General features: G+C 48.7%; 5 protein-coding genes and 4 non-coding genes across 11 annotated transcripts; 7 read left to right on the forward strand and 2 right to left on the reverse strand.

Moving 5' to 3' along the window:
- Nucleotides 1–7,213: 7,213 nt before the first annotated feature.
- LOC144945316 (lysophospholipase D GDPD1-like) lies at nt 7,214–36,510 on the forward strand. The gene is made up of 10 exons (XM_078873745.1): nt 7,214–7,399; nt 22,508–22,550; nt 27,787–27,922; nt 29,057–29,102; nt 30,091–30,212; nt 30,543–30,632; nt 32,220–32,353; nt 34,498–34,563; nt 35,285–35,336; nt 35,976–36,510. The coding sequence occupies exons 1-10, from the start codon at nt 7,255–7,257 to the stop codon at nt 36,105–36,107; spliced, it is 966 nt and encodes a 321-aa protein (XP_078729871.1). The 5' UTR covers nt 7,214–7,254; the 3' UTR covers nt 36,108–36,510.
- A 4,769-nt stretch (nt 36,511–41,279) lies between these two features.
- LYRM9 (LYR motif containing 9) lies at nt 41,280–44,692 on the reverse strand. Its single transcript, XM_078873940.1, has 3 exons — nt 44,387–44,692; nt 42,891–42,983; nt 41,280–41,981 (listed from the first exon to the last, which is right to left on the reverse strand). The coding sequence occupies exons 1-3, from the start codon at nt 44,513–44,515 to the stop codon at nt 41,961–41,963; spliced, it is 243 nt and encodes an 80-aa protein (XP_078730066.1). The 5' UTR covers nt 44,516–44,692; the 3' UTR covers nt 41,280–41,960.
- Nucleotides 44,693–48,615: 3,923 nt separating this feature from the next.
- On the forward strand, nt 48,616–67,679 carry TSR1 (TSR1 ribosome maturation factor). Its single transcript, XM_078873746.1, has 16 exons — nt 48,616–48,743; nt 50,799–50,902; nt 52,125–52,359; nt 54,084–54,218; nt 54,783–55,068; nt 55,560–55,716; nt 56,385–56,520; nt 57,760–57,935; nt 58,904–59,139; nt 60,270–60,429; nt 60,926–61,036; nt 61,282–61,414; nt 62,794–62,910; nt 63,621–63,761; nt 64,013–64,087; nt 65,039–67,679. Exons 1-16 carry the CDS (start codon nt 48,638–48,640, stop codon nt 65,233–65,235), a joined length of 2,505 nt encoding a protein of 834 aa, XP_078729872.1. The 5' UTR covers nt 48,616–48,637; the 3' UTR covers nt 65,236–67,679.
- Nucleotides 51,781–51,850, forward strand: LOC144945492 (small nucleolar RNA R38). The gene has a single exon (XR_013639681.1). It is a non-coding gene; the product is annotated as a small nucleolar RNA R38 (small nucleolar RNA).
- LOC144945491 (small nucleolar RNA R38) lies at nt 56,085–56,154 on the forward strand. Its single transcript, XR_013639680.1, has one exon. It is a non-coding gene; the product is annotated as a small nucleolar RNA R38 (small nucleolar RNA).
- LOC144945494 (small nucleolar RNA SNORD121A) lies at nt 59,749–59,828 on the forward strand. Its single transcript, XR_013639683.1, has one exon. It is a non-coding gene; the product is annotated as a small nucleolar RNA SNORD121A (small nucleolar RNA).
- Nucleotides 62,103–62,176, forward strand: LOC144945493 (small nucleolar RNA R38). The gene has a single exon (XR_013639682.1). It is a non-coding gene; the product is annotated as a small nucleolar RNA R38 (small nucleolar RNA).
- Nucleotides 67,680–71,842: 4,163 nt separating the features above from the next.
- LOC144945320 (E3 ubiquitin-protein ligase DTX1-like) lies at nt 71,843–102,357 on the forward strand. Of its 3 annotated transcripts, none has more exons than XM_078873750.1 (10): nt 71,843–72,164; nt 73,243–73,362; nt 89,582–90,437; nt 92,161–92,222; nt 93,499–93,639; nt 94,330–94,394; nt 95,895–96,053; nt 96,566–96,727; nt 97,297–97,386; nt 97,783–102,357. In XM_078873750.1, exons 1-10 carry the CDS (start codon nt 72,002–72,004, stop codon nt 98,005–98,007), a joined length of 2,043 nt encoding a protein of 680 aa, XP_078729876.1. In that variant the 5' UTR covers nt 71,843–72,001; the 3' UTR covers nt 98,008–102,357. The 3 variants fall into 3 exon arrangements, with proteins under 3 accessions (XP_078729876.1, XP_078729878.1, XP_078729877.1); XM_078873752.1 differs by having other exon boundaries at nt 93,559–93,639; XM_078873751.1 differs by having other exon boundaries at nt 73,246–73,362.
- A 2,628-nt stretch (nt 102,358–104,985) lies between these two features.
- Nucleotides 104,986–116,310, reverse strand: SERPINF1 (serpin family F member 1). Its single transcript, XM_078873941.1, has 8 exons — nt 116,240–116,310; nt 113,787–113,867; nt 112,033–112,342; nt 110,249–110,413; nt 109,474–109,677; nt 107,939–108,096; nt 107,177–107,387; nt 104,986–105,945 (listed from the first exon to the last, which is right to left on the reverse strand). Exons 2-8 carry the CDS (start codon nt 113,859–113,861, stop codon nt 105,650–105,652), a joined length of 1,419 nt encoding a protein of 472 aa, XP_078730067.1. The 5' UTR covers nt 113,862–113,867; nt 116,240–116,310; the 3' UTR covers nt 104,986–105,649.
- Nucleotides 116,311–133,432: the final 17,122 nt, after the last annotated feature.

Below are 133,432 nucleotides of genomic sequence, written 5' to 3' on the forward strand. Positions count from 1 at the left end.
GGTAGGATGGGCATGGTTTACTTTTATTTTATTTGTATCCGTTTGGGTGATTTGTTTACCTTTCTTATACTTCACTTTAAGCTTTCGTGACTGCAGGAATTAATATTCTTTGGGTCTTTCGGTAAAGCCACGAAGATAGAAAAAAAAATATATATATACCGTATATTTTTCCTGCCTCAGCAGCTCTCCACGCTATATTTTTTCACCTGATGACGATTACTTGTTGCGATCGAAACGTCGTGATATTTTCTATTATTTTTCTATCTACGTGGCTTTACCGAAAGACCCAAAGAATATACTTTCTTATACTGTTTACTACTGTCGTGTTTTTTGCATTGTTTGTTGTTGTAACGTTACTGGACATCCGTGATAAAAAAGAGCTTTACAGCTCATCGCATTCCACCAGTACAGACGCTCTGATGATGAGGCACTGGCTATATCCGAGATGCACGGCCGGGTTTTCACGCTGGCCGAGCAGCGCGCCTTTCATCACGCTTCGGGGATCCGTTTTACCAATGGGGCACTTCGTGCAGTGCAGGCATTCATTCATCCCCGTGCAGTGCATTGCATTCATTCATCCCACATTTCATACGCCCCGCCGACTCGACTCGCAAAGCATTGTGGGGTGGTGCGTGTGTGTGTGACGTGCACATGAGCCACCGCCTCCTCCGCTGACTTTTAGATTTGTATTATTCGCACAAAAGAGACAAGTGAAAGACAAGAAGTGCAAATAATAAAACCCAAGGTAAGGTTGGAAACCCAAGAGGGCTCAGATGAAAACCACACCCAAGCAAAAAATAATAATTCGGTAAAGTCACGTAGGTATAAAGTTAAATGAATCACGACGTTTCGGGCGCAACACAAGCTTCCATAATCTACGTGACTTTACCGAAAGAACTAAAAAGTATGGATTCCTGCAGTCACGAAAGCTTAAAATCAAGATAAAAAAGAACAATGCACATACAAAACAGATTGTTCATTAAATTAAACAGGTATACTAATTACAATGAAACATGTTAAACTCAGTGTTAAAAAAAAATGTGGTGTGCGCACGTGTACTTATGTGTGTGTGAGTGACTAACTCCGGTTTGACAGCAGAGGTCTCACTCCGAAACAGTCGGGTAGCATATTTCATCGGCTGCGTAACGCTGTGTGAAAGTTACCTGATCTGTCGCGTCGCACGAAGCTACGGGTCTTCTCGGCCACAGTCATGCCCTCCCTTCTCCATGCTTGTGAAACGTGGACCCTTCTAATGAAACATCTGCGCAGGTTAGAACCATTCAGGCTGGCGTGCCTACGATCCATCCTGGGTTTAACCAGCAGGCTGGATTGTGTGAGGAGCTCACAAATCGTTGAAAGATCTGGACACATTCCCATCAGTGAGCTCCTCCGGCAGGCATGGCTGCGTTGGTTGGGTCACGTAGCCCGCATGCCCACGACATGGGCTGGAGAAGAATTGTACTGGTGTGAGAGGATATGGAGATGAGTGGACTTGCCAAAGACTGGTACCAGCGGTGTCAAGATTGGCCTCTCTGGAGGAGGCTCGTAAAGGACGCTAACTGGGCAGTTGGAGGCAGTCGGAGGGCAAAGGAGCGACGCTCCCAACAACGAGTGGAGCGCCGGGTGGATAAAATCCAGCAAGTTGGCACAGTCGGGGGTACAGCTGGGTGCATCCACCAGTCATCTCAGTCAGCGAACCCATGGCACCACCTGGGTCTGTCCCGTGACTTCCTGTCAGCCAGTCTTCGACACTTCACGTGGCCTCAAAGTGCACCTGGCACCTCGCTCAAGAAGGGCTCACAAGTGATGTCATCACATCTACCCCTCTATTTAACGAACGAAACAGGAGGATTTCTCCATAAATCTGGCTGTCGGCTGATGAAGCTAGTTGTAATTACTGGCGAAACGTCGTACTCAGATTGTAAATGTTGTGGCTTTGCTCTCCAACACACCGGTGTGCTGTACTAGTGACGATTTGGCACGTTCTGTTGACGTGACAAACCTTACTAATTGGCTGTGTCGGGTGTGGCGGGTTTTACGACACATTTATATATTTACGCAATACAACCCCCCAAAAAAACCTGTATTATGGATGATATTGGTCGCGAAAGCCACTACGTGTTAAACTGAACTTCAATTTAGTTTTGAGTGCGTTTGAAACTGGAAGGCCATAAAACTGAAAAAACTCCAACTCTAAAAAAAAACACATTTAGTGACTTAAAGAAAACCCAATTCCCTACAGAAGGAGTGCGCAAACCGTGAACCTCCCCCTGTTGACTTAAAAAAAATGTAAGCGTTTCGTCAAATGCAGTATAAGTGCACTACAAGGGCAGTAAAAAGATGCATTCACACAAATGCTGCCGCACGTCAACCTGGCCACGGGTTTATTTTTCAGGGTTATCCCCTCCGATCTGCGGATGGTTTCCCCGCCCCACCTCGGAACTTTACTTTCCTCCCACGTGACCAACCCCCCCCCCCCATACTCTACCCCCCCCCCCCACAAAAAAAGCCTGTATTGTGGATGATATTGGTCGCGAAAGCCTACGTGTTACACGTTTTACAATCGGCCGAACGTCCCGTGGTTGTAAATAGGTAAAAGGTGCGGCCATGATGTTGCTGTGCGAAAGAAGTTGAACATTCGGGTACATACAGGAATCCCTCTACTTACGAACGAATTAGGTTCCAGAGGTACTGTTCGTAAGTCGATTTGTTCGTAAGTCCAACTTTACTCCCGTCGATTCCAAACGTGTTGTACGGCATCTACACTAACCACGGGGAATGGTTTTAAAAGTTGTATAATCTCAAGTAGATGTAGATGCCACTGGTTCTTCACGTTTTGTAGATGTAGATGCCACTGGTTCTTCACGTTCTGTAGATGTAGATGCTACCACTGCCATCTATTGCACGGCGGTTGAACTTACGACTCTCGGTACGAACAGGCAACTGGACGTGTCTCTGACAATTCGTAAGTCGGATGTTCGTAAGTAGAGGAGTCCCTGTATTGTCAAGGTACTTAATTGCAGTCTTGTAAATACAGCACGCAACTCCTACAACGATTGCACAGAGCACAGATGAAGCACACGCGCGCGGTGATAGTAAGTTTAATTTTCATCACGGTTTGCTGAGCGCAGGCCCAAAACACCAAGCGAACAGCAACAAACATCACGAATGAAGGTGTGGAGCAGTGAATAGCGAATGTGTCTTTTGTTTTAAATTGAGACCTTTTCGAGCCAAGGGCATGTGTGACACCTGCAGCCACTCGATACCGCTCTACATTCACCGCATAACACATGCAGGGCCCTCCAATTGTCACCCTTATGCTGGATGAAGGCCTCCAAGTACGGCCGCCGCGCGAGTTGTGAGCGACTATCGAAGCCACTGGCCGTTCAGTGAGCGTCAGCGGACGGCCTTTGGGGGGCCAGAGGGCGTGGGAGCAGGGTACAGGAACGACAATGGACGTGGTAATGCAACGCGGACGCCGTAATATCCCCGCCGTTTAACCGCAGTGCTGTCACACACACGCGCACGTACGTACACACGATCAAATTAATCTGGTTAATTATCGAAGAGAGATCGCTTGGAGAAGTGAAGAGTCGTCACACAGACCGACAGCTGTCAGAGCTTTCGTCAGCTCATGCACGTTTATATTTTTTTGGGGGGAAAGTACGCGTGATGGTGGTGATAATTATGATTATGCCATCAATCACACGCTCACGTCACATCAAAAGCGCACCGGCTCAAAGGGTTCAGTTCTAAAACGGAGCGAGGGACAGACACCCAGAGTTGACTCACATAAAATTCACGGGAATTGCTGTTGACAAAGAATAAATATGATTCATATCCCGTGCGCCTATAAATAAAATTGCATCATATTTTGCCTAACTACTCGGCTTATGTCACGCTTATAATTCTCGTCGATGGTGTCACCTTGAGATCAGTCATTGGCATCTCTCGAATGGAATTGAAGTATTTCAAAATAAGCTGCGTGTCGCTCCCCCATTGCGCTCCATACCGGCCACCTGAGTTCGATTCCCGATCCACGACTGCCATATCAGTGGTTAGTGATATCTGAACCCCCTGATGGATACCCCCCCACCCACCCCCGCAACTGCCCTTCGACAACCCCACACTGACAAAGAGCGGTGAAGTATGGTCAAACAACCCTTCCGCTCCCCCCAAAACCACCACACCCGACGTGACGTGTGGACATGCAGGGAGAGTTGCATGCAGCGGTGAGTGACGAAGCGCTGTAAATAATTATGATAAAGGCCTCGTGTCCCAGCCCAAACGGATATCGTCACCCAGGGAGGTTATTTTAGAGCAGTCCCACGCCCCCCCCCTGCTCCCCTCTCTTTCTCTCTCAATGGAATGTTTTTGTTAAGTGAAAATAAAAATAATGTATATTCTTGGTTCTTTCGGTAAAGTCGTTTTTATGATTGTGGTTTTTTTGCTTTTATTATTTTTTACATTACATTTGATAATTTAACATTTGATATTTTTTTTTCTATCTACGTGACTTTACCGAAAGAACCAAGAATAAAAATGATGAACAAGGACTAACAAAAAAAATAACAACAAAAAACGACGACGTTTCGATCACAACACAAGCGATCGCCCTCCTTCCTCCTGATGACGATCGCTTGTGTTGCGATCGAAACGTCGCAGTTTTTTATTATTATTTTCTTTGAACCCATCTACGTGACTTTACCGAAAGACCCAGACAATATGAATTCCTGCAGTCACGAAAGCTTTAAGTCAAGATGTAAGGACTCACTACAACAACAAAATCACGCGTTACGCATTGGATTCCGTCTCGATCTCAGCCAAACATGCGCTTGTCCCCGGCAACAAGCGTCGGCGTTCAGACATCACTCGCGAATTTAATTAACTTGTAGATTTGAAGCTTTCGTAACTGCAAGGATTCATACTCTTAGTTCTTTCGGTAAAGTCACGTAGGTAAAAAATGAAATAAAAATCAATACATTTATTATTTTATTTTTATTAATTTTTATTTCATTTTTTACCTACGTGACTTTACCGAAAGAACCAAGAGTATGAATTTAAATAACATCGCGTCGACGATTGCTATCGCAGCTCGCGACGTTCATCACGGTCGAGGTTACACGTGAGGTTCGGGCGTGAAGACGCCAAGGGGTGGTGACGGAGCCATCTCCGAGCGCTGCGAACGCGACACAAAAGGACGTCGACCAGAGGGAGACGGAGCGATGCGTGGCTGTCGGTGGAACCCACCCCCGTGGATTCGTGGCATCGCGTGGTCGCGAGGGAGACGGGTGCCGCGTGTGTGTGTGGTGTGTGTGTGGTGTGTGTGGTGTGGTGTGTGTGTGGTGTGTGGTGTGCCGTGTGTGTGTGTGTGGTGTGCCGTGTGTGTGTGGTGTGTGTGTGTGCCGTGTGTGTGTGGTGTGTGTGTGTGTGTGGTGTGCCGTGTGTGTGGTGTGTGCCGTGTGTGTGTGTGTGGTGTGTGTGTGTGGTGTGCCGTATGTGTGTGTGTGGTGTGCCGTGTGTGTGTGTGGTGTGCCGTGTGTGTGGTGTGTGTGTGTGTGATGTGTGGTGTGCCGTGTGTGTGTAGTGTGCCGTGTGTGTGGTGTGTGTGTGTGCCGTGTGTGTGTTGTGGTGTGTGTGTGTGCCGTGTGTGTGTGTGTGGTGTGTGTGTGGTGTGCCGTGGGTGTGTGGTGTGGTGTGCCGTGTGTGTGTGGTGTGTGTGTGGTGTGTGTGTGGTGTGTGTGTGGTGTGTGTGTGTGGTGTGCCGTGTGTGTGTGTGGTGTGTGGTGTGTGTGTGGTGTGTGTGTGGTGTGTGTGATGTGTGTGTGTGGTGTGTGGTGTGCCGTGTGTGTGTGTGTATGGTGTGTGTGTGTGCCGTGTGTGTGTGTGGTGTGCCGTGTGTGTGTGGTGTGTGTGTGGTGTGTGATGTGTGGTGTGCCGTGTGTGTGTGTGTGTGGTGTGCCGTGTGTGTGTGTGGTGTGCCGTGTGTATGGTGTGTGTGTGTGGTGTGTGTGGTGTGTGTGTGGTGTGTGCCGTGTGTGTGTGGTGTGTGTGTGGTGTGTGTGTGGTGTGTGTGATGTGTGTGTGTGGTGTGTGGTGTGCCGTGTGTGTGTGGTGTGTGTGTGTGCCGTGTGTGTGTGTGGTGTGCCGTGTGTGTGTGTGGTGTGTGTGTGTGCCGTGTGTGTGTGTGGTGTGCCGTGTGTGTGGTGTGTGTGTGTGGTGTGTGTGTGGTGTGTGTGGTGTGTGTGTGTGGTGTGTGTGGTGTGTGTGTGTGGTGTGTGTGTGTGGTGTGTGTGCGGTGTGTGTGTGTGGTGTGTGTGGTGTGTGTGTGTGGTGTGTGTGTGGTGTGTGTGTGGTGTGGGTGTGTGTGGTGTGTGTGGTGTGTGTGTGTGGTGTGTGTGTGGTGTGTGTGTGTGTGGTGTGTGTGTGTGGTGTGGGTGTGTGTGGTGTGTGTGTGGTGTGTGGTGTGTGTGTGTGTGGTGTGTGTGTGTGTGTGGTGTGTGTGGTGTGTGTGTGTGTGTGGTGTGTGTGGTGTGTGTGTGGTGTGTGTGTGTGGTGTGGGTGTGTGTGGTGTGTGTGTGTGTGTGGTGTGCCGTGTGTGTGTGGTGCACTTCTCGCGCGTCGCACGCAGGCAAATCGTGCGAATCGGAGGTGGGGGTGGTTAGGACAACAAACTAAACTCAACAAAACACACAACAGTCCCAAAGAAACGCGTTTTCAATCTGGAACGACGGCGGCTTGAGCACGCTTTCATCCAGCAGCGGATCGATCGTGACTTGTGATAACGAATGATGATTCAACGTCAGTCATTCGAGTTTTGAAAACCACCCTATTGGTGATATCAATCACGCACTTCGCCCCCTCCCTCCTCTAGCCCTCCACGCCCCCGCAGAGGTATGTGAGTGAAACACCACCCACCTCCCACAGGTGTATGTGTGTGCGCGTGTGTGTGCGTGTATATATAAACACGAGCTTACCCGCGTAGCCGTACACACACACACTGCTGTACCGCACAAGTACTGTGAGCGACCACAGAACAAACACACACGCACACACGCACGCGCGCACACACTTAAAACGCACAACCAGGAACGCGTACCTGTCACACGTCAAGGCACGGCGCTCCTCGATCTCAAGGAGCGCGCCACGTTCGTCTCGGGCTGAAGGGTACACGGTCGAGCAGACGAGAAACCCGGCGAGCGAGCAGGCAGGCAGGCAGGTTGACGGTGCAGTTTGCGGGAGAGGGGAGACGGCATGTGTCTGCTACTGCTGCTGTACGTGGCCGTGCCGCTGCTGGTGGTCTACGCGCTCGCTTCGATCTTCCTCCTCAAGAACCCTGCCGTGCTGCACAGGAAGAAGAAGCTGCATTTCCCCTGCAGACACATCTCCCACCGTGGCGGTGAGCAAGCAGCCAGGGCAACCCGGCCACATGCGTACACCTGTACACCTTGAACACCTGAGTAGCTTTCGATTTAACGCTTTCGTGACTGCAGGGATTCATCTTCTTGGTTCTTTCGGTAAAGTGACGTAGAAGGGAAATAATAAAAATAAAACATAATAAAATACAATTCTCACGACGTTTCGGCCACAACGCAATCAGCCGTCCTCAGGTGAAGAACAGGTCTGTCGGAAAGACAGCGTCTGAATGAATGATTGAGACGCTTCATTCAGACGCTGTCTTTCCGACAGACCTGTTCTTCACCTGAGGACGGCTGCTTGCGTTGTGGCCGAAACGTCGTGAGAATTATTGTATTATGTTTTATTTTATTTATTTTATTATTTCCCTTCTACGTGACTTTACCGAAAGAACCAAGAAGATGACCTGAGTAGCTCTGCACCTATGCACACGAGTACGCAAACACATACCTCTGCGCATGAACACCTGGGTAGCTCTACACCTGCACAACGCACACCTATGCACATGGACACCCGAGTAAACGCTACGCCTGTGCATCTGAGCACGTGGACACCTGCCGGAAATGAACACTTGCAAAAACGTGAACACTTGCGTAATCTCAACGCGTGTGCACCTGAGCACCTGGGCAGGTGGCCACCACCTGTAAGTACACACACGCGTGTACACATCAACACCGGCGCGTCTGAACACTCCACACATGACGGTCGAGTGAAATCGATCTCAAGATAGGCAGCACGGTTGAGACAGCACAGTAACGAACTGGGCAGTACGAACTTGGCAGTAGAGATAGGACCGCGCAAACGACACAGCACAGACAGCACAAACTCGGCAGTGCGTGTCAGGCACACAGTACAGATGAGACGCAGTGCAGATCAGACAAACTAGGAAGTACACGAGACTCACAGTCCAAACGAGACACTACAAACTGAGCCGTACATACGAGACTGGAAGTATAAACGAGACGCACGATACAGCACATACGAGGCAGTACACATCGGACAGAGCAAACGATGCCGACAGTCCAGACGGGACAGGCTGAAGAGCGAGTTTATATTACATAAAGCATCGATTATTCTAAACGACAGTAACCCAGATTCGCGAACCGTGGGGAGTATCGAACAGAAACCATCTCAAGCCTCCCGTCAACCACGTGACTCGTTCTCAGCGCCGCCGCTGTGAAAACAGACGCCGCTCCGCGACGCAGCAGCGCCGAGGCTCTGATGCAGCCACCATCCACCTCATCCTCCCCATCCACCACATCCTCCCCACCCACCCCATCCTCTCCATCCTCCCCATCCACCCCATCCACCACATCCTCCCCACCCACCCCATCCTCTCCATCCTCCCCATCCACCACATCCTCCCATCCTCCCCATTCACCCCACCCACCCCATCCTCTCCATCCTCCCCATCCTCCCCATCCACCTCATCCACCCCATCCACCCCATCCTCCCATCCACCACATCCTCCCATCCTCCCCATTCACCCCACACACCCCATCCTCTCCATCCTCCCCATCCTCCCCATCCACCCCATCCACCCCATCCACCTCATCCTCCCATCATCCCATCCACCCCATCCACCCATCCTCCCATCCTCCTCATCCTCCTCATCCACCTCATCCTCCCCATCCACCCCATCTTCCCCATCCACCTCATCCTCCCATCCTGCCCCGTTATTTCTCAGCTCTCTCGCTCTCTTTCCAGCTCCCCCTCTCTTTCTTCGTACGCGCGTGTCCCCCCCCCCCCCCCCCGTTGTGACTCGTTACCAACCTCCTCGTGGCGGCGTTGATCCGCGGGCAATAAGTCGGGCTGCTATAGTAAGTTTGACAGCGAGACTTCCTGAGCGACATTGACCGAATCTCGACCGCAGACCGCAACCGCGATCCCATCCATGCCCGCGTGGATGGCAGAGCAAAAAGTGTTTTTTTTCTGTGCCTAGTCCGGGTTCGAGTGGGGTGGGGGGTGTGTGTGTACGTCACACGCACGCGTGCGGTAGGTAACGACGGTCAACGCGAATGGCAAACACATCAAACATATGAAACATATCGGCAACGACAAAAAGCTAAACATACAAAAAAGTATGCGGGATCACGCTCGGCTTCCGTGCAGCCGAGCGGGGAGCGTTGGCGCGGCGGGGTCAACCCCCCCCCCATCCGCCCCCCCCCCCCCCCCCGAGTTCAACATCCAGCGGTGGAGAAAGTGATGTCCGACACGGGTCCTGGGGGTCAACGAGAGTTGTCCGACCCGTACACTTCACCGCCCCGGTCAGCGTTGGGCTGGCGACGGGCAGAGAGAATTTCACTCGTTCAAGGTGCCGGACTTGAGCGGTTTTTGGAGGTCACCGTACGACCGATTGGGCCGCGGCTCCGCGACTCCTGGGGGGGCCGTCCATAAATGACGTCACGCACCTAGGGGTTGGGGGGGGGGTCAGACATTTGTGACGATGTGTGACGAGGAGGAGGGGGGGTTTGAGAAATGTGACGTCACATCAAAATGCGCAACTTTAAATAAATATAGACAACACGTTCTACTTAATTAAATAGAAGTTGTAATAAATGTTTTCTCCTACAACATCAGAGTGCAGCGCCACATTAAATACGCACTACAATGACAATAGTTTAAAGCGATTTGAAGCATGTTTTTTGGGGGGGGGGGGGGGCAGAGCTTTGTGACATCATATTTGAGGGGGGGGGGGGAGTCAAAAATCGTCCAAAATCGCGTAACGTCTCGATATAAAGCTTTCGTAACTGCAGGGATTCATCTTCTCGGTTCTTTCGGTAAAGTCACGTAGAAGGGAAGTAATAAAATACTACAAAATAAAACATAATAAAATAATTCTCACGACGCTTCGGCCACAACGCAAGCAGCCGTCCTCAGGTGAGCAGCCGTCCTCAGGTGAGGACGGCTGCTTGCGTTGTGGCCGAAACGTCGTGAGAATTATTTTAGCAAGTTTTATTTTTATTATTTGATTACTTCCCTTCTGCGTGACTTTACCGGAAGAACCAAGAAGAAGAAGATCCCGTAACGTCATTTATGGACGGCCCCTGTTGGGAAATCGGTGGGGGACACCCAACAGGCTCATCGCAGGCTCAACCCCGCGTTGAGCTGCCGAGATGGGACAGGTCAGGCCGCATTCCGGGTGACTGGGTCCGTCGTGGGGAATGCTTTTGTTATCCGAATAAGGTCGCTTTAAGTGACGACACCCTTGTACATTTCAACACGCAGTAGGCTTTCGCGACCAAATGTTATCCATGATACAGGGTTTTTTTTGTTTTGGAGTTCCCGTTGAACAATAACAGGGAATGCTCTTTTAGTGCACACAATCGACAGTAGGTACACGAACAAACGGGCATGCATAATGCGCATGCATAACGTACGCTGATTATTCTATTATTTAATTTAATTTATTATTTTATCTTTAGACGTGACTTAACCGAAAGAAACAAATAATAATTCCTGCAGTCACGAAAGTTCTAAAATTAAGATTGATTACCATATAAATAGTCGAACCGGCAATGGATACCCACAGCCGTTTAAATGCGTAATCATTAATCCCCTCCCCAACTTCGCGCAAGATCAGCAAAACAAGTGACGTCACTCTTCTATTTAAGTAACGAAACAGGAGGATTTCTCCACATACTCTGGCGGTCGCCTGATGAAGCTGGTTGTAATTACCGACGAATCGTCGTACTCGGATTGTAAATGTTGTGGCTTGGCTCTCCAACACACCGGTTAGTGCTGTACTAGTGACGAATTGGCACGTTCTTATTCTTAGGTTTTTTCGGTAAAGTCACGTAGGTAAAAAATAAAAATTAATAAAAGTAAAATAAAATAAAAATCACGACGTTTCGGAGGCAACACAAGCTTCCATCTTCAGGTGGAACCGTCACAGCCACGACAGCTGTATCAAGTAAATGAGAGATTACAAGAGCTACCACTCCGTATATACAGTATAATGGTTGAAGATGGGAAGGGCCAAGTACGGCACACTTTTATTAATATGGTAAGGTGAGGACTAAGAATAGACTGCATAACAAAAGGCTGAGCCTTTGTTATGGAGAGGTACTGTTTGTGACTACGCCTAGCCTACTAATCTAGAATTAATTAGCACGTTCTGTTTACGTGGCAAACCTTACTAATTGGCTGTGTCGGGTGGTGGCGGGTTTAACGACACATCGATATATCTAAGCGATCTAACACAACAACAACAACGTAGTTATTATGGACCCTTGTCATGGGCAACACGGCCATTGGAGCTAGAGATATTGCTTTCAAACGTTGCGACCCCACACGCTTTGCCAACAGTTGGCACGTTCACGTGGCCTCGCCCTCCGGGCGTGCACCTAGCCTGGCACGGTCGCCGCGGTGACGTCACCGCCACTTGGTGAAGAACAGAGGCTGTTGGGGTGCTGTAGTTAGTAGTCGCTGGATTGTTGTTGTGTGTGTGTGGAGGATTTATATCGTAACTTAGCAAATGCCCCCGAGTGAGTTGACCGCACGAAGTGTGGATTCATCTTCTTGGTTTTTTCGGTAAAGTCGTCACGTAGAAGGGAAGTAATACAATAATAAAAATAAAACATAATAAAATAATTCTCACGACGTTTCGGCCACAACGCAAGCAGCCGTCCTCAGGTGAAGAAACAGGTCTGTCGAGAAGACAGCGTCTGACAGACCTGTTTCTTCACCCGAGGACGGCTGCTTGCGTTGTGGCCGAAACGTCGTGATAATTATTTTATAATGTTTTATTTTTATTATTTTATTACTTCTCTTCTACGTGACTTTACCGAAAGAACCAAGAAGATGAATCCCTGCAGTCACGAAAGCTTTAAATCGAAGTGTGGGTTGTTCATGTTAATTATTACATGCCCTGGCAATGAGGGCAGGGGTTGTTACCGCTGTGTGGACTTCTCAGCCACGGTTTAAAAGCCAACTCCTGTAACTTTAACTCGTCCGTTAGTGATTAAATTGCCAGGGTGATCGGGTTTTAGTGCCATGTGAATTCGACTATCTAAGTTCGACTCCCGGCCGTGGAGAACGTGAATGCGGGCAGAGTGATATTTGAACCGGTGATGCATGGAGCCTTCACCACCAGCCTGCGCTGGCCAGCGTGGTGAAGTATGGTTAAACATCTTCTTGGTTCTTTCGGTAAAGTCACGTAGAAGGGAAGGCTGCTTGCGTTGTAGCCGAAACGTCGTGAGAATTATTTTATGTTTTATTTTAATTATTGTATTACTTCCCTTCTACGTGACTTTACCGAAAGAACCAAGAAGATGAATCCCTGCAGTCACGAAAGCTTTAAATCGAAATATGGTTAAACAATCAGCGCGAGGGTTGACAGCGGTGGATTGACAAAGACTACATTAAGATTATTATTACGAATATTACGTTCATGAATAGGGCGCTGATGGCATGACGGCGATTATACAATCGGATCATTTTGCGCGGGAACCGACTCAAATGTGGCAGTGGTTATGTAATGGATGTCAGTGGTGCTGATCATGGAACAACAGCACTTGCCCCAACAGGTTGCTAATGTTTCGATTTAAAGCTTTCGTGACTGCAGGGATTCATCTTCTTGGTTATTTCGGTAAAGTCACGTAGAAGGGAAATAATAAAATAAGAATATATAATTTTATTAGGTTTAATTTTTTTTATTTTATTATTTCCCTTCTACGTGACTTTACCGAAAGAACCAAGAAGAGGTTGCTAATGCTATACGCGGATGAGAGGGAGATCTTCGTATTTGGTAATGATCGTAGAGTGAGTTGTTTATGGATTGATAATGGTGACGGTGGTGGTAGTAATGTTGTAATGGAGGTGGTGGTTTCATGGTGGCGTTGATGAGACGATGTGGTTTTATAATTACTGGTGATTGTTTGGCGATAGTGGTGGTTATGTACTGGAGGTGATGGTCAGACTCAGAATATCTATTTATACTGGAGGAATCCGATAAGCTATAAAGCTCTTTTTCACAAACGTCCAGTAGGGGGGGGGGGTCAGAAAGTTACAACAACAAACACGATAAGAGTGGTTGTATCGGTTATCAGAGTACATACTGTAATCAACAACACACACAACCTTGCACCGAGTGTCCAATAGCGCTCAGCCTAAGCATTTTGCAAAACCACCAGTTCCTGAAGAACTGAATTGTTGCCATCTTGCCTTCAGTCACCATCAATGCACTGAGCAAAATGTGAACCTACGAAAGTTTAAATAATGCATCACACGGAGAGCTTTTGTAATAAGCAGTGCACATTGTTGTGTATTGTTGGAACTATTTGGTTTTACCGGTCTGCAATAATATTTTTGTACAGTGTATATTACTTTTTTGCTCCTCGTTTACAGGTTAAATTATTGTAATCGTGGTGCTGCTGTTGCTGAATATGGAAAAGTGTGACGCTTACAACGGTGGGCTTTAGATTATTTGGCTGCTATAAATTTCCACATGATGAGCCACTTCATTGAGATATCATTTGTGGCCAGGTCGCTTTTTAAACAGAAGCTAATAGCTCTGTGGGCTTTACCCGATAAAAAAAACACATTCTTCCTGCGGAGGGAGCTGGTAGGAACGTTGGGTTGCTCGGTCAATGGCCTGCAGGGTCAACGGCGGCGTGGTGTATTCCGCAAATATGGCCGACTGTGAGGGCGGGCACAAGCCGGCGTGAGTAGGTTAAACGTTGAGTTTTATAAGCGCACCACGGGGTGACCAGCCCCTCCCCACCCAGCCCCACCCCTCCCACCCCCCACCCAGCCCCACCCTCCCTCCCCACCCAGCCCCTCTCCACCCAGCCCCACCCTCCCCACCCAGCCCCTCCCCACCCTCCCCTCCCCACGCAGCCCCTCCCACCCCACCCAGCCCCTCCTTGCACGACGGACAGACGGACACAATAATCCCCTGTGGGCTGGTGTAACCAGAAGGTTCCTACCACTAAAAACAGTTTAGTTTTAATAGTATTTTTGTGATTGTCTTACCTGTCCTATACTTTGCACTCCTATCGTTTTTTTTCAATAACCTGATTCTGAGGTGACAGCAAAAAGTGATGAATGCTTTGTGGTGACGCTGCTGCGACTGTTACTCGTGACTGTATCGATGTTAGGTAACATGGGTCTGGGATTGTGACCGCCCTTAAATTCCACACAGGTTTAACGAGTTGGTAGTGACTCATTCCTCCTCCACGTGGCGACGTCTCCACGATCTCTTAAGTTCAAAACCTCAGTGCTGCTTAGCTACTGCCCGCGGCATCTGTTACTCAAGGACCCAGGAACACTGGGAGGCAAAACGGGCTGCAAATGTTGGTGCTGCACGCCTTTGCTGGGACAATTTCACATCTCCTCCCCCTTAACTTGTATTTAAGTGCTTGCATCTTGGAATCCCTGCCTCACTTGATGCAGCAAATCTGGCTGTGACGGTCCCACCTGATGACGGAGACTTGTGTTGCCTCCGAAACGTCGTGATTTTATTATTTTATTTTTATATTTTATTAATTTTATTTTCATTTTTTACCTACGTGACTTTACCGAAATAACTAAGAGTATGAATCCTTGCAGTCAGGAAAGCTTCAAACCTAGAATTCACATCACACACACACGTATTGTCCCCTCGTTGTGAAGTATTATGGGAAACAATATATACTGTATGTACAAATATTTCAATCGACCCAGATTCAACGTTTTAAAAGAACAACAACAAACGTCACGCTTTAATCTTGATTTGAAGCTTTCGTGACTGCAGGAATCCATACTCTTTGGTTCTTTCGGTAAAGTCACGTAGGTAGAAAAAAAAATAAAAAAAATTATATATCACGACGTTTCGATCACAACACAAGCGGTCGTCCTCAGGCGGAAAAAAATATCCAGCAGTGGAACTGCTGAACCAGCGAGAGAGCTGTCACAACAAGAGGTTATTTATGTGGCGAAGGGCAAGCAGGCGGGGTCTGAGCTGGAAAGGAATTCCATCCCCGGACGCAAGCACGTCAGTTGTGTTAATAAGGGAGATTAGGGAGAGAGAGATTAGCGTGAAATTAATGTAACTGCTGCCGCAGACACAACTTAGTTTGTAGACACCCAGGGTATTGCATGTCAGGATTGACATCCTTTACAGATGGGATCAAATCACGGATGTTGTGTACTGTATTGAATCGGACCTGGATCTTGTGTTTGTTTAAGAGTTTGGAAATATTTTTGGTAATACCTGCTATGAATGGCAAGGTGACGGTTTTAATTGGGTCCTCAGATGGTTGTCTCCCCATGGTTGGAGCTACAGCTTTGCGGATTGTGCGGTCTGAGTATCCATTCATCTTGAGGGCTTGGTGTACGTGCTCCAGTTCACTGGCAAGGTGGCGCTTGTCGGAGATGCAACGGGCCCTATGGTGTAGCGTTTTGATGAGGGAGTTCTTCTGGGCCGGATGGTGGTGGGAGTCAGGCTTTAGATAGGAATCCGTGTGGGTGGCTTTCCTGTAGACGGAATGTCCCAACGAGCCATCAGGCTTGCCATCATTTTCCACTTCCATGGTGCATTTTATGGATGGGTGTATGGAATTGATGTGGTTGGAAAACTGGTTCAGTGCTGGCTGGCCATGTGGCCAGATGACGAAAGTGTCATCTACGTTTCTCTTCCACAGGCAAGGACGTAGGGTGGATTTCAGGATGGCATCTGTTTCAAATTTCTCCATGAAAACATTCGCTACCACTGGTGATAAGGGAGAACCCATAGGGGTACCTTCATTTTGTTTGTAGAATGTACAATTCCAGATTAAGTAAGTGTTGGTAAGGCAGTGCCTCACCAAAGTTGGTACATCAGGATTCAGTCCCTGTTGGACCAAGTCTTCAATGATTGCTATGGTGTCAGATATAGGTACCTTGGTGAACAGAAAGCATACATCGAAGCTGACAAGCAAATCATCTGGAGACAGTGAAATGTCTTTGATTAGAGAAACCAAGTGAGCTGAATTAAGTACTGTTGAAGTTGTCTTGCCCATGAATGGAAGCAGGGTCTCAGACAGAAATCGGGCCAGTTTTTAGGTAGGTAAGTTGATGATAGAAACGATAAAACGGAGTGGTGTACCTTCTTTATGAATTTTTGGAAGACCATAAAATCTGAGTGGTCTCGCAGCCGAAGGTTTTAGAAAGAACTGCTTGGTCGGTTCGATTATAGAAGTCGAATTAGTGATGATATTATTGATTTTTGTAGCCAGGAGATTGGTAGGATCTTTGTTGATTTTAGTATGACTGCCATCATTAAGAAGGTCATGGATTTTGTTGTTGTATGTGGTTTTATCCATGATGACCATGGCATTGCCCTTGTCGGCTGAAAGGATGACAATGTCATCCCTCTTTTTCAATTGAACGAGTTCAGAGCGCTCGTCCCTGCTGATGTTACTAATGGGTTTCTTAGCGTTTTTGAGGATGGCGGCGATTTCAGATCTTGGCACGTCTGCTTGGATGTGACCTAAACCTTTGAAGGCCACGTCAACCTGGGCAAGGATATCATCCACTGGGATGTGACCTAAACCTTTGAGGGCTACGTCAACCTGGGCAAGGATATCATCCACTGGGATGTGACCTAAACCTTTGAAGGCCACGTCACCCTGGGCAAGGATATCATCCACTGGGATGTGACCTAAACCTTTGAAGGCTACGTCAACCTGGGCAAGGATATCATCCACTGGGATGTGACCTAAACCTTTGAGGGCTACGTCAACCTGGGCAATGATATCATCCACTGGGATGTGACCTAAACCTTTGAAGGCCACGTCAACCTGGGCAATGATATCATCCACTGGGATGTGACCTAATCTTTGAAGGCCACGTCAACCTGGGCAATGATATCATCCACTGGGATGTGACCTAAACCTTTGAGGGCTACGTCAACCTGGGCAATGATATCATCCACTGGGATGTGACCTAAACCTTTGAGGGCTACGTCAACCTGGGCAATAATATCATCCACTGGGATGTGACCTAAACCTTTGAGGGCTACGTCAACCTGGGCAAGGATATCATCCACTGGGATGTGTTTGGGGGGTAACTGCAAAGTTCAGCCCTCGAGCTAGGACCGATTTTAGGCTATCGGAAACTGGGCTGTTACTCTGATTGATGACAATCTTGTTAGCATCTAACTTTTTAATGCGTGGATCTGGCTTATTTTTTGACAGGATGTTGAATTTAGCAATCAGGTTAACTTTACAGTTGGTTGACATTGTCGCGGCAGAAGAAACAGTCATGTTATCTACAAGGTCCCAATCAGATGTGGACATTTTTTCTGTTAAAGCTGAGTGTGATTGTAAAAGACGTTTAGTCCTCGACCTTTTGGCTTTTTCCAAAAGCAAATTGAGCGGCAGCATTTATTTCAGCCAAGCAAACTCTTGGCCTGTTTAGACCTTCCGAGTCTTAAGGTTTGTCAGTGCTCATGCATCTAGACAGCCAGCGGCATTCGTTTAGCAAGCCTGACTGCGCTGATGAGACACAGAAGATGGAAACTCGATCTAGAGTCTGCTTCTTTACATCTCATATTGCTTGGTTGATATTGGTCGGGCAAGTCAATAAGATGTTGGCTTCAATTGCGTTACTTTCTTTTTAATGTAGAGACACGGTACAAATTTAGTTTGCCGGCTTAAGCTTTTAGACGTTGGATCTGTTTTAATTATTTCATATATACTGTACTGGCAAGGAAGGTACACAGTATACAATTCGGGTGGAGCGATGGTGCAGCAGTTAGCGCATGGCGCAATAAACTAAAAACGAAACTATTTTATTTAACCAGGTAAAGCCCACTGAGATACTTTTTGGTTATAAGTGCCTTTGGTCACAAATGACATCTCAACGAATTGACTTATCACGTGGACATTTTTAACAGCCAAATAGTCTAAACGCATGTTTTTGTAAATGTGGAGGGAAAAACCAGAGGACTTGGAAAAAAACCCCCACGGGACCACGGTGAAGGAGAGATAGACATTTAAACTCCAAATATACAACAGGAGTCAGGGTCGAGATCGAACCCACGACCTCCTTCATACCAGGCGAGGAAAATAACATCTCGCCACCATGGCAGCCCAATGAACCCGTTCGACCCAAATCTGATATCCCGCTCACGTACAACATTAGTGGCGAGTGATATCAGAGACCTGTCAAGCTCGAGTCTTGATGAGATCGGGCGCATCCCAATACGGTTTAATCATAGGATGGTAAACATTGCCTGCTACACTAGAGCAGGGAGAAAGAGAGAGAGAGAGCTCAGCCTAGATTGAGATGCGTAGTTGTAATTGCGGTCATTATCGCTATGAGCTCTCGAGCGTAATTGAAAACAAAATTTGCACTCACTTATTTAACCGACGCAGGTGTCTCAACCACGGCAATAACCGCACAGCGGATATTTAAATTTAATTGGGTTTAAATGTCAGCGGTACGCATCACGTGTACGTCCGTGTGTGTGTGTGTGCGCGCGCGCGGCTGTCGAGGTGCACCTAGCCTGGCACAAGCGCCGTTGTGACGTCACTGCCACGTTGTGGCGAACGGCGGTTGTTGTTGTTGTTGTTGATTGGCCGTCAAATCCAACGTGCTGGCATACGCAGGAGCACGACCACGACGAGACTGCGCACAGAAGTGGTACCCGATTTATTACAAGCACGGAAGAAATGACGGGCTGAGAAATTCCTCGACTGAAAACCACCGGCTTCTGAATGCGTAAGTCGAGCGCTCGAACTAACTACAGCCTCTCGTCAATCCACTGCCGGCTACAGGCCTCTCCATCCCGTGTGGATCGTGTGGGTTGTTTGCGGTGCCCGGATTAAGCTTAGTGCGGGGCCTGTGGCATATGTTATAAAGGGGCCCTAAATTAAAAAAAAACACGTAAATATTCAAACACTAATTTATCTACTTGCACAGTAAAGTAATTCCATTTTTTTATTTGCTATACAGTCAGATAATACGACAAATCGCTCACCTTAAACACCCAGTCGTTCATAAAAAAAAAGTTGAAGGCAGTATAGTACTATAGTAATAGAGCAAGTGCAGAGTCATTGAACCGGAATTGATAGCTTGAAAGCATTTAGCGCGGGGCCCTTGAAAGTGCGGGGCCCGTAGCTACTACACATGTAGCTACTACACATGTAGCTACTACACGTGTAGCTACTACACGTGTAGCTACTACACGTGTAGCTACTACACGTGTAGCTGCTACACGTGTAGCTGCTACACGTGTAGCTGCTACACGTGTAGCTACTACACGTGTAGCTACTACACGTGTAGCTACTACACGTGTAGCTAGTACATATGCGGATACTTTTGCTACTAGGATAATCTGCCACTGCGTTTGGCCATACTTCACCACGCATTGTACGGGATTGGCGAAGTTGGAGCGGCTCAAGGAACTCGATTCAGAGGTCACCTCTCCCACCGACGTTAGCCGTGGCCTGGAATCGAACCGAGGATCAGCGGGTTCAAAGTGCACGATTGCGCGGCGACCCAGAACGCGATGGAGTGCCTGGCTCGAGATCTTGTTTATTGTTTATCATTCATGGGGAACTGTCGTGTCGTCGTTAGCGGGCGACGCTACGCTACGAAACCCAGCGACCCGAGTTCAATTCCCAGCTTACGACCAACACCAGTGATGGAATATCTGAAACCAGTCCTGCCCACTCCCACCTCACCCCTTAGGTCGACTCAGCCACAAATCAGTACCTGGTACGATGTGTAAAAACCATTGCAACGAGGGAAACAAACCGAGTGTGTGTGCCGTGCCGGCCTTCATTAGGTGATTTGGTGGAGGCTAAACGGGGAATCTTTGTAATGTGCGCGAATTATGTTCATCGAGGCGTTTACGCGTGAACCGCGCCAAACTTTCGCCCATCGCGATCATCACCACACGGGTTGCTCACAACTTAAATTAGCAAAGCTAATGACGCTGGCAAGCGAGACGCATTCGCACGACGTGTCTGTGTACGGTTTAAATTCTCGCACACGGAAATGCCGGTAGCACGTGCGTGTGTGTGCGTGTGTGTGCACATGTGTCTGTGTGTGTCTGAGTGGGGAGCGGTGGTGTAGCGGTTAGCGCGCTGCACTACGAACCCGGCGACCCGGGTTCGATTCCCGCTCTACGGCCAACAACGGTGACGAACATCTGAATCGGGTCCTGGGCTCAGCCTCAAATGAGTACCTGGTGCGGTGTGTAAAACATCGCCACTCGGGAGACAAAGGCGTCCGGGCGTGGTGCTGGCCACCCACCCCTTCGTGTGCCACGCCGGCCTTCATAGGTGCTCGCTAACAGCACTTGGCCCAACAGCCTGTTAAGGCTATACGGGGGGATCTTTGTCTTTGTATGTGTCTGAGTCAGTCAAATTGGCACAGCAAAGGGCACAACTGTTGCATCAGTCGGTCATCTCAGTCGGTCATCTCAGTCAGTCATCTCAGTCGGTCATCTCAGTCGGTCAACCCATGGAACCACCTGGGCCTGTCCCATGACCTCCTGTCAGCAGCGAGCCTTCGACACTTCACGTGGCCTAAAAGTGCACCTAGCCTGGCACAGGCGCCGTGGTGATGTCACCGCCACTTAGTGGTGGTGGCTGCTGTTGTTGCATACGTGTTTGGTTTCAATATAGGGTGCTAGCTAACAGCACTTGCCCCAACAATTTGTTAAGTCAAGACGGGGGATCTTTATATTTTGGTTGGTTTTGGTTGAGCCATGTCTGTTTGTTGTAGTACAGAGTTAGCCTGATAACTTTAATCTACGTTGTCTTATGCTTGTTATTGTTTCACTTGCATCCAACTGGGATCTTTGCACACAGCGTTGACATGCGGTGTTTTTTCTTGGATTTTTCTGTTGCGTGTAGTCACTTTAAGATGTTTCTTGTTCATTTTTTGTTTGTTGCGGTTGCACCCGAGTCAAGAGCCGCATGGCTCACAGGGTTATCTAACCTATAAAAGGTAAAATTTGCGAATATGTGTGTCTGTTCAAAATGTTTAGCGTACTTCCCGACATGCAACAAACTTTACATTTGCCATGTGGGTACTTTCCAGACTGTACACCATGCAAAAATTATAAAAATAGACTTTTGTATATTTTTTTGGGGGGGGGAGGATCAATAATGCATATATTTTGCACGGCAAGTGAGCTGTGACGTCACATCTGTCATGTGACCCGCGCGTGGGGAAGCGTCACGCAGTGTGCCTGCTCATGTCACGCATCGCTCCCCCCCCCCGCAACCCTCCGCTTAGCCCGTGTATTAATCCAAGACAAGAATCCAAGTCCCGGGCGAAGCCGGGTAGTAAAACTAGTACCTAATACATGAAACTGAAACTGGTTACTTCAGTACTGCAAGTGTCTTCCGTGTGAAGCTACCCAACATTTGCGGAAGGGTCAAGCAAGACACGTGGCAAGCCAACAGGCAGCCCTGCCCGCAGTCCGTCATCGCTGATTGCTCTTTGCATAAAACACTCAAGAGATTAAATCAACAACAGCGGCTTTGAAAGGGAACACACATAACACTGGTCAACACAAAAAAAAGTTTTTTTATGGCATGAACTTTTGCAGCTGTTTTAGACTAATTTCAGGATGCTGATTCCAAATCTGATCTCAGATTTGCTCTATCACATCTCATTTTATGCTATCGGCATACCCCATTTTCAGTGATTTTACCCGAAATTAACTCTGTCACTTATGATTGCAAGTTGTTGCGAGTCAGTGACTGCTTTAGTGTTAAAATATGGTGCTGTATTTTTAGGATAGTGTGTTTATAATATAATTTTATGTAGATATCCACATTTATTTAATATTTTTCTTCTGCAGTTTTTATTGAAAATGCAATATTTGATATCTCAAAAACCTGATGTGATAGACAAAAAACTGATGCCAGATTTGGAATCAGCACCCCAAAATTACCTTATGAACCGTTGGAATACCTCGTGCCAGAAAAAGTGTGTTGACCAGTGTATAATAATCGGCGTCGTTTCGGGAGATGAAGGAACACGCAATACTCGCTCAACTGACCCCTGACCACCTCGGCAGACACTGTGCGTTGTGTGTGTGTATATCTATCTCTGTCACAATCGTGCAATACTGATCTCATCTGTGTGTGCGTGTGTGCGTTTGCAGGCGCCGGAGAGAAAACCGAGAACACAATCGAGGCCTATGAGAAGTGAGTTACAATCGGGGTGGGAGCGCTGCGCTCAATTTTAAATCCTTTATATTAAGTTCACTTGCGCGCTTGCTTGCTTACGACCGTGCAAATCTTTCGGTCGTTTTTTAACCCACTTCCCGTGATCCAATCGAGCTGACATTTTCCACACAGACTCGTTGTGTGTGACAATTAATGTTCGTGAAAATTTTTTTTCAAAATTTTACACTTTTTAGGACAAAAATATTATATTTAATTACCAATTGCTTAATGGTGCCATGCAATCATCTGACCCATAGGTGGCAGCCATCTAAAGCCAGATGACGAGAGGACTCTAGCCGCCACGCATATAAAGGATTTATAGTGAAAAACTTTGTTTTTACGGGTTATACTTGTTACCAACTTGACTCACAATTGTAGCGAGGCTCCATCTGCGTTACCCGCAACGGCGGTGTGGGCGGGGCGATTCACACCGCATCACGTGACGACCTACTTGAGTGACGTCACAGGGATGACAATGACGACGACGATGACGATGCTGTTGTGGCAAAGTCAGCGGTAGGGCACGAGGCACAACGGGGTCGTGATTCAGCGACATTATGGACACGGTTGTGCACATGACTCGGACAGTCGGACGGGCTTCATGAAATGACTGCCCTGTACTTTATATGGGATGTGGATTGATGCCGCAGGAGTTCGTGGGGCTGCGTAATGAACTCGGCAAAATCGAAGTTCGATTCCCAGCCACGGCTCACATCAGTGGCGAGTGATATCTGAACTGCGAGGTGTTGACCTCCCCCCGCTCTGCTCTACTTCGCCATGCGTCGGTCAGCATGGTGAAGTATGACCAAATAACCTAGACGACGTGGGGACGGCCTTCATCCAGCGGTGGATTGGCAAAGGCGCTGTCATTTGTGACTATTATTATTAGCACACGTTACACATTACAACAAATATATATGAAATGTTCGTGCTGTTCTATATTTGAACATCACGGAAACTCAAATCCGTCAAAGACGAATTTAATTCCTGACATTTCCAGACCCAGCTTTTAGGACGGAGTTGGCATCAAAAGACAACTTCATTCTTATTTCTGCATGCCCTGGAGTTCTGTTTGAGGATGTTTGCGCGTGCAAATAAAAACGTTGTGAAGTGCAGACCGCGACGTGGTTACCGTGCCCCGTTTGGGGAGTACTCGCGCCTTTCTGTATTCGTAACACGTTTAGCATTTCGCAACAGCGGAACCGCGTTATCTTCTTCATCTTGACTTGAGCAACACACACATCGTTCTATTTATTTTTATTACATACAATTAACAATATAATGACGAAACGTAACATCGTCAATTTTATCATCATCATTAATCATCCACACACACGTTGCATCATACTACAATAACAAACTCAACACATTCGTCAATAACACTGTTGCCTTAAAGGAAACGCATACGGTATATAACAGGCGACGGTTCAACCAATGGCCTTCGAGAGCACCCTTTGCGCGTTTTCGGGAAATGGAATGTACGTTCACTACGAAGAGTGACCACATCCCTAAACTTTGCCACTTACACATTTTTCCTTTGAGGTCAACAGAGTTGCTATTTGGCGAACGTGTTCTGTTCTTGTTGCTAATTGCTGATTGTGCACCATCACTGCTATCGCAGCAGCAACATCATCGCCAACTGTCATTGTAAGATCACCATCGGCGTCATCATTCGATGCACCGACATCAGCACCACCATCATCATCAACGTCTCATATTCTTAGGTTTTTTCGGTAAAGTCACGTAGGTAAAAAATTAAAATTAAAATTAATAAAAGTAAAATACAAAATAAAATAAAAATCACGACGTTTCAGAGGCAACACAAGCTTCCGTCTTCAGGTGGAACCGTCACAGCACGATAGCTGTATCAAGTGATTTTACCTAAAAAAAACCTAAGAATGTGAATCCTTGCAGTCACGAAAGCTTCACATCTAGAATCATCAACGTCATCGTTTGCTGGGCACAATTCAGCCACCATCAGCTCGCACCGTGCACTCTGTGGATGCGCCGAGCAGCGTGCGGTGAGCGAGGTGTCAGCCCGGGGTGTGCAGTGTGTACATTGCGTATCTTCGCTGTCAACACGATGTCACTCACTTGCGTACGCTCACTAATCTACCGTGCTACTCTTTCTGTCTCTCACTATAAATCCAAGCTCCGCACATCTTCCGATATCGCTTGCCGCGGTAGCGAGATGTTAACTACCTCGCCTGGTATGCAGGGGGTCGTGGGTTCTATCCTGACCCTGACGCCTGCTGTATGTTTGTAGTTTGCGTGTTCTCCCCGTGTTCGCGTGGACTTTTCTCCGTGTGCTCCGGTTTTTCCCTCCACGTTCAGAAACATGCGTTTAAAGCAGGGGCGGGGAACCTGTCTTCTGCCAAGGGCCATTTGTATATGCATAACATCATTCGCGGGCCATACACAATTATCAACTTAAAAATTAGCCCGTTGTTATATTTGGTCAAACATTTAATTAACTCACCCCCAATGTGATGGCTGGAACTGCTTCTCTTTGGCGAGGCGTGTGATGTTAGCTGCTATTGATGATGTTGCTACTCGCAACTGCTTTTCCAGGTTTGCTCCTAAATTTATTGAAATTCGAGTCCCGCCTGCGGTTGCCTTGGCAGGGCCAGACTAATTGATTTCGCGGGCCGTACGGTGCCTAAAGATGCTGCAAATTCCGTACGGTGCCTAAACATGCTCAACATACATACAAACGAACTTTTTTTGCACCGTACGTAGCCAACTGTGCTAATCGGAGGCGTGAAGGCAGTACGACCTCGGCGCTATTATTAATGATTTCATTACGATGCTTGTTTTTTTTGCCCGGGAAAGCGTCACTGAGTCCCATGCCTCTTCTTCAGGAGAGTCCTGCCAACGTTTCACAGCGAGTGATAATTTGCCATGTTTCTGTATTATACATTCAGATTGAGTAAATGTGTCCTGGTTAAAGATTTTCAACATTTATCACCGTGACGCCGGCGCAGAATGGTCAAACCCTTGGGAACGCTGTCACGGGATTTCGAACGTCCACTGGGGATGCAGACTCCCGTCAGTGTCTTTTTTTTACGAAAAAAATATACCCGCGGTATTAACCAGGGCGGCCGTTGGACTCGAACCGTGAATCTCTGCAAACCGGGCAGCCAAGGCGTCGTCGCCGCCCCACCGCGTCATGTTTACGACCCGCTCAGGGGGTGTGTGTGCTGTGTGTATACATTACAGCTCTCTCTCTCTCTCCACGTGATTCATTTTAGTCATTACCCGAAACTACCACTGTGTGGTTTGTCGATCATGTGATGGGCAGTTGAACAATAACAACAACAGCAACAACAACGTAGTGTGTGTGCGTACGTCCGTGTCGAGGTTGGCGAGTGAGCGAGTCAGACGCGGCTTCCAGGGGTCACCGGGTGAACGTGTTGCCCAGTGAACGTGCGAAACGGGCCGACAGCGAATGATCGAAAACGTGCGGTGATTGTTGGTTACTCTGTGTGCCCCCACGGTTTGCGACGCGGGCTCACATCACGAGACCCACGTAGGCGTGCATCGAGGCCTATCGGCTCACATGGGACACCCATCGGCTGAGCGTCGTTGCTATATGAGCTGAGCGCAGTCACTCTGTGGGCTATTCGTGAGCGCGCATCGGTGTAGCAGGAGATAGCTGCGTCTGCCATGGGATGTTCTCATGAGGTTAGGTACGAGGCCATTGTTTGCGGAGGTAAAAAGTGAAGCCGGGATGTTCTTCCGCTCGTGAAGGGCATCGTTGGTGTTGTCCCAGGTTCCTCTGCACTGTGACTCGGCTTTTGATGAGGATGGCGCGCTTTGAGGACCTGCGCTCGATCCCACCGTGCGTGGATTTCGGGTCTCTGGCGTTAACCGTATCGTCTGCGACGGACGCGGGGTTGGAAATGACAACTGTTTTCTACTCCCTACCTCAAATCACCAGTGACGAATGGAGCGTGGAGCGTTGTCCCTGCCTGCGAGGTCCATTGCGGCTCAGAGGGCAAATTCCACATCGCAGGAGATGAGCCGAACACTGCTGAGCAAGCTGGCCTCGAATCTTTTGAGTTGTATCCGCCCGGGATTAAACCGCGTCCTCAAGCTTAGCGAGGCGATGGCCTCAGCCCGGTCAATAATGATGAATGCACGCACGCACACACACACACAAAAACTACCCATCACGCTGAGTTTGGTTTTCACTTTGCCATCATCAGCAGCCATGCTCTATCAACTGCATCGATTCAAGCAAGGCCGACCATGCCGACGAGCCACTGAGTGTCCAAAAACCGCTCCAGAGGTTGCTTGTGTAGTGTTGTAAAGGACGGACTTCTAAACTTATTTATGGCACACACTGTTTATTATCTTAATACGCAGTCCCTATCACACAAAGGGGGATATGGTCCCCTCACCCGTTACCCTGAGGAGGTACAGCTCCAGACCTTGTACAGCTCTCTAATCTCCCTGCTATCCCAGCGTCCTCTGGCTGGACCTAGGGGATCTCTCCCCGACCACTGGTTACACTGAGCCCTAGCCCTGATAAGGGCTGGAGGGCTTGGTCCAGGGTCCTAGATGTCTTCGGCCGACTTGGGTCTTTGTGTAGCAGAACTGGCCAAGAACTCTCAGCGCTCTGGCTTTTATACCTGTTCGTGGCCGGGTTGTCCAATCCCCGGCCACCTTGTGGGACCCTCCGATTGGTCCTTCCCAATCTGGCGTTTGGATCCTACCTCACCCCATTTGACCCTGAACGTTTGATTGAGCGGGAAAACCTTGTTAACGATCCACTCTCTCACAGCTTGCGAACAGCGAGTAGTTATCACCACTACACTTGTACTGAATCAATGCTGCTCAAATGATGCCCTCCCAGAAGGCCGTATGGCTAACGGAATGTGTCAAAAATACACTTTGATGTTTATTTTGTTTGTTATCGGGAGGGACGGGTACATGAAGAAGGCGCCCACTGTCTGCTCGTTTATTTTGTCACAGTTAGGACGGTAAAAGCGATGACACGACAAGAGCTGCCCTTGAAGGTCCCACCAACTGTGTCGCAAGTCAGACGGTGGTGGCGGCGGCGGTGATAATGATGGTGATGATTGTCACACCATAAGAGCTGTCCTCGTATTGTGACGGTCGGGTGGGTGGGGAATGAGCGTCCGGCCACGCCACAGCCTGCGGGGTCTGACAGAAGGAAGGAAGCGACGTGTGGCGATGTCTTCTGTGTCAGCGCGAGGCAGGCCGGTACGCACATGCTCGAGCTCGACGTCCAAATCACCAAGGACGGAGTGATCGTGGTGGCGCACGATGACGACCTCCGGCGGTCCACGGGCAGATCGCAGCGCATCCGTGATCTCAACTTCGATGTAAGGTCAAGGGTCATTTGTGGGGGGGGGGGGCAAAGGGAGGGAGGGGGGAAGGGGGAACAGTGGGGTGACACGAAGTCGTGTGCATTCATGCAGTTTGTTCTCTTCTTGGTTCTTTCGGTAAAGTCACGTAGAAGGGAAATAATAAAATAAAAACAATTTAACGTTGTCTTTCCGATAGACCTGTTCTTCACCTGAGGACGGCTGCTTGCGTTGTGGCCGAAACGTCGTGAGAATAATTTAATTATGTTTTATTTTTATTTTATTATTTCCCTTCTACGTGACTTTACCGAAAGAACCAAGAAGATGAATCCCTGCAGTCACGAAACCTTTGAATCGAAATCAGTTTGTTCTCCTCTAACGCGGTAGTCGCGTTCCTGAAGAACACCGCGTTATGGGACATTTGCGTGACAATAAATAATATTCTAACATAGGGTAAAGCACAGTCCGCGATATCACGTGAGATGCGTACGCAGGCTGAACGAAGACTGAGGCGTGTGGGTAGTATCTAGAAGCATCCAGCAGCATCCCACTGCCTTGTGCGATGCTACGCCGAGGCAGCCTACGACCGCTTATTCCGAGTCGCGCGACGTAGCGCTGTTCTCTCAGTCGCGTTATATCAAATTCGCATCCGCGTTATAACAAAAATGTGTTTCCTAATGCATTCATCGCGTTATATCCAATTCGCGCTATGAAAACCACACGCGTTGTAGGCGAACGGACTGTGTCACACAAGTGCAGCCCTTTTTGTCAATCCACCGCTGGATGAGGGCCTCACCCACGCTGCGCGGTTGTTTAACCGCGTATTTCTTCACCAAGCTGATCGGTGAAGACGGCGGGGCACCGATTTGGGAGTACCAGCTGTGCCGCGCACAGCAGTGGCCCGATAGCAGAGGCCTAAAGTAGCTGACGCACGGTGGGCACTCATCGAAGCACTAACCAGGCCCAAAACCTGCTTAGCTGTCCAGATGTGATGAGATTTGGCGAATTGCGACCGATCTGGCCGTTAACATATTCATGTTATAGGCACAAGTTGTTTGTAAGAGCAAAGTATTTCATGACCCACTGTGCGATGTGCCGTGTATGTTACGTGTATCGTAAAACACAAGTCTGCGTCTCTTTTTTTTCTTTCAGGAGCTGCCCATATACAAGGACAAACTCGAAATCACATTTGACCAAGGTGGACTGCGTTTAATTACTGCACAAACATTATTATCATTTGTCCTGCTGGGTCTCAACGCAATGGATTAACAATACATTTAAAGTGATTTCCTGCTTAAACGAGCATTGATGCCGTGTTCATCGCCCGTTTACAACCCTGAGCCACGTTCCTATGGCAGGGGCGAGTCTATCCCATAGGACAAACCACTGTTGGCTTGCCCGCAAAGTAGTACTAGTTTTTATCGGCCTCAGAGGGATGATGGGCTGCGTCATCCACCTTATAGAGTGTGAATTTCTCAATCTTCCGATTGCTCGCTGCTCGCTGGAGCACTGAGCCACCTGGCTGGATAAATACTCCCACGCGTAACGCCTCCTATATTTAAGCTCATACCGAAATATGAATTTTTCAGCATGCCACGGACACTTGGGCTGTCTTTCAAAATACTTTTACCCAACCCACGACCTCCTGTATAGCAAGCGATGTAGTCAACATCTCGCCACCGTGGCGCCCGCTGGAGTAGACAAGTAAACGCTCAAGTAAAGTGCACTTGTTAGAACTCGAATCGAGATAAAGATGATCTTCGTGGCCAAGTCGTTGGTGCCACCGAACCTCGCCTTTACCACGTGCCACATGCCGCCGTGGCTGCCCTGTTATAGCCACGTGACCTCCGAGATCGGCCCTAACAGTGTCCCACCGATTGTTCTTTGGTCTTCCCCCCACCTCACACACACACTCTGGTGAATTGCAAAACCAGTAACAGGATGAATAAAAATGAAACATTCAACGTATCGGGTTGCTTGCATAGTTCAGTATCAGGAGAGTCACAGACGGAATCTGTGTATAGACTGGAGGAATCCGATAAGCTATGAAGCTCTTTTTCACATATATCCAGTAGTTTTTGCGGTTCTTCACAGATGTCCAAATTAATTAACCGCGGACTGACGATGTTCAGGGCTCGAGTGCCGGTTCGGTTTGGTCACGTGTCTCTCTCCGGCGTCTCCCGCAGGCCACTACAACAAGGCATCCAAGGACCGTAGAATCCCAACGCTGCGCGAGGTTTTTGAGAAGTTCTCCGATCTGGCCATCAACGTTGAGATCAAGGAGGACAACGATGAGATCATCAACAAGGTGCCGCCCCTCTCTGGATACGCACAGAACACTCAGGTGTCACCCACATCAGCTGACCGGACACTAACCCTACCCATAACTCTAACCACAGTAAACAACCAGACACTAGCTCTACCCATAACTCTAACCATAGTAAACAACCAGACACTAGCCCTATCCATAATACTAACTACACTCGATAACCAGACGCTAGCCCTACGCCTAATATTAACAACAGCGGCAGTCACCGGGGGAGGGGGGGGAGGTCAGAATTACGTGCCCACAACGGACCTCGTGCGTGGGGCCCCTCTGCGCCACTGAGGGCTTCGATGTCCGTGCTCCGGGCTGCAGGTGGCCGAGTTGGTGGAGGAGTTCGGGCGGGAGGACCGCACGGTGTGGGCGAGCGCCATCTGGGAGGTGATGCTCAAGTGCCGGGTCGCGGTGAGTTCTCGTCGGTGTCCCCGCTCCGTGCGTTCGTGCGGTGGGGGGCCGGGGGCGGTCTTCTCTCGCTGCCGCTGTGGTCGCTGCTCCTGTGAACTTCACGCGCTGATCCCTACCACCCGTGTTGAGGAATCCGATTCACTACGAAGCTCTCTTTTTTTCCCCCCACAGATGGTCAGTAGGCCTACCAGACTTGTCTCGTTGTCCCAGCCATCATCCCACTGCGTTCGACCACGACCGCCGTGCAGGACTAAACGCTTCTCTTTCTGCTTTTTCCCCTCTCGCACACCGCTCGACTTTCAGATTCCCTTTCCGTCTTCTCTTCTCTTCTGCCCGAGTTGTTTAGAACAACAACATTCGGCTCAATTCCAAGGGGCGCGTTAATTTGATCTGTTACAGCTTCGCTCGGGGGGAGAGATGTGGCAGTGGCAGAGGCGAGCAGCTCGCCGTGACAAAGGTTTCAAAGTTCAAATCGTAGTTGGGGATTGACTCAGCCCATCATCCCACCGGGGTTGATAAAATCAGTACCACTTCATGGGGAAGTCAACAGTAGTTGCCCTACGTATAAAAACTAAGTTAAACTATTTTTATTTTACCAGGTAAGGCCCACTGAGCTATACAGCTGTTTTTTCGAAAGCGACCTGGCCACAAATGATAGCTCAACGAAGTGCCTCATCATGTGGAAATTTAGAGCAGCAAAATTATCTAAACGCGTGATGTGGATTCTAAATGTGGAGGAAAAATCGGAAGGACCCCGAGAAAAATCCAGGCGACCACAGGGAGAACACGCAAACTCAAAATTTACAGCGGACGTCAGGGTCGAGATCAAACCCACAATCTCCAGACTTGCCACCCGCCACGGGCGAGCGAAAGTTCCACCACTGCCTCGGGGCTGTAATCAGGCGATGAGCACTGCCTCAATGGCCATTTAAGCGTGAGATCACTTTTGGTTCGTACGCTTTCAATAGTGCTGCTTGTTTTGCTGGCCGCTCGTCGCTTTGAGCCTGTGGTCCTGTGAGTGCTTTCCGCCCGTGCGCTTTCCGTTGAAAGCATCGACTTCGCAGGAGGAAAGCCAATGGATGGGGCAGCTTCCTGACAAAAAAATAAAAAATATATGTATTTGGTATGGATCAGATATGCTAATGTACCTGCCCTTTTGTTTTTGTTTACGTATCCAAGGTGTGAATTTATTTAGATAAATTTGACCAATAGAGGGCTCTACGGTGATCTGTCTTCGTGTGTGTGACTGTGCGTGTGTCTGTGCGTGCCTGTGCGTGTGTCTGTGTATGGGTAGCGGTAGTGTAGCGGTTAAGGTGCTGCGCTATGAACCCGGCGACCCGAGTTCGATTCCCGTTCACAGCCAAAATCACTGACGATTATCTGAACCGGTCTTTGGCCTCCCCACGGTCGACTCAGCCTCAAATGAGTACCTGGTGTGGTGTGTAAGCATCAGCACTGGGGAGCCAAAAGCGGCTGGGCGCCTTTTGTCCTTTCAGCCTTCATAGGTGCCTGCGAACAGCACTTGCCCCAACAGTCTGTGAAGGCTACATGGTGGATCTTTGTCTCTGTGTGTGTGTGACATAACAGAACCCTCGGATGCCCACCATGTTCAGCATGGGTCGCATCTACTGCCTGCTGCTGCTCTTCTACACGGGGCTGCTGCCCTTCACGCCCTTGCCCGAGTCGCTCTTTGAGATGATCATGCCCTCCATATGCTACAGGTGACGACCGCGCGGTAGCAGCTTGGCTTCGCCTGGGAAGCACAGCAAGACCATCATCGGTCTATAATAGAGAGGGGTTTTTGTTGTTGTTTTGGCTTAGTTCGCGTAAGGTTTGCCACGTAAAACTGACACAGTCATAATAGAGGGTTTTTTAAAAATCCTTTATATTAAGTTCGCTTGCTTGCTTAGGACCGTGCAAATCTTTCGGTCGTTTTTTATCCCACTTCCCGTGATCCAACCGAGCTGACATTTTCCACACAGACTCGTTGTGCGTGACAATTAATGTTCGTGAAACATTTTTTCCAAAATTTTACACTTTTTAGGACAAAAATATTATATTTAATTACCAATTGCTTAATGGTGCAATGCAATCATCTGACCCATAGGTGGCAGCCATCTCAAGCCAGAGGACGAGAGGACTCTAGCCGCCACGCATATAAAGGATTTATAGTGAAAAACTTTGTTTTTACGGGTTATACTTATTGTTCGGTTAGATCGCGTAAATATATAAATGTGTCGTTAACCCCGCCACCACCCGACACAGCCAATTAGTTTGGTTTGTAACGCAAACAGAACATGGGAATTCGTTACTAGTACAGCACATCGGTGTGATGGAGAGCAACTCCACAACATTTTCAATCTGAGTACTTGGAATCGGATGTGTCAGATGGTGGCGGGTTTAACGACACATTTATATTTACGCGACCTAACCCCCCAAAAAAACCCTATATTATGGATGATATTGGTCGCGAAAGCCACTGCGTGTTAAACTGACAAAGCCAGCCTCAACCAGTATATACACAAATACTGTTTCTTGGAATTTCTCTCACTTGATACAGCTATCGTGCTGTGACGGTCCCACCTGAAGACGGAAGCTTGTGTTGCCTCCGAAACGTCGTGATTTTTATTTTTTATTTATTTTATTTTTATTTTACTTTTAATAATTTTCATTTTTTACCTACGTAACTTTACCGAAAAAACCTAAGAATATGAATCCTTGCAGTCACGAAAGCTTCAAATCTAGAACCAGTTAGTAAGGTTTGTCACGTAAAACACAACGTGCCGATTAGTGAATCAGTTCAGCACACCGGCGTGGTGGAGCGTAAACCCACAAAGTGCACGATCCGAGTGCTACGTGCCCGCGTGCACAACAACATCGTTGCTATTGTGCACAAAAAAACCTATATTATGGATGATATTGGTCGCGAAAGCCACTGCGTGTTAAACTGAGCGTATTGTGCACACAACGCGATGCTGCCACGGTTGGTGTCATGCTGTGCGCAAGCTCGGCTTTCAGTCCAAAGCGTGGCCCCTTCGATGGCATCTTCCTTTGGCGGGCGCGAGGAGGTGACCCAACGTTGCCGGGCCCAACGTTCCACTTTGACAGGGAAAGGGCTGAGAAGTGCTAGTCATTTACTTTCTTCGTCGGTTGCGCGCGGGGGACGAGGCGGTGAAATCTGCGGCAGTGAGGAATGTGGACCGTCCGGGTTTCACGCGTGAAGAACCGGCTACGCGTTTGTCAAAGCTGTTCGGTTCGCCGCTGTGCACGGGCCCACGAATCGTGAGTGACTGGCGTGCGAGCTGCACCCTGCCCACTCCGCCCCCTCCTTGGGCATTGGCACTGAGCAGTGAGGCCAGCGTACGGGCAGGGGAGCAGTGGCGGGGGGGGGATTCAGGTTTTTCAGCAAACGTGGCAGATCGCCTGATGAAGCTGATTGTTGTAATCACCAGATGAAATGTGGTGGCCTGCACCTAGCCTGGCATAAGCGCCGTGGTGACGTCGCCACCGCCAAGTGGTGAACGGCGGTTGTGGTTGTTGTGGTTGATGTTATTGTGTTGTTGTGACCTGCGGTGCTGGTGGTGGTGGTTGAGATGAAACGGTCAGTCTGTTAGAACCATTCCTCAACATGGGTGGCAGAATCAATGAGTCACAGGTTGATTCCGCCGCCCATGTTGGTAGTAGCGTTAGGAGAGTGATGAGGAGGCAACGAACCGTCAGCGAGCGAGCGAGGGGTCTCAAGTGAATTAGCGCTGGATCAAAGATCAATATGGCTGCTCTGCGTTGAATTACATCAGTGTATATATTCACCAAGCCGCCAAATTTGAATATTCCGCTCACCGAGCCTCCGTGTTGTGTCTGACAGGACCTACATTCCCGAGAAAGGCGATGGCATGCTCAGGTACAGGTGGCTCGTGGGGATCCTGGACAGGTAAGCCTCCCATCTCACCTGTCACCCTGGCCGAATCGACGCAGGGGTTTTAGGGGTTGCATCCCAGGTGCTTCGGATGTTGAAGGGCTTCCCTCCCATAACATTCAAAGTCCTGTTTTACGTATCTAAATCAACTCAGGCCTCCCGTAAACCACGTGACTTCTATGTGGCCACCCCCACTCTGATTTCCTTCCCTTTCCCACGCCCCCTGTGAAAACAGACGCCACTGCATGCAGCTCACCCCTGCTCGCTCCTTCTTGCCTTCCTTCTCTCTCCATCTATTCCCTTTCCCCTCGTCGTCACCCTCTCATCCCTGACATCTCGGCATGGTCGTTCCTTTTCTACTTCCTTGCCTTCCTGCCCGGCGCTACCTATCTCTTGCTTCTCCTCGTATTGAGACGTGTGCCCTCTAAAAGTGATACGGTGAATAGGGATGGGGTATATGGGGAGAGAGATTTGTGGGTACGGGAATTATGGGGGTAGCTAGGGATGGAGGGATGGGCCAGGGAGAAGAGGTGGCTCTTGAGGGAAGAGCAGAAACTCGACAGGGGCGGTGCTTTAAATGCCACCGTGCTATTGACGAATGTGTTGAGTTTTTTGTTTGTTATGAAATAGCAATAGCGTGTTTGGCATTGGGCCTGTGTCGCACTCTTCACTGCAGCACAGACGGCGCCGTACAGACGAGGCAGGTGACGCTGAGGTTTTTTTGTGTTTGTTTTAGACTCACCATGAACAAGGCCCTCTTCAAGCACCTGACCGACCGTGGAATTCAGGTGAGCAATGGCGCCTACAATGTACATATTTACCCCACATTGCAGAGTTCACAGTGTGTAAGCCTTCGACCCAACACGTGTTTGACAAAGGGGAACCAAAACATACTTACGGTTTTGTTTTGCCCCATGATCGGCAGTCAAACCTGGCCCATGAGCAGTAGAGTCACGCCTGCCCCCACGATCTCGGTAGAGTTAAACCTACAGCGCCTTCAGGAGCCCCTGAGTGGCCGTGGATGGATCCCAACTAAGGGAAGCGAATGCTGAATGCCACGAGTGTTGCAAGTGATCTCACAAGTTTGTCTTTCGATTCAAAGCTTTCGTGACTGCAGGGATGTGTTGCAATCGAAACGTCGTGATAATTTTATTGCTTTATTTTTATTTTTTCCCTTCTACGTGACTTTACCGAAAGAACCAAGAATACGTTTCTCTTTGTTGCTGCCTGATTTGTATACAATGTCTGCCCCAGCAGTGGTGTATGTCTTTATAGTGCTGAGTGGACAGAGGCAGGGGGGTTTAAGACACTTGACTGCTTTCAACTGCCACGCTGCGTGATAACCGTCACCTCTCGGCGGCGTGATATTTCGATCGTCATTGATGTCTTCGGCTCCCGCTCCGGTGCGTGCGTCTCTTCGCTCCTAGGTCTGCCTGTTTGTACTCAACAACGACCGCGACTACAGGCGTGCATTTGAGCTGGGAGCTACCGGCGTGATGACCGATTACCCGCACAAGCTGGCCGCCTTCCTGCAGAGTACCACGCAAAACGCCCAGTAGAGACGGTGGCGGTGACGGCGAGGACGATGACCGCGACGATCATATGCACGGGGCGTCATTTCTCACCGAGTATTTTCTGTGTCGCTGGTAGACCGAAGTAAGTGGTATGTGGCTAGCAGTAGTAGCGCAATAGTGGCGCAGTACCACAGTGGGGGATTTACTCGGTGTGGTGTGTCGGGTCGGTGATCCAGACAGACCAGGGTGAAATTAAGCCATGATCGTAAGACATCGTTCCACAAATCCTCCGCAATTCTGCGCATCTCCTTGCGTAAATGAGCGTTGGGACGGCACACGTTTGCAGCATTGGTCCACCCTTACTCAGCCACCGGTTTGGATCTTCCACATTCTTGTGATTGCTTTAAGGACGAACTAGCCTCAGCCATAGGAATGTGGAATTTCCACCACCGGGTCACTCCTGCGGTCTTTTATATGCGGAGACGCCAAAACAACGGAGTGTTTTAATTATAGTATTTATGTTCGTATGTGTAGAACCACAGAGCGTTTAATGCATTTTGTACAAAAACTAATCATACTGTAATAGGCAATGACTCAAAAAGTAAAACAATTACATCTACTACAAAGATGACACCATATCAACAACACAATGTGTGATTGTATTGTGCGTTACAATGTGAAATTAGTGTGGGTGGGCGTACAATGTGCTGGGGCCTTCATCTACCAGTGAACGTGTTCATCGCTCAACTTGTTGTTGTTGTTAATTCCCTCCCATCGTCTTATAGTTGTGATAACCGGTTTGAATCACATCAATCTATTGAGCGAGCAAACTAAACTTTCAGTGGTACTCTGGTCGTTTCTGGCTGCTTGGCATTTTTGGAGCGTTGGGGCATGAGCTCAGCAACTGTGATTTGATTTTTTTTTTATTCCAAAGCAAATGTATTAACGTAGAGTTAGCTTGATCCATGCTGTGAAATGTTTAAAAGGAAAAAAAAGGAACGTCTTTATATTTAATTTCGGATTATTATTTTTTTCATATGAGAAACGTTTCTGAAGTAAACCTTCATAAAGTAATGGGTTGCCAGCTTTAATGTTACTGCATTCGTTCGTTTCTCAGTCCGCTTGTCCTGGTGAGGGTCGCGGCGGCAGCGTGTTGAGTAGTGGCGGTCCACACCTCCCTTGCCCTGGCGACAGACACCAGCACTACTACACTACACTATACACTACTATACACTATACACTACTATACACTACACTATACACTACTATACACTATACACTACAGCAGCGTGTTGAGTCGTGGCGGTCCACGCCTCCCTTGCCCTGGCGACAGACTCCAGCACTACTACACTACACTATACACTACTATACACTACTATACACTATTATACACTATACACTACTATACACTACACTATACACTACTATACACTATACACTACACTACCATACACTACACTACTATACACTAGTATACACTACTATACACTACACTACTATACACTACTATAGACAGACTCCAACTCTTCCTGGAGAACCCCCAGGCGTTCCCAGGCCAGCTGCACGGCAAAGTCCTGCCAGCATGTCCAAGGCCGGCCCCTTGGGGGGGTCTTCGCCCAGTTTCTGTACAAAAATTCAGAATAACTTATCAGGAACGTTAAACTGGAGTACATCTTACGTTGTTGACCCAAAACAATGAGACACAAACAACAAATTGAACAACGCATTTATGACGTACACCAAAACTCTTGCCCATCGCCGAGGGTTACGTTCTTGAAAATGGCTGCAATCGGCAACCCAAACATTGCAACACCATGTGAGACTAGGCTCTAAGAAAAGCTGTCTCGGGTGTGGACCAATCAATTTTAAGGACAGTGCATACATTATCAGAGTTGTGTTTTTTGTTTGCATTCTGCCCGCAGGTATTGTGGTCAATGCAAACATGACTCCTTGTAAAAAAAAGGCGTCAGTTTTGTTGCCAGATAAAAGGGTAAAAAAACAATTATCATTTTTCTTAGTGTAATATATGATATGAAAAATGTTACGTAATGTACAATACTGTACACAGAAACATAAACCTGAAAATAAAGATAAGGTTAATGACAAGTACAGTAAATATAATGCAGTTAAGAAAAATATTTTTAATTACTATGAATGATGATGACGGCCGTGTAGGTATTCTTCCGTTGTGGCATCATCGTCGGCAGAGTGCAGTGAAGAGTACAGCAGCAAGGTTGCTTCTTTACGAGGTACTCAGGAATCTCGCGGTCAACCGCGAATGGTCAAATTTCCATTTAAAGCTTTCGTGACTGCAGGGATTCATCTTCTTGGTTCTTTCGGTAAAGTCATCACGTAGAAGGGAAATAATAAAATAATAAAAATAAAACATAATAAAATAATTCTCACGACGTTTCGGCCACAACGCAAGAACCAAGAACGTGAATGGTCAAATTCGCGATGGGGGAACCCGCGTTGGGCGAAGTTTGGGTGTACGTATTGCAAGTTGTGACTGAGCGAGACACTGATGTATGAAGTCGAATGATATTCTCGAAGGGCAAAAAAACAAACTGATATTGGGTACAAATAGAGTCGCGTCGAGTGTTATACCTCTGCGTACGCGTTTGTGGTTGTGCTGTGCTGTAAATCTGTTAGGTTGTTGTTTTTTGGGGGGTTGTACCCCCTGCTGTTCTGGGTGAATCACGTGCTCGCTTGAATTCACTTGCCAAAGAAGGTCCCAGCACGCAATTTGTCACACTAAGTGCCTGAACAATGAGCTGTACAACGCTGAAGTGGGTTGCAGAGTCTGTGGCTGCAGCTTGAAGAGTGAGTTTAATCAAACGTTTTAGCTTTAAAGGATGTTGAATTCACATAGATTCACATTTCAAATTGAGCTTTCTCCCCAAATGTAGGAGAGCGAATGTTTTATAACCTTGGCCTAGTTGCAGATTTTGAATGATAATTATATTGCTAATAACTATTTTATTTTTATTTTTGAAGAGTGTGACACTAAAGCCGATAGAAAACAAGTAAAACCCGTGGAACATGCTACCAGGTATTGCTTTTTTATGTTGACCGAGGTCCCAAAGTTGATATGGAGTGCTTTTGCCAATAAAATCTGACAGTCCATACACATGTATTTAACAAACATGACTGTGATGATGATAGCCAGAAGATGAAAACCGGTCCAGTTTGCTAGCTTCAACAATTGTTGCCAGTCTGATGGACTATTTGGGTGACACAGAATTGGATTTTGTTCTTATACGTTTTTATTTATGTTTTTACCAATCATTATATTGTGTACCAAGTGTGGTGATGCACACCTGTAACCCAAGGCATGGGGTTAGTGGGTCACATGGAGATTTGCGGAAATTTCAAATCCTCTGGTTTGCAAGGTGGTTAGGTGGATGTCAAAACATGGTGGATTCTTGAATTCATCTGTGTGGAGCTTTGTGAACTTGACCTTGTATTATTAATGTGCGCATGTTCTGTGTGTAGTCTTGCTTCTTTTAATAATCAAAACTTCCCTTTACAGATAATTCATTGATTGTTGATTTTATCATTCAAAACAAACTATATTTTAAACAAAAGTGTGCAAAGCATGTATGTATTGATCATGTTCATAACTAAAGTTTCTCAATGGGAATGTACTGGAATTGTTTTTTTTGTCTCTTAACTGGGGTAGCAGTGTTGCGGTGGTTAGCACACTGCGCTATGAGCTCGAGTTCAATTCTCGGGCCACGGCTATCAGCCCTGGGCATCCGCTCCACTTCACGAACCCACACTGATACACACGCATGGTCAAGTTTGGTAAAACAAACCTGTAACGAACTAAGGTGTGCTGAGCCCTTCCTCCAGCAGTGTACTGCCAAAGGAACTCTATTGTATAATATAATCTACATTCAAACCATTTTGAATGCAAAGCATCAGCATTCAGAAATCTGCACGCTGTGCTTAGTAAACATGTCAACAGCCATTATTTATGCGGGTGATACCAAAGCCAAGGGAAAAGGAAGCATGCCCGAGAAGACGTCAACCGTGGGGCTCGAGTGATTGAATCAGTTTGTGTGGATTGTTATATCGCACGACCACGAGAGATGGAGACCGATTGGGGAGGGGCTTCATCCAGCAGTGGATTGGCCATCGCCGACGAGATCCAAGTCAGGAATGTGAAAAGGTTTAATGACGTGTGAACACTCGATCGTGATAGATCGTAAGTGGGATGCCTTCGTTCAGCAGTGGATAGATAATGGCTGATGTATCATCAGTCTGACTTGCTGGAGGAGGCAGATATTGTCCGAAAGGTAATGATCTATTGGACATGTGAAGAAGAGCTTCATAGCTCATCGGATTCCTTCACTATAAATACGTATTCTGATTCTGGGGTGACAGCAAAAGTGTTTTATACTTGTGGTGACTGATTATGATTCTTATTCTGATTCGTCCAGTTACTGCACGCGTGCCCCACTCATCGCAACCTCTTCACATTGGTGTCACTACAGGCTGTGGGGAGTGGGAGTGCAACGGTTAGTGCAGTGCTACGAACCTGGCGACCCGAGTTCGATTCCCACTCACGGCCAACGCCAGAGGCGATTATCTGCATCGGTCCTGGGCCTCCCCTAGGTCGACATTGCCTCAAATGAGTACCTTGTGCGATATATTAACATTGCCACTGGGGATTCAAAGGCGGCCGGGCATGGTGCTGGTCAACCACCCCCTCGTGTGTCGTGCTGGCCTTTAATAGGTTCTCGTTAATAGCACTTGCAACAACAGTCTGTACGGGGTAATCTTTGTCTCTGGTCTACATACTGGAGTCACTGCAAGACCACATTGCTTGTTCTGAAGACATAACTTCTTCATCATCATCGCACTGCAGGCTTACAACAATTTAAGGCGATGTCAGTGGAGATTTTTCCTGGGTTGATAAACGTTTTGAGGGCCACCTGTAACAACTGAGGTGTAGCCTCTTTCATACATAGTGCTGAACCTGGTGCTCACGAACTACATCAAATTACAATACAGATTCGCTTGCTACACGTGCACAGCTCTTGAATCCTATACAATCATAGATTTTGGCTTTTCGCTCGGCTTCCTAGCGTAGAGTTCTGGCTGGTGCCATAATTTGACGAAGTCACAATTCCATTGATAAACCTTAACTAAAAGCATTCCCAGCATAAACATGATTGAAATTATAATAAAACACCAGTACGTGGTTTTATATGTACATATTGTATTTATTCAAAAAGCCTCATTTGCAGAAAATACATTTACACAAACTCTTGTTTTGCATTTTTTGCACAAAGCATTTGTGAAGAGGAATTACAGCATTGTTGAGTATACGTAGGATAATTTAAAGCCATGCGCATTTGTTATAATAATGACGTATCACGATGTGTGTGTGTTTATGGGCAGTTCCACGAATCAGGAAACCTCACGGTCACCATTTCAAAATCCAAATAATTTACGTGGGCAGTCATTGAAGGTAATTATCCATTGCGTCAGAACATATGGTTGATTTTTGGAAAAAGTCAATGGTCTGACGCACATGTGAACCATCCACATCCTAGTGTGGGTGAAACAAAATCAGTTCCGTCCCAGTACATCTGACACCGTGGTAGTTTATGAAAATGTTTCCCTCATCAAGAAAGGTGGACAAATGATTTAAGTGAATTACAGCACAGTCCTTGATGGCTGACATACTATGCCAGATTGAAAAGGCCACTTCGCCACTATAATAGTAATAATTACCCACATCTGTAAATTCTAAATAGAATAAAATAGGAAGCGTCTCCAGCATTCGTCCGAAATCGTGGTACACGTTCTTCCCCGAGGACTTCATATGGGAGGCCATGTCGCCACCATCGCAACCGCATCCTCTGCTTCCCGCCTTCGTGCGTCTCTTCATTCGTGTTTCACTTTGTACTGTAAGACAAACGCCGCCGACGTCACAAGCTGCCCCAGAAGTAGCAACGTCTCGATGCACAGGCACTGCACATGGTCACCAACCAGAGGTGCACGCAAACATCCACGGATCTACGTATTTTTTTTCAAGCATGCTCGATTAACCATGCATGACTCTCAACCACACGGTTGCCGGTAGTAGCATTGAAGAGAAACGCAAAGGGGTCGGCTAACCGGCTCTTTTAAGGACTGTTTCGTGACATTAATTATTGAGACTGTCTTGTATTCACAGCCATTGCGGGGGAAAGGGGGGGCAATTAATTCAGTAACCACTTGGGTTCACCGTAGGTCCGGATCAAGGTTCTTGTAGGCACATGGCACTTCTGTTTCACCGCCCTTCAGTGATAACTCCCTATAGTTGCTACTGCTTCCTCATGTTACTACCACTGCCGTCATTCGCTTGTTTCACGCGTGCTTCATTCAGCCGCTGGACAGATGTCGTTACTGATACATTGACTATTAAAACATTTTTTATAATGTAGGATTTTTTTTCATACAAACAACAAAATCAACGGCAATTTTTTTTCGTAGTACCCTTTACCTTTATTTTTGGATAATAAGGCCCTGGTTCACCGTTGCTAGGAATCAAACTCATGTGGCCTGGTTCATTCGGCGCAGTAAGCTAACCACTGCGCCACCGCTCATGAATACAACATTTAAACAAAGGTTGACAACTGCAGCCGCTGTCTGAAAGTCAGGCACTTGGGTGGAGGGGGGGGGGGGGGCGGGGGAGGTGGGGGAGACACAGGCACCGAGGGGGGGGGGGGGGGATGCGGACGCCGAGGGGGGGAGACGCGGGCACTGGGTGGAAGACGTGGGCGCCTAGGGGGGAGACGCGGGCACCGGGAGGGGAGAGGCGGACGCGGGCACCTTGTCGAGCAGCCAGTGCGCGTCCTGCAGAGCACGAGCAATGATCTGCTGCACCCGCTCTGGGTCCACCTCATCCGCATGGCTCCTGAAGCCCTGGTGCAAGAGACGGTCTTTCATGATGGGACAGCAAACTATTACGGGACGGGTTAACATTACAGGACAGCGTTCCATGAGCAAAGGGGGCCCATATAAACATTGCAGATTTAAACACGCGTGTGACTTTGTATTTTGTGTACGTGTCACTTGACATTTTGGATAACCCCTTGCAAGTTAATATCCAGGTAAACTTTTTTGAAACATAAAGTGGAGTAACCACAGCAAGAAACAGCAATTGTTTCTTGCTGTGGTTGTCCCACCTGATGACGGGCACTTGTGTTGCGCCCGAAACGTCGTGATTTAATTTATTTTATACCTACGTGACTTTACCGAAAGAACCAAAGAGTATGGATCCCTGCAGTCACGAAAACTTTAAATCTAGATAAAGTGGAGTATCCAAACAGGGGGGGGGGGGGGGGAGTGTAAGCGTCACACAATTCATGGGCCCTCACTGAAGAGGGAATGCACTTTGTCCCCTCTGTCCCACACTTCAAGGGGCGAAGCTGGGCGCCCCCATTTCTCTACGTTCCCCGATATCCCTTGAACATTGGTGAAGGCGGCAAGGGCCGAGGGATACGGACTGTTAGGGTACCACTACGGCGGGATCTTAACTAACCCTGCCTAGTATGCAGGAGGTCGTGGGTTCGATCCAGACCCTGACGCCTGCTATATTTTTGAAGTTTGCGGTGTCTCTCCGTGGTCGCGTACATTTTTCTCCGGGTCCTCCGGTTTTCCCCACCACGCTTAGAATCAACATCACGCATTCATAGTGTTTGGCTGCTATAAATGTCCACATAAGCCACTTCATTGAGATATCATTTGTGGCCCAGGTCGCTTATGAAAAAGAGCTACATAGCTCAGTGGGCCTCTCTTGGTAAAATACTAAATAGTTTTTTAGCTTTGCTTTTTAATGCATTTTTGCCCACTTTCAGCTCTCGTTCCATTTATTGTGTTAACGTCATTGTTTTTGATCCATATGTCATAGCAGGTCACATAGACTTAATTATATAACTTAATTAGCTGTACATTCGACTGTTTTACAGCTCTTGTTTTGAATCCATGTCATAAAAGGTCACATTGTCTTACTTATATCACTTAATTAGCTGTACATTCGACTGTTTTACAGCCCTTGTTTTGAATCCATATGTCATAGCAGGTCACATAGACGTGATTATATCACTTAATTAGCTGTACATTCGACTGTTTTACAGCTCTTGTTTTGAATCCATGTCATAACAGGTCACATAGACTTAATTATATCACTTAATTAGCTGTACATTCGACTGTTTTACAACTCTTGCGCCGAAAACAAATCGTGTCCCTAGCCAGGCGATGAACGCCCGTTTCGGCAGTAGTTCTGCGACATCAACTTCCAGACGAAACAAACGAGCGAGGCGGACCTGCCGCACGGCGTGTTGGTAATGCTCCCGGGCGCCTCCTGTCGGTAGCTGCCTGCAGCAGCGCATAAGGTAGCGGTAGAGATGCACGGGAGAGCGAACCAGCTCGCCTCCTGCCAGCCGAGGCGGCATCGGGAGCAGAGGAACTTGCGACCCGGGGTCGGGTTCCGGGGGTCTTGTGGCCCAGGCGACGTGGCCGGGCGAGGTGAATCGTAGGGCGGCGAGTCGCGCTAGGCAAGGCCGTAGGCTTCTTGAAGGGCGCGAGTAGGGCCGACGATGGGTGAACGCGGGCTGGAGGCGGTTGACGTCGGTGCGTGGTGACGTCACGGCGTGATGACGCAGCGACGTAAGGGGGGGGGGGTGGGGGGAGTTGCCAACTCGAGAGACGTCGTGGTTTTTTTTTCAGGGAGAATCCGATGAGCTGTAAAGCTCTTCTTCTTGGTTCTTTCGGTAAAGTCACGTAGAAGGGAAATAATAAAAATGTAACAAAATAAAATACAATTTATTATGTTGTATTTTTATTATTGTATTATTTCCCTTCTACGTGACTTTATAATAAAAATAAAACATAATAAAATTGTATTTTATTTAGTTTTAGTTTTATTATTTCCCTTCTACGTGACTTTACCGAAAGAACCAAGAAGATGAATCCCTGCAGTCACGAAAGCTTTTAATCGAAATGTAAAGCTCATTTTCACAGATGTCCAGTGAGGGGCACGGGGTCAAAACTTTACAACGACAAACAATGCAAATACACGATAGGATTGCAAATTATAGGGGAGGTAAACACATAACTTTTAAAAATATACAAATAAAATTAAACAATTAAAAAAAAGATTACCTTTTAAAGCCCATTGAGATATTAGCGTCGGGGACAACAGCGATAAAATTGCAAAGAAGACGCCACATTGTATACTGTAGACATACCTAAGTGGTTGTACTTTCGCTACGTCGTCCCCACCTGAAGAAGGACGCTTGTGTTGCGCCCGAAACGTCGTGATTTAATTTGGTTGTTTCCATTTATTGATTTAATTTAGTTGTTTTCATTTATTGATTTAATTTAGTTGTTTTCATTAATTTTAGTTTTTTACCTACGTGACTTTACCGAAAAAAACAAAGAGTATGTACTGTATAGAGGACATCATTGTAATAAAGCACACGTGGTTATTCAATATGGGGGCCACGTGAGGCGCTGTTGCAAGTAGCGGGCACATTGCGGGGAGCGGTGGTGCAGCGGCTAGCGCACTGCGCTACGAACCCGGCGAAGCACAGTTCGATTCGCGCTGACGGTCAACGCCAGTGACGACTACCTGCACCGTTCCGGGGCCTCTCCGAAGGTCGACTCAGCCTCAAATGAGTTCCTGGTGTGTTGTGCAAAAAATAAACTCCATCACTGCTGGGAAGACAAAGGCGGCCGGGCTTGGTGCTGGCTACCCCCCCCCCAGCCTCTAAAAGGCTACATGGAGGAGGAGGGTTATATTTGGTCACGTTCACTGCATTGAAAACCAAACTATGCCCTTAATACAGTTTTTTTGGGGCGAGATCGCGTAAATATATTAATGTGTCGTTAAACCCGCCACCACCGCCATTTAATAAGGTTGGTCAAGTAAACAGAACGTGCCAATTCGTTGCTAGTACAGCACACCGGTGTGTTGGAGATCCAAGCCGCAACATTTACAATCTGAGTACGACGTTTCGCCAGTAATTACAACCAGCTTCATCAGGCTATGCACCATATAGTTGACCCACTGTGGTTTGCGCTCCTGAAACTGAGGAGGAACAGCACAAATCTCTCTCCTGAAGCTCTGTCGTAGTGGTCGACAGACTTCGCATTTATCTTCAGAACACATCGCTCTCATCATGCGCAACGAGCAAGGGGCCGTCCATAAATGGCGTCACGCGATTTTAGACGATTTTTGACCCCCCCCCCTCGTCACAAGGCGTCATAAAAAGTCAGACCCCCCCCTCAAATATGACGTCACAAAGCTCTGCCCCCCCCAAAATAAAACATTGCTTCAAATCGCTTTAAACTATTGTCATTGTAGTGCGTATTTAATGTGGCGTTGCACTCTGATGTTGGAGAAAACATTTATGAAAAAGTGTATTTAATTAAGTAGAACGTGGTGTCTATATTTATTTAAAGTTGCGCATTTTTATGTGACGTCACATTTCTCAAACCCCCCCCCCCTCGTCACAAATGTCTGACCCCCCCCCCCCCAGGTGCGTGACGTCATTTATGGACGACCCCTAAAACAAACGCAGTGGACACGACTCTCACCCACCAGCCCACCACCCTCCCCTCCCTTCGCAGTTGGCGTGAGAGGCAGCGTGCGTGCCTTCTGACGTCACAACGCAACTCGGCGTATGACGTCATCGCGGATCGATGCCCTCGTGAACGGCGAGACCGCATTGCGGACTTTCAGGATCATCATCTTACACCATTGGAACCTCATTTGCCAGTAAAACACATGATAATTGGTTTTTTACCCTTTTATCTGGAAACAAAACTGACACCTTTTTTACGAGGAGTCATGTTTGCATAGACCACAATACCTGCAGTCATAATGCAAACAAAAAACATAACTCTGATAATGTATGCACTGTCCTTGAAGTTGATTGGTCCACACACGAGACAGCTTTTCTTAGAGCCTAGTCTCACATGGGTTGGACCAGATGACGCCAAAAGGCGCACAACTCAAAGACAACGCACCATCAGAGTATGAGAGCTCGGGGTAAGCATTTACACCATTGGTACCTCATTTGCCAGTAAAAAAAACATGATAATTGTTTTTTTACCCTTTTATCTGGCAACAAAACTGACACCTTTTTACGAGGAGTCATGTTTGCATAGACCACAATACCTGCAGTCATAATGCAAACAAAAAACATAACACTGATAATGTATGCACTGTCCTTGAAGTTAATTGGTCCACACCCGAGACAGGAAAGCTGTCTCGCAGGAGGAATCCGATGAGCTATAAAGCGCTTTTCTATTCCACAGATGTCCTTGTTTGGGGCGGGTCAGAACGTTACAACAACACGCAGTGGAAAAAAACACGGCACGAGTGCAAAGTATATTGGGAAGGTAAAACAATCACTTAAAAATATATACACAGATAAAACTAGACAATGTTTTTTTGTATATTACCAGGTAAAGCCCACTGAGCGATTAGCAGTTTACCCAGGACTAATTCAAGCAAATCCTGACTATACTCTTAGGTTTTTTCGGTAAAGTCACGTAGGCAAAAAAAATAATAAATGAAAATAAATCAATTAAATCACGTTTCGGAGGCAATATTTTTTTATTTTTACCTACGTGACTTAAAAAAACCTGAGTATGAATCCTTGTAGTCACGAAAGCTTCAAATCTAGAACAAAGCCTGACTGTTGACGAGGCATTGAGTGTCGAAACTAGTCCATGCAGAGTGTTTTTGCTTGTCTTGAATCAATTATGCACTCAAATTATGCACTCCCAGAAGGACGGTCGTCAAGCTGATGGAATGTGTAATAATTTAGATAAATTTTGCTGTGTATATTCTCCACTACGACCAGAATGGTTATTGTGTACGTTGAACTTCTTTCGCACCGTACCGTGCTAATCCGAGGTGCGGGGGAAAGACAACAAACTAAACACAAAACGCAGTTCTAAAGAAATTAGTTTTCAATTGAGATAATTTAGAGTTCAATTCAAATGAGTTTTAAATTATGGTGCCAGGTGTTTTGTGTCGCAATGCAAATGTGGTGTGTCTGCTCTGTTATGTGCATTACATGGCACGTGCCTCTCTATACCGCTCAAAACTCCGCACAAATGGATTTTGTGGTAAAAACAAAGACAACTTGAATCGATTACAATTTACCACGAGGATGCCACGTGAGCAGTGGTGCACAGGCACAAAATTAACAAAACAACATTTGAAAAAAAATGTTCTTTTGTTAATTAAAAAAAAGTGCTATGGGGAAGAGCCATTGCTCGAAACGTCGCCCGTGAAAGCCGCGCGCAGTCCTCCCGACCAATGTGTTGAGACATTTACGAAAGATATCGATTTTTAGAATCGACTCGCGTGTTAAGAATTAAAATAGATTCTACACCATTGCCCCCGGGTAATGGCAGAATGGAATCGAGCTGGGAATCGAATCGAGTTCGCTCTGGTGGTTGGCTGGTGGCACTTAAACGGCGGCAATCGATTCCCCTACGCATAAATACAACGGTTACAGGGAATCGAATCGCTGGTTGCACCTTTTCCCCGTGAGGCGATGGCGGATCAGGCGGTGCACAGAGCCGGCGTCTTGAAGCAGAAGAACAAGACACACAAGAACGGGCGGCACCGCACCAAGGGCGAGATCGACAGAGACCACAAGGGTACGGACGGTCTGGTCGGCGCTTCTTCCCTGTAGAGTTGCGCGGTTGCTGCAACTTGGCGCTGCTGCGGCGGCGGCCACGTGTTCAGCCCGCGCCGCAGGCTTGCCTGGGCCTACACGTTGCCACCACGTGGTCGCTACATTCTTAAGTCTTTTATTAATTTTGTTTGTATTAAACACGCTTGTAAACTTTATTGTGATGTATTTTATTTTACATGGCGTACGTTTGTAGTAATCGCTTTCGTGTATAATTTTTTTATTTGCAAGACGCTTGGTTTAAAAGGAGTTTGGCCCAACGGCCATGTTGCAGGAGCAAACGTAAAATAGTTGAATACGTAAGCTCGTGGGTTTTATACGCAGGCTTTCACGACCGACTTGATTGTTTTTATTTTGTCACGTTTGATTGACGCGATACTTTTATTCATTGTCTGTATCGGGTGGACGAGGGGTTTCTCACATTTTTTTGCACGACTTGGTTATTTTAACAAAAAACCTAACATGATTAATTAAATAGTTAAGACTTGAGAGGCGTTGCTTTCCTCGCACATTGAATGACTTTTAAATGTGTCCATAATTATCGTCGCCAGTCCTGCTAAATGAAACTCTCCACAACACGTGGCGGCTGTCGGCGAGCGTGACCGACCACGCCGTATCGCAGTGGCCTAGAACCGGTTCAGATAATCGCTCGCCACCGAAGTTGGTCACGGTCACGAATCGAGCACAGGTCGCTGGCTTTATATATACTGTACTGTACCTACTGCAATGCGACTGTGCCATAGCAGATACTAAATAATATATTGCTCGGCATAGCTCCCCGGTATCGACTTAACATTGGTCGCAAGAATGCACACGAGCCGAATCTGCTCGTGCGCCGGTAGGGTCAGAATTATATTTATACTGAAGGAATCCGATGAGCTATAAAGCTATATTTCAGAGATGTCCAGTCGCAATGTTACCATCGCAGGATCGTGAAGTTGCAACGACATTGTCTGCCGGACGAGTCGCCCTTTTAAAAATAGCTGTTTAGCTCAGTGGGCTGACGCCTGCTTCGGGAGAGAGGAGGCCTTGATCCAGCAGCGAATTGACGATGATGGCTTATAGCCCTTTCCCAAGGTGGGGTTCGAGCGAGTGCACGTTGAGTAATTCTCGCCCGCCCCCATAAAACTCCTCGATGCAGAAACTCGGGGTGATTATGTTATTCCCTCCCCCTCCCCCAAGCAGCGTCCGCGTTCAAGTTTCTTGTGATCACAAGCCAATGATGCTTTGAGTTATCCCTGTCTGAAATACGTGTGGACAGAAACACGATCTGAGGCTTTGATCACTACTGCTTTGTCAAGCTAACGTGGAACTGTTCCAAGACAGTCAAGAATAAATCTCAGTTTGGCAGAGTGAAAATAATCCCAAGTAAAAATAGATGTATAAATAATTCCTCTGCTAAAATGAGAGTATCGGTGCTTGCTATTGGTGGCCCCGAGTCGGTTGTGTAAATGCCACACAGGCTTTTCACAGGGCCCAGTCCCTCCTGGGGCAAATCACGGTTGACTTACCACACCGTGATTTGATGCATATTTCCTCAACCCAAGTGGAGTGATGGGTATAGGCAAGCTCTGGATTTTTTTCTAGAAAATTTTACACTAAAACTAACGTTTACACCAACTAAAATTTTAATACAAACCGTGACGCTTGCTCGAGCACTAAATTTTACCCTAACACGAGGTTTCGCCTCAACATTGACCCAAACATATAAACACTCTTCCTGATACAAACACTAATGCTAACCACCATCACACCGACACTGACCAAAAACAAACACCAAGCATAAAATTAACACCAATCCGAACACAGAAACGCACTGACCTTAACATTAACCCGAACACACTGGATCTTTACGCAAACTTTCACCCAAACACTAAAACGGACTCTTGCACAAACCCTGAACACACCAAACCAAAACCAAACGGTAGCCCAAACAGGACCCTCAACGTTTGCAAGCCACGTGCAGTGACCATGGGAATCGTGTGGCAGTCACGTGGTAACGTGTATTCCTCTTGTGCAGGGCGTGTGACCGTCAAGGCCCTCACGAAGAAAGCGCGACGGGAGCTGAACCGGCAGGAACGGCGGAACAGATCTACGCAGATCAGAAAAAACAAGCGCGATGCTGTGAGTGATGGCAGCAGCTTCACCGTGGGTGCAGGACAATCTGCAAGTTCGTGAGTTAAAATAAATAAATCTGAGCTTAAATTTCGATTTAAAGCTTTCGTGACTGCAGGGATTAATCTTCTTGGTTCTTTCGGTAAAGTCACGTAGAATGGAAATAATAAAATAATAAAAATAAAACATTTAATTATTCTCACGACGTTTCGGCCACAACGCAAGCAGCCGTCCTCAGGTGTAGAACAGGTCTGTCGAGAAGACAGAGTCATTCACCCCGAGTTTTTGCATCTGAATGACTCTGTCTTCTCGACAGACCTGTTCTACACCTGAGGACGTCTGCTTGCGTTGTGGCCGAAACGTCGTGAGAATTATTTTATTATGTTTTATTTTTATTATTTCCATTCTGTGTGACTTGACCGAAAGAACCAAGAAGATAAATCTGAGCTAGTGAGATGGATGGGGTGACTCGGCAGTTTATGGTGCAGAATTGAGACCGTTGGGCTTCTGGTTTTCAAATTTGGTTTTCAGCCACTTGTGAGGAAACCGAGTTCACGAGCGTCGTGAGTTGATGGGCTCGGCCTGGTCACCCGATGACTTCCACCGAGATCTATATACTTGTAGAGACCGACTTACAGAATAGTATACTTACGCGGAGATGAATAGACTTGCATATTAAACTGGGATCTCAAGTGTAGCACGTTGATGGACTTGGTCACAATGACTGCTCATCAAAAATAATATTAATTTCAGCTGTGAGAATTACATTATTTGATTGAAGATTCCCCGAATAATGATGATAGAAATAATCGAATTCCTCTCCCTGAAAACATTTTGAGGGAAGCAATTCCACCAAGCAGGGATCCATGTTAACATTTCTTGTGATCTGAAGCCAATGATGCTTTGAGTTATCCCTGTCTGAAATGTGTGTGGACAGTAACACAATCTGAGGCTTGAATCACCACTGCTTGTTACTTCAATATCTTATTGAAAACAATGGTGGTTATCCTAATTCCTTTTCCTCTTGCTGGGTGAAAGCCTCCTCATGCCATTTTAGGCATGGGGGTTGTTTGACCATACTTCACCACTCTGATTGTTGCGGATTGGTGAAGGGGGAGGGGGGGGGGCAAGAATTGGTTTAGATAACACTCGCCACTAATTCGTAAATATTTTTTTCACTTCATAAAAGTTGAGCTATTAGTGCTTAATAAACACAACACAATGCCACCAGGTCTTCAACAGCAAGCGGATGGTGGGTAGCAAGGACGGGCCGCCCCACCTGGTCGCCATCATCCCGCTGCATTCTGGGATAAGCACCGGAGAGGCCGTGCGGCTGCTGCGCTCGTGCGACGAGACGGTGCGCGTGGAGGATGGCCCCGCACCCGCCAGCGGCAGCGATCGCCGCGCCTTCGGCCTCGTGCTACCGAGGCACAAGCAGCGGCTTTCCTTCATCCATGTGGATCCTGGTGAGCCATGCGCTCCACCAACTTACCCCCCCTCCCCACCTCACCTCGGTCTCCTCACCCAGCCTCATCTGACCTCACCCGTCGTCAACTAGCCTCGCCCGGCCTCGCCTAAACTCACCCAGGCTCTTCCAGCCCTAATACTTATACTTGGCAACGGTCGCTCTCATTGATCTGCGTTCATGCCGTGGAACCCTCATGACCTCAGCTTGGCTAATCAATGCTGCCTCGTGTATGCAGTTACAATACAGCCTGGATTCATATGGAGTCTAAACAACCGACGACTCGACGGAAATAGTAGGCATTTATTTTATACGGAGGCAGAAAAAAACCCATAGACTCGCACAGAGGCCTACAGACCTGCAATAGACTAGTATGGAGACCCTTAAATTATAATGCAATTTGGATTCATGTAGGGTCTAAACGAGACCATGTCTTGTGTAGACGCTGTACGTAAAAAGTGCATTTTATATGGATAGGAAAAAGACGAACGGAAGGTCTTTAGGGCTGTCTATTTACGGGAGTGGCTTATATGTGGATTTAAGCTTAAGTCCTCGGTGATGTCGACTCATTACTTTTATTTGGGTGCTAGTCTGCCAAGCTTATCCAGCCATTGTGTAAGCGTGTCTGTGGGCCCATTTTCTGGCCGCTTAGCCCTGCGGCACCAGCTGCTGCGATGATGAAAACCCGTTTGTCTCGAGCTGTTCAGCGATGAGCGTCAATACATTTTCACCTCTAACGCGCTGAGCGGTGGCCAGGGTACGCTGCGTCACAACGCGACATCTGCACCGCAGGGGTGGGCAGAACAATAACCTAAATAAAAATTTTAACGACCCACGCCACGTCAGTCGTGTGGGATGCTTGACGATACGTCTCCACGCTGGTCAGTTGCAGGTTAGTCTAGGTAGAGAGGCCCAAAATCCGCTGAGTTGTCATTTGCTACTGAGGTTAGCTGTGATCAGAAATCGAAGTTCGGTCACCGGGTGCAATTACCTTTCGGCCACACGTTACAATACGCATGAGCTTTTGGGACATGTTGGGGTGTTTTTCACATTTATGTATTGCCAGGGGCCGCACTAAAGGTCACCAGGGGCTGGCTGCCAGTGGCCCATGGGCCTTGCAATGGAAAACACTGCATATTAGCGTTATCCAATAATAGTGCGAAAAATGAGTGCTCACCAAATGCAATGCCTATGCCTGCTTGCCTCTCACTAACACGTTAAGGATGGGTCGCGTTTCCGAAGTCGACACGCCGTTGTTACTTTGCGATGGGAATTCATGCTGTTCTTTTGGAATCTGATGTAATGCTGGTGATGTAATTTTGAGTTGGTTCCCAGATGTATTTCTGGGGTTGTGCCATCTCGTTTGGCATGGTGTCCGCAACGTTGCGCTCCATGTGCTAGGAGCACGGTTGGCTACATACGATGCAAAATAAGTTCAGCATCAATATAAAGCTCCCCAGCATGTAGAGTTAAATGACGGGCATCGTGCCAAACCTCACGCGGTACGACCGAAAAATATGTCGGAAAGCTCTACGGCACAATTGTGAAAATCTTCGCCATAATAAATCTAAATTGCCAACGCATATCTTGATTGGGTGGAACAACGGTCTCTCGGCGGCCCCAGTTCCTGTGCGGTGAGATGGGCGGGTGTTGTGGCAGCGTGTGGCTCACCATACTGACAAGCGTCCGCCGCGTTTGTCGTTGTTGCCCATGCGGCCCTTGCAGGCGACGCCCACGCCTTGCTGGACGCAGCCAAGGTGGCCGACACGCTGCTGCTCTTGCTGGAGCCCAGTGACGGGTGGGACGCGTCCGGGGAGCACTGCCTCTCGTGTCTCTTCGCCCAGGGCCTGCCCAGCTGTGGTACGTGCGTGACCTCAGATTAGCACGGTTGGCAATGTACGGTGCGAAAGAAGTTGAACATACACGTTACCACCACGCCCCCCCCATCCTACGAAGCATCACTGCTGCCCTCTTCACTACACAGCCCCACCACCCCCCAATCACCACTGCCAGAACACTATATAGAGGGTATTTGGCCTACTCCTCCAGACATCTTGAAAGAGGTGAGAAAACCCACACTTTACCCCACCACATTAAACCTACCGATAAACGATCTTGTAACCATTCGTGCTTCTCGGTGGACAGGCATTGCAGATTTAAGAAACCTGTTTTTTGTTTCAACCACGGTGTCTTTAACACAATTACAACCCTTTTGTATCATTCAAAATAGTTACTTTCTTTTCGTCAGTCATGCTTCGGTGGGTAGCCGCAGTAACATCAACGCGTGACGATTTCCATCCACTCGTAATCATCGTCGACCGAAAAAATATCCTTCCTTAACGGTTGTTTCCCCCACATTTTCTTTAACAAAATGAACTCTCTTGCCCGCCCCCCCCCCTTCCCTGTGCCGCCACCACGCCACAGTATTCGGTGTAGTCGGAGCCTCAGAACTGCCGGCTAAGAGGCGCGCCGAAACGCGCACGAAGCTGTGCCGCCTGGTGGATCGGCGCGTGCCGGGCGCGCGCCCCCTGCCCCTCGACTCGGCGGGGGAGGCAGCCCTGCTGCTCCGCCAGGTGTGGTCCCAGCGGCGCGCGCGGGTGGCGTTCCGAGAGCGTCGCGCGCATATGTTGGCCGAGCACACGCAGCTGGTGCCAGGTGCCAGCGTGGACGGGGAGCCAGCCACGCTCCTCGGCACGCTCAAGGTCACCGGGTGAGCGGGGTGCGTTTGGCGAGCGGATGGGTGGGTAGGGGCGAGTTGGTTGGGGGTGGGTTAAACGAGGTTGGTGGTTGATTGCTGTTTTTATTTCCCGAGTAAAGCCCATTGAGCTAAGAAGCTCAGGAATTGACGAGTTTGGGGGGTGGCGGCACGAGTGAGAAAATGGGCGAGATTAAATGTAGGATGAGTGAGTTGATCGAGTGGGGGATGGTTGGATGAGCGAGTTTGGTGGGTGAGAGAGTAAAATGCCTGAGTAGTTTGGCGCGGGTATGGCGAGTTGTTGGATTTTGGCGAGTTTGATGAATGGGTGAGGTGAGAGTGACTTGGTGTGGGTAAGAGCATGCATGCATGGGTGGCTGAGAGAGTGATTGGGTGCTCCACTGGTTGGGTGAGTACGAGTGTGGAGGGTGTGTACGCCACCACGCTTGACCGACTTGGTTGTTGTCTCTGCGCATGCGGTAACGTCGCTCTCTTGGCCTGTGCAGCTACGTGCGCGGGCGTCCTCTCAACGTGAACGGCCTGATCCACCTCGCGGGCCTCGGCGACTTCCAAATGAGCCAGATCGACCTCGTCCCTGACCCGCTGACTTTGAACCCGCGAGTGCCGCGCCAGGCAAAGTCCTCCGCTGACGTGGAAATGCAGGTGACTCCCCCGCAGCGACCACTTCCAGGTGCCGCCGACGCTCCCCTTCTCCTGAACCCCCTTGTGGTTCTGTCGCTTTAATTTGTTATTGCCAATGAAATTACTTTAGCGGTTGGACTGGTGGCTTTGCAGTTGGCACACTGCACTAATAACCCAGCGACCTGCATACGATTTCCAAAGTTAGTGACGAGTGGCATCTGAACCCGTCCTGGGTACCCCCCCACCCCACCACTCGACTGACCCGCTTGGTGAAGTATGGTCAAACAATATCTCGTCCAGGGGTTCTGTTTAAAGACCGTGTGTAGCACTGTGGCAACAGGTCTAAATATACAGAATGAAGTCACTGAACCTGTTTGTGTCACGTGGTCAAAAGCCAATGATGCTTTAAGTTATCCCTGTCTGAAACTTGTGTGGACAGCAACACGATCTGAGGCTTTGACCACAGCTGTTTTGCGTAAAGCTTCATGGAAATATCACCAGCGTCGTCCGTTCATTATTAGACCGGTTAGTTGATCGGTCACAGGAGCAGGAAGCCACATAGAAAATGTTGTGGCATTCAGGGAAGGTTTTGAAAAGTAATTGGATTACTGATTTCCCGAGTGATGTAACGTAACTCCGGTGGACGTGCCCTGCTTGCCCCCCTGTACCCCCCTCCCACCCCCTTGCAGGAAGATGCGGATGAGGTGCGGGTCCTGATGCGGGCTGACCCCGCACGGCAGGTGCCCCTGGATTGCGAGGCCGTGCCCGACCCGATGGAGGGAGAGCAGACGTGGCCCACCGATGAGGAGCTCCGAGAGGCCGAGGGTGAGAAGGGAGGGGCTCGGAGCAATTTGGGGGGTGTGTGTATATGTATGTATGTATGAACTTCTTTCGCACCGTACGTAGCCAACCGTTCTAATTGGAGGTGCAGGGGAACGACGGCAAAATATACAAAAAAAATCAGTTGTAAAGAAATTAAGTTTTCAATCTAGATTTAAAAGTGCATACCTCTAGTGGCTTCCTAATATTGAAAGGAAGAACGTTCTTAGACGGCTGCAGATGCGCATCTGAAAGCGCTTGATGCGATGACCATCTTTGTTCGCCGGTTAGCCAAAAGTCTCTGCAAAGATGACCAGGGCTCGCTTGATGGCGAATGCTCCTTGATGAGATCAGCAAGGTAATGCGGTTCATTTGTGGCAAGCACTTTGTGATCTGGTTGGGTGCATGGGTGGGTGAGAGGGAGGGATTCGATTTCCATGTTGATTTTGTTGAACCTGGTGAAAGCTTTAAGGGACCAGAATAGTCACTTCTTTTTTAAGAGTGACCTGGGTCCACCAGCATGATAAAAAAATCTACAATAAAGTACAGCAACGAAGTGAATAGAAAGTGGAAAAAAACAACTGCGTCATCATATGACAAATCTCTGTCAAATCATACATTTACTGGAGCGTAGCGTAATTCGGCTCGGGCAGACTATTTTTAGACTGATCATAGTACAATTACAATTAAGCTACATAAACGTGACATAGCTATGGGGTGACTTTTACTCAAATGTAAACAGGGGGGTTAGAGGGAGGTTGGGAAAGAATGATTGAGAATGCGTGGGGGGTAATTAATCTAGGGTTGAGTTGGTGGGAGGAGTGCGTGTTTTGCATGATTGAGGGTTTCGTGGTGGGAGCAAGGCTCCAAGTGGGTGGGAAAGAGTGAGGTTGGGTGGTAGGTGGGGGAGGGGTGCAGCTGAGAGCAATGTTGTAAGGGAAGATGTGGGAGATTTAGGTGGCGAGCTTAGAGGGTTAGTGCATCGGCGAGAGTGGCTGGGGTGTGTGGACCAGGTTACGTGGTAGGTTGTTGGGCGAGTGTGGATGGTAGATGTTCCACTATGGGAGTGCAATTTATAAACCTTCTCTTTTGCCCATCTGTGTCCCCTCTGTCTCTCCCTCCTGCCCATTCCTTCAACTACTTCGTCCTTTCTGCCTGTGTCATCCCCTCCCTTTTACCACCCGTTCCTCCTACCCTCTCTCTCCTGCGTGTCCTCTCCTCCCGACCGCCCGCGCCGCCCTGCAGAGTCCCTGGCTGCGAAGAAGCGAGAAGTCCGACGTGTGCCTCGCGGGACGTCCGACTACCAGGCGAGCTGGATCCTAGACGGGGGCGGCGGCGGCGAAGATGACGACGACGAAGATGATGACGATGATGAAGATGATGATGACGACGACGCCATGGAGGAGGTGGCCGAGTCCCAGGTTTGATATTTTTCCCGTCCCTGATGGTGCTTTCTTTGTGTGGTGGAGGTGACTAGTGGACATCGAGTAGATTCCATGTCCGACCACCCTAAACAAAGGGGCCGGTAGGGGAATGAGACAAGTTTCAGCAAAACGTGAACTTGTTATTCGTGTGTGTGTATATATAATTAGCATGGTTAAGTATGGTCAAATAACCTGCAAGATCTCACCCAGTAGTGGTTTAACAAAAGGGCTGTGCATATACACGTGGAGTATTTTTGAAAAAAATAGAAACTTTGTCTCAACATATTAAATAAATAATATTCTTCCAGTCCCTCTGGCTATTGCTCCACCAGACTACCGACATTGAACAGCATTTGTTTTGTCGGACATCGATCTACTCGGCACCATGAGCCCTCCATGGTCGATAACGTGAATACCACTGAGACATCCTTTACCAGTGGCAAAATATAGTAATAGGTTTTTACCCTTTCAACTGGTACAAAAACCGACACCTTTATACAAGGCATCATGTTTGCAATAACCACAACACAAGCAGTCAAAATGCAAATAAAAAGAAACAACTCTGATGATGATAATGATATGCACTGTCCTTGAAGTTGATTGGTCCACACAAGCTGTCTCGGGTGTGGACCAATTTTTTACTGGGGGAATCTGATGAGCTATTAAGCTCTTTTTCACAGATATCCAGTAGGGGTGGGTCAGAACATTGCAACAACAAACAAGACCAACATACAATGGCAATTCAAAGTATAGGAAAGGTAAGCAAATTACTTAAAAAAATATATACAAATAAAAAAATGTATCTTACCAGGTTCGGGCCCAATAAGCTATTAGCTTCTTTTACAGAGACGACCTGGCCACATGATAGCGCAACGAAGCGGCTTAATCACGTGCAAATTCATCGCAGCCAAATGCTCTTAAACGCACATCTCTTCAACAAGGCTGCCCGCGTGGTTTCCCTGCAGGAGGGCAGCATGGACGACGATGCCAGCTCCGACGGTCGCGACGATGACGACGGCGGCGGCGACGAGGATGGGGGCGAGAGCGTGGCGGGCACAGGCACGGTGTGCGACGAGGGCTACGACGCGAGGATGGATGAGGAGGAGGACCAGGTGGCACTGGAGAAGTACCGCGAGGAGAGGCTCGACCGCATGTTCCCCGACGAGGTCGACACGCCCAAGGACGTCAGCTGCCGCGTCAGGCAAGGGCCGCCCTCTCCTTCACGTCTCCCGGTCGCTCTGCGTGTCTGCTTCATCGGGGAGCGGTGGCGTGATGGTTAGCAAGCTGCGTTACGAACCCGGCGACCCGAGTACGATTCCCGTTCACGGTCAACACCAGTGACTTACCTGAACCCTGTCCTCTGCCTTGCTGAGATCGACTCGGCCTCAAATCAGTACCTCTTGTGATGTGTAAATGTCGCCACTAGGGAAACAAAGGCGGCCAGGCGTGATGATGGCCATCCCACCTCGTGTGCCGTTCTGGCCTTCATAGGTGCTTTGCTATAACAGCACTTGCACAAAAAGTCAATTTAAGGCTCTACAGGGAATCTTCGTCTTTGTTAAGACTTTCCAACCAAGGTCGTCGAAAGCATTTGCACATCTCGTTTAATACGTAGGTGTTACATTTATCTTAGTATTTGGGTTTTTCAGTTTCAAGTTTGATAGCTAAAGGATGGGAAAATAAGACAAATGTTAAACCTCTTATTTTCAATTGGACGGTATCTCTACGTGTCTGCCTGTTCATGTGGGGGTGGCACGAAAACTCTCAGATGCTCCTGAGCTAACGCAAAAAGAGAATGGAATTTTTAGGTGATCAAAAGCCAATGATGATATCTTCGGTACCCAGATCTGAACATTCCGTGTGGAAAATGTTAAACTGAGGCTTTTGATCACTGAATCCTAAGGAAGTATTTGTTTTTTGTAAATGGAATCGCTGGGGAGATGTATTAATCAACTAGTCTACCCGCTAATCGGTTGAGTAACCGATTGCTTAACTAATCGGAGAGCCCAGCTTGAGTTTACATCACCAACTCTTCCAGTGTCATGCCCTCGCTACTTTACAACCCCGCTGTTTCCTTGCCCTCCCAACCCCAGCCTGGGGTCCAGAACGACCATGGACTCGACATCTTTTCTACTATTTCCACATCTGATTATTGGAGGAATATAACTGATAATCGGTTGCGTTAACCTGTCGCTCAAATAATCAGACCCGGCCCCACTTTCGTTTCCATTTGTGCGCCGATTTGTTGCATTGCAACGGTTCGCGGTACATCGCCGCGTGTCATCCTCGCGACGTTCTGACCCCGCTGTTGTTTTCCGGCCCCCGACCCAGGTTCCAGAAGTACCGCGGGCTCAAGAGCTTCCGCACGTCACCCTGGGACCCCAAGGAGAACCTCCCGCTGGAGTACGGGCGCATCTTCCAGTTCCAGAACTTTGCGGCGGCGCGCAAACGCGTGCTGCGCGACTCTCAGCAGGACGTGGAGGGAGCAGCGGTGAGCGACGCTCCCTTGAATGCGACGTGCACGAATAAACACAACTGGATTCAAGCACGCGTGATTTGATCGGTGTTTCGTGGGCTTAAGAATCAATGTCAATAGGCGATTCGATGCATCGTTGCACCATTAACAGTGATAATTCATGTCAACCCGGGGAAACCCGGAAGACGTCTGTGGGGACGGCGTGGCCTGTGATGTTACCAAGTTATCCCTGTCCGAGACACTTGCGTGCGGACGTCCTTTCTTTACTGAGGTCATGCCGCCGTCACGAGATGTGATGGGGCAGTGGGCACTGAGATGCTTTGTGAAGTCGGTGTAGTTTGTGGTTGTTTGTGCTTTTAACTATCCACTGGAATTGGTGCTATGTCTTGCCACCTGTTAATATCAGCATTTGGAGACGACGTTTGTCAGGTGTAGTGCTAGCAGGTTGCTTGCTAACAGCACTGTTAGCCTGAGACTTAACGGGGAGAATCTGTGTGTGTGTGGCGTGCAGCTCGGCTTGTACGTGACGGTTCACATCCCCAACGTGCCCCTGGACTTGTTGGAGGGGCGCCAGCCAGACGCTCCGCTTGTCCTCTTTGGACTCCTACCACACGAGCACAAGGTGAAGCCACCACTCGCGCCACTGCTGGCACCAGCGCCCGACATCGTCAGTGGCCCTGTTCGTTGCCAACTTCTGCTTGACTGTTGACAGAATCGTGAATGCCATCGTCGCCGACGCCGTGACTTCACGTCAAAGCCACCGAAACTAGACGGCAATACCATCGCCGTCTGCCGCATCATCAATCATCGAGTCCCGCACCAGCACCGTCGGTAAAGCTAAAGCAATGTATGCCGCTGACCCCGCAGATGTCGGTGGTGCACTTTGCGGTGCGAAGGCACCCGGGCTGCACGGAGGTGGTGAAGGCCAAGGAGGAGCTGGTGTTCCACTGCGGATTCCGGCGGTTGCGAGCAAAGCCCATCTTCTCGCAGCACACTGGAGGTACCCCTCCTCCACCAACTGCCACCGCACGTCACCAAGCAGCACCACACACGCGCACCCACACCATCACGCATCGTCGCACGCCAACAAACAAGCACCACAGCCACCCCCCTTTCACGGAAGGTCACACAACACACAGGTGCATGGTGGCGCTTAGAATGATGTAGTGCTTCGGGGTCGTTTGTGGTGGCCACGTGACGGTATGTGGTGGTTCTCGGTGTCGAGAGAACACGCATTTTATTCAATCGGTTTGTATTTATTATAGCTCCATATAAGGAGCAGGACAAAGATTCCACCATCAAGCGCCACCACCACACCATTGAACACGACCACATGGGCCCAAGCACTACAGCCATGGGTGGTGTTCCCATCCACTCTTCTATTACAAAGGGAAAGCGTAGTTTTAAAGAGCATCTCCAAATTTCCTGCGTCCCTTTAAATTGGAAAGGCTTATATATCTGTTTTCGCCTTGAGCAGTGCAGAAGTATATTGGCATCGCACAACGTAGTTTTTTCTATAAATGAACCAAAAATGAAATGGTGACTCAATGAACCTCATTCATTGCTTACAAAGTGTCACACTCCAAATAACACTCCAGTGTTTCAAAGTTTTCTCATTCCCCCCTTGGCCTGCTAAATCAAGCGTGTCCAATCTTCCCTGCTCAGCGGTGTCCTGCCATTCCTGGTTCACAAGCCTGTGATGTACATCAAGTTATCCCTGTCTGAGCTGACGATGCTGACAACTGAGTTATCTGAGGCTTGTACCACCAGACTGCTAACGTGGGGATGGGGGGGGTGGGGGAGGTGTTGGTCATTTAGGAGTCGAAACCGATAATTTAAATCCTGAAAACTGGAATTTTGTGAAATGAAGTGAATACCATAATTAATGGTGACTTTAATTGTGCAGTTACTGATGGACCAGGGCTGAAACCCACCTGCTTTTTTCCCATTAAAGTAAAAAAAAAATATTTTGTATTTGTTGCTGCTGTGTTCGCGCACCTCAGGGATTTCCATTGTAAAATAGCCGGGCAATTGACAACGGGTTCATCGTCCATGTAACAAATAAAATAAAAAACGTAATAATTTGAGAACCCTAGTCGAATCGCATGTGGATGGTGGAACCCACTATTGAACCCAGGATCTCAGCAGTGCCAGCTCTTCTGAGCACTGTGACTACCCCTGAACTGCCACCCAAATCCCGTGTAGTCAACAGCGGGCGCCGAAGTGCACCCTGCGATAAAACTGGGGTTGCTCAAATGGAGCGACCGTCGTGAGGATCACCATTGAGTCGGCAGAACGGTTTCGCACGACGCCGCCGAATAGACTTTCCCAAGATGCACGGCAAGGCCTTCACCTCTGCTGACCGCGTTCCCCCCTCAGGCGACAAGCACAAGATGGAGCGGTACCTGCGGAACGATGTGCCGGTCGTCGCCACGGTGTACGCACCCATCATGTTCCCGCCGGCTTCTGTGCTCGTCTTCAAGCAGCATCCCGGTGGTGAGGGGGTGGCGGGGGGGGAGGGACACGGGGCAGGGGGGGGGGGAGAAGAGATGGAGCTGTGGAACGTTTGTCGAATGCCGCGTGGCCAGATTGCCTCGGGGGTTGGCTTGTAATGGCCATGTGGATTTATAGCCAGGTGACGGCGCATTGAGACTACAATTCCTTATTGACTTACGGAATTCGGCCTTAGCCCGTGAAGTGAAATGGGCCCAGAGAATTCATCCGATTTGAGTTGACAAAGAAATGAAACTGTGCTGCTAGTTAAGTCATTGCTCAAGCCTTGGGCTGGTAATGGCCTTATTGGAGCACATCGGACTGCGCAAATCATGGTTTCTCTCGGCCTAAGGGTTGGTTCTGCCAATTCTCATTCGAGTCGCATAATTGCCTTGTCGAAAGCACTGAGCCCGGCACTTGTTATCAAGAGCTCTGAAGCCCTAGGACTGGGCTTCTGTTGATACATTTTGGGGTCTAATCATGACCTTAGACAAGGTTATTGTTATCCTGGCCCCAGCCATTAAATGACCACGCAAGAATTATTTGTACAGTTTTATTAAATTAATTTTGCTTCGCCCAGATGTTTTCATAAACGAATGTTCCTGTGCCCCCCGGATGTATGGGTTTACCGCACCACAGCGAATGCACTCTCTCGTCCGATTACACTTAAGTTAAAGTCGCTCGTACACGCTTGCGTCCCCCCGCACGTGCAGGCTCCCAGGAGCTGCTGGCGACGGGCTCGCTGCTGAAGCCGGACCCTAACCGCGTGGTGGTGAAGCGTCTGGTTCTCAGCGGGCACCCGTTCAAGATCAACAAGAAAGTCGCCACGCTGCGATACATGTTCTTCACCAGAGGTGGGTGCTCGCCAACGACACTGCTGGCGCGTTAGGGCACGGAACCTGCTTGTTTGCGGTGTCCGAGACGTGTACTTCCGACACGTGGAAGTGCTCGCTGTGTGCCGAATGCAGCAGTGTTGATCTCTACACCACCCCTTCTCCCTGCCCCCCACCGTGTGTTCGGCGTGGCGGTACTTGCATCGTCTTGACGAGCCGTGGCGTGGGAGAGTCTAACCCGGTGACGCGTTCCGTGCCCCCTCTCGCCGCAGAGGACATCATGTGGTTCAAGCCGGTGGAGCTGAGGACGAAGTGGGGGCGCAGAGGTCACATCAAGGAACCCCTGGGTAAGTTGAATCACAAATGCACACCTCGTGTGGTGGTGGAGGATGAGAACAGCCTTCCACGACTTTGGGGTTCAACAAGTCCAGAGGGGGTCACCAAATGCCACCAAATCTAAACTAAGACATTGACATTGGATGACAATTAATTTCACTTGTCCGAGATTAATGTGAACAAGCTATTGGTATTCTTGGTTCTTTCGGTAAAGTCACGTAGAAGGGAAATAATAAAAATAAAACATAATATAAAATGATCACGACGTTTCTGCCACAACGCAAGCAGCTGTCCTTGCGTTGTGACCAAACATCGTGATAATTTTATTATATAATGTTTTATTATTATTTTATTATTTCCCTTCTACGTGACTTTACCGAAAGAACCAAGAATGAAACCCTGCAGTCACGAAAGCTTTAAATCGAAATTTAAGCTATTGGTAATTCAAATGCTAATGGTCTCGGGAGAAACGACCCATGTCTCTCCCGCACTTGAGGCCTTGTTTAACGCTTCCTCTGGTGTTAATCTTCGTCGGTATTTTAAATTTTATACGAAGTTCACGGCAATCTTAGTAATTTGAATCAAGTCTTAGTCTCTGGATTTAATTGATTCATTCTCTTCGGGTAAGGTGGGTCAAGCAGTCACAAATGTAGTCTACTCTTAGTTGATGTAAGGGGTGTGTATCCAATTGGCGAATCCAATATTTGTCTGCACACAAAAATAGCCAATTATCTGCGTTCTCTTGTAACGCTTATGAATTATCGTAGTCTGCGTCTGCAACTCGGATAAGTAAGTCTCGCCTTGTCAATAAAGCTGAGGTGCCTCTTTTAACTGTCGTTCCCGCACGGCGATTTTATACACTTGTCGCGATTGTTGACTGAATTAAAAGACATTGGGTTGACGAATCCTCATGGCTGGTGCGCTCCCCCCCCCCCCCCCACCTCATCTGTTCCTCACCGCAGGCACACACGGCCACATGAAGTGCGTTTTTGACGGGCAGCTCAAGTCGCAGGACACGGTGCTCATGAACCTGTACAAGCGCGTGTTCCCGCCCTGGTCCTACGACGCGCACGTTCCGCAGCCAGCGCCGTGGGAGCCCGGGCGGGAGGCAGAGCGTGTCTCCCAGCGCGAGGACGCCGACGAGGACGAGATGGAGTGAAGGGACCGTGACACAGACGGCCCATCGTGAGAATCAGCCAAATAAAAAAAATCCAATTGGTGGTGATGGGGGCCTGCTGATGCGACTGTTGAGCAGGGGGTGGAGGGGTGGAACGTGTGGCTCATGGGCTAGACGTGCCTCGTGACTTCGTTTTATCTGGCCTGACGACCTGCAGATGGAATGAACGGGACCATGATGAGAATGGCTGTCATCAGACTTGGCCGAATAAAGAACTAAACTGGCTACAGCCTGCTTATGAGATGGTAAAGTAGGGGAGGAGAACCTACAAGGGTGTTCATTTTTGGCCCTTCCACTTGAGTGCTGCCCACAAACGATTTATTCGGCACTGCAAGCATCTCTCGGCAGCACTACTCCGGTACTAAAGACCTCCAGAATAATTTTGAGCTGCCAACAATGGCTTCATAAATTTAGCGTGCTTAGGTCACTTGTGTGACTACGAGGGCCTCCTACAGAACAAACACGTTTGGACTCTCAGTACATGATAGTTTCTGTGGTCATTGTACAGTGACAGAATTGTTACCGAATCTTCTGGGAACAAAGCTTTTATAATTAAGTCTGCTTGCAATTTGCCTCTTATTTTGGATTTTCAAAAAATTCGAAAAACTAAATATATCAATCTTGCGAAGCCATTCTAAAGACCTACATTTTTTTACCTCTGTGCGTGCCCTGTAAACACTAGAGTGGAGTTTGTTTACATTATTAGCAGACAATCGGCGAAGAGTTCGAGTCTTCCCTCAGACTAACGAATAAAACTAAACTATATTTTATTTTGCCAGGTAAGGCCCACTGAGCTATGTAGCTCTTTTTCAGAAGCGACCTGGCCACAAATGATTGCTCAACGATGTGGAAATGTATTGCAGCCAACTACTCTAAACACCACGCATTGATTCTAAATGTGGAGCGAAAAACCGGAGGACCCGGAGAAAAAACCACGTGCCCACGGAAAGAACATGCAAACTCCAAATGTACAGGTGTGAGGGTCTGGATAGAACCCACGACCTGCATACCAGGCGAGGTAGTTTACATCTCACCACCGTGGCCCAACCAGCAGCGCATTTCGCCCATCTTCCATCTGCCATTGCTGAAGCTCCTCGTGTCGATAACATTTTGTGTTTCTGCAGTTGATAAAGTCACTTTATTTACCCCCATTATGTCATCCAAACGACCGTATAGTTCAGGGGTGGAGAACGCCCGGCCCGCGGGCCGTTTGAGGCCCGCAAAATCATTTGGTGTGGCCCTGCCAAGGCAACCGCAGGCGGGACTCGAAATTCAATCAATCTAGGAGCAAACCTGGAAAAGCTTTTGCGCGAGTAGCAACATCATCAATACCAGCTAACATCGCACGCCTCGCCAAAGAGAAGCAGTTCCAGCCATCACATTAGGGTGAGTTAATTAAATGTTTGACCAAATATAACAGGCACATTTTTAAGTTGATAATTTTGTATTGCCCGCGAATGATGTTATAAATATCCAAATGGCCCTTGGCAGAAAAAAGGTTCCCCCGCCCCTGGTCTAGTTGCTAGTGGCCTATTGGGCAGTGCAGCGTAAATCCACGTGTTTGGAAATTAAAACGCAGATCGTAAGGAAGGGGGGTAGAGGTGTGAGAGATGAAAAGTGAAGTGCCGCGTTCGTTAGGGTTGGCGCAGTTCCACCTGAAAGGTCATTTTAAACTCGAGCGGACATGGTGAAGGTGACTTGTAGAAATGTTTTTCTATTGTGTACCCACCACCTTTGAAGTCCTGGAATGCATCCTCTATGCTATAGCTACCTTTGGTAACCATGTTTCTGACGGTGAAGTGACGTCACGGAACGCATCTACTTTGTTCACAGAGGCATTGCTGTACATGGTAGTTGCTGTGGTTAATCGCCTCCAAAACTCTGGTTTGCAGGTGTGCGTGCGTCGGTTTAGCCTGGTTGAAAAGGGTGTGTCGGTCAAGTAAAAACGGTGCATTGATAACGCACGCTGATTTCAGTTTGCGTACGGTGGACTTTTTAGCTTAACGTGTTGGTAAACCTTAAGCATTTTAGAGCTTGGAAACTGCCCTCTTGTATTTTTATGTATATTTTTTTTATGAGAAGCACGATTGAGGACATGTGCAGCGCAGTTTCAATTCGCTTCTGGTCAAGGTCTCTCCCCACGTCATGCACGTCGTGGGGGTGGGGGTTTATTTGACCATTTGCTATGCTGGCCAGCGTTGGTTAGCGAAGACGGGAAGCATATATGCTGGAGCATAGAGGTACAGTACAACAATGGATTTTGTTGTACAGCCCTCTGCTGTCCATATTTCGCAAGTATGAAATTCCATCGGTTACGGGATGTAAGCGATGTGTGCGAAATGTTCATACGATTGTAAGATATTGTAATCATTTACATACGAGTACCTTGTACAAAATGTACTACTAAGTGCTGTGTTCTTAAATTAAAAGGCAAGTTTGGTTGATATTGCAAGCAGTGCATTGTTCTTTGTTTCCTAATGAAAGCCGTAAGTGTTACGACCTCGGAGTCCACCATTGGTTTGTTTGATCAATGATTTAATGAATGGGTCTACTGCCGTTGTCAATCCACAACTGGATGAAGGCCTCCCCAAAGCTGTGTGACCAATGAGCAGAGGTGGGACAAAGTCATTGTTATGCAAGTCCAAGTCGAGTCGCAAGTCATCAAATTCATGACTCGAGTCTGACTCGAGTCCAAGTCACATGACTCGAGTCCACATCTCATAGGTGGGACAAAGTCATTGTTATGCAAGTCCAAGTCGAGTCGCAAGTCATCAAATTCATGACTCGAGTCTGACTCGAGTCCAAGTCACATGACTCGAGTCCACACCTCTGCCAATGAGGGTTGGGGAATATGGGGTTTCAAGAGCGGTTCGGATATCACGCGTGGAAATTTCGTATCTTGATGTGAAAACGTTGGCAGTGATGATGCTGGTCGTAAGTAAACCAAGCAAAAGCTTAGGTCCCCAAGTAGATCAAGGTGCCCCGGAATATTAAAAAAAAATTGGATACGGCAAATGTCAGCTGAAAATTCAATCCTAATGAACATTAATTAACAAGCCAATGTGTTGCTCGTCTCTATCGTCCACATTTATCGCCTCACTACAGTTCTCTTCGTTTACATTAATCCATTTATCTCTCGATTTCTTATGTTCATCTCACGGTGATTGTATAACTTAAGGGTGCTCGCTCCATAAAAAAAAAAATCTGCTTCAGACCCCCAAAGGGCCAGCACCACCCATGGTCATGACCACAGTTGGATATATAATTGGTGTTTTAAAAACAAACTCCCTCTTGCTGAGAAAGTGTTGCAAATTAAACTTCAGCAGAGATGTATCATAAACATAACTAGCAAACCCGCACGTGCTTTGAATGTGACTCTCCAACAGTCCATTCGATCTGTCCAACCTTCCGTCCAGCAAAGCATCTGTCCATTATGTCTGCCCAGCTGTCTGTCCGCCCAGCCGTCCGTTTTGTCCGTCCATCCACAGTATTAAAAACAAACTTGCACTCTCTTGGGTTAATTGCACAAAGTCCCCCGAGTTGGAGGAGCGGGTAATGAGCATCTCGATGGAATGTGACCTCTAATTAGACGCCGCTAATTCCCTGCTAACGTCTGCGTTAAGGAGGCATGCGGTGCATGAATGTAATCTATTATTAAATTATACCGTAAGCGATTAATTTTTCTTTTGTTGCACGCTTCGTTAAGGTGAATTTTGAAATAAATTGGGCAAAAGGCAATTGAGGCAAAGGCGTAGCCCTGCAATTGCTTGCATCACTGCTGGCTGAAAGTGCCTCCCAACTCCAAGTCTTGGAAGGTGGCACCTACCCACACTTTACCCAACCACACGAGCTGATGAGCAAACTACCTTTCATGTTAAATTTTGATTTAAAGCTTTCGTGACTGCAGGGATTCATATTCTCGGTTCTTTCGGTAAAGTCACGTAGAAGGGAAATAATAAAATAATATTAATATACAAATTGTATTTTATATTTATATAATTTTATTATTTCCCTTCTACGTGACTTTACCGAAAGAACCAAGAATATATATACCTTTCGTGTTACCCATTTATACTGCTGGGTGGAAATACGTGCTCGCTTGTTTCAACCCGGCAACCTCTGGGAACGGACGTCGAATGGAAACAGCCGATTGTCAGACGCACGAAGCGTTTGTATTGCTCGCGAATGGAATCTATAATTGTAATCGATGAATCTATCGGCAACAACACCCGCCATTCGCCACTAAGTGACAGTGACCTCACTACGGCGCCTGTGCCAGGCTAGGTGCACTTTGAGGCCACGTGCAGTGTCCAAAGGCTCGCTGCAGACATGAGATCACTGGACAGACCCAGGTGGTTGTCATTGATTGACCGAGATGACTGACAATATGCACACCAACAGTGCTCAAACTTGCTGCATTTTAGGCCACCCGGCGCTCCGCTCGTTGTTGTGAGCGTCGCTCCTTGCCAAGTTGGGGAGGCGGGGACCGCCTTTTCGACTAGTGACCTTTTAACACGTAGGCTTTCACATAAACAGGACATGCCAATTCGTTACGAATACAGCAACACCGGTTGCGCGTTGGAGAGCAAATCCACAACATTTACAATCCGAGTACGACGTTTCGCCAGTAATTACAACCTGCATCATCAGGCGGGACATCCAGATCTGAGCAAAGGGGGGTGGTGGGGAGTTCTAAAAGTAATCAACAATTAAATATTGTGGATTTGCTCTCCAACACAACCGGTGTTGCTGTAATAGTAACGAATCTGCATGTTCTATTCACGTGACAAACCTTACCAATTGGCTGTGTCGGGTGGTGGCGGGTTTAAGGACACATTTGCGCGATCTAAGACATTCAAAAACCCGGTATTATGGATGTAGCGTCCTTCACGAACATCCCTCCATAGAGGCCGATCTCTCGTTCATCACTGCGCCAAGAAAATCGTGACCGATGACGTAACCAGCTGTTTGTGGTGGGGGCTGGTTACCTGGCCCCACCCACATCCATTGTAGCCCCACCCACATCCCCTGTAGCCCCGCCCACGCCCCTTGTAGCCCCACTACCGCTACCCTTGACCCCTTTTCCCAAAGACAAAGGTCCCACGTATAGGCTCAACAGACATTAAGGGCAAGTGCTGTCTAAGCGAGTATCACCTATGAAGTCTGGCACGGGCACACGAGTTGGGGGTGGCCAATATCACGCCCGACCGCCTTTATATCCCCCAGTGGCAATGTGTTCTTTTTACATCGAAGTTCAACATGCATGCATATGTAAAATTAACTCCTTGGAGACGTTCATTCCAAACAAAAAAACCGTCTCTATTTCTTAAGTAATAATGTCGATACAGTCCCACGGACAGTCAGCCCGGATGTCTAGTTGCTGGTCTCCGGGCAAGCGGCCAGACTGGGGGCCTCGTTCTGGCTTATCTACCCTCTAAGCCCGCCCTTAATTGGACAGTGCCCTCCACCCTGACTGTGGCGCGTGCCTTTAATTATCTCAACGTGTACATTTCGCTGCCCCCCTGCAACAGCACCCCACGGGCAGCTGTTCACAATCATCTCAACGCCTGTATTATTTGACGAACTTATCTATCTAGTACCGTACGACCACCTTTTCTTAATTATCTGAACGCGAACACTTTTAGAATTTATTTTGACAGTCCCCTCCCTACACGTGCATGGCACTAGGTGCTAATTTGAGGCTGGGTCGACCTAAGGGAGGCCCAGGAACGGTTCGGATAATCGTCACTGACGGTAGCGTAACTAGCGTGGGGGCAAGGGGGGCTCCTGGGGCCCCCCCTGGTTGTCAAAGTTACGAGTTGGGGCCCCCTTGACAACCACACATGACATACGTTTCCACCAACAGTGTAAAAAATAAACTTCAGCAACGATAATTATGTGATGAGGGCAAGAGGAGCCGCGCTATATAACAGCCTAGGTACGACCGTGCGATACAAATCAAATATTGGGGGGCTCCACCTCACCGATTGCCTCAACCCGCCCCCCCCCCCCTAGCCGATAATGTATAGGTCGCGACGCCACACCGGTCACTGATGTTGGCCCTGAGCGCGAATCGAATTTTGGAATCGCCGGGTTTGACTGACGGTGAGGGCAGCCGCGCTAACCACTGTGCCACCGCTCCCCCCCCAACCGCCCCCCCCAATCACCCCCCCCAACCGCCCCCACAATCACCCCCCCCCCAATCACCCTCCCCCAATCGCTCCCCCCTCCAATCAACCCCCCCCAACCGCCCCCACAATCACCCCCCCCAATCGCCCCCCCCAATCGCCCCCCCCCCAATCGCCCCCCGCCCCCAATCACCCCCCCCCCAACCGCCCCCACAATCGCCCCCCCCCCAATCGCCCCCCCCAATCGCCCCCCCCAATCGCCCCCCCTAATCGCCCCCCCCCAATCACCCCCCCCACAATCACCCCCCCAACCACCCCCCCCAAACACCCTCCCCAATCACCCCCCCCCCTCCACAACGTGTTGACCAATCGCAAAGCCGGATCCCATCACCGCGCGGGCGTGGCCTAGAGCGGAAGTGGGCGGTGGCCTAGAGCGGAAGTGTCACGCGCAAGCTGCCAGAGGAACGAAGACAACAGCAGGCGGAGGTCGCAGTTGCTGCTCCTGCTGGCGCCGATTGTCTTCGTCGTCGCCTCTGTTTACAACTTACACAACACAAAAAATACACACATACGCTAGCAATCACAAGAATAGTATCTATAGCATTGACGCACGGTAATATATGATGGCGGCGGCGGGGGCCGTGGTGCTGCTACCTCCTCCTCCGCCGGCTGGCTCGGGCTTGGTCGTCGTATGGGAGTGGCTGAGCGAGCAGCAGCGCTGGAGGCCGTATAGCTCCCGCGTGTGCAGGCACATCGAGACGGCTATCGGGACCCGCGGGGCAGGTAACGTGGGCGGGGGGGTGGGGGAGAGACGCCGTTGCCTTTAATGGTGGGTTTTGACTGATGTGGTGGTGGATGTGGTGGTAGACGTGGAGGTGTTTTTTTTGGGTGGGTGATGATTGTGGTGGTTGGTGATGAAGGGTTCGTGGTAGTGGTGTTGGAGGTCGTACTGTGATGGTTATAGCGGTGGGAGTGGTGGTGTAGTGACATTTGAGGCTGGTGGGAGATGATTATGGTTGTGCAGGTGGTGGTGATGTGGGAAGCGATAATGTAGCGCGCAACGCTACGAACCTGGCAACACGAGTTCGATTCCTGCTCACGGCCAACTCTGACGAGTATCTGAACCGATCCCGGGCCTCCCCTAGGTCGACTCGGCCTCAAATGAGTACCTGGTGCGATGTGTAAACATCGCCGCTCGAGAGACACAAAGTTGGCCGGGCATAGTGCTGGCCACCCACCCCAACCCCCTAATAGGTGCTCGCTAACTTCATTTGGCCCAACATTCTGGTAGCCGAGTGCAAGCACATCAAGGCGGCGATTGCGAATCCTCTAGTAGGTAATTGGAGGGGGTGAGGGGGGGTCATGATGGTTGTGCGGCGGTGACAGTGGAGGTGGTGGAGGAGGCGATGATTGGTTGAGGTTGGTGTAGGCGATATTGGTAGTGGAGATTTTTGGTGGCGTGTGTAGTAGGCACATCGGAGTGAGAGGGGAAGTGAATTATGGAGGAGCCGGGGATTGGTGGTGATGGTGGTGGAGATGGGAGTTCATCTTAATCGAGGGTGGCGGTAATGAGAATAATCTATGAAGAGGTGGCGGGGAGGGCATTGCGATGATGGTCGTGATTGCGGATATTGTTGGTGGTGGTGTTGATGGGAGTGAGGGAGGTGGTGTAGGGAGGGTATTTGCAGGCACATCGAGGCTGCTAGAGGTGATAATGACTGGTGGCGGTTTGGTGGTGCTGGTGGTCATGATTGTGATGGAGTAGATGATGGTTGCGGTGGCGAATTTAATGATGGTAAAGGGTGGCTGTGGAGGTAATGGTAATGATGGTCGTGGTTTTTTTTTGCCGGCGTCGGTGGAGGAGGTGGTGGAGGAGGAAGCTCCCGTGGCGGTGGCAGCGTGGTGCTCGGGCAGGCTGAGCCTCTCCTCGCCTCCTACATCATTGATCTGCAATCCATGTGCCAGTTCCGCCAGGATACAGGTAGGCGACACACATGCTGCACAACTGACACATGTCAAAACATCACACACAGACATGGGTCTATTGCAGCAATGTTACAACAACAACTGCATTTTTTTTCGTCGGCATATAAAACCTTTTCCGACAGCGTTAAAGCAGACATTCTCCATCGGTCTTGACTTTTTTTAAGTCGCATCAGCAGTGTGGTCTGTTTTTTTTCGTACACCCTTTATATGTGCAGGGTGACTGATATTTGATCATTTATTATTAGAGGATTACAATTTGGCAAAATGTTAAGCCTGGTCGATAAAACTATACAGTCGTATGAATATTTTATCATACGAGTTTTATCCTTCTAAACCTCAATGTCCTCCATGGCATTGGCAACACGCATCATATCGATCTCAGAGGTTCGGGTGTTCGCCAACTTTTCGGCGGTGATTGTGTGCAGATCCTTCTGTTATGCGCAGGTGAAGACCACTCAAACTTTCTGGCAACAAAAACGAAAACTGAATTGTACAAGGAATATATTGCCAAGATTATAATCATCCAGGTCAAGACAGCTGTATCATAATTCTTAAATAATTATTGGTGAAGCTTTATTGACACTTGTATTATGTAAAAGTTAATCAGTTAGGATGTCCGTATTCATTTGGTGGCCCTGATCCAGAGCTTCTTCATAGGGCTCATCGCAAAGTGGGACATATTTTATTGACCCTGCACTCTTGTGGTGCGTTGACTTGGTTTATTCACCATGCATTGCATAACTCGCCATGGGAGCTTTTACAAAGTTTAATTAATGTGAGCAGGGTTGACACTTTGTGTGAAAGCCGGTGGATAAACTGACCCCCACCATGGGAACGTGGACATATCATGGACTCAAGTGGTGCCAGCATAGATGAGCATGATCCCATTGCTCATTTCAACAGGGAGACGATTTATTTGGGAACCTTAATTTTGGCAAAGCACAGTGCAGCAATGTCCATTGTCGTACAGTACTTGGACAAACTTTTATGTTCTTTGGGTCTTTCGGTAAAGTCACGTAGATAGGTTCAACGAAAATTACAAAAAAAATTAAAACTACCACGTTTCGATCGCAACACAAGCGTTCGTTTTTTCTTCCTGATGACGAACGCTTGTGTTGCGATCGAAACGTTGTAGTTTTTATTTTTTTCTTTGAACCTATCTACGTGACTTTACCGAAAGACCCAAAGAATATGAAGTCAAGCTTCAGACTTTTATGCTTACACATCTATGCTACCCACCTTCACCAGCCCACACTGGTATTGCTAAAATAACCGCCGTGACTCGCACCGCAGGGGAGGGAGCCCTTATCCAGCAGTGTATTGATACAAGTGTAATACACGTACCGCATTCATTTGAATAATGGCCCAAAAGGGCCATCGTTTAAACGTAATTTCCTTTCTGCATTAAAGCACTTGTGACGTCATTTATTTTATTTGCGGAACGCAACTGAAACATTAACCCATTCAAGTGGCATTGCTGTGGTTCCTTTAGTTATGTAATATACACTTAGCAGCACTTCTTAGCCTTATATTTTAAGCTCTATAAACTACAAAATATAGGTACTGTCCTCGAGATAGCCGCATTACTAATTAATTTTATATATTGGAAAGAAACTGAACTTCTTTACCTTCCGTTTAGAGCACTTCCCTGTTATAGTAAAATTCTTGGATGGCCTTCATACCATGTGAGAGTCCATTAACGGTGTAACATTAATGTGTTTGTGGACTTTATGGTAGTGTGGCGCGGTTGCCTGACATACAAATGGTGACCGCACTTTACAGTGTGGTGTATTCATAGTTTTACTTCTACCTTTTCATACTTAAACAAGAAAGTAAATACCACTGTGTATTTTTAAACGTTTTTTTGATACCTCTGGTGTGTTTTGACGGAAAACATTTGCATTGGATTTCACAGTCTCGGGGGGCGGGTTATTTTAGCAAAGGGAAACTTTTCCTTCAGTACTTTAAACTTATGGCGTGATTCCATGGTCCCGAATAAACGGAAGTCAAAAGCATAATTAATCAATTTGCTTTTGGCGACTCTGTCCCACCGCACACATAAACGCCGTGACCCACCTGGTGCGGATCATTCTGTTGTCATGTCGTCCAAGCGCAGCGAGGACGAATGCGCAGAAGAAACAAAACCTTGATTGGCGCATCCGTGTACAGCTCGTCGACATCAAATGACGTCGCAGCGCAGTGTATGCGAGAGCCGGGGGCTTATGGGACGCCGGGGTCCTGCCATAAGATTCACTTGTTCTAATTTTGCAAGCCCACAGCTTGTTTCGTTTCAGAATTCCAGTAAAACATTACTTGTGGAATTGGTGAAACATTCGAAAAATCCAGGGACCCTCCAGCAAAAGTCTGGATCCAGGGAGGCTTTCCTGGGTATAGATCTACATAATTCTTCTTCACCTTTAATCACGAATGGCCCCATTGTAATTTATTTCACAAACTTTGCAAGGCAGACTTGATTCCTTGCAAAAGGTTTATGTTTGGTGTTTGAACATCTTAACACCAGAAAGGGTAAAACCTATTCTTATTTTTTCATACTTTGATACTGAAAAAAAGGTCCCATTTTGTAGCTGCTCACCCCAAGCTATAAATGCTTTGATCGTGCATCGTCTTTGTACTGTTCGCCTTTTAGCGTTCTCTGCTCTGACACTGGTGGGACTAGGCCCTAAAGAAGGCTGTCTCTGGTGTAGGCCAATCAGCTTCAAAGACAATGTATATATTATCAGAGCATGTTTTTTTTCATGTTCACAACAAGTACGTGTGGCTTATGCTTACTTGATTCCTTGCAAAAGGTATTTATTTGGTGTTTGAACATCTTAACACCTGTTTTATTGCCAGAAAGGGTAAACCTCTTCTTATTCTTTCATACTTTGATACTGACAAAAAGGTCCCATTTTGTTTGCAAGGCTTATTTACGAGTGACTTTCATTTGACTACACGAGAGCCCAATGATATTTATTATTTTTGTGCTCGAGGCCTGGTTGGTAATATCGTGTTGAATCAATGTGCATTATTTTTTCTGTCTGTGATGGTTTGGTTTCCATGGTCACCTGTCAAGGGGGTAGGCTGTCCGTAAGGAGAGACAATATCAATGGTGTTTTGTTTTTATACAATTTTCGTGAGATGTGAGTTACGACGTTTGTGCAACTTTTCCTGCTCTCTCTCTCTTGTAAATGCCGCCACAGGGCGTTTAACGCCCACCTCGCATCGAGCGGGTAACAGATGATAAATCCTCAAATCTCATTAGGCTGTCATGACACTCCTTAACTGGAGGACATCGTATTCCTGGGGCCGTGCGCTGCAGCAAGGTTAATCAGAATACAGTGGAGCGGTTCTCTACAGCAGCGTCTGTGTAATTGCTGTGCAGGTACTATCTCTCTGATGTGTTTGGGGCACGTGTTGACCGTGATGCCCCAGAAAGGCTCCAGTAAAACGTCGGACATCGTGCCGCACGCCATGTGCTACAACTTAAAATGCACATCTTCGAGCTGTGGAGAGAGCATCGTCGATCTTACAGCTGTATATATAGCACGACCGCGGATAACCTACGCAGTAGTACTGCAGGTAACACCGTGAGTGTTTTGTTGACAGATGCTGGAGGGTCTCAACTCGGGTAGCATGATGCGGTTTGTGTGCCGACCAGCTCAGCTGGTGTTTAGCGTCTCCAGATTAGTGTGTGCATGTGTCGTTTGTTGCCATGGTGCCCGGAATAAGGTTGCTGCCTTCAAGGCAGCCAAATGGAAAAAAGGGGCATGTTGTGAAGTGCATTTCTCAAGACATTTCGATGGTTGAAAATGCGATGGGCCATTGCATTAAAACATTGGCCCATTAACTATATTACTTCCTACTATGGGGTTATTGACGAATATCTTGAGCTTTTGTTATGTGTGCATATGCACCACCACCAGTGTTTTATCGCAAAAACGTACGTTTGTCTCCATTGCATGTACTGCATTTTCGGCTCTGGCTTCTGGTCGCCAACAGAGATGCAATCGCTAGATTGCTCGTTTGGGTGCGGAGAGCGACATTGAATTTTGACCTTTCGTACATCGTTGTGAGTGTGCAAATGACTATACTATTTGTTTGTACAAGGGATGTATAATTCATTAGTCTTTTAAAGAGCTTCACGTGGTAGCTTCTACCCAAAATTTTCTTGTAAATGTTGGCAGTGGGCCTCAAGAACAAAAAAGAATAAAAAAAACAACTCGACACTTAGAGATCATCTCGCCTCTCTTGGCCAAAATATAATCTATAATATATTATTTTCCTTATAGATTGCTGCTATTGACGAATGTGCAGAGATAAATACATTTTCAGTTGCATTGTTATTATTAAGTGCAAAGTGGTATACAAAGATCACCCGTATAGGCTCATTTGAGGCCGAGTCGACCTTGCGGAGGCCCAGAATCGATTCAGATATTCATCACCGACATTGGCCATGAGCAGGAATCGAACTCGGGTCACCGGGTTCGGAGCGCAGCACGCTAACCACCCGGCCGCCTTGTATTCCTTGTGATGATGTTTACACCGCACCAGGTACTCAAGGACCGGTTCAATTATTCACCACTGTTATTGGTCGTGAGCAGGAATTGAACTCGGGTCGCCAGGTTAGTAGTGCTAACTACTGCACTACCGCTCCCCCCACTCGCACAAACACACACCATGCCCTCGCTCACAAATCTGCACACGCAGGCGTTTATCGCAGAGTGAGAACTTTCCGTGTTCAAGGTTCGAACGAAAGAAGGCTCTGAATCTGTTCCACACGTGTTATTTATAAAAATGACTGAGTTTATGTTCGCAGGGTTGGCCCATCAGCATTCATGGTGGTACAAGCACACCCATTAGCATGGCAGAAAGCTGCTAACAACACCCTTACCGACGTTCAAAAATAAAGCGGAATATTAGGTGTCTTCAGCACGCGCGTACATGTTCGTGATGGATGATTACAGCCGTACAAGGGTGGGTGATTACTCTGCAGGATTTGAGAGGCATGAGTGAAGCAGTGGCTGTAGTATTGCTTGCGTGCAATTACACAAACAGTTGTGACAAGTTGTATGTTCACTCGGGCATGTAGATACGTTAATTTTTGTGCGTATTATTATACGATATTAATTTATTTTACTTTGCAAAACACTCGATACAGATTTGGCACAACGGGCAGTTGTAGCACCCTACTGAAAGCACGTTAAGAGTTGATAAGGCTATTGTTGTTGAGTCGCAGTACAGCCTTGCTCAAATCAGCGTTGACGCTTTGCTCGTTTCCCACTGATAGCCACTAGCCAGTGGTGGAAACGTCGCATTCCTATGACGGGGGTTGAGTCTAACAATAAAGCAACCAATATTTACCTTCCCACAAAGTGGTATATATTTTATTGACCCCAGAGGGACAGTGGGCTGAGTCAATGCCCCCACTCCCAACCTGGCTTTGAACTCGCAGCCTTCCGATAGCGAGCCGCTCGCTCTACCACTGAGCCACCAGGCCGGACACGCACATAAGATGACACGAACGATTGTTGCAAGGTGTCTGGTGGCTTTGGTACGTAGTTCGTTGCGCGCGACGTATGTTTTACAGGATTTCTTGTTTAATTGCTTTCGTTTGTAAAACACCCAAGTGCAGAATGGCCCAGCATGTGCAGTTGTAGGACCCAACTGAAAGAGTCTTGAGGTTTTTTGCGGATATTTAATTAAAAAAAAAGTTTGAGTCACGGTGCCTCTCTGCTCAGGAGTTTTGGGTGGTTATCATCTGACGTTTGCAGCCCTGAAGCAGAGCTGGAAATTCTACATTACCATGGCCAGGGGGGCTAGTCGTACCATAGTGGCTACTCAATTCTATCAGCTCATAAAGGGGTGAAGTATTGAGTTGACCACCGACCAGCCTATTTTCCCTTCAAACCCTCCTGCTTGCCGTGTCACTTGGGCCCTCGGATCGCGGCGTGAATCGTGCATCACTGGCCGCGATCAGTCGACTGCTGGATGAAGATCTCGTCAAGCCCGTTTGCCTTCGACATTTACGTGGAGTAACGATCCACCTAGCAGCACCATCACACAGTCCTCATCTCATCACTCCTCCTCCTCCTCTGTGCAAGTCCTTTTTCCGCCGCGTTGCATTCTTTGGCTGCCACTCGGTCACTATCGCCGGACCGTTGGACGCCATTCCCTTCTGGCGACACGTCCTGCCCAACGAATAGAACAAAATTAGTATTGTTATTATTTTTCACACCACGTGTTGTGACTTCCCCGTGTCAATAGCGGTTCAATGTTTTTGCAATTCCTTAACGCCCGACGTGCGTGCACGATTCTGTAATTGCAGCCACCGAAATTTAACACTGTTTGTGTGCGAGGTGTGAATTGCATTGGGTTTAAATGGCTCTGGTCAGCCACCTCCCCTTCCCCCCTCATCAGAAAACACTAATGAGTTTCTCTCCACAGAAAAAAAACTGCACACAAATGCCCACCGACCAAAACGGCTGCATTCATCACCAAATGCCGATTGGGGGGGGGGGGGGCGGGGTAGGTGGAGGTTGTGGGGATTGTGTGCGCACGTTTATCTAGGCAAGCCCAGGCGCCGCGAACCTCTATGGTGGATGTTTAAACGACGGGCGGCTCGCTGGCGCAAACGCCGCACGTCACGGCAGGTGTTGCCCGCCAGATATGCTTGTGTACGCGTGCGCAACGTGGCAATTGAATATTCCACTCAACTGCGCCGGGAAGCACCGGCATATGGTGTGCGGTGCGATGGGGATTTACTTTCGAGAAGTAATCGGTCCCTGGTCCTGCCGATGACGCAATTGTGTTTTTCAAGTTTTGTGTTGTGTGGCGCTTTGGTCAGACCGCTGCTGGATGATAAGGACCCTCACCTATGCCGTGCAGGTCGCCGGGGTTATTTGGCTGGGCTTCACCATGCCTATCGGTGTCTGGGGGTGGGGTTGATGGGGCGGGAGCATAGATGTGTCAGCATAGAAGCACAGTACAACAATAGGTTGTGGTGCACTGTTGTTGCTGACAACGTCACGAGGACCCGCAGCAGTTTATAAGACCTGTCGTGCATGGTGGTCACTCATCCGCGCAATTATCTCGGCTCAACCACGCTTGGCTTCTGAGATGAGATGTGGTCAGGCGCACTTGTGGTGATTCAGTCATAAGCATTTTACAAGTAACACAACTGGTACTTGTAACTGTGGTATCACTGTAATTTAGTCTGATTATGGTGGCTTTCCTAAAGGGAAGTGATTGTTGGCTTGACTTAACTCTGGAAATAGAGAGCACTTTGAAACCATTGTAGGCTTTGTGCCATTCATGACCCGTACGCATTGGCTGCAGCTGTCCTCTCTTTAACCCAAGCTGCAGCCTCCCACCATTTCCCCTTTTTTAGTTTCAAAATCGTTTCTTTTAAAGGTTGTAAACAAAAAATAGTCTTAAGTCTTCATCTGGCTGTACGTGCAAAACAACGGTAATCCCATTACAACCTGAAAACAGTGATAGTAATCCAGGATCACTATCGCGCTAACACCCCAACACCGTGCGCGCATCAGATAGTGCTCGTTATCATTTTAATAACGAAGCGTTTCCTCCGCAGCAGACGTGGTTGAATCCTTGATGCTGATGCGTCGCCCTTCAGCGCCAGCAGGTTAGACTCTTCCCAGTCGTGCGCTTCGTGTTTCTCTTGCTTCTCCCCCACCCCCCGCCCACCCTGGCCTGCAGCTGTGGCCACAATGAGTGGAGGGAGCCTTGTTTTCGAGAGCCGCGTCGATAAGGGAAAAGGTTTCGCGGCGGCGTACGGAGGGAGCCACCGGGTTACCTCGACACTGCGCGCAACTAGCGAGGTGTCTTGTAAATAATCTCTAAAAATGATTGTGGGCTCTCAGAAAGAAAAAACATCAGCCCTGCCCTCCCCTCCCTGGGCTTTTTGTGGCGAGAAAACGATCGGAATCTCCGGTTGCATTTTTTCACCTGCGTAATTTGAACTTGATGTTCAGTATGGATTCGGCTGAACGGAAACCAAGTGGCGATTTTTATTTTTAGTTTGATGTGACCCGTGAATAGATCATAGCCACGAGTTCGCGGTTCGTTTCGGGGGCTTGTAGCCTCCGCGCCCCCATCCCTCGCGGAGCAGCAGCGAGCCCAGCTCCTTGGCCTTTTCCGATGTTCTCTATCCGACGGCGCTTGCGAGTAATTCCTCCGCCTGAATAGCCCGTCTGCCACTTTCTGTGCATGCAGCGTTAGGGTCCTGGGGGAGGTGACGGGCCAGAAACCCAAAGGATGGCGTTCGAATAGCTTTTCCGTCGTTATAGAAGTGGCTGGGGGGGGGGGGCAGGGTTAGGGGGTGAGTTGTGGGGGGGTAGGGGTGGTTTTCAGGGGGTGTGGTGCAGTAGCCTTCGAAGAGGCACCATTGTGGTTGGGCGCTGGAATTCGTCTCTGAAAAGCGCGTCTGCTGCGCAGTGCGCGCGTGCGAGCATGGAGCGAGCGAGGCGAGCCGCCACCGAATAAAAGGGCCCCTGTGTTCCGGCATCAGAACCCCCTACTCCCTTTGCTGTGGACCCTGCCCATTGTCCCCAGAGGCAAGCGGCACAATGGAGCCGTTGACCCTGGGATAAATAGCGTAAGTGGCAGCAGCGAGCGGTGGTGTTCAGCGTGCACGCGCGTGTGTGGGGTGGGGGGAGGGCAGGACGTTGTTACTGGATGGAAGGAAAGGCGGTCGCTTGTTGCGAGGGCTTTTCGAAGGGGGGTGCCACGGTGGTTTCCCGGCGTGTATGAGAAAGCGGGCTTCCATTGCGAGCAGGGGGCCCGGCAAGGCGGACATCTGTGAAGCGATTGAGGCGGCGTGTGTGCGTGTGTGCGCGTGCGGAGGGGGCGGCGCCGGCGGCGCATTCCGCCGCGCTCCTGTACACAATGAGCCCCCCGGCGTCTTCGCGCCGTCGCGTCAGAAAAAGGGCATCGCGCCGTTTGGCTCGGGACCCCCCCCCCCCGGCGACGCCGCGCAGCACGGACGATTTTTGCACGGCGGGTCTCACGTTTGGCACGTTTGAATCGTTCGTTTGTAGCCGGAGGCCGCTCATGTAAGATCATTGTTCTGGCAAAAAATGTTCCATTGTTATGGTTGACCAGGCACACGGTGGTGCGTGTCTGTCGTGTGCTCCTAAACAGTCGGTAGATCGCACAGAAACTACCGTGTGCTGAGATTTCTGACCTCCCTGGCCCCCCAACAGTAGCTCGGCTACGCATGCGGCCAGTGCGATAGTAGTACAGCAAATTGGTTCATGACCCATCCACGTGTCGGCTTTCTCTGGCCAATACAGTTTCCATGTCATACAAATGAGTTGGCCAAACATTCCAATGCAGAGCCCTAATGAAACTAAAGAATCCAGATTCTCAGTGAGGAAATACTGGATAAGTAAATGGACGAAAATAAGAAAAAAAAGAGGAACATTCAGACATTTGTCAAATCCAATGCTGAATGAAGGTTTCCAGCTGTGTCAGTCATGGGGTTTTTTTGACCATTTTTAATCATGCTGCCGATGTGTGTTCAGTAATCGAACTCGGGTCAGTGAGTTTGTAGCGCAGTGCTCGGTAATGTTGCATCATCGCTCTATCCCAAAGTAAATATGTAATTCTTACATTATTTTTTGATAAAAGGGTCCTGCAGCTTTTAATAGAATCTGTCAGATGTGCCCACTCGTCGAATGCGGAGTTTCTTGTGTTGAGGGCACTGCATGCAGAAAAGGCCGGTGGGCGTCTCTATTTATCGCAGCGCCCTGCGGCGGGTGGCGTGCGTTTTTATCTTGAGGTGAAGCTGCCGCAGCAACCGAGCCCTTGGATAAACTATGCCAAACGTCCCCCCCCCCCCCCGCCGTTGAATTTTAACCTCGTGGGCGACGCTGTTTTCAATTTCTTCCCTTCCCGGCTCAACCCCCGCCGCACTCCAGCAGTCTCGCGCTCCGCTCTCGTTCCGCTCCCAAATAGCGGCGGCGGCGGCCCATTGTCGCGAGCCGATGCGGCAGAGAGCGCCCCTCGGAAGACGTAACGTCTGGAAATAAAAATGCAAATCGTCCCGGTGGCGTTGCGGCCTTCGCGCAACGGAGTTGCGGACAAAGGCTGTACATTGGCACTCGTGAAATAAGTAAAAATGGGAGCCTCCCCCCCACCCCAGCACCCGTTATTGATGAGCTGATTAAACACAGGGGTACCCACGGTGCCAGCATCGGACGTGTCATTATAAGTGACGATGCTAGGGCAGTATAAATAAAAATGTTGGAATCTGGCAAAGTTCATAAATAAGAGAACGGGAGTGGTGGGGGAGGGGATCACAATGACAATAACGGGCATTGGCAGAAATATGTGGATAGTCATTTGTTTGTTTGAGTCATTGAGGGGAGGCGGAGAGGATTGTTACAAGCCAAGGTCATTGAGGCCCATTTAAAGTTTCCACATGCCCATTCAGAAACGAAGCCATTATAACACAGATGATCATTAATTACTGCGGTATAATAAAGGGGAAACTCGGCCCATTAGAGCTGCATGGCCAAGCTGTGCATTATTCAGTGTGTGTGTGTTTGCAAGCGCGTTTTTTTCGTGCGCGCTCGCATTCTCAGCAGCGTGTTGACTGCTGGCTTGGAAAAACCTCAACATTCCGTCAGTGGCCTCGCCATTTCACGAAAGCCACATTCCAGGATCGTTAAAGCCAATCAATCAGGCCGCAGCAAACAGAGGATTTGTTTCACAAAGGGCCGAGAAGCCTATCTGTGCCGGGATGGACCTTGGGGTAAAGGGGGGCAGTGTCGCGTGGGTCAGGGATCGAAAGGTTAATTGGATATGTTTTAAGTACTGCCGTTCCAGTAATGGCACCGTTAAGTTTCGGTTGTTGCCGTCGTCTCTGCCTTTTTTTTGCCATGATTTAATTTACAGCGCGGCATTAAGGGTGCCATCCATTATTAAACAATCATAATTAAACGTCGGTTTGAACCGTGTGCTTGAAGTTTTGGAATTTTTGTTAATAATTTTTTTAACAAAAAGCTTTGAGCATCAGGAACAATCACACCCAGGATGTGGGGTGGTCACATGGCAGTAGCGTTGTGTACCGCTTGTTGCAGAGGTTCACGGTTCGAACCCAGCAGGCCGCCCTGGTTATCATTGAGGGTGTATTACCCATAAAATATGCGCCTTCTGCTTCGCGGCAGATGTTCAAGATTCCCTTGACGCCATTTTTAAGTGAGATTGCTACTGTGTGCCAGTGTCACGGTCCAAGTTTGGGAAATTAGCTGCAAACTACTCAGTTGGGATTACACAGCAACATCGCCCTCTACTTTCAAATTGGAGTGACACACACCTCCTTCGTGATAGCCTTCCGCTAAAGAATGGAGCAAATACCAACTACTAAGTTATTATATTGATGAATACCTCGGACCTTCTCAATTCTTGATGTGTAGAGTTTTCGAGGGATAAGATTCATCTTATCAAATCTTCACTACTCAAGTGTATTGTTGATATAAATCTAGCTGTGACTGGTGTATTAATATAATTCTTTAAAAATAAATGATAAAGGAGGCTGCCACGGGATAAGCGTTTAGCTCACTGGATTTGCAATCCAAAGGTCACCGGTCCAAATTCTACACCCAGGAGTATTAATGGATACACCACAGTTGTATCAATCGGCAGATGGCGAGCATGTGGTGGGGTGAAGTGTGGGTATTCCCACCTATGCAGGACATCTTGCCCGAGTGGAAGAATAGGCCAAATACCATTGAGTATATCCCTCCACTTGAGATCGTTCTGCCAGCAGTGGCATGAGCAAGTCAATGCAGAGCTACAACTTTATTTTTTTTAAAGGATGATAGCATTTTGGACATCCCGTAATATTTTATATCACGCGCGCTGCAATGCCCTCCCGGATGCATTGGCCGTGAAATGGAGTGTTTGGATTACTAAGTGCTATCGACACGCGTGATGCCACTCTAAAGGCTAATGAGTCGGTGCGAGGGCGCGCTCGTTATCGATCTCTATCAGCAACGCAGGAGTGTCTCCGTTGCTCGTGCGTTAACTCCGCGCATCGTGTTTGTGTGCCGATCCAGCTTGTCGGTGGTCAGCGTGACCCAACCGGTGCCAGCTTGGGTTCTAACGGCACTTGCCACGTTCTGCCCATGACCAAAAACCTCCCGGGATGCCACCAATCTTGTCAGATTCCTTTAGAAGCTAAGCAGAATTTGAGCCTGGATGTGTGTGCGGATGGACAACCACCATGCATTGACATAGTTTATTTAGGCTGCTGCGGTGCTACGTTGTCGGTAGGGGGCAATGCATTCCACTTGTACTGTACTATGCACCAAGGGCTATGCTTTACGCTTTCAGCCTGTGCTGACCAGTGCGTTGAAGTATGGTCAAATAACCCCCACAACTCACACGGCGTGAGGATATGCCCTCTTCCAGCAGTGGTTTGACAGAAGGGCTGTGAGTGTGCATGTTCTGTATTCTCTAAGTGCAACGTACAAACATCGATTTGTGGGAGAGTTGCCACCTCTGGTTTCCCGTAAAGGTGAACGAGTCGCATGGGTAGGGTTCTGCAAGGAAAGGATGCAGAAGATGCAGCATTGCAGTACGACCTGGATGAATGTGTTGTCCTACTGGTGCTAATCTAGCACGTCGTGAGTCAAAGGCTCCAATCAGGCCATGTCATACAACGGCCCACGGAAGAGGATACCACGGAGTGACCTTTCTAGAATTTTTTACACATACACGGAATATTAACTATTCGGCAGTATTGCTCACGAGGAAAGTATGAAATAGGTGTACTGGTTTTCCTACAGCCATGGTAGGTGATATTTGGACACATCGGAGCTCTCTGTTGGAGAAATGCATCCTTGCGATGGGCATACAGAGCAGTGTAGGTATTAAGCCTTTAATCCAAATCAACTGTAGCTTTGGGGGCTTTGATCAGCCGCTCCGTCCCAGAGAGCAGAAAAATTATATTCGTTTTGCCACCGCCCCGAATCTTTCCGTGAGATTTAAAAAAACGCTGCTTTGATGTTAACATTTACGCTTAATGCATTGCGTTCGTAACCGACATTCAAAAAGGCCAGTCTGCCAGTTCATGCCGCGCCATTGAGATTCGTAAAAGTGCTTTGTTGTTAAGCGAACCGTTGGATTTCGGGTTTCGCAGTGCTAGAGTAGCCGCTGTTAAACGCTTACCCCGAGAGCGGTGTAATTTGGTTCGACTCTAGAAAGGCTGCAAGCGTGAACACCAGAGCGGAGGCAGGCACCGTGCAGCAATAAACACAAATGATCGGCAGTGGTCTAATAACCACCACAGGCTGTTGCTGCGGGCAGTTACCACACTCCCCGCTATAACCATGCAGGGCAGTTTCCGTGCGTGTTTACCGTCGCCTGTGCGAGTGGTACCCAGTTGCCCAAACACCTGATGGCACGCTGTGAATACATACGTGCTTTAAGTCGGTGTCAACCCGAGTGTGTGTGTGTGGGGGGGGTGACGGTGTCGGGGAGCTCTCGTGGAGTGAATGGTGAGCGCGCTGTGCATACCAACCCCCGGCGGTCGCAGCCAACAACAGTCGTGATTCATCTTCTTGGTTCTTTCGGTAAATTCACGTAGAAGGGAATAATAAAATAATAAAAATGAAACATAATCAAATACAATTCTCACGACGTTTCGGCCACAACTCAAGCAGCCGTTCTCAGGTGACAGCCCTGTTCTTCACCTGAGGACGGCTGCTTGCGTTTGGCCGAAACGTCGTGAGAATTGTATTTTATTGTTTTATTTTTATTATTTTATTATTTCCCTTCTACGTGACTTTACCGAAAGAACCAAGAAGATGAATCCCTGCAGTCACGAAAGCTTTAAATCGAAACAGTCGTGATTATCTGAACCAGCCCGATGTCTCCCCTAGGGTTGATTTAACCTTAACATGGGCAGCTGGTGCAGTGAGCAAAACATTAGCAACTGGGGAGACAAAAGTGGTCAGCCTTGAGAATCTCGCTCCACTTGAGATCGTTCTGCCAAGCAGTAGCATGAGCAAGTTCATTGCAGGGCTGCAACTTTTTTTTTCAAGGATGATAGCTTTTTGGACATCCCGTAATATTTTATATCACTTGCACTGCCATGCCCTTCCAGATGCGTTGGCCGTGAAATGCGCTGTCTGGATTACCAAGTGCTATCGACGCGCATAATGACACAAAAGACCAACGCGTCGGTGCTGTGTAGGCCTTAATCGTTGCTCGTTGGCAGCACTTGTCCTAACAGTCTTTCTAGGCTAGACTGGGTTCTTTGTCTTTGTAGTGGGCAGCAGTGACGCAGCAGTTAATACACTTCTGTAATCCGGGTGAACTGCATTCAGTTCCTGGCCATGCGCAAAGTCAGTGACAAATGGGCCTCTCGTAGGTTGACTCAGCCTCAAATGAGCAGCTGGTGTGGTGTAGAAAACATCGGCACTGGGGAGATAAAAACGGTCGGCTGCGGGGTGCCGGCCACAACGGCTTTTTGTGTGCACTGCAGTTCCTTACGAGGCGCTCGCAAGCATCGCTTTTACCCGTAGTCTATAAGGGTATATAGGTGTGTTTAATATAAGAGTATATTGTTTATTTTCATCTTTTAAGGCCTCGTGAATCAACGTCACGTTCGAATTTCTCATCGCTGTTGTATGCGCCCATTCTTCTAGATGCAATAAAGCTTCAAATGTTGACGTTTATGTGTGTGTTTAACGAACAATGTTCCACTGTGTGCTAGCTGTTAGGCGCACTGAGCTTGCCACTTACAAAATAATTGTATTTTTGGTTTGGTGTTTTTCTAACACGTTTAATTTTAAACGTGCGAGCGCGTGTTTTTCACAAGCATGAAAGGCTTTTGTTTCCCGAATGAAAGATTAAACGCTCCGCCCGTCTTGGTGCATAATTTATTAGCAAGCGCGAGACCCACGCGGGGCCTGTTTCTTTTTTCCAACTTGTTTTTGTTGTTATAATTTATACTTTTCTTATTACAAAATCAAAACGTGAATGTCTGCACGCTCGATTGTTCAACTGCATCAATAACGGAGCCCTTGCATACCTTTTGGCTCTGTTGCGGATTTATAGTCGCGTGCAATACGCGGCATTTGTTTTTATTTTTGGTACGGGGAGGAGGTAGGAGGAGAATGAAAAATGCCAGCTCTGTCAAAAATCAAAAATCATTCCTTTATTTAAACACAGAGAGAGAGCTGTTCATGAATGAATGGCTGCAATGCCATCGCCAGGCCACACGAGTCGCAGTCCAAGCTTTCTTCATCAACCTCTATTTTTCCTCATGCAGTCAGTCCTCCAAGTAACTGTAATCTGCTAACCAGACTCAACCACACTTGGCTCCCACGGTCAGGATTGTACACGTCGGGGAGATTTTGTTGTGACGTTTGACCAACTGTAAGAAGGTATTCCGAGTCGACCCCTGACTTAGATTTGAACTCGCGACCTTCCGACAGTAATGCTTTGTCCTCTTACCACGGTGGCAATTAGCTCGGCAGAAAAATCCATGTGTTAACATCCAAACAAAACACAAGGGGCACTCGTTAAAGCCGATTAAACAAATACCCATATTTACCCGATGCATAATCCTTTCCAGTTCAACGTTACCTGCCATATTGACATATTTGTTTCGTTTATTTTTCTATATTGTACTCAATCGTGATTTCCTTTATCGGCATCATGTCGTGAGATGGAAGAATCCGTTCAGATCTTCCGCAGAGCAGTGCAGCCCTTAGTGTTGGAGAACGGCCCACAGAAGTGGATGATGCAAAACTTCTTCTGAGATCTATTAAAGTAACCTCCGATCGACACGGGGCAGCAATTTTCCACCCACCCTGACACTAGGGCTAAATATCGTCATTTGGCAGGAAGACCATTCCTATTGCTGGAATTTAGTCAATTTAGGTGGAGAGCCATATTTTATTTGATGGGTTTTTTTGAGTGCAGTCTTTGTTGAATATATTTCTATGAAATGTAATTGCTTCCACCATGTGTATTTAATCTCCTCTGTTTCCCACCTCGACCACCACCACTCCCATTTTATCCTCTCCTCCCTCACCACTATCACCACCACCACCACCACCACGACCACAACAAATCACCACGACCACAACAAACGACCACCATCCCCAACCTACCGTCACCGTGACCTCTGCGCTTGCCTTCGCCGATCATCATCTCCCCGCCGTTGCCGCACCGTTCAGGCACCATGCGCCCAATCCGCAAGCGCTACTTCCCGGTGGACTCGGCGCCAGGCCGCGGCATCGTGTGGAAGTGGGAGCAGGACGGTGGCGCGTGGACGTGCTACGAGGCGGACCTGTGCGCCGCGCTGCAGGACGCCTACGAGCGCCGGCGGCCGGGCCTCGACCTGACTGCGCTCTCGGGCCTCCCCTACTACGTCGACTTCTCCAACATGTGCCAGATCAACCCGCGCACCAACTTCCGCCGACGCATTCTCGTCACGTACGAGGCGCCGTACCCGCCCGCTTCAAGCCCGCCGCCGCCTCTTCCAATGCATCCGCAACCCCACTACCACCACCAGCCGCAGCACCACCAGCAGCAGCAACATCACCAGCAGCATCAGCAGCATCAGCAGGCGGGCGGTGCTGCGTTGGGACACATGCAGTTCGTGGCGCAGACGCTGCAGCCCGGACCGGGTGCGGGTCAGGGAAATGGTTCGTCGCACAGCAGCGGACCGCTGGTGACGGCCGCCTCCTCTACCTCGCCGGTGCCGACGCAGGCGGCGGCGGCGTCGTCGTCGTCGCCGGGCAGCCCCGTGCCGCACGCGCAGTCGACCCAGGCGTGGCCGCTGTCGTGCGGCTGCCAGCAGTGCCAGGGCCGCCCTCCGACGCAGAAGCGCAAGGCGAGCCAGTCCGGCATGCCGGTGCCGGCGGCGGCCGCGCGCCCGGGGCCCCCGCCGCTGTCGCCGACGTCATCCGTCGCCGGTGTCGGGGTGCCGATGCCGCCGGGCCTGATGGGTCCGGTCGTACCCATCAGCCGGATGGGGCCAACGACCAGGGGTGGCCCAATGAGGCTTGCTGCTGCGCTGCCACCACCAGGGTGAGGGTTTGTACGCTTCGCGGGGAATGTTGGTGTCACCGTGGTCAGTGTAGCGGTGCACTACGAACCTGGGGAGCCGGGTTCGATTCCCGCTTCACGGCCAACACCAGTGGCGATTATCTGAACCGGTTCAGGGTTCTCCCCTAGGTCGACTCGGCCTCAAATGAGTACCTGGTGCGGTGTGTAAACATCGCCACTGTGGCGTGGTGTTGGCCACCCACCCCCTTGTGTGCCGTGCCGGCCTTCATAGGTGCTCGCTAACAGCACTTGCCCCTACAGTCTGTTGTTTGTTATATTATCATAACTTTTAAAAGTGTATGTGTGTGTGTATATATAAAAAGACAAAGATCCCCCGTATAGCCTTAACAGACTGTGGGGGCAAGTGCTGTTAGCGAGCACCTATGAAGGCCGACACAGCACACAAGGGGGTGGGTGGTCAGCACCACGCCCGGCCGCCTTTGTCTCCCCAGTGGCGATGTTTACACACCACACCAGGTACTCGTTTGAGGCTGAGTCGACCTAGGGGAGGCACAGGACCGTTTCAGATAATCGTCACTGATGTTGGCCGTGAGTGGGAATCGAACTTGGTTCGCCAGGTTCGTTGCGTTGCGAGCTACATTATTGCTTTTGTACACCTCATGTAAACGTATAAATGCTAAATAACATTTTAGTCCATCCGCCTGCAACCTTTGTGGACAAGCATTTGGTTAAGCAGCAAACCCGGCACTGTTTTTTTTATGAGACTTGGCAGGATGAAGCCTCTAGGACAAATGGTGCTGGGTCGCTTTATTGCTATTGGGTAAGAACCGTCGACAGACACCTCTTGGTGTCTGTTCAGCACGGCAAACATTGTGCTCGGTTAATTGTATGCTGCTGTAGTGGATTGTGGTTAGTTTTAATATTATACAGACGAGGGTCTGCTTCACTTGCTTCGTAACGGTGCCATAAACAAGCGTTTCAAAGCATGACATGATGATACATATTCAGCATGCTGTCAGGCCTTGAACAGAATGCAAATTTTTCTCGCTGACAACATCAGTCTAGCCACTTCCCACAAATCTCAACCAGAAAAGCTAATTATTCTGTCGGCTCGGTATTTTTCCTGTCATCTGTTTATCGCTCCTCGCCTGCCAAAGACTGCAGCAGAAGTTGCTTCCTTCACTTCACAGTTTGCACACGCGTGCTGCACTTTCCCCATCGTACGAACTGCCGTAACGGTTCTCCCAACTACCGATCGCCAGCGAACGTGCCCGAGATCTTGTAAGATCTGGGACGCAGCAGGGTTCTGCCCGCGTTGCGCTTTGCATGGGGGGAGGTCACCCTGCGCGAAACTGCTGTCTTCGCAGTGGCTTGCGGGGATAATGCGGTGGGCCAGAAGGGCAGTGCGGCTCAATCTGTTCTCATGCTTGACGCCTATATGCTTCCACGGCTGATGTCCCAGTCACTGAAGGACCCCGCACTGACCAGCGGGGCAAAGTATGCTCGAATAAATCCCTTATCTTGTAATTTTGAGGAACGTGTTGACTCTCATCTCTTACACCTTCAATCAAGGGTGTAGGCTGTTGCTGTCCGCTTGGCGTTTTTGTGCCTGTGCTCAGTGACCGTGACGCTGGGAAGGGGTGCGGAAAAGCCCTCATCCCGTCGTGGCTAGAAACAGGGGCTCTGCACGTGTACTTGTCGTGATTTTACGTCTTACAGTTGACCTTTTCTTTCTTTCTTTAAGGATGCCTTCACTTCCAGGAAATGCAATGAACCTTCCAATATCTCTGCAGTCTGCATTTGCAGGTAGGCCTAGTGATGTGATAGAAAAAGACACATTTATAATGGGGACATAACTTATTTTCAACGCGTAATGGATTTGGAATGCCTTTGAACAGATCAGAAGATGTATTACGCGTCGATCTTGTGATCCCGTTTGCCGTCTGCTGCCTTCGGTTTTATGTCTATTGGAAACTTGGCACGCGCGCTAAGCCGAGTCACGCAATGGTCACTTCTTGAAAGAGAATCTTTCCCTCTGCTGTTGCAACTGCTGCTGCTGAATCGTAATATTAGTCTGACCTCCATAACTCGATACCGTCGCCCCGTCGAGTTTAGATTGCTTACGAACAACACGGAGGGATGCTGCCTCGGTGTGACAGGGTAGCACACTGGGGGAGTGGAGCGTGCGACGAGGGCGGATGGTGTAGGGGGGGACGGGGGGGTAGAGGATTGGCCAGGCACCAGGCTACGAAATGCAGGGAAATCAAGTCGGAAAGGGGGTAGTACGGGGGGTCTCATTTTAACCCATGCACCCAGGGCCCATTCTAGCCATGCTACACCACCACCATCTTGGAGCGGAAGATGGCAGCCTTCACGCGGGCCACTCTGTTAAGTGTGAAATCGCGATGAAAGCCATCAACGCGTCGATCACCACCAGCTTTAGACGCAATAGGATCTAGACGCTTTATAGATTAATAGGATGCTGCTGCCGTAGCATTACGGTGAGCAGCACACCAGACTTGCAATTCAGCGGTCGCCGGGTCAATCAGATCTCCCAGCGTGGCAATTTAATCCTTGGGCGAGTTTCTTCAGTTTCGTTCTCCCTCAGCCTCTGTCGCCACAGCTAGTTTGAACGACAGATCGCGTGTGATGGGGTAAAGTGTGGGTACTCCCGCTTCCAGAATGTCTGCCAGCGTCAAAGAGATGACAAATATCCGCTAGAGCAACTATGTAGCTCGTTCTTGTGGAGGCCCTTCCATCAGCAGTGATGTCAGCAAGCACTTGCAGCGCAGCACCTTTTTCCCTTCCTGCTCACAACACAGAAACATTCCCACACTACTTAGCCGTCCTCCGTCACTTTCTAACTCGCGTTCCTTGCTTGCTATGTTCTAATCCTGCCTCTCACCCTCTCCTTGTCTTTCCCTGCCCTTCTCTGCCTGCCACTTCATGCCCTCGATCTTCTCCTTCTCTACCCTGTTGTTGTTGCTCTCTCTGACCCTTACTACTCTACTGCACCTCCCCACCCACCACCCCCAACTCCCCCTTCCGCGTGCCATCGTTGGCCCGTGGCGGTCGGTCCCAGCCGGCGGGGGGCTGCTCCCCATGACTCGCGCCCTCCCTAAGCATCTCTTCCATCCTCCAGCCGTGAGCAAGGACGAGCTGCGACCCGTGCCCGGCGTCTCCGGCACCTGCCGCAAGATCAAGAAGTCCAAGGGCAAAAAAGGTGACGACGCCGCTCGCTCGGCCGTTCCCCACCCCCCCCATGCCACGCCACCGGCTGTGTCCTTGGAGTTGACCGAGCGAGGCTCATCTGGCAAAGCCAGCAGCAGCAATCATGTGAAAGACTCTCCCAGCAGCAGGAGACCCCGAAATTCTAAACGGGCTGAGAGAGTTTGTTTAAACAGTTGCCTCCTGCATTAATATTGTTTTTTGTGAAGGAAAGAGGATTTCAGAATAAACATGTTTAATTTGTGGGGAGGTGAAATCAGCTGTGTTGTGTTTCTTTTTTACTGGAGGATTGTTAAAGATTAACATTTTGGAAACCTCGCGGAAGCGTGTGATTTTGCCCATTCCCCTTACATCCGTCGGGAGAGAGTTGTTTAAACAGCATTAATTCTCGCCCAAGCATTGCGTCAAAGTGTTGTTATGAAGCTTCGCTCTGAGCAGCATGCGCTTTGTATGCTCAAGATGATTGTACATTTTTAGTGATCTCTTCGATAACCTCTCTCCTTTCTCATCTTTTTATTTTGCCTATCATGGGTTCAGTTCCGGATGGGGGGCGGGAGGTGGGGTTTCCAAAATGGGCATGTGCCTGTCCTTTTAAAGAAACAACCGTCCACGTCCATTTTGGCGGTTGTGCATGGATAATAGAAATAGCAATATTTAACTGATAGAGCTGTTTGTTTGATAATAGGAAAGAAATCACCTGAAGATGTGGTGAAGAAATACCTGCAAATGATGAAAAACCCACCAGACGAGGTGAGCTGACTGTGGGCAAACACCATCTTTTCCCCGTCTGTAAATAACTCTTTGCAAATAGGAATACTACTGGTTTCTACTGATTATATATTAATCCACCTCTACTGGGAGGTTGTCCTTACAATTCTGTCCAAAACATCTTTCCCTGTGTTGTCTTCTCTGTGTATGTATCTCTGCTTGTTGTAATTTTTCTTCGTTTTCGTTTACCGTGGTTGGTGTCTCCGTTTCCCCATTGTTTCCCACGATTTGTTGCCTGCATTGGACCTTCTCTCCGCCCCTTCCCTTCCCCCACCTCTACAGCCTATATAAGTCCCTATACGTTATTTCTCCGGGCGTCTTTCTGTGTGTGCCTCTCCATGTGTGTGTGTCTCTTGGTGTGGTGTTGCTCTGGTTGTCCCTCTGTGCTGCCCAAAACATATTTCCCTCTGTCTTCTCCGTGTATGTATCTCTGCTACCTCGTGTCTGTTCACGAGTCCTTGTCCTCTGTTTACGTTGGTATGTTCAGTACAGAAGATGAACACAAAATTTTGCAGTCTTTTGTAATAAGTGGTCAACCAGGTTAGTGTCTAACTGTGTTGTTGGCCGACTGGTTTGCATCGCATTGTGTTTCTAAGGTTTGTTGAGTTCTCGTCTCCCATCTTCTTGCTGTATTTGCCTCCGTGCAGTTTGCCATTCTCTGTCTGCTCTGTGTGTAATGTCCCTCTGTGTGTTCCCTCGCTCTGTGTTTTGCCCCATTTTCACCTGATGATGAGCGCTTGTGTTGCGTTCGCAACGTCGTGATTTGTTTAAATTTTATTTGTAATTTATTTAAATTGTATTTTATTTCTACATACGTGACTTTACCGAACGAACCAACGAGTATAATACTATTGGTATTTGGAACGGAACTTTCCCGAGGGGATGTCCACCAGCGAGATGGAGCGACGGCATTCAGTTAAAGTGAAAGTTCTTACATGGGTTATTACCTCTGCAGGATTGAGAGGCGGCGGCTGCTTTGCAAGGCCTTCGTCTGAAACAAACTAAACTCGTACGATTTTTATTTTACCCGTTAAGGCCCACTGAGCTATATGGCTCTTTTTCAGAAGCGACCTGGGCCACATGATAGCTCAACGAAGTGACTTGTCGTGTGGAAATTTATTGCAGCCAAATACTCTAAACGTGTGATGTTGATTCTAAATGTGGGAGGGAAAACCTGGAGGACTCAGAGAAAAATCCACACGGCCACGGGGAGGGCACGCAAACTCCAAATATGCATTTGTCAAGGTCGAGATCGAACCCACAACTTTCTGTTAACACGTCGACACCGTGAAGAAACCGCATCTGATGATGATGATTATTACTCTTATTCACATTCATTCTTTACTAATTGAAAACCTGACCCGATCATGGGCTCCCCTTCGGTTGGCTCGGCCTCAAAAGATCAAGTGAGCAAGTTTGAAGCTTTGCCGTGTAAACTCTCGCCCTGCTCCCGCCCACCCCCGTGTCCCCCTTGCGCGCCAGGACTGCACCATCTGCATGGAGCGCCTCGCCGTGCCCTCGGGCTACGAGGGCATGACGGGCTGTACGGGCGTGCGGGCCGACGGACTGGGCCAGCTGGGCCGCTGTGGCCACGCGTTCCACCTCCTCTGCCTCGTCGCCATGTACAGCAACGGCAACAAGGTGCGGGCGACACATCCTCGTCTGCTGTCCCGACGGAGGGGGGCGGCGGCAGGATGATTTTGTAATGAGCGTGGGGCGGTGTCATGTGATGATGTGATGTTTGTCGTGTGAGCTTGTTGTTGGCAATGTCCGGGAAACAAACTCAGTCTGCCCGGGTGAAAGACGGGAAGGACGACGGCAGATTTTATTTGAAAGGACGCTCGCGATCTGACGGGGTGGGGGGGCACGGACGTGGGAGCCCGTGAAAGTATGGAAACGGTGGTGACCTGAGTTCGACTCTCGGTCACGTCCCAACAGCAGTGGCAAGTGATGCCTGAATCGTTTCAAGGTGTCCTCTATGTCGGCCTCGGCTTCAAGCGAGTGCCTGGTGGGACGTTTAAACAATTTGCCGGGGAGACAAAGCGGTCGGGCATTGCGCCGGCCTCGCTAGGTGCTTACTCAACAGCACTTGGGCCAAATAGTCTGCGTAGGCCTACATGGGAGATCTTTTACCTTTGTTAATTCCTCTCCAGGATGGGAGTCTGCAGTGCCCGACGTGCAAGACGATCTACGGGGAGAAGACGGGAACTCAGCCGCCCGGCAAGATGGAGTTCCACGTCATTCCGTTCTCACTGCCCGGCCAGCCCGACTGCCACGCCATCCGCATCATTTACGACATCCCGTCCGGCACCCAGGTGCTCGCAAGTCCCCCTTCTGGCCTGTGCCCCCCCCCCCTCCTTTGATGGAAGATGCACTGCAGCAGCGTTACAAGATGCACTCTAGTCAAGTTACATTAATCTGTTGGTAGACCGTCATGAAATTTTTCAAATGCAATATTTGTTGGTTAGGAACAACGTCATACGAGCTTGAAACCTCTGATCACTGGTAGTTTTTGGGCCAACGTATTTTTCCAACGCAATGCGGCAGTTGAATTATACTTCCATGAATATCTTTTTTCAAACGAGTTAGGCAAGATATTGCGTACGCATTGGACAATACATCTACTCAGCAGTGCGGCAGCTGCCGGGTAGCTGTCGGTGCAAAAATGCGTTTGCTTGGGTGTGATAAATTTGGCCGGTTTTCAAGAGTGCAAGTCCCCCCCCACCCCGCCCAAAAGCAATGCAACTTTGTACTAAAAACTTTACGCAGAGGGTGGTATTAACCTCCCCGCACCATCCTTGACGTTTTGTTTTTTTGTGACATTGCTCTACCTTGCACCCCCTCCCCTACCCTGTACCCCCTTACGTATGCTGCGTGCCAACAGGGGCCAGAGCATCCAAACCCGGGCAAGAAATTCACGGCCCGCGGCTTCCCCCGCCACTGCTACCTGCCGGACAGCGAGGAGGGACGCAAGGTAAAGGGGGGGGGGGGGGTGGCTGCTGCTGCGATCGCCCACAAATCTGCCAATGGACTGCGGTGCGGCCGTTCGTACCGCTGGGTCGACAGCGCGAAGCCGGGGGCAATTAAGGAAATGAGCAGCGTCGTTTCGAAGGCCCTGGCACCACGATAGCATCCGCCGCAGAGAGAGGAGAGGCTGGGTCGTGAGAGTTCTCGAGGAAGTTATCGATTCGATGGGAAGTATAAGAGTGAAAGTAAACACGTTATCAATTGTTACAAATATTGAGTAGTATATTTAATTCCATTCAATTTCGTTACCCAGGTCTTCTCTTACCGTTTGCATGGTTAAAATATTGGCGATCCGGTGCGGCTGCTGCTACTGCTAACGCCGCCGCCCCCCCCCCTCCCCCAGGTGCTGAAGCTGCTGATCGTGGCGTGGGAGCGGCGGCTCATCTTCACGGTGGGCACGTCAAGCACCACGGGCGAGGCGGACACCGTCGTGTGGAACGAGATCCACCACAAGACGGAGTTCGGCTCCAACGTGACGGGCCACGGATTCCCCGACCCCAACTACCTGCAGAATGTGCAGGCCGAGCTGGCCGCACAGGGCGTCACAGAGGCCTTGCTGCTCGACTAGCGTGCGTCCGGGCCCCGCCCTCCCGCCCCCCCTCCCGCCCCCCTCCTGCCCCCCTCCCCCCCTCCCGCCCTCCTGCCACGTTCGCTTCCAACTCGGGCCAGTGGCAGCGGCCAATTGACCGAGAGTCGATGGTCGAGACCACAGGGGGGAGTGAAGCTTTGCCCGCGTCCGTGGCCACCCCTCCCCCCCGGGGTTTGATCTCACGTTCCTCCCGTGCCGACTCTCTGTCGTCTTTACTTTCTTCCGAGTCATCGCTCGCCTTTTGCCGTAACCTCTCGAGGACCTGGCACTTATTAATCGATCAGTCATTAAGATCGTCCTTACCTTACAGCCTTGTACATGCGCTTCGCTGTTAAAATCGTACCTCCCCGCTGTGAACCCCACGTTCGACAACTGCGTTTGTGTGCAAGCGAAATCCGGAAGCCCCGGTGACTTTGCTTTTTGTTTGTGCTCTAAGGCTGCGATGGCGCAGACAGCGGTGGCTGCTGCTGCTTTGCACTGAAGCTTTCGGGGTGGGTGGGGGGGTGCGTGCGTGCATTGCATGATCACATCAGCAGAGAAGATTTGGTTTGGAGGGAGATGGCGAAGGGGGGGGGGGCCCTTTTGTGTTTCAGGGCGGCGGCAAGCACTGTGTGAAATGGCCCGTGGTGGACAGGAGGGGGTGTGCGCTTGCGCGTGTTGCAGAGAAGGTTTCTACGCAAGCGCGATGGCACTGGGAACGAGGTGGTGCGGATCTGTCGAGCTGTCACACGCCACGCCATCGCACTGCAAGATGGTGGCGCGATGTGGTGTAATCATATCTGCTGTGTTTACATCTTCCGATGCCTCGCAATCCCCGCGCACGGCCGCAGGAGCAAAAGTAAACCTGGGTCTCGTTGCGATGAGGTCTTATGTCAGAAGTACGTCTCGTACCTCTGAGTTACTAGCAATGTTTTCTTTGTTGAGAAATGAATAGTTTAAAAGATTTGAGGAAGAGGTTAAGAAATACAATACCTTATGACGTATATGAGTATCCCTGACTGGGAAATATATTGTTCATCTTTGCAGATGGCGCACTGTGTACTATAAAGCGGAAAGTCCTTTGGCTGCAAGGGGCGTAACCTCATGCGAGCAAAGCGGCAGGGGCGTACAGAATTCTTCCCGCTCACAAGACGAGTCTCGTTTTTTTTTTAACTCGTCCGCCTGCCCTTCGCAGCAAACGCAGAATGTTCAGGCGGTCTCGTGTAATTCTTTTTGGTGTTGTACATTAATAATATTTTTGGTTTCGCTTTAATTTGCCGCTTTGTGTGCATGAAGCGCAATTCGCTGGCCTATTGAGGGCCACGTATGTTTTTTCTTGTTGTGGTGGACAACAAAGCCGGTGACGGTTGTGCGTCCTTATCCGTGTTTGGTGTTTGTGTTAACCTCAGTGCTCAGTTTGAACTATCTCCCAGCCTTAACGATAAATGTTGAAATCGCGTATAGTGTATTGTGCATAGTTATTCGTTGTCTGCCTGGCGACAGATTGTGACCACTCATCTGCCCTGGGACTTGTCATCACTTGTGTGTGTGTGTGTACAGCTGCGGCGTCACTCTCTGCATTTGCATATTATCCCAGAGCCAATTTTCCCCCGGCACGCCTTTTACAATTTGAGTGCGATGCGCCGTTAGCCCAAGATTGAAAGGTCAGGCATGTGCACAAGGCCCCACCTTCGTTCCAAAATGCATGATAGGGTGCCACTCAGAATTAATGTTTGTTATTTCCGTGGTCACGCTTCCTGGTTTTATTCGCTTGCCTGTTAAACCGAAGCGCTGCGAGTCTGAAGACAATCCCTTTGTATTTACTGGTTGCTCGACGGATTTGAATCGAGCATTCGCATCGTACATAGCCAGCCGTGCTAATCGGAGGTGCGTAGTAAGAGGAAACTATGCAGATCAAAGTGAATCCGGAGGAACCTTTAAATATTAACAGGTTAGAATGGCATTCAGCAGTAGACTTTTAACACCAAAGGTAACAAATGGAGAGGGTGTGATCGCAGAAAATGTAGACTTAACTTTTCCGTATGCATATTGAGTGGCACCCTAATGCATGGCTTCTAAAGAACGTGTCTTTGAGATGCGCGCCCTATACACCGACAGCAGGGTTAATGCAAGACGGACGGCTCGTCGCCTCTCCTCTGCGGAGGCGTCGGGGCGAGCTTGCGAGTCAGGGAAGGTGATGGCAATGGAGGCCGTGCTCCGTCAGCACTTGGGTGACGCTCGTAGGCGTCGGCGCGTGGGGAGGGAGGGCTGTCGACGGCGCTTTATTGACGGAGCCGCTCCACCTGTGGGACCACATGGATGGATTGGAGTGGAGATGTACATCTGACGAGATGCGACGTAAAAGACCGAGATTGACGCCGTCGCCGCGGTTGATTGTCCTCTAAGTGAAGCGCACTTGTGGTGGTTGGTGGTGGTTGTTGGTGGTGTTGACGGCCGTGATGTTTTCTGCGCTCGTGGTTACAACGACGCAGGAAAATTATCAGTTGTCACAATTTCGTGATAATGAGTTTGTGCTTCGAATCGTAATAATACAACTAAAATAAAAAGTTAGAAGATAATTGTAAAAAAAAAAAATTTGATATAGCAATAATACTAATAACGAGAACAAATTATATCGTAATACTAATGATTAACGTGTCTGTTGCGGCGGAGGAGAAAGATGACCAACATCTGCAGTGTGTCTGGGGCTGTGTGCGCACGGCCCGCTTGGCAGTAAACGTCCCTGCTGAATGTGAGATCACGGAAATCGCTCGCTCGCTCACGTGACTTTTTGAAAAAGTTAAGCACGAAACTCCCTTAGATTTCACCTGCACCGTCCGACGAACGCTACGCACAGATGTGCCATTGCATTGTTTAATGGACATGAATGTGACTTTTAACAGCACAATGTCGTGCGTGCGGTTAGAGGTGGCTCTTGTGTTTCTCTCCATTGGTCGCCCGCATTAACGACTTTCTTCCTGTAACCTTCCGACCGATGGAGGACTTGTTCCGCAGAGGAATGAACAGACTATTACTTTAAGCGGGATATGTTGAGCCTTAAAGGCAGCACAGTGGAGGAGGTTCATTTTTTTTATAATGTTTTTTCGCAAGATTGTACGAAAATGTTGAACGGGGGGGGGGGGGGGCGGGCACGTGGTAAAAATTACCCAGCAAACGCGGTACGCGATTTGTTGAGAGGCCTTGTGTTGCTGACTGGAGGTTTGCTCAGTGATTTCCTGAGAGCATGTTTCAGTTGCGTCTTTGTTGTTTCGCTTTGTTTTCCAATGGTTATCGGGAGTGCGAGAATGCCACTTTTGTGTGGAGGGGTGGCCGTGTGGCTCGAGGTGTCGTAGCAATTGAGCCCGGCACTGTTTTGTCTTCAGCCTGGTCAACCAATAATTGCACAAAAAAAGCCTCGATGTTTTTTTTGTAATAAAAAAAAGTTCCCATTCGATGCCATGCGGGGTGACCGCTTTGCAGGACGTACGAGAATGCTCCACTTAGTGCCGGATAAGACAACTCGGGTGACTTTAAAAGTTGACGCGTTTCCTCTTCCCCCCCCCCCGCTGCGCATCTAAACCGAGCCAAGGTAGCGCCGCGTGTATCAGGACAAGGCAGGTTGTTTTTCCACTGTAAAAAGCCGAGCCGCGCTGTTGACGTCACGATGAATGAGTCGTGCCGCGTGCGAAAGACGCGGTAACGTGTCCTTGGTGTATGTCGTTAGCCTTGCCCCCCCCCCCATCCCCACCGCTGGGCCCAGAGCCAGATTAAGATGTCTTGTAAGGCCGGAATTTCACAGTTTGGTACCAGCTGAGCTCGGCAAATATTCAGCGTAAAGCCATCCCCGTACTGCATGCGGGACCCCGCGTTGGCACAGCTCGGATGTGCCAGTGGAAAACGAACGAAGGGTGGGGGGGGTAATTGACGTCATCTTTCAGGGTTCTTACCTGAGGCTGCTAAGATTTCTCGCTTGCGAGCGATGTAACATTTACTGATGGAAAAAATGTGTTCATCTCATGGCGTGACGCCGATGTAAATTGGTTTGAAGAACACGTGGCTTCTGTGCCAGAGCAAATCCCGCGTGTCCGTCTCGGTCAGCTGGTAAACAATAACCTTCCTTCGCTGGTCGTGCGGTGAAACAATCGCCCTTCTGGAATTAATATTTTGTACATTTTCCTGTTGGTACTGCTATTTTGTTCCGTTGTGATTACATGCATTGTCGGACACTTTTTTTGTTTGTATTAATGTTGGTTTGCAGATTAACACGCCTAACTTATAAACATTTACCATGTAGTTGAAATGACAAAATGAGAGACAATAAAGGACACGGGGATGTTTATGTATACGTTGTTCTGAGACTACTGCGTGTAAATTATTTCTCGTGTCCCCCACCTCTGGAACAGTGCCCAGTACGAACACTTCCCAGTCTTCATGCCCACTGGCCACAGCCGAGATTGTTTTTATTTTTCGTATATATGTCCGGCTTATTAACACATTCCTGCGGAGGGAGCTGGTAGGAACGTTGGGTTGCTCGGTCAATGGCCAGGGTCAACGGCGGCGTGGTGTATTCCGCAAATATGCCCGACTGAGGGCGGGCACAAGCCGGCGTGAGTAGGTTAAACGTTGAGTTTTATAAGGGCACCACGGGGTGACCAGCCACTCCCCACCCCCCACCCAGCCCCTCCCTGCACGACGGACGGACAATAATCCTCTGTGGGCTGGTGTAACCAGGAGGTTCCTACCAGTAATAGTCAGGCGTAGATGGATGTAATGCAGAAGAGGGCGTCTTTGGGAAACTGGGTTTTAACTCGTGACTGAGGACTTGCGAGGGATGATGGCCGAGTGACTCACGTGGGTGCGTCGTGGCCAAGGGGGTCTGCAACCTTTCGATGAAGAAGAGCCACCGGGGTTTTTGGTCTTTGACCAAAATAGTTCGAGAGCCGGCATCACAAGCAAGAGCCACTTGTACACAAACACAGCCAGGAGGCTTACAGCAGATGGCACACATTCTGACTTAACATAGGTGACGGAATAAACGTCGTCTTTAGGTGTTCCCCCCCACCCACTTAGTTATTATTTAACAATAGTTTGTTGTACATTTTATCGTCACCAAGACATTCCATAGTGACCCATTTCCTGCCATATTTAACAAATCATCTTTACGTAAAATCTTGTTTTAAGGTTTACGTTTCTTTTTTTTAAACGGCTGCCCACTAGGGGGCAGCCTAGTAGCCGCATGTTGCGGACCCATGATAATATAATGGATCATTGCAAATGTTGATATATTGCTCGCAAATTGTATTGTACGCAATTGGGAACAGCCACATAGCAGCATTGCCCCCAAACTGGAAGACTAAATTCGCACTTGCAGGCTCGAGTGTGTGTGTGCAGCATTGGGGGGTGGTTGCTGCTTTAACATTCAGTGGTGATGGTGTCCCGAGTACCGAGTTGCTGGATTGCGACTCTTGGGCTGCAAGCCACTGGCCTGCAGGGTTGGGTTCTCAAATGTTGCTCCCGATGACTTGACAAACGAAACAAAGAAAAAAGCGATCGATTTTAGCTTTCACTTGAACTGGTTCTAATCCGTAAACCTTTGTTTGTGTGCAACGAACACTACTTTACAGGGCTTGACAGGGCACCATTACCACCCCCGTGGAGTTTCAGTGAAGTGACATCGGAAGTGGTTGTTTGGTCGCGTTCCAGGAGCCCGTCTGAAAAGGTTCGCCGTTCAATTGCTCGCTCCGAGCGGCGACTTCTTAAACTTGATGTCGTGACGTCGACGGTGTAGTTCGAGGATGCACGAGTTGAAAATAACGTCGGAGCACAATAATAGGGGAAACGAAAGTGAAAATACCTGTCCCTAGGTAAAAAAAACGAGGTTAGATGAGGCTAGAGGGGGGGCCCTCTTGGTCCAAAGGGTGAGGTCTCAGGATGAACTGAATGGTTTCCAGCTCTCTGAGGTACGCGTGCACTCGATCGGAGAGGACCGGTTCCTATCACCAGGGCTTCGTGTCAGCCGAGTTGGCGATGCGGGGATTTTTATTCACCCGGCGACACGCCACGTTCAGTGTGCGTCTCGAATTTGGCCGTGGCTGCTGTGTCGCGTGCACGCTGCAGCCTGCTCGTGACCCAGACTCGATATTCGGTGAGATTTCATATCCTTCTTGGGGGGCGAATGCGCAATTGTTATTGAGCTCGGGGTTTCATTCGGTGGCCTTCAACACGCTTAATTCTAGATTTGAAGCTTTCGTGACTGCAAGGATTCATACTCTTAGGTTTTCTCGGTAAAGTCACGTAGGTAAAAAATAAATAAAAAATGTATTAAAATTAATAATATTATACTTTCATTAATTTAATTTTTTTAATTTAATTTTTTACTTACGTGACTTTACCGAAAAAAACCTAAGAGTATTCAACACGCTTCCCAATTGCTCGGAGAATCCCATGGAGGTGTAAGGGAAAAGCGTACGCTTGATTGGGTTCCACCGCGTGACCAGTTACGCTGGTGGCAGTTTTGCCTCGTACAGTAAAACAAAAATTGCAACGTGTACTTCGCTCCGACGTTTGCCAAACTCCAGACACCGACTGGAGAAACGTTGCCATGTGCCGCGGGAAAGTTGACGGGGGCGGCAAACATCGCGTGGGGCTAGACGAGTTGGGGAGGGTGGGCAGCGCGTTGTGACGGCCCCGCTTCCAGCAACATGTTTGCACTTCATTGTGGGCAGACGCGTTTCGGAGAATCGTCGGTAAGCAAATCGTTGGAGGGGGGGGGGGACAAGCTTTATTCTGGCAAAGGCACCGCGTGGTGCGACAGAATTTCTGCAGATCAGTACTTTTATAAAATAGCAGTGGTAGCAATGTCAGCGCCTTCCTCTAAATAAATTACAACACTCGTGTTTTTGAATGAAGAAGATCAATACGCGTGCTTCCTCTCAGCAGCTGCGGTTATTTAAGCTCATCACCTCTGTGTGTGGGGGGGGTGTGCGTGGGAGCGGTGGTGCAGTGATTAGCGCTCTACTTTATGAGCCCAGCAACCCAGTGATGGATGTATAAATGTTCGTGGGTTGTTTTCGACTGGGATTCCTCATGTGGCCGCTGGGTCATAGGCAATGAAGTCAAGGAATGTGTTCGGCTAGTGGGTCATTAGGTTCCCCGCCCACGATGTGTTCTCGCTCACACTCGCTCCACATAGCTTTGTTCAATGAGTGGACCACCACGTGACTATCTCGAGGTCACACGTACGGGATTTCTCTGGGGCGAGCTTGCAGCAAAGGGAAGCTGTCGGCAAGCGAAAGGCGATTTGTGCAGCAGAAGCGGTTAAAATCCGGGTGACCCAGCAACTGGGCTCCAGGTTTAAAGGGCTAGCGGGCTTCTACGCGACCGGCTGACTCGGCTGAGTGGCTATGAGGCTATCGGGCTACCAGGTGGTCACGCTACTGGGCTACCAGTCGACTGGGGTGCCAGGCTACCTTGCTATCAGGCTACTGGGCAATTGGGCTGTCAAGATAACGGGGGTACCAGGCGACTGAGGTGCCAGGCTGTCGGGCCGTGAGGCTACTGGGGTACCAGGGTCACAGGCTACCCAGCTGCTGGGTAATCGGGCTGTCGGGTCGTCAGGCTCCCGTGCTTTTCGACTTCCAGGCTACGCGGCAGCGGGATCCACGATTCGTCCCACCAAAGGCAGGGCGCCCGTGGCGTCGTGTCGCACGATGAAGATGAAGGGGCGGTCCACGGAGAACTCCATGCGGTGGACGTGCCCGTCCTCGGCGCGGCCCCGGGCCGCCGCGTCGAGGGCCCCGCCGCCGCCACCGCCGCCGCCGCCGCCCTCCTCGGCCAGCTCCAGCAGCGCCGCGTGGCGCACGGCCGACACGGCGAGGCCGACGCGCGCCTCCGACATCGCGGAGAGGTCCGCGTCGCTCGAGAAGAGCGACTCGAGCTCTGTGGGTGATAGGGGAGGCGCGACGCGGCCGTGGTGAACGTGGCGAGGATGCGTTAAGGGGGCAGAGCCACAGCCCAGCGATTGTTCGCTGGCGCCACTGACGGGCGGACGTCAGAGGTCGCAAACGGGTTTTGATTCCTTACCCGTACCCGGCCGCACCAGGGTCGCAAACGGGTACCTGTACCCGTACCCGGCCGGGTACGGGTATCGGGTACCTGATTGCGACCTCTGGGATGAAGCCATGTTGCAGGCGCGGGTGGCTTGATTCTAGGAACTTGAATTGTGAGAAGAGACAAGACGTTGGGAAATGAGTGACAAACGGTGACTCACCAGTGACTCACGGCCTACCCGTACCCGGCCGCACCAGGGTCGCAAACGGGTACCCGTACCCGGCCGGGTACGGGTAGCCGGGTATCGGGTAGGGTACGGGTATCGGGTACCCGGTTACGACCTCTAGCGGACGGGCCTCGGCTTGGGCGAGCTCTGGAAGAGAGCCCCTCCCGGGAGGTCATTTGTTGGCCAACTCTCTCGCGCTGGCTAAGACGGCTTGGGGAGAGGGGGGGGGGAGAAAAACAAAAGTTGGCTGTGGAAACACCGCCACTCGAATGAACTCAGGTTTTTTTTCTCTCTAGAGCGCTTTGCGTGAAGCTGGAGTTTCGGAGAAAGGCTGTTAAAACAAGGTGAGTTTTTTTTACGACGAGATTTTACTAAAGTGCAACAGACTCGAGATTCCCGAATGGACCGGGCACGACTGAATCTCGAGCGAGCACCCCGGGGCGGGGCGCAGTAGAAACATCGCCACTGCGAGGACACAGAGCGGTGGGCGCGGTGCTGGCCACCCACCCCCTCGTCACTCGTCGTCCGCTAACAGCACTTGCCCCAACGGGCTGCTAACGCTATACGGGGGATATTTGTCTTTTGTGTGTGTGGGGGGGGAGGTGAACGGTAGTGTAGCGGTTAGCGCGCTGCGCTACGAACCCGGCCACCCGAGTTGACGGCCAATTCCAGCGACGATTATCTGAATCGGTCCTGGGCCTCCCCTAGATCGACTCAGCCTCAAATGAGTACCTGGTGCGGTGTGGTAAACATCGCCACTCGGGAGACAAATTCGGCCGGGCGTGGTGCTGCTGGCCACCCACCCCCTCGTGTGCCGTGCCGGCTTTCATAGGTGCTCGCTAACAGCACTTGCCCCACTACGGGGGTGGGGGTCTCTGTGTGTGCGTGTCGTACTGAGCTGCTTGACGGCTCCTGCCAGGTCCCCCGCGTCGCGCAGCGCGAGCCGCGGCACGGAGAGCCGCGCCCGCACCGAGTGCAGCGCGCGCACGATGTCGGCCACGAACTCGGACGTGAGGCTCTCCTCCACCACCGTCAGGTTGCCCGTCACCTCGACGGGCACGAACAGCAGCAGGCTGCAGCCGCCCTGCAGCGGCAGCTGGGCCACCTGTCACGGTCAGGGGTCAGAGTCGAGGTCAGGATCTGGAAGCAGGGCAGGGGGGAGCAGGGCAGGGGGGGAAGTAGTGGGGGGAGCAGGACAGGGGGGGGGCAGGGCAGGGGGGGGAGCAGGATAGGGGGGGGGAGCAGGACAGGGGGGGGGGGCAGGGCAGGGGGGGGGGCAGGCGGGGGGGAAGTAGTGGGGGGAGCAGAACGGGGGGGGGCAGGTCAGGGGGGGTGAGCAGGACAGGGGGGGGGGCAGGGCAGGGGGGGGGGAGCAGGACGGGGGGGGGCAGGGCAGGGGGGGGAGCAGGACAGGGGGGGGCAGGGCAGGGGGGGGGGGAGCAGGACAGGGGGGGGCAGGGCAGGGGGGGGGGAGCAGGGGGGGGAGCAGGACAGGGGGGGGGGGGCAGGGCAGGGGGGGGGAGCAGGACAGGGGGGGGCGGGGGGGGGAAGCAGGGGGGGGAGCAGGACAGGGGGGGCAGCAGGGCAGGGGGGGGGCAGGGGGGGGTGCAGGACAGGGGGGGGGGCAGGCGGGGGGGGAGTTGCCGACGGCGTTACCTGGCAACCGAGCTCGGTGTCGAGGCCGTAGCGGATGGGCACGTCGTCACGGTGCATCGTGGCCACGCGGAGCGCCACGGGGCCCCGCTGCTTCCCGCCGCCCGCGTGGAAGACGCCCTGCGCCGTCTCCTCCGGCGGGAACTGCAGCGCCCACTTGGCTGTGGTTGGTGGTGGTGGTGACAGCAGCAGAGCGAGAGAGAAGTCACGGGTCATCGTGGTCATGCAACATCAATACCGTCGGTAGCTTATTGATGTTGAACAGAGGAGAACATGCGTCGATCGTTGTTTTGTATAATCATTGTCGATTATAGGGCCCTGTTTATTGAGCTTCACTTTTCGGCATTGCCCTCTTGCGACGATGGTTAAAGTAACGGTCCAACTCAGCGGCTTCAGTTTCGTCTGCTTTGACGTGCGGCTACAGCTTTGGCGAAAGTGTCTCCCCGTTTATCGCGGGACAAGGAATTTGGCCCACGATTCGCCTTGCTCTGACCGCGGCCCTCCACCAATGGCGCAGCTGTCGAGTGTTCACGCGGCGCGACTCCAACGAGGGGCATTGGCGGGCCGGAGGGGCCCAGGGCTCTGGGCTACGAAAAGCAAGCGACATTGAGCAGAGGGGAGGGCATTGTAACCCTTGCACCCAGGGCCCATCCATACCAGCCGCGCTACGCCACGGCCTTGAGACGGCGGTGGCATTTTGAGACGCCGCAGCGATGAACGGGGTCTTGAAATTGTAGAGGATGTTTCGGCAAATCCTCACACGCAAATACGCCCCCTTCAAATAGGTGTTATGATTACACTGTATTAATATATTTGGGCGCTGTGGTGGCGAGATATTAACTACCTCGCCTGGTATACAGGAGGTAGTGGGTTCGATCCCGACACTGACGCCTGCTGCTGTATATTTGGAGTTTAAATGTCTCTGTCCCCGTGGTCACGTGGATTTATCTCCGGGTCCTCCGGTTTTTCCTTCCGCATTTAGAATGAACGTCGTGCGTTTAGAGTATTTGGCTGCTATACCTTGCCACGTGATTATGATAAGCCACTTCGTTGAACCATTATTTGTGATAACCAGGTCGCAACTGAAAAAAAGAGTCTATATAGCTCAGTGGGCCTTACCTAGTAAAATAAAAATAATATCGTAACAAGTATAACCCGTAAAAACAAAGTTTTTCACTATAAATCCTTTATATGCGTGGCGGCTAGAGTCCTCTCGTCCTCTGGCTTGATATGGCTGCCACCTATGGGTCAGATGATTGCATTGCACCATTAAGCAATTGGTATTAAAATATAATATTTTTGTCCTAAAAAGTGTAAAATTTTGGAAAAAAATTTCTCACGAACATTAATTGTCACGCACAACGAGTCTGTGTGCAAAATGTCAACTCGATTGGATCACGGGAAGTGGGTTAAAAAACGACTGAAAGATTTGCACGGTCCTAAGCAAGCAAGCAAGTGAACTTAATATAAAGGATTTAAAAATAGTAAATAATTGTTTTTCGAGCTGCTGGCCATGGTGCTGCAGTGTCGAGTCGGACCCTTGACGTGCATCGCGGACACGAGCAGCAGCGAGAGGTCGGCGGGCAGAGCCGGCACGGCGTCGCGCAGCACGCCGCTAGTCCGCTGGGAGAGCCAGCCGTTGATGTCCTGCAGGTCCCGGCCCGTGGAGCCGCTCAGCACTTTGGGCTCCGTGCCGTAGAACTTGAGAACGTCGGCGACGTACGCCTCCTTCGGGGGAAGCCCTGTGCGCGGTGGCGGAGGAGGACGAGGAGGAGGAGTGAGCGAGGAAGAAGGGGGAGGAGGTGCAGGCGACTTCAGCATGAGTCCAGCGCGCGCGCACACGCGTGGGTTTGCACGGACACCCATTTCACTCGAAGCGTTCCGAATGCAAGGTAAATTATGTTGGTGGTGATGCTGCTGCTGCTGCAATGGCCAGTGCTGCATAAGCACAATTAACAACAAACGCTCAACACACGCGCTAATAACAGTGGCCTTAAAATGGAAGTATTTAAATATAATAGACGACGTTTTGAGCGAACCACTGTGCCACTGCTACCCATCCACCGTTCTACGCACAAACGCATGCGCGCATACATAGCGCAGTGCGCTAACTACCGCACCGCCGCTTCCCCCACTGTTCTCCACACACACACGTGCACACCTGGCGCAGTGCGCTAACCACTGCACCGCCGCTCCTCGCCCACACTTCTGCACACACACATGCACGCGTAACGCAGTGCGCTAACCACTGCACCACCGCTCCTCGCTCACGCTTCTGTACACACGGGCGCGCGCAAGTCATCGCGCACGCACCTCTCCGCAGGTAAACTCGCGCCGCGTGCTGCTGCTGCCCCTTCGCCTCGGAGCCGAGTGTCGCCAGGAGCTGCCGCTGCAGGTCGTGCACGTCCCCTTGCTGCACGGTGTCGTAGTTGAGCGCCTTGCTCAGCCGCTTCCACGAGCTCGAGCCCGGGGCCGCTCCTGCCGCACCGAGGGGTGGGGGGGTGGGGGGGCGGACGCAACCACAGCCGTGAGACGCGACCGGCACTCGCTCATGGACACACCGCCTCTACCCCCCCCCCCCCCAGTCCTCACCTACTCCCTGGCCACCCTTGAGCGCCGTCCCGGCCTGAACGAATCGACCCCCCACGGGGACGATGGGTTGAAGTCAGTCCCCCCCGAAACAGGAATTGAGCTAGCAACCTGCTGATTCCGAGCCATTTTGGGTAAACAAGCAAAATAAATGTATAAACAAAATAACCATTAACTTTGGAGTTCAAAAGGTCATCACGGCCAGTGCTGCTGATGCAACCACTTCCCCCGTCCTGCCAGGTCCTTAACTGTTGCACGGATGACATCTGACTCGAACATCCATCATTGCAGGCTGATCCACCATTGATTGTCTGAGTTTAATTATTTTCCTTCTTGGTCAATGCTTGGCTCACTCCGACGCCACACGAGCGTGATCGGGTACCGTGGAGCCAAGCTTTCGTGGATCAGTTAAAACTTCCAATCCGCTTGGGCTTTCTGTACAAATGTAGTATGTGGAACTTCGTTTGCACCGTACGTAGCCACCCGTGCTAATCGGAGGTGCGGGGGAAGGACAACAAACTAAAAACACAAAAGGCAGTTCTAAATAAATGAATTTGTCAATCCAGATTATTTAAATGTGGATAGCTTCAGTGGCTTTCTGATATCGGAAGGAAGCGCGTTCCAGACGGCCACAAAAGCGCATCTGAAGCGCCCAATGCAGTGACCGTCTTTGTTCGATGGCTGCGAGGATGAGCGGAGTTCGCGTGATGATGGTTTATGCTCCTTGACGAAATCAGCGAGGCATTGTGGTTCATTTGTGGCAAGCACTTTGTGTGTAACGAGTGCGACCTTTTTCGTTATTAGCCAGGATATGGCAGTACAGCAAGTGGGTTTATGGACCCGTTCGTGCGTACCTCTGAGTGCTGGCATCTCCCTCGTATGCGTGGGGGGTTTTCTCCAGGCACTTCAGTTTCCTCCCACACGAAGTTAAACGCTCCTTATTTAAACGCGAATTGGGGTGGCAGGACCCTCCTGTAAAAAAGAGTCTTGAGACTCTGCGAGGCTTTTCAGGAATAAAGGGCATTATCGTTATTATTTAGTAATTTTTTAAATCAAAATGAGTAATGATCTTCTTGGTTCTTTCGGTAAAGTCACGTAGAATGGAAATAATAAAATAATAAAAATGAAACATAATAAAATAATTCTCACGACGTTTCGGCCACAACGCAAGCAGCCGTCCTCAGGTGGAGAACAGGTCTGTCGAAAAGACAGAATTATTTTATTATGTTTTATTTTTATTATTTTATTATTTCCATTCTACGTGACTTTACCGAAAGAACCAAGAAGACGAATCCCTGCAGTCACGAAAGCTTGAAATCGAAATGAGTATTGAATTCACCAAACAATATTTCTATATATCCACGTGTATACGGAAGCGCAGAGGGCTCGCTCACCGGTGGCCGGTCACCTCCTGATCACTCTTCTACCGCTACTACCGTGGCCACTCGCGCGCGCGACCCCCAACACCGGCGTCTGACGACGCGCGCGCACGGCGGTAGGGGCCTCACCCAGCAGCAGCATAGACAGCGAGGTGGACAGCGCGATGGGCGACAGCAGGACGTTGCTGCGCTCGTCAGCCGCCGCCGCCGCTCGCCGGAAGACCTCGAGGCCGAAGTTGGCGTGGGCGCGCGCCAGCATCTTGTCGGGGAACGGAGTGAGGTCCTCCTCGGCGTCGCCGGCGCCGTCTTCGTTGGGAGCCGCCGCCGCCGCCGCCGCGGTCGCTGCAGGAGGAGGTGGAGGAGGCGGCTGGGTCACCCGCGGCTTGGCCGGCCTCTTGGGTGGACGCTTGGGTTTGGGGGGCGGCCGGGGTTTCCTCACCTTGCGAGGGAGAGGTTGAGCCGGGTGGGGGGCATGGCGTGGCAGAGGGGGGGGGGGGGGCACGGTCAGGACTCGCTCACCGGTGGTCAGTCGCCTGCTGATCACTCTTCTATCACGACGACCCCACGTGGCTGCTGTTTTCTCGTGGAAATTTCACCCGTTGGTTTCTTCGCTCGCGCGCTGCGGACTTGGCCTATCAGATTGACTGCTCCATCTCGTCCACACCGCGTTCTACTAACGCACGGGAGGCCGCACGCAAACACTGCTCTCCCCTTCTGCCTCTTCCGTCACACTGCTCGACTTTGGAATTGCCTCCCGTCGTCTATTTTCCACAAGTCCTCATCATTACGTCGTTCAATTCAAGAAACGCGTTACGCGTTTCTTACGACTTTGACGGTGCTGTTTGTTACTGGCCGCATAACCTTTTGGCCCTTTGGACCGGACTAATGCAGAAGGCTGCAGCTTAGAACCTCCGATTTTGAGGGTCCTCCAAAAGGATATCCAGGACTACTTAAAAAAAATATTGAAATGCGATACGGGAGGCACTATGATCAACTCTGTACCTACTCGTAGCTTCGCTCTCTATATTTGTGCCCAAATTGAATAACTTCTTCTTAAAGCAGCATTCTCATTAAGACTTTAACTTAAACCAGCGACTTGAAAAACCACCGTTGTAGAATTCAACTATAAGAACTACCCAATCACAATAAAAAACATTGTTTTATTGTAATAAAAAAAATAATTGTAATAAAAAAAATTGCCATTTTTTTTTATAAACACCGAGTCGAGACACACGTGGCCACGCGGTGACGCCGTGTCCCCACAGCGATGAAAGCGTCATTAGCCCCGCGCCTGGCCCTGCTTGGCCCCAAGCCAGTTTCCGATGTCTTGTGAGGCCTGAGTAGCACGGTGTGGTTCTGGCCCGGCACGGAAAATCCACCCGTAAAGTGAGGGCCCCACGCTGGCTTGGCTCGGATGTACCAGTGATAAAGAGTTGTGTGTGTGTGTGTGTCTTTAAGACTCTGTGTGCGTGTGTATGTAACTTAGTGAGTGTCTTTGAGGCTCTGTGTGTGTTTGTCTTTGTGGGGAGCGGTAGTGTGTCGGTTAGCGCGCTGCGCTACGAATCCAGCGACCCGAGTTCGATTCCCGCTCATGGCCAACACCAGTGACGATTACCTGAACTAATTCTGGGCCTCCCCTCGCTCGATTCACCCTCAATGAGTATGTGGTGCTGTGTGTGAACATCGCCAATGGGGATACAAAGGCGGCCGGGCGTGGTGCTGGTCACCCACCCCCCTCGTGTGCCATGCCGGCCTTCAAAGGATGCTCGCTAACAGCACTTGCCCCAACAGTATTTAAGGACTTACGGGGGATCTTTGTTGTGTGTGTGTGTAGATTAGTGTGTGTGTAGATTAGTGTGTGTGTGTGGCATTGAGATACGCACTCTCGGTGGGTCCTGGGCCGTGGCCAGATCCAGCAGCAGCGAGACAAAGAGGAGCAGCACCAGCAGCTTCCTCATCTTCACCTGCAAGAAGCCATCCTCGCCATCATCAGCATCAACATCGGCGTTCAATATTCGCCTCTCATCGTGAATTGTTTTAGGTATCCTGGAAATATATATATTTTTTTTACGACGCTAACCCACGCCCGCCTAATTGAAAACGTATTACAATCCGCTGCCGAACGGTTGCCACTGTGTCATCTCCCCACAGATGAACTGAATTCACTTTTCATTTCATTCATTAATCAGCAATCGCGTAGCTATCGAGTGTGCAGGCGGTGCAGCTGCACGGGGGTCTGTGGCTCGAAGGCGAACAGACGCCAGTCCGTGAATAGGGGGCAGGGGGCGTTGTGCCTTGCATCAGGACTCAAGCCAACCACGCTTAGCCACAGGTGACGCTGATCGTCGCAGAGATCGGAGCATACTCACACACGCAAAAAACACAAAGATCCCCCGTGTAGCCTTAATATACTGTTGGGGCAAGTGCTGTTCGCGAGCACATGTGAAGGCCGGCACGACACACGAGGGGGTCGGTGGCCAACACCACGCCCGGCCACCTTTGTCTCCCTAGTGGCGAAACTCACACATCGCATCGGGTACTCATTTGAGGCTGAGTCGACTTAGGGGAGGCCCAGGACCGATTCAGATAATCGTCACTGGGTGTTGGCCGTGAGCGGGGTATCGAACTCAGATCGCCAGGTTCGCAGCGCAGCGCGCTAACCGCTGCACTACCGCTCCCCACCAGGTCTGCACACACACAGGCACACACGTATCGGCGAGGTCTCCCAAGCAAGCGAGAATGGTGAAATTCCCCCCCTCCGGCTTTCAGTTTTGTGCTGTTTGTTAAACTTCAGTCCGCGGGTGAGCTCTGTTGTTCAGAGAAAACTCTTCCTGACCGCATTTCCTCATCCGCATCCCGACCACCAGCCCCTTAGACTTTCCCCACCCCCTCCTCCTAATGTAACGCAAGGATTGAGTCCTTGCTCAATCCACTGCTGGATGAATTGTCCTCCCCATACCGTTTCGGTCGTTCGGGCTATTTGACCATACTTCACCAGGATGGTCGGTGCGAGTTGGGGCAGGGGGGCAGCGGGGGGTGTAGTAGGACCGGTTCCGATTCATCACTCACCACTGATATCAGCCGCGGCCGGAGCTTTAAAGGCAGGTCGCTTGGTTCGTAGCGCAGTGAGCTAACCACTGCGCCACCGCTCCCCGCCTAAAAAACCCCAGCGTTAAACAAACGTCCCCCCGTGCCTGTCATTGACCTTTGGTAGGGGCTGCCCTGTCAGAGCCTATCTCAGATGGCCGATACGCGTATCTGCCAAGCTTATTCTGCAAATACCAACAACGTTTTTTTATTTTATTTTAAATCTCTGCTGATCTTGCTGCAAAAAAAGCAAACGTATTCATAATACGATACGTACACGCCATTCATTGTTACGATTATCGCGACGTGAATCCCCGCACATTTGTAACGATGTTTCACGTCGCAACGTCGTCGCATCGTGATGTTGCGTCGTTGTGCTTTGAGTTGCGAACGAGGGTGCACTTGAAAGTGATTCAAACTGCGGTTCGCTCAAACGTAAACCTGCCACGGGCCTTATAACCACTGCAATTGATGTCGTGTATGACGCACCAGAAAGTCATTCAATAATGAAATGAACTACTCAGGTGGTGAGCGTCATATCACCACCTTGTTGATTATTACTCCGGAAAACATTTGGCTTCAACTAGAATTATTTTGCATGGATAAGTAAGCTGTTGATTTATTTACAACTTTCATTTATTGAGGTTGTTGATTTCATATTTTGTGAGTAGAAATATAATATTTAAAAAAGCAATAAACAAGATAATAGGGTTTTTCCCCTTTTTTCTGGCAACAAAACAGGTGTTAAGATGTTAAAACACCAAACTGAAACCTTTTACAAGGAATTATGTCACTGCATTAACCACAAAAGCTAAGTATCGATAATCACGATACGATACTAAGATAAACAGACGGTAATCGTGGCTCTTATGCATCGTGAATCTTACACCGTACAAATACATCGTAGTCCAGTATCGCCATACTGCAGAAACCCTAGTCATGTTCCGGTGAAAAATCAGTGTTGCGTCGACTTTCCCCGTCACCGACAATGGGATACATTGCCAGAGCAAAAAAACACGTTTCAGACACTGACTCAGTGTGTCCGACTGACACAGTGTGTCCAATTAGATTCCCCAGGACATTGCCTTTAAATCGAGGACGATCCTGGGAAAAACCAGGACGGGTGGCAGTCGGAATGCAGAGGCCTTCATCCAGCAGTGGATTTTGACAAAGGACCGTACAGTTACTACATCACATAGCAACAATTTGGAAAGTCAAACGAAAGTAAATATGAATTGCCATACGGTACCTTGTCAGTGATTGCTCTCGGAGCCAGGAAGAAGAGAGGATCTGTGCAGACTCGCAGCAGAGGACTGTGTGTGTTTGTACGAAAGAGGGCCAACTGCGGAAAGCCGTTCATTTATTTATATTATCATTCTTTTTTCTCTCTCTCTCTCTGCTTGCACGGGGGAAGGGGGGATAAATATTTGTCTCGGACACGGCAAATATTTGCTCGAGAGAGAGAGAGAGAATCGCCACCCTGGCTCTTCCCTCGTCGGGGCCCCCGAGACTTCAAACCCGAACCCCTGTCAAAGTGGTTCCGATGGTGTGCGCACGAGGTCAATGCAAACCCAAGCGAAAGCTTCGGAGCCTCAGGGAGCTCAAGAAGTCGTGGATTAATGAGAGAAAAATTAATGGGTGTGCGTCAAATATCAGCTCAAATACTTAATTCTAGAGAGAAAAAAAAAACAAATCCAGTTGTGGGATTTTATGTGATGGCGTTTTTTGTTGCGTGCATTAAATTTATGGCTGGGCAGAGACCTTGAATTTGTTACAACCGAGAAGGAAATTCAATTATTGGCGGTGAAACCCAGAATCGACAAACCTGGCTTGCATAGTGGTCACTCGTCCAAGCACGCTTGGATCCACGCTCACCCCCTGCTCGGCTGCTGAGTTGAAACCAAACAACCCGGAATGCCTCCAATTAATACGGAGGCTTTAAATATTTCCTCAAGCGAGGCTCGCCTGAGTGATGATGTGGCACCACCGTAACGCGTCAAGTCGCCGGGCAGATCCCACTCGTCACGGGCGCGCTAAGATGTGGGCTGAGTATTTGGCATGAAGGTGACAATGACATTTTTTGTTTCTCAGACCGCGATGATTTCTTTTTTTTCTCTCTCTCTCTCTCTCCTTCCTGAAAGGCACTGATCCCAGAGTTGCAGCAGCGTTCAGAACGGTCCCCCTTTTACAAATGCAACTTTTGTGAGTGCACATGTGCATGTACAGTCCGTCCGTCGATCCACTGCTGCTGGATCGAGGCTACTCCACGCGGCGTGGGTCGTGCTGGTTATGATTATGATAATTTATTAGTTTTTTTTATAGCGGCATTCATGCAGATTGCATCTCACAACGTTTTTACAATTGGTAACGCACGGATATGGTTTTAGACAATAAGTGTTTATACATTTTCGAAGAAAACCCGAGCACTCTATCCCATACAGATGGAACAGATGTCGATAAGTGCACACTTGTTGTGCCACCATCTACTGGCAAGCCAGGGTAAGGCCACGTGCATTGACACCACCGCCCTGCAATAGCTGCCTTAGTGGTGATGACTGGTGATGCTGATGGTAAAAAAAATAACAAATTGACCGCCAATTTAATAATCTACAAGGCGACACAGTGTCATTTTTTTTGCTTCTAAATTGGTTCTCATTTTAAGTCACAGGAGACAAAGGTGGCATCCACCTCTTATTGGCGGGTAGCCAGATGTAGTAAACACGCGGTTAGGGATTGCGTCGTCGATTCTTGGATTCATCTTGAGGAAGAAGAAAAAACCACAGAAAATGGTGCACGGACGCGACATTTCGGATCGGTCCGAGGAAGGAATTGTTTCGGATCGGTCCGAAAACGTGACGTCAAAGATCGCGAAAGGTGGAGAGTCATCTGCCATGGACACCATAACTCTCAGTGATTGAGGAGGGCGTGAGATCTCGGGGGGGAAGACGCCGAGAAAAATAAAACTCGTGATCCCAGGACCGCATTTTTGTTTCTCGAAACACGATGCTGATGATTCCACGAAACGCGTCCCTGGTGAATGAATCCTTTTGTGCCCCAACTCTCTGTGCTGGCGTTGAGATGTAAACAGCGCCCTCTGCTGGTACCCCCGGGATCGAGATTCCTTCTTCCCAGGTGGGTACACACGGGATGTTGGGGTGCCTTGCTCTGTGTGTGTCAATGCGTGTTGTGTGTGTGTGGGGAGCGGTGGTGGAGCGGTTAGCGCGCTGCGCTGCGAACGCGGCGACCCGAGTTCAATTCCCGCTCACGGTCAACACCAGTGACGATTATCTGAACCGGTCCTGGGCCTCCCCTAGGTCGACTCAGCCTCAAATGAGTACCTAGTGCGATGTGTATGTAGTTACTTCATATGTAGTAGCTACTACATGTGTAGCTACTACATATGTAGCTACTTTTGCTACTAGGATAATCCGGCACTGATGAGAGAGGGTGTCAGCATATATCAACATCCCCGATACGTCGCACGATATAAATTCTCACGATAATCGTTTTGTCCGTTTTCAACTATCTCACGGTTATCGTTGCTCACTTAATTTGTTTCAAAAATATTTGTGTTACTTGCTCGTGAAGTACTTAATACAAGGTGCTTCAAAAAAATGTTCACACTTCTGAGAATTTGCAATGATGCCATGTGAAATGTGCCTCCGGGGCTCTAGAGACCACCTGGAGAAGATTCCAGCCGTGCGTTGACAATGATGGCGAACAAGTGAGAGACGCTTTGCCTTTTTGAAGCTATGAACGTACTTTTGATATCATGTTTCAGTGTATTATCCGTTCTTTTTCCATGAAAAACGACAGTCCCATATAAGTGTTAAAATTTTAAAAAAAAACACTGTATATATATCGGCTAGGTAATTTAAAAAATGCAATTACCAAATAAATTCCTCCCCCCTTCCCCTCTCACCATCCCCCCCTCCCCTTATTTGAGCGTCTTGGTCCCCTGCTGTAGATGCCATCCATAAACCTGGACTGGCTGTCTTGTAGCCACCGCTTCGCCGATTGACAATAACTCACTCATGGGCGTTCAAACCACCGTCGGTTTGTTTTTATTTTTTTATTAATATCATGAACATCAACAACGACATCATCATGATCATCATCGTCGACATCGCTAGAATTCACGTCGCTGACATGTTCACGGCACCGCCTCTCGCGGTGAAGCCCAAATTTGGGAGCAGGTCGGATTCGGCTCCCAGGATTGAAAAACGAAACAAACACTTCAGCCAGCCTCTGCATCTGCCCTAAGGGCACTGCTCGGCAGCAGTCAAGCACGTGGACGATACGTGTGCGGTGTCCTTGGGATTCTCACGTTGATGGTAAGCGAACGAGGTTAAACCGTAATCACGTTTGAAGTGCTGTTACATTGTAGTTACGTATCAGTTTGGGGTCTAGTTAACAGGGGGAGAGAGTATATCGTTTTCCAGGACAACTTCTAGTTTGAAATCAAGGCCCGCTAAGTGGCGCCACCACCGTCGCCTTTTGTTAGCCCAAAGCTACCCAGCCCAGAGGGGCCCACCGCCTTGCACGAGGAGTTCTCCACAAATCTGGCTGTCGTCTGATGATGCCAGTTGTAATTACTGGCGAAACGTCGTACTCGCATTGTAAAAGTTGTGGATTTGCTCTCCAACACACACCCGGTGTTGCTGTACTCGTAACGAATTGGCACGTTCTGTTTACGTGACAAACCTTACTAACTGGCTGTGTTCAGTGTTGTGGCGGGGTTTAACGACACATTCATATATCTACGCGATCAAACCCAACCAAAAAAAACTGTATTATGTTGTACTCGTAACGATTTGGCATGTTCTGTTTACGTGACAAACTAACTGGCTGTGTTCTTGGTGGCGGCGGGGTTTTAACGACACGTTGATATATTTACGCGATCTAACCCAACCAAAAAAAACTGTATTATGCTGTACTCGTAACGATTTGGCACGTTCTGTTCACGTGACAAACCTTACAAACTGGCTGTGTTCTTGGTGGCGGCGGGGTTTTAACGACACATTGATATATTTACGACCCAAAAAAAACCATCCCTATATTTTGATGCTGCTAATCCTGCATAATGCACGGGCATAAGTAGTACTAATCACATACCTGCATTTCTCATAAATATGCTAAATTCCTCTTGATATGCAAATTCTTTTGTCAAGGCGCCCTTCCCCCCCCCCTTCCAACCCAGCTTAAATATATGCTCCAAGCACGTGTGCTGTTTCATTCAGACGCTGTCGCCTCGATAGACCTGTTCTTCACCTGAGGACGGCTGCTTGCGTTGTGGCCGAAACGTCGTGAGAATTATTTTATGTTTTATTTTTATTATTTTATTGCTTCCCTTCTACGTGACTTTACCGAAAGAACCAAGAAGATGAATCCCTGCAGTCAGGAAAGCTTTAAATCGAAACCCATCCCTGTATTATGAAAGTCAATTCCATCCGCGCCAGGCGTACGACGCGAGCAGTCCCATGGTCTGTCGCTCACGCCGAGGAAGGATCCTCATCGCGTCGGGAGCGCGCTGGGACGCTCCCTGGCTAAGCCGCGCCGTCAACGCCTCCAGCTGCTCGGGCTCAAGGTGCCTTGGAGCCCGGTGGGAGAGGCTCTTTCTTGTGGTGGTGGTGGTGGCACCGTCTCGCGGTCTACGTTGAGGGTGGAGAGGGGAGGGGTGACAAGCCGGGAGAGAGATTGTTCGTTTTATGGAAGCCGCCTTAGCTATCCATTTATTTTCTATATTTGAAGCTCTCGTGACTGCAAGGATTCATACTCTTAGTTCTTTCGGTAAAGTCCCGTAGGTAAAAAATGAAATTACAATTAATGCATTGTTTTATTGTTATTAATTTTTATTTCATTTTTTTACCTACGTGACTTTACCGAAAGAACTAAGAGTACTTAGCTATCCACTTTTGAAATCTAGAATTGAGAACGCATTTCTTTGCGGTTGCTTTTTGCGTGCGTTTAGTTCGACGTCCCCTTGCTTCCCGCGCCTTCGATTAGCACGGTTGGTTGCGTAGGGTGCGAAAGAAGTTCAACGTGCAGTACATACATAATCAGCTGATATTTAAGGGAAACTTCATGGAGGTGGCCGGCTGGCTGAGGGGCGATCATTGAGATGCAGAGTACAAGTTCAAGCCCCGCCTGTGATTTCACTGGGTTCTGAAGTGCGGGGAGTAGGTGGTCTCTGTCCGGGTCACCAAAGACTGTGCAACGTACATGTACAGTGTACATTCATTTGGTTACGCACTTAATTTGTATTATTCTGAATATTAAAATATTGATTAAACTACCTTGCAACGAACCTTACAGTGCTCTCGTATAACAGGACAGCTGGGACATTATTTTCCCTCTACTGTGTTGTCCAGTGGCCACTTGAAGGTAGCTCAAGGTGTAGTTCTGTGAGATCCTATTCCGTGGGCCACTCTCTACTAACACGAGGTGTTGCCCTTCTGTGCGAGACTTTTTTTCGGGGGGGGGGTAAATACTAAATAAAACTCCTGCAAACTTAATTTGGCTCGAGTGTGAAGATGCCAATCACCACCTACCCCAGTCAACCCCGAGTCGGCGCTGTCCATGGTAGCAACTCGAAGTTACACATTTCTAACGCGCGCAGTTGCCTTGCATTTCAGAGACGCGGAAAATCCGCAGACACGCGGCAACGTTAACCAGCCTGTGAGCACCCTCCAGCCATGCAGTCCTCTGTATGTCCACGTGTTATCGGTCAATTAAACGTGTGGGAGGAGACCGGACGAGTACACAGATGGAACATACGGGGATTAGTCCACACGCTGGCCGCGACATTTGAACCTTAAGGCGGGACCCCGGGGTCCCATAAGCCCCCGGCTCTCGCATAAACTGCGTTGCGACGTCATTTTATGTCTGTTGAAAGCGAACGATACGGCAATCTATTCCTCTCGACGAGCTCTACACGATGCGCACATCAAAGTTTTAAAGTTTTGTTTCTTTCGTCGTATTCGTCCTCGCTGCTGAGCTTGGACGACGGAACGATCCGCGCCAGGTGGGTCGCGGCGTTAATGTGCGCGGTGGGACGGAGTCGCCAAAGGGAAATAAATCGATTACGATTTTGACTTCCGTTTATTCTGGACCCCGGGGTCCCCGCCATAAGGTTCAATTTGTACGATCCGCAAACCCTCGCCTCCGCGGTGTAGGGGAATTGCTGTCAATTCTAGATTGGAAGCTTTCGTGACTGCAAGGATTCATATTTTTACGTTTTTTCGGTAAAGTCACGTAGGTAAAAAAATAAAATTAAAATTCATAAAAGTAAAATGCTTGATACAGCTGTCGGGTTGTGACGGTTACACCTGAAGACGGAAGCTTGTGTTGCCTCCGAAACGTCGTGATTTTTATTTTACTTTTTTAATTTTAATTTTTTACCTACGTGACTTTACCGAAAAAACCTAAGAATATGAATTGCTGTCAGCCGCACGTGCGTGGCCAACCGCGACCTTTGCATCTCGGCGCGACGACACTCACCCACGTGCTGCCCGTGGCTGGGTCAGCCTCTGCACCAGCTGCTGGATCTCGTACTCGGTGAGGCGCTGGCTCCCGCGAGCTCTCCCGGTAGACATAGCTGATGCTCGGCACACAAAGACACACACACACACAAAGATACACACACACACACAAAGACACACACACAAAGACACACACACACAAAGACACACACACACAAAGACACACACACACAAAGACACACACACACAAAGACACACACACACAAAGACACACAAACAACGACACACACACAAAGATACACACACAAAGATATACACACACAAAGACACAAAGACACGCACACAAAGACGCACACAAAGATACACACACACAAATATACACACACACAAACAAAGACACACACACAAACAAATACACACACAAAGACACACACACAAAGACACACACACAAAGACACACAAAGACACGCAAACACACAAACAAAGACACACACACAGATCCCCCCTCCCCGTATGGCATGAAGCAAGTGCTGTAAGCGAGCAGCCGTCAAGACGGGTGAAGAAGATATCACTCGCCACTCCTTATTCTTTGGTTCTTTCGCTAAAGTCACGTCGGTAGAAAAATTAAACAAAAAATAAAATATCACGACGCTTCGATCGCAACACGAGCGGTCGTCCTCAGGCGGAAAAAATAATCTACCACTCCCGTTCAGACAAATAAAACGATTCACCTTAAAGCCTCGCCACAAGTCACCCCCCCCCCCCCCATACAAAAAATACAAAGGTAAAGATCCCTCGTATAGCCTTTAACAGACTGTTGGGGCAAGTGCCGTTCGCGAGCACCTATAAAGGGCAGCATGGCACACAAGGGGGTTGGTGACCAACACCATGCCCGACCGCCTTTGTCTCCCCAGTGACGATGTTTACATACCTCACCGTGTACTTATTTGAGGCTGAGTCGACCTAGGGGAGGCCCAGGACCGGTTGAGATCATCCTTAGTGGTCTTGGCCTTGAGCGGGAATTGAACTCCGCTATTACACATAGCACTAGGTACTAATTTGAGGCTGAGTCGACCTAGGAGAGGCCCGGGACCGGTTCAGGTAATCGTCACCGGTGTTGGCTGTGAGCAGGAATCGAACTCGGGTCTCCGGGTTCGTAGCGCAGCGCGCTAACCGCTCCACCACCGCTCCCCATTGTGCTCCCCACACACACACACCGCTGCATGTTCACGCGAGTATATTCCATGAGAGAATATAACATTTTAAAAAGCCTCACCTTCTGCCGGTGCGTGAAGATAGATGTGAGCCTTCCCTCGGCCTCAACCCCAGTTCCTATCACAACGCGTGACGTTTCGGTGGCTGTTTCTATGGCAGTGGTGTCAACATTCGGTGCACTCACTCCAAGGACATTACAGACTCAGCCTTGTTTGCGTTTCACCCACAGAGGCAGCTGCATGATGTGCAGAGGGTCATGACGTGGGGTCAGAACGCCTGAGTTCGAATCCTGGCTTGAACCGTCCAACCCTCATTAAACCGGGTTCTGAAATGTGGCGAATTGATGGCCTCAGCCTGGTCATCGGTGACTTGCATAGAGACCCATAGATTTTCACACAGACCCATAGACTCGTGCAGTTGCGTGCAAAGATGTGAGGAGAGACAGATATGGGGGGGGGGGGGGAGTTTGGGGAGAGACACGGAGAACGAGGAGGAGAGAGATGCAGAGAGAGACGTGGAAAGAGACTGAGAAACATTTAGAAACAAACACAGATGCAGAGACATGGAAGCCAGACACACACACAGGTATAGGATGAAGAGAGATAGACGCGGAGAGACAGAGAGATGGAGAGACATGGAGACAGAGAGAGAGAAAGCGACAGATACACGGAGAACAACACAGTGACACACAGACACGGAGAGTCAGAGCAATACATCCTCTACACAGGAAGATTATATCATAGACGACGTTTTGGGCAGTGGCCTTCTTCATGTCACCACTGACAACGCAGTATCACAAAACGCGTTTCATTACAATTCGAGTATTAGATTTATGATGCTTAAGACTGTATCATTAAATGTTTTATATTATGAACTTATGGGACTGCAAAGTCAAATCCTGAACATGGGCAGTTTTACTGTAATAATTCCACTGTTGATTTAAATTGCTACATACTTCCTCGATAATTATGCCTGAAAATTATAAACTGTGTACGCTGGTTTAAGCACATCGGCTAAATATTTTTAAAATAACTTCGCTGCCATGGTAATTTTATTAAATAGCTTGCAAGTATGACCGGATTTTTAAATCCTTTATATTAAGTTCACTTGCTTGCTTAGGACCGTGCAAATCTTTCGGTCGTTTTTTTAACCCACTTCCCGTGATACAATCGAGCTGACATTTTGCACACAGACTCGTTGTGCGTGACAATGCATTTTCGTGAAAAAAAATTCCAAAATTTTACACTGTTTAGGTATTTTTTTTTTAAATATTTAATTACCAATTGTTTAATGCTGCCAGACAATCATCTGACCCATAGGTGGCAGCCATCTCAAGCCAGAGGACGAGAGGACTCTAGCCGCCCCGATGCCACGCATATAAAGGATTTATAGTGAACAACTTTGTTTTTACGGGTTAATTTTTTACTCTACTCGTTCATCAGATTATTTCTTTAACACACAAATATAAATTCTTCAAGCCCATCAAAAAATCTCCCTTGCCCCTCCAACTTGATTGGTGATGGAAAGTGACTAGAAAAAAACTTTATCGTGGCACTGTTTGAAATGTCACTTCAGTGTAAATATGGCATTGTAAATACCTTCGGCGTTTATTCCTTGTAAAAGTAATCAAAATGTTAATTGTCAATGTACATCTTGCATTTTGCAAATACGTCGTCACTTTATTAACACGACTACCTGATTAGCGTCGCCTCAACCTCACACTTACGTCGCTGACAGGGTCATCATCCGTCCTCTCTCCTTCGCCTCCACCTACCCTGTAAATCGCTTTCATTGACATCGTTTCGATATTCGTTGTCGCACCTTGTCAGGAACGCATCCCCGACGTTAACCGAGGGTATTACTGTACCACATTATTGTTGAATGCATTCATTCATTCCTGACAGGAAAACTTCAGCTTTCTCCAGTGTATTTTATTTATCCAAGTTTATCAATTGCTCCAGCAAATAAAAAATCAGCACGCCCAATTTAAAAAAAGTGAAAACTTTACACGCTATGATAAAAAAAATTACATCGAGGCCAAACAAATCACGTGAAAACCTTTAAAGTGTTGTATAAAATTGGTTATAGAATTAAAATACAGTTGTTATTTTTAGTTTGCAGTTATATAGTATTATTAAATACACATTAGCATAAACACATTTTTTTAAAGTTATTACCTATTTTTTTGGGTGGTGATTTATTAAGATAGTAAGACAAATAATGGACAACCCATCCTCAATCGACTCGCCAGATATAAGTTTCATAATAAACGTTTTTGGGTTAGATCGCGTTATTTATAAATGTGTCGTAACCCTCCACCACCCGACACGGCCAATCAGTAAAAAAGTGTCACGTTGACAAAAGACAAATAGTTCACAACTTTATCCCACCGGTGTGTTGAAGAGTGAATCCACAACATTTATATCGGGAAATGTGCCAGAATAGTTATCTTGGGTCGATGATGCTGGATGTAATTACCAGCGAAACGTCGTACTCACAAATTGTAAATGCTGTGGATCCACTCTTTAACACACCGGTGGGCTAAAGTAGTGAACTATTTGTCTTTTGTCAACGTGACACTTTTTTACTGATTGGCCGTGTCGGGTGGTGGAGGGTTACGACACATTTATAAATAACGTGATCTAAGCCAAAAACGTTTATTATTAATAACATTGATCGCGAAAGCCTACGTGTTAAACAGATATAGGTTTCCCCACGCCATGGTGATTGTGTGACCATACTTCACCACACTGGTCAGTTAGGATCAGGAAAGGAGATGGCCCAGGAACAGTTACGATATAACTCGCTATTGATGCTTTTCCACAGCCAGGAATTTATCTTGGGTCGCCGAGTTCACAGTGCAATGCGCTTGCTGCATTGCAAACCACTCCCTCCATGATTAATATACAAAGTTAATGTGGTCTGTTGAGCATTGTGGCTGACATCAGTGATGAAATCCCACGTTTTTACAAGACTTATTGCATGCACCTCCAATTAGCACGGTTTGAAAGAAGTTCAACGTACATATATGAATGCACATACAACTTTGATGGATATGAAATTACAGGAAAAGTAATCACGTTACAATATTCAATGTCTTTTCACCTAAATCCAACTTTGATAAATGACGATGTGACCTTTACCAACTCTGCTTGTTCAATTCCGACACGAGGGCTGCGGTGAATGGTAATTCTTCTTTTCCAATACACAACTGGGCTTTTAGGAGGCATCGGGTCGTGTTTTTTTTCCACTGCAGAAGCCGAGCCCGTGCCATTGACTTCATACGCAATGAATGAGTCCCAGACGCATTTAGATGACACGGTGATGCTGCGTTGACACGACCTCATGGCGCACTCAGTGACGTTGTGCAATGGACGCCAGGCCCTGCTTGGCCCCGAGCGCGATTCAGCCGCCTTGTGAGGTCACCGTATCGTGGTTTGGTTCTGTCTTTGCTTGCCAGTCGAAAACCATCCATCCACGCGCCGGCTCGGCTCGGATATGCCAATGGAAAAGGGGTACAATGTGGCTGTTCAGGTGCCGCAGCATTCTCCTACACCTAGCACTGCCGTATTTCCCTGTGACGATAAAATCAAGTTCCACCCACATTGTGTGTGTGGGGGGGGGGGGCACACGGTGTATATGGGGAAAGAGAAAGGTCCCATCCCCTTAGTCACCTTTTTTATTTTATCTTCACAAATTGAATAAAATGTGAAAATGTTTAATCTCTCGTATCCTTTTCCACTGGCACACCCACTGGCTATTTGCCGAGCCTGGCCAGAACCAAACCTTGCTCCGCTGGCTTCAATGGACATCTGACTCAGGCTCGAGGCCTCAGCAAGGCCAGGGGTGGGACCAAACTAGATGCGTTCATTGGACGTGACATCAAACGCAGCTTCTGAATGTTTAGACTCGTTCGCTACGTGTGTGGTTGCTGCAATATGCTGACGGTCACGGCTTCTGCGTTGGGGATAAAAAAAACATATGCTCTGATGACTCCTGAGCTTCACCGGGCTGGCCCGGCACGGCCCTGACCCGGCTCGGTTCTGCAGTGGGAAAAAAAAAAGGCGTCGTCCTTATGACGTTTGGTAACTCAGTTTTAATAGTAGTTTATGATGTACTCTGGGTAGATCTGATCAGAGTAAAATATCGCGAAGATCAATGGATTTTTCAGGTCGTCGACGGCACTGTCGTAGACGTTCACCAGGGATGCATCTTTGGAGGGCGTGTGAAGGAAACATGGGTGCATCCTGTCCGGGGGACAGCTCTCCCCAACAAGGACCCGGGCCAAGAACATGCTGTCATGCCCCACTGTGGAATTGCGGTGTCTTTCGAAATACTTGTGAGAATAGTACGGATTCCACGAAAAATAAACAGCTGTGGATGACAAGAGAAGTAGCATTCGTGTGACACACACACACATACACGTGGAACAAACTTTATGTTACATGTACAGGGTGGCCACGCAGTTCCTTGCCATTAAATATTGTTATATTCGGAACGTTATGCCCTCACAATTTGGGATTTGTTGAATCAGGAATTCAGTGGACGATGGATTGGGAGAGGATCTAAGATGATGTGACCCAAGGCCGTAATGATAATATATATTGGGGGGGGACACATTCCCCCCCCAAAATATTTAAATACGCTCAAAATGTCCCCCCCCCAATATATTGCTATGAAATAGAATTCTGTTTATACGATTGTGGTTATGGTTGTACTAAATTAATCCCTAATCTCTTCCATTACATACAATAAAACAAAAAAAAAGGTAAAAAAAAACAGAGCAATGTAATACAATACACTATTAGACATTATTGTAAAAAAAGTCCATCCGATGTGTTAGTGATCTTTTTAATATTTTAGGCAGGAAATTCGTTTTCAAATTTAGATTTTTTTTTTCTGGGGAGGGGGACCCCCAGACCCCCTGGAAGGTTTGGTCCCCCCCATGTTGACTCCATGGCAACGGCCTTGATGTGACTGCCCCAAAGCCCAGACCTGACAACATTCCACAGAGGGAATTATCAGGGAGATTGCTTTATACCTAAGATTGACTAATATTGAGGAGCTCAAAACAGCTGTGCGGAACTGCTTTTACGGTACGCAGCCATCCACGTGTAAGAATATGTCAAGGACAAGTTCGGCACGAATCCAGCTGTGTGCTGAGAATGGAGGGCAACACGTGGGATGTTATATTCTTGGTTCTTTCGGTAAAGTCACGTAGAAAGGAAATAATAAAATAATATAAATATAAATCAATAAAAATTCTCACGACGTTCGACTGCAACACAAGCAATCATCAGGTGAGAAATCCACCTGTGGAGAATTTTTATCGTTTTATATTTTTATTCTTTTATTGTTTCCCTTCTACGTGACTTTACCGAAAGAACCAAGAATATGAATCCCTGCAGTCACGAACGCTTTACACGTGGAATGTTATCTTCTTTTCATGCAAAGGGACTTTGTTGCCACCCTGTAATATCCATTTCACCTCGTGAGCTTTCAATACACAAGTAGCGTGACGATTTCACAATTATGAATGCAAATGTAGGCAATCGTATCGTGTCCTTAAATATTTAATGGCCCAGGTGGCCAGGAGGCTCAAGAGGTCGGAGGAATGATCTAACACGGCTGAGATCCCTGGTTTGAATCTGGGTTGCCACCCATGCCTAAGCCGAGATTGCAAATGTTGTCTGGTCACCAAGGCCTGCACAAACAACCTATCACATTTCATTTGACTCGTATGTATGCATGTACGTTGAACTTCTTCTGCACCGTACGTAGCCAACTGTGCGAATCGGAGGAGCAGGGAAAAAGACAACAGACTAAACACAAAAACAAGTTCTTACGTTGGCTACATTCCCGGCTCTGGGAATTAAAAGTATCGGTTTAAATGTTAAATTATCATCATAGCAGAAAAAACGTAACTATTTGTAGAAATCCGAAAGGGTTATTCTTTTTATATTTCTTAATGTCAATAATCCCTGTCGTACAGTATTTTAGCATTTATCCTTTATTCTGTTGTGCCTTTATTCTGTTGAACTTTTGTGCTTACACGATGGAATTTGCCATTTTCCTGTACTTATTCCAACCCAGATATCAAATAGACAAATATATTCATGATAGCAGTGGCGTTGTTAGCTCTGAAATGCCTTGCTCATGCCGCTGCTGAAGGAAGGGCTTCCCCTAGAACGAGATATAGAAAAGTCCCTCTATCGGGTATCTGGCTTCCTACACCACACGGGCCACACTGGCGGGATGATCCACACTTCACTCTCATCGCACGTAACATACCGATCAACGACTCATTTCCTGGCAGCGATTTAAGCCGCACCACCTCTACATAATAATAGGCTCAGTCAACCATTCTACACAACAAAGACTCATTTCCTGGCAGCGATTTCAGCCGCATCATCTCTACATAACAAAAAGGCTCAGTCCCTTTTACACGCACCTTTACATCATCCGTATCTAGTTTACACAACAAAGGCTCATTCCTAACAGCGTGCTTGAGCCGCACCGAACCTCACAAAAATAATATTCAGGGCTTACCTTGGCTCCTCCCACTCTCAACCAGTATATATACAAATACTGTTTCTTGGAATTTCTCTCACTTGATACAGCTATCGTGCTGTGACGGTTCCACCTGAAGACGGAAGCTTGTGTTGCCTCCGAAACGTCGTGATTTTTATTTTTTATTTTACTTTTATTAATTTAAATGTTTTACCTACGTGACTTTACCGAAAAAACCTAAAAATACCGATCAACCAAACTGTGGTGTTACCCAATTATACTGCTGCGTATAAACGTGCACCGTTGTCTCAGCTGCCGTGATCGGAGATCACGACTTCGACATTAATGAAGAGCGCGGGAAATGCAAGAGGTCATTCATATTCTTGGTTCTTTCGGTAAAGTCACGTAGAATGGAAATAATAAAATAAAACATAATAAAATAATTCTCACGACGTTTCGGTCACAACGCAAGCAGCCGTCCTCAGGTCTCCCCGACAGACCTGGTCTTCACCTGAGGACGGCTGCTTGCGTTGTGGCCGAAACGTCGTGAGAATTATTTTATTATGTTTTATTTTATTATTTTATTATTTCCATTCTACGTGACTTTACCGAAAGAACCAAGAAGATGAATCCCTGCAGTCACGAAAGCCTTAAATCGAAATTTAGGTCATTCATACTGCACATTTTCACTGAGGGAATGCAGAAAATACTTGTGCTTTCCATCAGTCACTCTTACTTTCATTTTCCCGACCATATATTGGTTTTATTTAGTTTTCCTACATCATAACTGGGGGGGGGGGTATAATTGTTACACTTGCTTTGGCCGGTCTTCCAGATATCGACGTTTTTCATGTACCTGCTGTTGTTGAAAAATATAAATGCAATTAGTTATGGAAAATCATTGGGAGAAGAAATCGTACCCCTGCCAAGTCGGAGTACATTCCTGGAGTAGCGTGAGTCAAAATTTCTGCGGCAGATGGCATTTAATACGTTTGGTCTTGTCTTGTGAAACAGTCGCTGTTCATTCACGTTCTCTTTGCCGTTGTCTCTTGCCATCTTCTCTTTTTTCCTGTAGGTAGAAATGTAATTGGTTACATACGCAGACTAGTTGGTGGTTGCAGGATGGGTAGTGCATTGGCTGGTACGTGAGCTTTTGCGGTGGTCTCACTTCTTTGTATAGAAGAATTCTATTATATTTTACAAACTGAACTCTCTGATTATTTTACAAATGTAAGGTGTTCTATGTTTAAAATCCAATGCTAAAATGGAAGGTGAGGCATACAATCCAGTCGGCTTTCTTTACAGATATAACGAGATTATGGCAAGATTAGATTCGTGCTGTTTACATTGCAGATGCTAACATCAAATACAGTGTATACATCATTGCAAGTAAACAAGCAAACATTTACGACAACATTACCAATTTTACAGTGTTATAGCATTCATAAAATACGTAATTTAGGGATTTAAAAAAATACATCTTTTTAAGACAAAAACACAATTCATTACCCCACATTAACAGATATTCAACGAAAACTTTTTCACGAAATACGGATAAAGCATCGTGTTACACTGCCTCAATTCTGTAACGCTTTCCGACGTGTGTTTTCGCTCGGAGGATACTCTTAGGTTTTTTCGGTAAAGTCACTTAGGTAAAAAATAAAATTAAAAGTTAATAAAAGTAATAATGGAAATAAAATAAAATAATAAATCACGACGTTTCGGAGGCAACACAAGTCTCCGTCATCAGGTGGGACCGTCCATTATTACTTTTATTAACTTTTACTTTTATTTTTTACCTACGTGACTTTACCGAGGAATTTCACGAGAAGTGGAGCGCCATTGTCGCTCTGCGAAATGGAAGATAAGAGCCACCCCCGTCACGTTCACGCTGTTCTCACGATCCTCCTGCACTCGGGGCAGTAAAAGTAGTCCGATTTTTGAGAGAGAGAGAGATATGTATGTCTGTGATATCTGTCTGCTTACATGTCTGTCTATATGTCTCTGGTTCTGTGTTTTATCTCTCTGTCAAATTTAGCATTCTCAGGAAGAACGTAATCAACCAGGTAGGGTGTTGACTGTTATGTTATCCGACTCTCTGTTGTATTACATTACATTTCTAAGTATACTAGATTTGTGTTTCTATTTCATTTATACCTGATGATGATTGCTTGTGTTGCAATCGAAACGTCGTATGCTAGTATTTAATTTATTATTTTATCTTTATACGTGACTTTACCGATAGAACCAAAGAGTAATTCCTGCAGTCACGAAAGCTCCAAATTAAGTTTTAGTCTAATTTTGTGTTTTTTTTGTTTGTTACACGGAAAATCTCATTTCAGCCAGTTGCCCAGCTAGTTTCAGACACAAAGGCGCACAGCCACTAACAATAGAGCTCTACGCGGGTTCGGTTTGTGCGGTTTCGCGTAAATGCGGCTCGCCTATTTCTATCCAAAATTCGCTCGATGTGGTTTGAATTCACTCATGTGCGGCTATGCGGTCCAACGTGGGACAACATTGTGTGTGTACTGCGCGTGTGTGTAATGTGTGTGTGTGTGTACTGTGTGTGTGTGTGTACTGTGTGTGTGTACTGTGTGTGTGTACTGTGTGTATACTGCGTGTGTGTGTACTGCGTGTGTGTGTGTACTGCGTGTGTGTGTGTACTGCGTGTGTGTGTGTACTGCGTGTGTGTGTACTGCGTGTGTGTACTGCGTGTGTGTACTGCGTGTGTGTATACTGCGCGTGTGTACTGCGTGTGTGTGTACTGCGTGTGTGTGTACTGCGTGTGTGTGTACTGTGTGTGTGTACTGCGTGTGTACTGCGTGTGTGTACTTTGTGCGCTACTTGGCAGGCAGCTGCCTCCTCGTGTGGTTTCACTTTGTGCGCCCTCTTTTTTGGAAAGCATCTATTACCGCATAGAGGGAAACCTGTAATGTAACATATCATACGTACAATGCAATTTGTGTACGTAAAATTTCGATTTAAAGCTTTCGTGACTGCAGGGATTCATCTTCTTGGTTCTTTCGGTAAAGTCACGTAGAAGGGAAGTAATAAAATAATAAAAATTAAACATAATAATATAATTCTCACGACGTTTCAGCCACAACGCAAGCAGCCGTCTTCAGGTGAAGAATGAAACACTGCCAAGCTTGGAGCGTATATTTAAGCTGGGTTGGAGGTGGAAGAAGAGCGCCTTGACAAAATAAATTCCTCTTGATATGCAAATTCTTTTGTCA

This window comes from Lampetra fluviatilis, chromosome 37 (assembly GCF_964198595.1).
Source record: "Lampetra fluviatilis chromosome 37, kcLamFluv1.1, whole genome shotgun sequence".
Classification (NCBI taxonomy): Eukaryota; Metazoa; Chordata; class Hyperoartia; order Petromyzontiformes; family Petromyzontidae; genus Lampetra; species Lampetra fluviatilis.

Excerpts from the sequence above, each read along its gene's own strand:
- LOC144945320 (XM_078873750.1), top strand. The coding sequence starts at position 72,002 with ATGATGGCGGCGGCGGGGGCCGTGGTGCTGCTACCTCCTCCTCCGCCG. Across the intron at positions 93,640-94,329 it reads GAAGTCCAAGGGCAAAAAAG|GAAAGAAATCACCTGAAGAT; the intron begins GTGACGACGCCG and ends GTTTGATAATAG. Across the intron at positions 97,387-97,782 it reads ACAGCGAGGAGGGACGCAAG|GTGCTGAAGCTGCTGATCGT; the intron begins GTAAAGGGGGGG and ends CCCCTCCCCCAG.
- LOC144945316 (XM_078873745.1), top strand. The coding sequence starts at position 7,255 with ATGTGTCTGCTACTGCTGCTGTACGTGGCCGTGCCGCTGCTGGTGGTC. Across the intron at positions 27,923-29,056 it reads TCCGTGATCTCAACTTCGAT|GAGCTGCCCATATACAAGGA; the intron begins GTAAGGTCAAGG and ends TTTTTCTTTCAG. Across the intron at positions 30,213-30,542 it reads ACGATGAGATCATCAACAAG|GTGGCCGAGTTGGTGGAGGA; the intron begins GTGCCGCCCCTC and ends TCCGGGCTGCAG.
- TSR1 (XM_078873746.1), top strand. The coding sequence starts at position 48,638 with ATGGCGGATCAGGCGGTGCACAGAGCCGGCGTCTTGAAGCAGAAGAAC. Across the intron at positions 50,903-52,124 it reads GAAAAAACAAGCGCGATGCT|GTCTTCAACAGCAAGCGGAT; the intron begins GTGAGTGATGGC and ends CAATGCCACCAG. Across the intron at positions 54,219-54,782 it reads CCAGGGCCTGCCCAGCTGTG|TATTCGGTGTAGTCGGAGCC; the intron begins GTACGTGCGTGA and ends ACCACGCCACAG.
- LYRM9 (XM_078873940.1), bottom strand. The coding sequence starts at position 44,515 with ATGCCGCCTCGGCTGGCAGGAGGCGAGCTGGTTCGCTCTCCCGTGCAT. Across the intron at positions 42,984-44,386 it reads ACCAACACGCCGTGCGGCAG|GGCTTCAGGAGCCATGCGGA; the intron begins GTCCGCCTCGCT and ends CTCTTGCACCAG. Across the intron at positions 41,982-42,890 it reads CGCACTGGCTGCTCGACAAG|TACAAAGTGAAACACGAATG; the intron begins GTGCCCGCGTCC and ends TTTGTCTTACAG.
- SERPINF1 (XM_078873941.1), bottom strand. The coding sequence starts at position 113,861 with ATGAGGAAGCTGCTGGTGCTGCTCCTCTTTGTCTCGCTGCTGCTGGAT. Across the intron at positions 107,388-107,938 it reads ACACCGAGCTCGGTTGCCAG|GTGGCCCAGCTGCCGCTGCA; the intron begins GTAACGCCGTCG and ends TGACCGTGACAG. Across the intron at positions 105,946-107,176 it reads AGGAGCCGTCAAGCAGCTCA|AGCTCGAGTCGCTCTTCTCG; the intron begins GTACGACACGCA and ends TATCACCCACAG.